Here is a 144,179-nt window from a genome sequence, read left to right as displayed (position 1 = left end):
CATTTATGATCCAAACATCTTCTTTATCTGTCAACCTCTGCTCTATCTCCCCTGGTGCTTCAACCGACTTCTCTAACCTATGACTCTCTTTGTTTCTCTTTCTTTGCTTCAGGTCTGCACTTTGCAATTCTGATTTGGTTTTGCCACAAGACTTTATCTAGTTTTTTACCATCATCTCCCTATCAGACTCATCTATCAGATCCTTCTGCCAACTCATGTCACCCTCTAGTATAACCTCTGTAATTGGTTCTATCAGATCTTTCTTTAAAACCTCTGGTATAACCTCTGCAATCGGTTTTGTCAAACCTTCCAGTATAACCTCTGCCACTGGTTCCTTCAAACCTTCCGATATAACCTCTGCCACCGATTTCCTGCAACTTTTCTCGGGACTCAGATTCTTCAGCTCCTTCTCTTTCTCTTTCAAAGAAATCAATGTGAACTTCTGCCCATCCTTTTCAATAGTAACTAGGTTTCTTCTACAGTCATAAATAGCTCCTCTATCATACTGCCAAGGTTTTCCCAACAAAACATGACAAACATTCATTGACACAATATCACATAAAACTTCCTCTCTAAAAGGCCCAATATTGAAACTCACCCAACACTGCTTCTTTATCTCTACCTTCTGATCATCTTGTAACCAACTTACCTCATAAGGACAAGGATGCTCAAGCCTCTTCAACCCAAGCTTCTCAACCATCTCCTCGGATACTAAATTATCAGTACTTCCACTATCTACAATGACCTTGCAACACTAACCACCTAATTTGCATACAGTCTGGAAAAGACTCCTCTTCTGAGTAGATCTAGTATCCTTTCTTCTGAACATAAGGGATTCTCCTTTCTTTGGTGCACAGTCAAATCCGGTACCATCCAATTCTTCACTTTCCACACAACTTCTTGACATTCCTTGCTTACATTCATAGGATCTATGTCCAGTTTCTCCACTCTTGAAACATTTGCCAAGAAATTCTCTATCGGTACTGCTGCTACCCTTCCTTGGTGTCTTATGCTCTGGTTTTTTACTCCATTTAGATTTTGGCTCCTCTTCTTCAACCAGTTTCTTCATACTATCATTCATCTTGAATTTCTCCTTTCCCTTATTCAGTTGTCTTCTTCTCACCTTCTCGTTAGCCTTCAAAGCATACCGGTAAGCTTCTTCAACTGTTCAAACCTTCAACATACTCATCTCATCTTAAATGTTAAAGGCAAGTCAATTGATGTACCTCGCTACCTTTTTTATGTCCATCTCTCTATGTCCAAATCTGATTACCACCTTGTAGAATTCCTCAGTATATTCCTTCACAGTCATGTTTCTCTGTTTCAGGTTCTGCAACTTCTTGAACAACTCCAGTTCATATTCTCCCTGTATGAACTTGGCCTTCAACCTTGCAACCATCTATCTCCATCGGGTGATCTTCAATTCACCATTCTCCACTCTGTCTTTCTATAACTCTTTCCACCATAAGGCAACATGCCCTTTCAACTTAGTCTGTGCCTACTGGACTCTCTGCGGGTCCTTGACATCCTCAAACTCAAAGCAGTCCTCCAACTCTTCGATCCAATCGATCAGATCCTTCAGGTTTAGCGTTCTGAAAAAGTTATAAACCTCAACTTTGTGCACTTTACTTTCTTGCGCCACTACTCTTAAGAATCTTTCCTCTCTCTCATCTTTCAGTCCTTCAGCTTCCTCAAGCTCTTCACCGACTTCCTCATACTCATCCTCAGAGTCAGGGTTTCTTTGCAAACCAGCCAAAGCATTCCAGATTTCATTCCTCACTTCATTCTTGCAGTCTTCCATCATCTGTTCTACCCTCTGGGGGTTTGCTCTCCTCGTCGACATCTCTCCTTCCACTCCGGTGAACTGCCTCAATTCGACGATCTGACTACCGGTTTCAATTGCCTCCCCTCGGCGATCTATTGAACACACAAGCAACCTGCCTCCAATCAGCGATCTGTCCACCTCCAAGAATGCCTCAATGTTCACAAACGACTCTTCTACGAACCGGTCCATAACCAGCTCTGATACAAATTGATGAAGCCATAACCGGTAAGAACCCTAAAAAGAGTCAACCGACTTATGCAACAAGAGAGACACAATGAAAGCAGTAAGAAAACATAACAAATTCATATAAACATAGCATATTCAAGCCATATAACTTTCGACAATCATCTGGTAATCATCAGATTATCATCAAAGAACATTCGATAATTAACTGGTTACATGTAGGCTTCAAGCCATAAACACCCAACCGAGAATCTAAAGATCAACCAAATCACAACATGCGAATCTCAATCCTTATTATCAATTCTACTTCCTCTGCCCCTACAAATGATTACATAACATCATATTTATACCCACCAAAACATATCTGGGTCAACCTAAAAAAATTACATCTATCAATGCAGGAAAATGAAACGTGTAATTAGGTCGGCCCTAAGATTTAAGAAATCCTTTTGGAAAATAACAACCAAGTGATGGGGTTCAACAGGAAGGTCGGCCACATGCCAAATAATATTGGACAAGACCCCAAGATGGATCCACATGCCAAGAATCATGTCAGTAACAAAGGGAAACCAACTGGTAAGCACAAGAACTATCCCAGGAACCCAAAAACAACCAACCAGAAGCGATAACTGATCGAGGAAGAACCCCAAATGAGCCAGAAATCTGGAATCAACCACATGAAACTGCCAAGAAATTGTAAAAAAGATCTGCCATGAAGAACAAGCAACTACCGGTACATACCGGTAAGAATACTGAAACTGCACAAAGAACTAAACAAGAAAGGAAAATGTTTTTGGTTGATGCAAGATTACTCATTGACCGGGGATGCTCCTGCATCAACTTCTTGCAACCTATAATTTTCAAAGTTCTTTTTTGTAGAAATGAAGAGTTTGTAACTCAGTTTTCAGAGATTTTCACATCTTTGTAACACCTTTTGACAGTAATAGAGCATTTTTCCTTCTCAGATTTCCTAAATATTGTGTGCTTAGTATTGATGTAGTTTCATGTGATGTCTCTTGTCCTTATAAGTGTGCATCATATTAGTACCTTTATGCAAAAATACATACATATTTGTAGGTTATAGGTTGTGCCGAGTGATAAAATTAGTCTCAAGTTGTGAGAAAACATCTTTCTCCTACTAAGATTCCTTTTACTTTAGCCTCATTATAAATTATTGATGTAAAGTTTATGAGTCTTTGAGTTGTGCATATGAAGTTTTGTTACTAATTTTGTTGTGTGTAAGTCTCAAATCATCATTTGGTGCATCACCTTAGGTTTATAATTTAAGTTTCATGTGTTTTCCTTCTTACCCTTTCCTCTGCAAAAAAAAAAGAGTTTTAAGTGGTTTTAGGTGAAGTATCAAGAGGAAGCTGACCTTCTCCATAGGTTAATTCTCACTGCAGGTTACCCATAACCTGAGGATGTTCCCATGTATCACTAGATTGCCGAGTTTACTCAGCAGGGTGAAAATCTAGGTGATAATAGAAAACATTTCATTGAAGAAATCCACAAAAGAAGAAGTGAATAGCTTGTATTATCAACAATATGTGATTACAATACATCCACTCTAAATCCTCCTCATTCTTCATTCTAATAGAAAAACCTCTACAAATAAAACTTTAACAAAACTTGATATAACTCTGCTTACAAGCACTTGTTAGATAGAAAATATGCAAATAATAAGTATAGCCAACATCTAAATCAACCTAATCCTCATGCCACTACCTTAAAAACATCACTTTCAACTCATTATGATGTCTTATAGCTATCATAAGTCCTTATTCATGCATGGGAACCTGGGGACCAAGAAAGCAATATTTAGTCATAGATGTTGTCATAGAATATTATGATAGGTGTTGTATATGGTGAAAATGGATAACAATAATAACAATATTGAAAGGCTAAATGAATTCAACCACAAAACCCTAGCCTAACAACAACAAAGATCCACCATAACATATGAAGATTACTTAAGACAATGCAAATCAAATGAAATCACAAAGATTATATCATCACATGTCCAATAGGGTTTTGATCTCCATTCTTCCTATCTCCATTGATCTTGCTTGATATATTTGCTCTCAGATTTTATGTGCACAAGAGCTCAACAAAGAACGGAATGCGGTTGCAAGTAGGATCACATATGCCAAGTAGTCAATTGATCAAGTAGTTAGGTCATTGGGATGATTGATTAGAATGATTGATTAGGGTTTGATAATGAAGTAAGCATCTCCTTATATAGAAGACACTATATGAAATGGAGGGATAAGATTGAGAGGTGTAAAAGGAGGTCGGCTATGATTAGAGGGTAGGTAAAAGAAATAATAAAATAATGAAAGGGGTAGGTAGTGTACGAATTAAGAGATGAATGACATGTGTCATGGGTAAAAAAGACCAATGAATTAATTAAATAAATAAAGATTTATTTAATTAATAGAAGAAATGGGATAATTAAATAAATAAAATATTTATTTAATTTAGGAAAATGATAATTTAAATAAATAAATGTATTTATTTAAATGAGAAATAAGGCTAGAAGAGGATAAATGAATTAATTAAATAAATAAAGATTTATTTAATTAATAGAAGAATTAAGCTTAGATAATTAAATAAATAAAATATTTACTTAATTAAATTGGACAATTTTGGGTGTCTACATTTTGCCCCTCTTTGAGACAATGCGGCTTGTCGTGTTGTTTCAAAGAAGATAAGATGAACTGATACATAGTTGCCCCAAGATGGGAATGATATTCCCCCCTCGAGAGATTGGATGAAAATGTCTGAAAAGATTGCAGACAATCTCTCGATAAGAAAGAGAGGCTAGAATGGACTGACCGGATAAAGTGACAGAGTCACGGGATAATGAAGACTGACTCGGAAAACGAGAGCTAGGGCTAGGGTAGGCTATAAGATAGACCACGAGGGAAAATACATCCTCATTGTCATCTACACATCCACGAGAGCAGATTGCAGAGCGAAAAAAGAACAGCAGCAGTCAGCAGCGATGGCCTTCATTCATAGATTCAATCGCGTTCGTCGATTTCAGAGGCCAGCAAAGGCAGGAGAGCCGGTAAGTACCACCAAACCTCCTCGTACTTTGACGCATTTAATTTTGTCATTAATGCATGCTAGATAGAGAAATAAATGTGCTTAGACTAGGGTCCAAAAAGTGTCCAAAAACATCCAGGCGCGTCTGCATTGGTGCTAGGCGCGTCTGTGCTCACGAGGCACGTCTGTGTTTGTGCCAGGCGCGTCTGCGTTTGAACCCGCGTCTGTGTCAAATGCGGCCACGTTTGTGATGGTCAGTCGCGTCTGTGCCTAGAAGGCACGTCTGTGTCGCCCAAGCGCGTCTGTGCAGAGCATAGGCACGTCTGTCTCAATCAGGCGCGTCTGTGTTTTTTAGGCACGTCTGTGCAGTTTGAAAGCACGTTTATGTCAGGTAAGCGCGTTTGTGTTAAGTTTTGATCTTCTAGGTCAAATCGACAGTTCTGTGATGAACATACACTATCGATTGGATAAGCTACTAAGAGGATACACTCAAGCAGGTCCTCTAGGAAGACTAGGATAGATCAAGGCACTTTGTGATGAACAGTGAGTACCAAGATAGAGTACTTTGTGATGAACAGGGAGTACTAGAGTATGAGCAACACTTTGTGATGAACAGGGAGTGCAAATGTGAGTAACACTTTGTGATGAACAAGGAGTGTCACACACGTAGTACTTTGTGATTAACAGGGAGTACCACTAGCATAGAAGCAACACTTTGTGATGAACAGTGAGTGTCACTAGGATAGAATGCCATATGCATTTAGATAAAAAGTAGTATTTTGTGATAAACAGGGAATGCCACTATGACTGACATGAGTGATTTGGTTGACTGTAGGAGTATTTGTCGATGCTGGAGTCACGGGAGAGATTCCCGTCGACTCAGAGGTTGCGACTTGAGTTGTCCTTCGAGGACCAAGCAGCTATTGAGGAGATGGGACTGAGACATGTTCTGTATGTGCCTGAGTTTCGGGTGAACATTGGACTGTTGACTGCGCTGGCGGAGAGATGGCACTCCGAGACCTGTACGTTTCATTTGTCGATGGGTGAGATGACAGTCACCCTTGAGGATGTATATAGGATACTGAGGATACTGATCGATGGAGAGCTGATCCCATATGATCGAGACGGAGACAGGGAGGCCCTGAGACGAGTATTCCAGGACCCAGGACTGGAGATGAGGGCAGGACATGTGGCGTGGGACACCATGACAGCCACAGGATTAGCATTACCAGCAGTGGTAGGAGGAGCGATCGGTGGGTTCCTGTGTCCAGATAGGGCGACACGGGGGTTGGCTGTGGGTTGGGGAGGAGCACTGGAGACACTAGTGACGCAACACACCAGGTGTGCTTGGGGACCGTGTGTGCTGGCACACCTCTACTACGAGCTGCATCAGTTTGTGTACCACAGATCTGTGGATTTGGGCTGCGGAGTGACATTGTTGCAGGTATGGGCTTACGAGCATCTGCCAGTGACGAGGCTGATACACTTCAGAGGCAGGGGACATGGACGCAGTTTTGTTCATTTGTATGACATGATCATATCACAGCCACGGATTGGTAGGCTAAAGCATTGGTGGCGAGTGATAGATGATATCGACATGGTCATATGGAGACCATACCTGGGCTGCGAGTAGTGGGAGGATGATGCAGTTGAGCTTCCCTACACCTTCCGGAGCAGGTATTTGATTGGGCGGACACCCTATGTGCTGGAGAGGCAGCTAGTGGACAGGGTTGGCCGATAGTTTGGCAGGATTCAGAGGATGCCCCGGGCTCAGGCATGTATGCATGGACGGTCAGAGATCAAGCATAGTTTGGGCCCTTGCTATCATATGATGAGGCAGTTACACAACTGGTAGAGATGATGCCAGTACCCTGGGACATGTGGCCAGAGATTGAGGATGTTGGGATGGATGTTGAGTACACAACATACTGGGCAGAGCATCCATTCCCACGGTTGACGGATCCAGGGGAGCCATTGGATGGAGATGGGGGTGGAGATGATGATGATGGTGGAGGTGATGGGGGCAGAGGCCAACGAAGGAGGAGAGGAGCAGTTGGAGAGAGGAGGGTTGCACCTCGGAGGGAGGGTGGTGAGGAGAGGTAGGCTCGGGTGGTGAGGGGTCGTGATGGATTGCCACTATAGGTGCCAGCAGCACAGGGTCCCAGATAGGTACAGGTACAGGGACAGGGATAGAGACAAGTACCAGTACAGGCACCAGTACATGTACAAGTATAGGGGCAGGCACCCATACAGGGAGAGCCACAGGCAGAGGTGGAGGGGGCTGACCCGGTGGAGGATGAGCTGCTAGAGCTAAGGGAGATCTGCCAGGGCCAGGCAGATGAGATCCAGGAGCTGGAGAGGGAGAGGGATCGGCTCAAGATGAGGCTCAGAGATACTGAGTGGGAGCGGGATCAGGCTATTCAGCGCTATACAGAGGCTGAGACAGCACTGAGGGCTGGGAGACAGGCAGCGAAGGACACAGGGGCAGGGTATGCTTATGTCCTGTGGGCAGGGGAGGAGATTGCCTACTGGCGGGATCTCTACTACGGTGTAGTGCCAGCAGATCAGCGGGCGAGGAGCTTCCATAGACCGTCGCGTACAATGACAGCTACGGGAGGGAGTCGGAGGAGACAGGCATTGAGTGGTGGGGTTATGGGTCCTCCACCGCCACCAGATAGAGGAGACAGGAGGGATGATCCTGGGGCAGGTCCTTCAGGGGCTCAGATTCCATCAAGGCTAGGCGGCTCCGAGGGAGGGAGTTCATCATAGCCATAGAGGGCTCCCTATGTATCAGTTTTGTACCATTTTTGTATTGTAGACACCTACGAGTGCTTTTGTAGCCATATGATTTGGACATCATTGTATCATGACACTTTATGATTATATATATGAGATGATTCATCTTTGTGGCAGCTATATGCATGTGTACCTATGTGATGAGATGTTCTTATGTGATGTATATTTCTATGTGATGGTTATGATATGGATGCAAATGTGTACATGATGTAATGCAATATTTTTGTTCTTTTATGTTTTTAATATGTTATGCCAATGTGAATGTATGTAATGTGGATGAATATGATAATGCAAATGACTATTTACATGATGCGAATGTAAAATGTGCTAATATGTGTTGTGTGCAAGATGTGATGCAGTTGTGATATCTATATGTATGTATGAAATGCTTATATGTGGTAATGCAGGTGCAACTACATGAAATGCAAATGTTTTTGGTGTGTCATTATACTCAGTCATGTGATAGCAGGCTATGCGGACTCGAGAAGGATGATGGAAGTAAATCAAGAAAGAGGGATGGAAGATGGAAGATATGAAAGTGAAAGAGCTTCTTGTGCGTTATCATCATTGAGCTTTATTATGGCAAGTAGGTTATGACAATCGAGGCATATGTTCGAGCCAGAAAGTCATTGTACCTATTTGCATGGAGATAAGACAGTCACAAACAAGGAATGCCCCAGTTCATACTAGACTCACAGTGTCCTCATATCCTTGGACAAGTCATAGCATTACTAAGAGACAATCCACAGACAGCAAAGAAAAATAGGTGACGATACCCCATCCTCGCCTTTCTAGTCAAAGACATCCTGGAGATAGAATCTCTAGTCAGAGACATCTTGGAAAAGCTAAAAAACATGTCACCAAAAGATAAAATCAAAAGAACACCAAGACTCGACACCAACATCCACTGTAGTCCTCAAGTTTAGTATCTCTTGTCACTTGTATAAGTCTTATTTGATTGTGGTCACAATGTTTACTTTCACAGAAATGGATAGATAGCACAAAATCATAATGTTGTCTGAGTCTGTTGAAAGATTTGATTTGTTGAAGCTCATTGTTGCTGCTGTGTCTCATCTGAAACTGACTGAATCCATGAAACTGATACTTTATTGTGGAGAAGATGAAACTTTATTATGGATTTGTGAAGCAAATGTTGCTTTATTGTGGATTGTGCGCGGATAGACTGAAGGAAGCTGGAAGAAGCTGTACTCCTCGAAACATGTGATGTTCTCAGTTCCACACCCATCACCAGACGTAGGATTTGTCTTAGCCACAGATAGGATCTGATTTATTATGGATGGAAAGGGAGGAAAAGGGAGGTTTATTATGAATGGCTAACCAATCTTGGGTAGATCAATAACAAGCCATGATGGGAATGGGTAAGTTTATTATGAATGGATAGGTTGTGAGTGTGTGCAAAGTGAAGGATGAAAATGAATCCTGAAGGAGGGAGGAGCAATGTCTCTACACATGGCGCTGGTGACCCATTTTTCACCATGGTACTTGCCCAGGGCGCCACCGAAGTGGTTTTCACCGTTGGACGAAATTATTTCTCTTTACTTTTTTTGATTTTTCAATGTTTTTTGTGTCACAAGGCGCCTGTTTGCCAGGTTTTCACCAAGTAACGATTTATTTTGTTTTATAATTTTTTTGTATTTTTGAATTAGGATCTTTAGAAGAGCTATGTGTAGAACCTGCAAAGGTGCATGCTGTTGATAGGGTCCTCCAAAGGTTCACCTTCTGTAGTTGAGAGCTGATATGCCCCATATCCATATGTTGCTGTAATGATGTAAGGACCAAGCCAATTTGGTTCGAACTTGCCCTTCTTCTCTCTGTCTTGTTGATTTTTAGGATTTTATCTGAGAACCAAATCACCTACCTCAAATGTGCAAGGCTTGACCTTGTGATTGTAGCTGCGACTCATTCGTTGTTGGTAAGCCGTGAGATGACTAAAAGCAGTTTGTCTTTGTTCATCCAGTAGTTCTAGCTCTTGTAAGCGAGAGACCCTATAGTCTTCATCACTGATGATATTTTGCAAAGAAACCCGTAAAGAGGGTAGCTCGACCTCAATAGGCAAGATGGCTTCAGCACCGTAGACAAGTGAATAGGGTGTAGCTCCTGTAGGTGTGCGGACACTTGTGCGGTAGGCCCAAAGTGCAAGATTAAGTTGGATATGCCAATTACGACCAGCATCATCGACTGTCTTCTTTAGGATTTTAAGGATTGTTTTATTAGATGCCTCAGCTTGGCCATTACCTTGGGGGTAATATGGTGTGGAGAAACGATGGGAAATATGGAAGCGGTCACAGAGTTCACGAACATCTTGATTTTTGAAGGGACGCCCGTTATCAGTGATAATGGAAATAGGAATACCGTATCGGCAAATGATATAGTTGAGGATGAATGTAGCAATCTATTTTCCAGTAACTTGTGTGAGAGGTACGACTTCAATCCATTTTGTAAAATACTCTGTGGCAGTGATAATGAATTTGTGACCATTGGAAGAAGGAGGGTGAATCTTGCCTATGAGATCGAGTCCCCACTGACAAAAGGACCAAGGAGACACAAGTGGTTGAAGTTCTTGTGCTGGCGCATGTATGAGGTCTCCATGAATTTGACATTGCTTACATTTCTTGACAAACTAATATGAGTCTTTCTCCATATTGGGCCAGTAATATCCAGTCCTGATGAGTTTCTTGGCCAAGGTAGGACCACTAGCATGTGGACCACATATCCCTTCATGCACTTCCCGTAACGCAATCTGAGCTTCGTCGCTTTCTAAACATCTAAGAAGAGTGCCATCTAGACCTCACCGGTATAGGATATCAGCTAAAATGACATATCGAGAGGATTGGCGAATGAAAGTGCGACATTGGTTATTTGATAGATCAGGAGGTAAAGTATTGTCACGTAGGTATGTGAAAATGGAACCATATAACTGGGATTCGGGACCGACAATGCATATCGTCTCAGTAGGAATGATCTCATATGAAGGGACCAAAAGGTTATCCACCAAGAACTCATAGCGGGTCTCGTTTGGAGGTAAATCAATCAGGGAAGCAATCGTAGCCATGGCATCTGCGGCGCGATTCTGCTCTCTTGGTATCTGCTCAAAGTCTATCTTTGTGAAGTGTTGTTTCAGATCATCCACCATTTGTTTATAAGGCATTAATTTCTCATCTTTTGTTTGGTAATCATCAGTTGCTTGATGGATGACCAGTTGGGAGTCCCCAAAAACACAAAGTTCCTGGATCTTCCATTGAACTGCAATTTGTAATCCTGTTGTTAATGCCTCATATTTCGCTATATTGTTAGTGCAAGGAAATGATAAGCGGTATGATTTTGGTATAGAATCTCCTTGAGGAGTTATAAAGAGGATGCCAGCTCATGCCCCATGCTGTGTGTATGAGTCGTCGAAGTACAGTTGCCATAGCTTTACATGTGACATTGTCAAAATGGATTCGTCTGGAAATTCTGAACTTAGAGGAACATCATCTATCATGGGAGCATCTGCTAATTGATCTGCGATGGCTTGTCCTTTTATTGCTTTTCTATCTACATACTCGATGTCGAATTCACTCAGGATCATTACCCATTTGGCCAGTTGCCCAGTAAGTGTTGCCTTATTGAGAAGGTATTTCAATGGGTCTATCCTTGCAACTAACTTAGTCTTATGAGTAAGCATGTAATGTCGTAATTTCTGCGAAGCAAAGACCACAGCGAGACATGCACGCTCAATTGGTGTGTAGTTTAGCTCATATCCTACCAATGTGCGACTGATATAATATACTACTTTTTCCTTGCCTTCAGCCATTTGTTGTGCTAAGAGTGCCCCCAGTGCTGTTGGAGTAGCTGATATGTATAGTAACAGTGGTTGATCTGGAACTGGTGGCATCAGAACTGGCAGATTTAGAAGATAATCTTTGAGTGTCTGGAAAGCCTGTTGACAGTTATCATCCCATTTGAATTTAATGTTTTTATGTAGCAAGTGCTGAAAAGGATTACACTTATCTGCCAGTTGTGCTATGAATCTTCGGATGGACTGGAGTCTGCCTTGTAAGGATCGAAGTTGACTGATATTTCTTGGAGGTTGCATTTCCAAGATGGCCTTAACTTTTGCTAGATCAGCTTCAATTCCCCTTTTGGATACAATGAATCCTAGGAACTTCCCAGAGGTTACTCCAAAGACACATTTCTTGGGGTTTAATCTTACTTTGTATTTTTCCAACCGATCAAAGACGACTGAAAGTATGTCCAAATGTGTATTTCTGTCTATTGATTTGCCCAAGAGGTCGTCAACATAATCTTCCACAGTTAGGTGCATGAGATCATGAAAGATAGTAGTCATGGCTCTTTGATATGTAGCACCTGCATTCTTTAGCCCGAAAGGCATGACATTCCAGCAGAAAGTTCCCCACGGACAAGTAAATGATGTTTTGTGTTGATCCTCGGGTGCGATCCTTATTTGATTATAACTAGAGAATCCATCCATCAATGATAACATTTCATGACCTGCTGTGAGATCAACAATCAAGTCAATATTTGGTAATGGGAAGTCATCCTTTGGATAGGCTTTGTTGATGTCTCTGAAATCTCTGCAAATTATGATGTTGCGGTCTGGTTTACTGACAGGCACTAAGTTGGATATCCATTCGGGATAATCGATTGGGCGTATGAATCCGACATCCAATAACTTCTCAAGTTCTGCTTTGACTAGTAATGATGGTCTCAGTCTTTGATTTCAAGTTATTGCAGTATATGAATGGATTAGGATCACCGTTAACTGTTACTTCCACTCCATTATGAGGAAACTTAATGCATTGGTGATATGTGGATGGGACTGCCCTCATTTCATGAATCCAAGGGCATCCTAGCAATATGTTGTAAGTGAGATTTAAATCCAGGACTTGACAAACCACATCCTTTGTAACTGGCCCAACTCTAAGAGGTAAGATGACTGTGCCCTTGGATGAATGCTCTTCATCATCATATGCTTTAATGGTGATTTTGTTTGTAGAATTCACATCTTTATCAGAATATCCCAATTGTGTAATAGGGCTTAATGTGCAAATGTTTAGACCTGCTCCTCCATCTATCAGGACTCTTTTTATTCGATGTTTGTGTATGAAGGCTTCAATGTGTAATGGTGCATTATGTGGCTAACTTACGGAGGCGTCATCGGCTTCTGTGAATGTAAGGGAATGTGGAATGGAAAGGTATCCCACCATGGCTTGAAACTGGTCCACGTTCAGATCAGTAGGAACGGTAGTGTCTCTCAAGATTTTGTCAAGAATGGCTTTATGAGCAGGGGATATGCGTAATAGCTCAAGAATGGAGATGAGTGCGGGTGTCTTCCCTAACTATTCTACAAGGTCATACTCAGGTTTGGTTGATGAAGAAGTGGTGTTTTTAGTTGGAGTACCTTGCAAAGTGATTTTACCTCGACGAGTTGTGACATTACATTCAGAGGTAGGTTCGGAAGAAGATCCAACACCTTTTAGGACAATCTTGGGTCTCCGGGTAGAATTCTCAGACGCTTTGTCCTTGATGATAATGGTAGAGACATAATTGTCCATCGAGATGTGATTGATGGTTGAATCATAGTTATAAGATGCTCTGGTATAGGCTTTAGCTTTTCCCTTGTCATGTTTTGGGAATGGTTCCTTAAACATCTCATGTTCTTGATTGGACGAATGTCCCTCAATCTCAATATCACCTCTATCAATGAGATCTTGTATGATGTTCTTCAGTCGATGACAATTTCCTATCTTATGACCCTTGCTCTTATGAAATTCACAATACTCATCATCATTCCACCAATTTGGTTTAACCTTTGGTTCATATGGAGGAAAATCTGGAACTATGATTACCTTGTTTGCCACTAGCTTCTTGAAAACTGACTCAAGTGGTTCTCCCAATGGAGTGTACTTCCTTCGTGATCTGGAAGTTGTTTGAGTATTCACTTGATTGTTTGTAGAACTTGATCCTGAAAAGATGATTTTGGGTTGCACTGTGTTGGCATCAACAACACCATCATTGACTATGTTCTTGTTTTTATTCCAAAATCTTGGCTTGTCTTTTCCTTTAAAGTCATCTTTGTTTTCCTTGAATATCTTAATGACTCCCTGTTCAATTAGGACCTTTTCTGTTGCTAAGCCTTTTTCAATGACGTCCTTGAAGGTGGACAAACAAGCTTTCCTTAGATCATAGCCAATATCTTTGTTAACATTTTGTGTGAACATCTCTACCATTTGTTTTTGTGGAATTTCACAAGAGCATCTGCTGGCTAGATTCCTCCATCTTTGTAAGAATGATGCAAAAGATTCTCCCTCTTTTTGCTTAGTGTTGCACAAAGTAGTGACTGATATGTCTGTCTCTATGTTGTAGGAGAAATGTTGGATAAATGCCTCTGCTAAGTCACACCATGACTTAATTCCAGGTGGAAGTTGGGAGAACCATTCCATAGCTTGATCACCTAAGCTTTGTGGGAATAATCTCATCAAATATGTCTCTTCTGCTGCTATCTCAATGCAAGCTGTGAAAAACTATCTTATGTGTGCCTTAAGATCCCCTTTTCCTCTATACTTATCAAATTTAGGCGTCACAAAGTGTGTAGGAAAAGGAGGCATTGGAATGCTCTTGTCAAATGGATAAGGACATATGTCTCTCATTGTGTATGTTGGCTTCGGTGTATTTATGTCCTCCATTTTCTTTTGTAAGTCCCTGATTTGTTGCTCCAAATTTCTCTTAGGTGGAGATCGACTTCTTGGACCATATCCTATGTTTGAGGTACCCATTGGAGGAGGAGCATGTTGCATATATGGATGATATTGATCATACACATGTTCATATGGAGGAGGTTTGTAATGATGCTGCGTATATGGAGCACTTGGTATAGATTCATGTTGAGGAACACCATATCTATTTTGTGCATGTATACCATACTCTACAGGCATGTCATGTTCTAATGTGTTGCCCCCAAATTTGACGTGGGGTTTCCTTGTGTCCAAATTTTGAGCATGCCTTTGAATATCCACTTGCTTTGGTGGTTGATCCTTAGCATTGATATGTGATTGAGCATATTTTTCTCCATAAGACTTCCATTATGGTCTGTGAAGGTGAGTATCATATGTTTGACCATGTGTATGTGGGACCTCTGGTTTTTGAAGCAAAGCTGATGGTGATTCAGGTACCATATATGGTCCTCTATTTCCTCCACTATTAGGTCTCCTTTGATCCATGTTGGAGTGAGGTTGTTGCAAAGGTTGATTTTCCATTATTTGAGACATGTCAAAATCATGAGGTATCTTGGCTCCACTTTGTGTCATCATTTGTAAAAAGTATTGTCTATCCCTCCTCATTATTTCCTCAACCAATCGATTGAAATGGGGATTCATAATGGATTCTTCCACATCTGCTGAATGTATTGAAAAGTTGTCCATATTGTCATTATGTGTAGCACTGTTATTTGTAGTGTCCATGTTCTCAACATTTGGAATGTTTCTATAGGCATCCATGTCAGGTAATGTAGTATGATCAGAATTGAAAAAGATCTCATTGTCATACTCATAAGAACTCATGTTTGCAGACTCTTGAGCCTCTTTAGTTTCTCTCCTAGATTTTTGAAGACGGGTTTCAACCATGAACTAGGTATTGACCAAGATGTGTGAGACTAGATGAAAAATGGAAAGAGTATGGAAGACCAAGAGTTGGATGGAATGTAAATGAATCTGAAGTGTACTTGCAATGTCCAAAGTGCAAGACCAAGTATGTATGTAGTAGAGTAGGTGTGACTTCCAAAGAGAGGATAGTTTCTCTTGATGAGGTAAGTTGACCTTGACTCTAAGTAAGACCAAATGAGACCCAAAGGTAAGAAACCTTGATGAGGGACCACTTAGCAAAGTGTTGTTGTATGTAGTGTGTTGACAAAGTATAGTGAGGACAAGCAAGTGACCTTTTGACTCAAGTTTAGACAAATGTGAATGTAATGTAAAGTGTAAAGCAATGATGGATTTTGTGAGACCCAAGGACAGGTTGAATACTAAATGAAACCCTGGAGAAATGACCTAGGAAGCTCAAGAATTCTGAAACTGACTGTGTTTGTTTGCTGGACTGTAACAGTTTTTCAATTCTGAACACAGACGCACCTATATACTTCACAGACGCGGTTTCCTGACGCAAACGTGGCTCTGTTTAACACAGACGCGTTTCTGAGATTTTTTTTGCAAAGTGTAATGTTGACTATTGGAACACAGATGCGATTCTGCCCTTCGCAGACGCGGTTATACAACATAGATGCTATTATGTCCGACACAGACGCGTTTCTGTAAAATTTGTGCAATTTTTTCCATTCTGTGAAGTCATTTTGTTGTGACCAAATCTGACTGTTTGACTGTTTTTTCATGACAAGAGGACACAATGTTGATGAAGACCCAATGTTTGCAAGTGTCTAGACTCAAAATGACTCCAAGAAAAGTGTGTTGTTTGATGTAAAATTGTTTTGCATACACTTGAAGACACAAAAGACACAATGTTTTGCTGTTTGGTCTTGAATGTTTTGAATGTTTAAAATAAGTCAAGCACAATTCTTATGGTTGGCCAAGACAATAGTTGTTGATCCCACATGGGGTTTTACCCCCGAGGCTACGCTATTCAGAGCGGATATTTAGATGCTTGACCTCACTGGCTCCACCCTCGGCACTCACTTCTTGGGTCAGCCAAGCATCAGTCCCCACGAAAACTCTCTGTGGTGAACTTTGTATCTCTACTAAGAACCGTATGTGTGTGGGCCGCTACCAGAGGTCCGATCTCCTACCCCAACAACTAGAAGGATTTGGGCTTTTGAAACAAAAAGGTGCTAGTAAGGGCATCCGCTCGTGTGGCCATACATGCGACACTTTCAGCTCTGTAAATACAGAAGGCTCCCAGCCGGTAGGGGTTATGCCCTACAACTGATCAAATAAATTTGATCAAACGGGTTTATGGGGAGACATAGTGTCGGTATGAACTAATCAGCACACATTATTCATAGTTTTCACCATGAATAGATTTGTTTATAGTGGTTCAGAAGAGGTGGGTTTTCCTCGCTACCACTTGGGTCGTTCTCTTCTCACTAGTAGTCCTAATGACCACACGGGAAGACAGGCTCTCTAAAGATTAAACAAAAAGAGCCTATTGCTCAAGACACAAAAGACAATGATTCAATTTTAGTGCACCAATTGAAGTGTTTGCTAGTCTATGAAAACAAGGCACATAATAAAAATCTAAAAACCCTTGCCAAGGACCTTCAACAAAGATTCATTAGTAGTTTGGATTGTTTCAAATAATCACCCCTTCCTGCAAGCACACAAATTAGGTAAATTTTAAACCCAAAAGACTTTGTGAAAATAGGGGCCTTCAACCAAACGATTTAGCCTTCAAGACAAGCTGCACCAATTTTGTTAGCCTGATCTGAAAATGTTAGCTCAAAATAAACTAGATCTGAAACCTTAAATGCAAAATTCGAAAACTAAATCAATAAAAACCCAAAATTTGAAACTGGTGAACACAGACGTGATTACCCTCAACACAGACGTGACTGGGTGACACAGACGCGGTTCTGTGAGACACAGACGCGACTATAGAACACAAACGCTTCTTCTGGACACAAGCGCGGCTAAAAACATCGCAGACGCGACTTTAAAACACAAACACGCTTTCCTGGAACCTGCAAAATAAAATATTGCCAATAACACAAACGTGATTCCAGAGGTCGCAGACGCACCAGAAAATCAAAAACGCGATCCGAAAGTACGCAGACGCGAAAATATCAAAATGCTGCCGAAAACGTCGGATCTGCAACTTCAAAATACAAAATCTGCAACAAGGAAGTTAAATGCAAAAGGGACAAGAGTCCCACCGGGCGTGCCAAAATGTATATGGTGAAAATGGATAACAATAATAACAATATTGAAAGGCTAAATGAATTCAACCACAAAACCCTAGCCTAACAACAACAAAGATCCACCATAACATATGAAGATTACTTAAGACAATGCAAATCAAATGAAATCACAAAGATTATACCATCACATGTCCAATAGGGTTTTGATCTCCATTCTTCCTATCTCCATTGATCTTGCTTGATATATTTGCTCTCAGATTTTATGTGCACAAGAGCTCAACAAAGAACAAAATGTGGTTGCAAGTAGGATCGCATATGCCAAGTAGTCAATTGATCAAGTAGTTAGGTCATTAGGATGATTGATTAGAATGATTGATTAGGGTTTGATAATGAAGTAAGCATCTCCTTATATAGAAGACACTATATGAAATGGAGGGATAAGATTGAAAGGTGTAAAAGGAGGTCGGCTATGATTAGAGGGTAGGTAAAAGAAATAATAAAATAATGAAAGGGGTAGGTAGTGTATGAATTAAGAGATGAATGACATGTGTCATGGGTAGAAAAGACTAATGAATTAATTAAATAAATAAAGATTTATTTAATTAATAGAAGAAGTGGGATAATTAAATAAATAAAATATTTATTTAATTTAGGAAAATGATAATTTAAATAAATAAATGTATTTATTTAAATGAGAAATAAGGCTAGAAGAGGATAAATGAATTAATTAAATAAATAAAGATTTATTTAATTAATAGAAGAATTAAGCTTAGATAATTAAATAAATAAATTAGATTGGACAATTTTGGGTGTCTACAGGTGTCATAATTGTAAAAAATTCTCTTACAACATATTATAGGTGTCTTCACAACCCAAATTAGTTGATTCTCATGGGGTCAACCCATAATAAGAAGTCCCACTTTTTGACCAATTCAAGACAATGAAATCAACATTTAACATCTAAACCATTAATAATTCAAAGATGATGCAAACTAGTGATTTGTGAGATTTTGTGTGTAGATTATTTATATGTATTAAAAATAAATTGTGAATCTTTTACGTAACTTTCAATAAAAAAATTATAATAAAACATTTAAAACAAGTGACGTTTTTGCCTGTTGGCATTTGCATGAAGATTGCATTAAATTACTGATATTGTTGTTGTTATTGATATTGGCTTGTAACCGACAGGAAGAGCTTTGTGGAAGATGTTGTAAACCGGTATGTTAAGTTTGTGAGTTGAACTGGTAAACACGTGTATAAGGTTAAACCCTTTTCTATGCAATGTAACCGGTAAACCCTACCAGTTGTTTTTTGTTAAACCCTAACCGATCAAGTTTATTGGTTTAAGATCTAATGATGAGCGGTAATGATGGAGATACGTGTGATCATTGAATGAGGATAAGTTCAGATTATTTTGGCGTGTTTGTTTGTTTGTTTGTCTAGGGAATGAGCAAAGTGGATTGCATCAAATGCATAGAGCGTGATGAGTTACAAAGTCTGATGAAGCGGTGATCATGGAGTGGTTGGATTTTTCTTGAAGAATGTGAAGAGATTGTTATGATTTCTAACAGTCAAGATTGAATCGACTTGTTTGTAATCTCTATGAGAGAATTAGGTTTTTGTTGTGTTACCAACCTAATTGATTTGTATTTAAGGTCGATGAAGTTGTTTGTAAGAGTGTTGGCAAAGTGTTGGCTGAAACCAGTTGAGTGTGTGGTTGCCTAACCGGAGAATGGATCTGCAGTTTGTGTAGAAGCAGATTGAAGCTTAAAAGGATCTGATCAAGCAAATGTAGTGCTATTCAAACAGATCAAGAAAACCTGTTGTTTTCTAATAATTACAGCAGAATTGAAATCCCCTAACTGGGTAAGCTCTAACTAGCTTGGTTACTTCTTAAATCCTCTAACAAGGTGGTCCATTAGCTTGGATTATCAAACCCTCCATGGAGGTTACTCCTAACAGGGTATTTTGCTTTTCATCAAGGCATTTTGTAAATCCCTTAACCGGGTGATTACTAACAGAATCAGTTCTTAACAGGACTTATTGTAAAAGCTTTAACAAGATTGGTTCCTAACAGGGCAAACTTCAGAAGAGTTCAGATTCCTTGTGAGTCTCATCTCACCATGGTTTTTACCTATTTGGGTTTTCCACGTACAAACATTTGTGTCAAGTGGTGAATGTTTTTGTGGTTATGATCTTATTTGTTGATTTGATTAATTTATGATAAGGCATGATAACTGGAAGCATTAAGAGATTGAATATGTTGAGATATGATTAAGCATCTTGAAGTTTACAAGATTGAAGTTGTTTACTATTAAGTTGTTATAACAGTTAACCGATTGATGTTGAGTATTGATCTTGATAGTGAAAGTTTACTTTGTGAGTTTGAATTTGAGATTGGGAAGTTTGTATCAGTTTTTCAGTATACTAATTCACCCCCCCCCCCTCTCCGTATTCTACCAGACACTTATTCTTTCATTATACCATCATTGCCTTCATATATAACTTGTTTGCAGAAAGGATAAAATTATAATTTCCAAAATATAGATTTGTCACACCAATATCTATTGCATGGATATTTTTTCATAATTTTTGTTGCATACATATTTTTAATCAATTTTTGAAGTCAAGGTAATTAAATAATTTGGATAGAGGTGTATGTTGTCTCACATAACTTTTTTGTATGCATTTGAATTAAGTTATTTTATATTTTGTTGAAATGATGACATCAATAACTAGGGAGCATATGTGTTTTAGTTTTTTTTCTCTATTTTTCTATTTTTCCACATGTGTACAATAAAGACCTCAATTATGTTTCACATATTCAAGACCACTTATATTTTGAATATAATAATCCCAAAATATTCAAGACCACCTATATAATAATCAAATTAAATATATTCAAACTTGTACTTTTTGGGAAGGCTTATAATAAGGGCTACATACTTACAAAACATATAACTTTTAATTGAATTCATTTGATCCCCGAAAAAATAAAGCAAAAATGTTTTTCTGGACGCTGTTTTGATAGGTGGAGAGGAGACTCCATTGTAGGTATGCTTTGAGAATGGAGGGGTTCTATTCAATGTGGTTTTATCTAAGGGAGTTTGATTTAACCTTCATCAACTAAAATCCTTTAAATGGAACCTCTCAAGGCTCAAATCACTATATTTTCTAAAAAATGTACGACTTAAGGCAAAAATCAAGATGTCCTCAAGGTGGGACACAATATTGTGGGATTAACTCAAGGTGGACACCAAGATTGACAAAATTCACCCATTCACTATTACCATGATTCTTGACTAGTAAAAGTAACTCGTAACTCCATGTTGATAAATAGTTAATTACCAAGGCTAGTAAATAAATATATATTGAATACCAATAAAAATAAAATTACTACTATTGGTGAAACCCTCCATCCCTTATGAGTGACTTGCAAAGAATATTAGGAGTAAATAATTACATGGACTTACAAGATTGATGATACCCAAATCCCAACATCTTCATCCATAATATTTTTTTCAACTACAAGAGATTTCACCTTTTTGGTGAACTTCCTTCTCTTTCCTTCTTTCTCCACTTTAGGGGTCTTTCCTCACTCTCTATTTGGGGTGGGGGGTGAGGTTTTTTTTTTTCCTTCGGGTATTATTTTCTTTGAGTAAAATCCTATGCATATGGGTACCTCAATATGATTAATTTATTGGGACCCATCTTTTCCTCTACCCAAGCTACACTTAAATGGGATGTTAGTGTGAGGTAGTGAAATTAGGACTTCACAAACTAGATTAATAAATCCACTAATTTTCATGGGGCCATCTCACATTAAGGAGGAGATTGAATTTGATTGATCCAACCCTAAAAGGATCAAATATAGATCAAATTGATCCTCCTTGTTTGAGTTGAAATTGTATTTGAATTAGGTTTGAATTGCAATGCTAGATCTGGGACAAATGGTGAGAATTTGACATTAAATAATGGTAACAGTAAGTTATAAATGTCATGAAGAGCTATAAAGCTAAATATGAGAATGGGAAACATATCAGAACTTGTGACATAAAATTCAGGCTAAATTATTGAGACCGGGAGGTGTGGGGCAACCTGGTCCTCTAAATATCGGATGTAGACAAACTAAATATTTTTCGGATCAAAATGACACACAAAATCTGCCATCAGAAGATCATAAATGTTTTTGGGACCAAGAGATGTGGGGTGACCCGATCCTCCACTTTTTATGCCTCCAAAAGCTGGATTTGATTGTCATCATTTGCTCTGTCAAATTCTTCACTTGTGTCTTCTATGTCAATTTCTTGCACACAAAATGATAGAAATTTGTTTGTCGAGGAGGGTTTGCCTAGGTCAAACCCTAGTTTAGGAATTAACCTTAAAATTGAAATAATAATAAAACTTGAAAATAGAATTGAATTGAAGTAGAATGCTTTTATTTTGAGGGAAAGGCTAGAATTGAAAATGCTTGAAATTGAACTTGATACCTTGATGAAGCTTGCTTGAATCCTCATACAAGGGTTTGGGGATGTCATGTAGAATGCCTTCATAAAATGTCGATCATGAATGCTTGAACTTGAATTGACCTCTCCTTCAATCCTTGATGAATGCTTGATTGCTTGTTCATTTAGGCTTGAATTTGCTAGAGTGCAATTGAGATCTTGATAGAGGTTCATGTATTGAGAGGTTATAAAATAAGGGGGGTAGGATTCTTTTCACACCTAACCGTGCCATAATTATTTGAATTTTTGGAGCAGGCTGACAGGAATCCATATTTCCTGCCCACAAGAAGCACATAGTTGAGGGGTCTAAATTTGGGCTCCTTTCGGAAGGACCAAGGCGTCTAGGGCATCTTGGTCCTGTCAGTCGGGACTCAAACTTGAACTAGAGTTGGAGAAAGAGTTGAAAATGCAGAATCTTGGATGGTGTGAGTAGAATCAAAGAAATTATGAAGCATTGAAGGTCGAAATGCCAAGGTGAGGCCTAGTTGAGGATAAAATTGTATAGGGATACAATTTACAACACTACAATTAGTAAGTTTTTTATTTTCCTAGTGCTGGTTTTTATATCATGGGTGCTTTTGGTGTATTATCCCCATTTTTCATATTTGACATCTCCTCCCTCTCAATTAATTCATAGATAATCAATTTCTTAGCTTGCATTTTTTTTATTCATTTAGCTTCACACTTTTTAGCTCTCTTAATACTATTTTGATCTTGGATTATTTGTATCTATAGTTTTATAGTTTCCATTTCCTCGAGTATTTTTTGGGTTTTAATCCATTTTAAAGATTCTAATGGGTTATTCATGTGCAATGAAATATGGTAGGATCTATGGTGACTAATTGATAACTAGAATGCAATAGTAAATTCACAATTAAATAAACAAAGCAAGGGACTTTTTTTTAGGTGATGAAATATTTCTCTTACACCTTGGGATCTCCTACATTAGGAATGCTTGAAATATGCACTAAGAGGTTGTGAATGAGGTTAATTCTAAAATATCTAATCAAATAGAAGAATATAGTCAATAAAAATATGGCATGGAAAGATGAAGCATTCTTTGAAAAGCATCCATGGATTTCCAACATTAAGGACAACATTCATTTTAAGGGAGGGGCATGTTGTGCACTTAACCTATAAATTGCATGGGGATATGTATAAATAACTTATGGCTAGCATAATATTTGATTAAACATGTTGCAAGGTGGGTGACCTTGGTCTCCTTGTGCTATGCAACACAACACTCGGGTTTGTGACATGGCTTAACTACCTCTTGTGGATTCTATAAGTCTAGTGGTTGTATCGGGCATTAATAGGTTGATCTTTTAGTGAAACGACAACCATATATCTAACAAGTAGTATTGGAGCATGGGTCACAAATTCAAATTCCCTTGCTTACGATGGGGGGGGGGATTGTTGCAAGGTGTGTGCCCTTGGTTTCCTTGTGATATGCAACACGATTCTCGAGTTTGTGACATGGCTTAACTGCCTCCTGTGGATTCTATAAGTCTAGTGGTTGTATCTATTAGGGTTTCAAGCAGATCCGAAGAAAATATGAACTAACAATTATATGCAGATTTAAATACAAAAGATAAAGGAATAAAATAGGACATAGATAACACCGAGATTTAACGTGGTTCACCCAGAATGGGTTACGTCCACCATACACAGCCGTCCAATCTTTCTTATTATCCAGCAAAATAATACACCAACCTTACAATGCCTTAAGCATCCCAACCACTTATAACATGTGATTTTAGGGCAACAAACAAAGTTGGCCCTTTTAGGGTTTTATTACTCAGTTTTCATCAACAAAAAAACATCCAAAATTTTTTTCTTGGGGCCTGCCGCCCTTGAAACCCTGCAGTGGGCTACCGCCTACTTTCCCGGGGCTCGGTCCGGCCCCAGACCCCAGTGAGGATACCTGCTGAGTGTACAATACTTTGTTGATCAGTCGCCACATATCAACAATCTCCCACTTGGAGACTGATACTAGACGACACCACTGTACTTACAACATCCGCTAGATAAAACACTGGGACTCGACTGGTATAAATTCCACAATTATCAATCAAGAAGACCAATAGAAACTGATGAAGAAATCAACTTCTCTTGTGGAACTGCCTTCGTGAACATATCGACAGGATTCTCACTTGTGTGAATCTTCTCAAGCCGTAACTAACCCTTCTCCAAAACAGTCCGGATGAAGTGGTACCTGAGCTTTGTCCTTAAATGAAAAGCGTAGTTTTTTGCAAGATGAATGGCACTCTGGCTATCAGTATACAATGGGTGATCCTCCTGTGTCTGACCTAATTCCTCTAGAAAATATTATAACCAAATCATCTCCTTGTTGGCTTCTATAGCAGCAACGTACTCAACTTCAGTGGTTGAAAGTGCAACAACCTTTTGTAGCCTAGAAATCCAACTGACTGCAATTCCCCCTATAGTAAAAACATACCCTGTAGTACTCCTCCATGAATCAATATCACCTGCCAGATCAGAGTCAACAAATCCACTCAAAGCAGCATTATATCCTTTGAAACATAATGCCTTCGTAGTAGTTCCTTTCAAATACCGAAGAATCCATTTCACAGCATTCCAATGTTCCATACCCGAATTACTCATAAACCTGCTCACAACTCCCACTGCATGTGCAATATCTGGCCTTGTGCATACCATTGCATACATCAGACTGCCAACAGCTGATGAATACGAGATGTTAGACATTTTATTTACCTCTTCCTGTGCCTTTGGGCACATCTCCTTAGTCAATTTGAAATGACTAGCCAAAGGTGTACTAACTGCTTTTGCATCCTACATGTTAAATCTTTTCAACACCTTCTTTATATACTCACTTTGGGACAAATTCAAGGTTCTATTTTTCCTGTCCCGTGTAATCCTCATACCGAGAATTTGCTTAGCTACACCCAAATCCTTCATAGCAAATGACCTGGCTAATTTCTGTTTAAGATCATTTATATGTTGCATGTTAGACCCAACAACAAGCATGTCATCAACATAAAGCAACATGATAATATAACTACCATTATCCAATCTCTTAAAATATACACAATGATCAGAATGACATCTATGATAACCATGTTCAGCCATGAAACTATCAAATTTTAAATACCATTGCCGCGGTGCTTGCTTTAGGCCATACACACTTTTTTTCAACCCGCACACCAAGTTCTCCTTATCTTTGACCTCATATCCTTGTGGTTGCAACATGTAAATTTCCTCCTCCAAATCTCCATGGAGAAAAGCTATTTTGACATCTAATTGTTCAAGATGTAAATCATCTGCATCCACAAGACTAAGTACGGTTCTAATTGAAGTCATTTTACAACTGGAGAAAATATTTCATCATAATCTATACCCTTTTTCTGTGCAAAACCTTTTACCACAAGTCTGGCCTTATATCTTTTCTGACCTCCTTCCTCCTCCTTCAGCCTATAAACCCATTTGTTAGGCAAAGCTCTTTTTTCTGCAGGTAGAGGGACTAAGTCCGAAGTCTTATTTTTCATCAAGGAGTCCATCTCCTCTTTCATGCCTAGCTCCCACTGTTGTTTGGCATCCACCTACATTGCTTCTTCATATTTTTCTGGTTCACCAGAATCAGTTAATAAAATAGAATACAAAGAAGGAGAAAATATTTCACGGGGTCTACTTGACCTCATAGAATGTCTAACACTTGCAGGAGTTTGTGGGACAATCTGTTGTTGCTGAGCATCAGGTACCCGTGGCATTTCATTTTTAGGAATCTCATCCAACACCACATATTCTTGTTTGTCATGTTCATGCTTCTTTTCCTGCATCTGCTCTTTATACATAACCTTCTCATTGAATATAACATCTCTACTTTTAATTATTTTCTTATTTTCAAAATCCCATAACCGATAGACATATTCATCTATCCCATATCCAATGAAGGTACATTTCTGAGATTTAGCATCAAGCTTGGTTCTGTTTTCTTTATCAACATGGACAAAAGCTTCACAGCCAAAGGTTTTTAGAAAAGAATAATTTACCTTTTTACTAGTCCATGCCTCCTCTAGAATACCACCATCCAAAGGGGTTGAAGGTCCTCTATTTATCAAATAGACAACAGTATGTACAACATTTACCCAAAAATGTAAGGGCAATCCAACATGCAATCTCATGCTCCTCGCACGTTCCATGATAGTCCTATTCATTCTCTCTGACACACCATTTTCATGTGGAGTTCCTGGAACTGTCTTTTGCTTTCGAATCCCATTTAAAGAGCAGTAATCTTCAAATGCTTTGCTGCAATACTCACCTTCATTATCCGATCTGAGACACTTTAACTTTTTTCCTGTCTCATTCTCAACCAAAGCTTTCCATTTCTTAAAAGTTTCAAAAACATCTAGTTTTTGTTTTAGGAAATATACCCATGTTTTTCTGGTTGAGTCATTAATAAAAATAACATAATAACAAGAGCCACCAAGAGATGATACCTGAGCCGATCCCTATACATCTGAATGCACAAGCTCTAACTTCTCACTCTTCTTCTCTTTCCCAACCTTGAGAAATCTGATTCTTTTCTATTTACCATAAACACAATTTTCATAGAACTCTAAATCAATCTTCTTTAGTCCTGGCAATAGATTTTTGGAGTGAAGGATTTTCATCCCTTTCTCACTCATGTGCCCAAGCCTATGGTGCCACATTATCGAATATGTTCTTGCAACATCTATTGTTGCTGTCCCTGCAATAACTTTATCTGTAGTAGCTAGGGTAGAGTAAGTGTTACCAATACATAGATATAATGTGCCTACCTTTGCACCTTTAGCTACTACTAATGGTCCTTTAGTGACCTTCCAGATACTGTCTGAGAATGTAACTATGCAACCTTCACTACCTAGTTGCCCTGCAGAAATTAAATTACTTCTTAAATTAGGAACATGTCTTACCTTTTGCAGAAACCAGTCATTTCCATTCTGCAACTTGATCTTTATCTTTCCTTTTCCAACAATTTGATAGGGCTCATCATCACCCATATATACCTCTCCAAAATCACCTTGAACATAATCTAGAAAATATTTTCTATGGGGTGTAGCATGAAATGAAGACCCATAATCTATTACCCAGGAATCATTAACATTATCCAAACATAAGATTAAAGCATCTTGTAAAGTATTACTTGCAATATTAGCTTCCTTACTGTCATTTTCATTTTTGTCTCCTTCTTTGTTTTTTCGAAACCAACAGTCTTTCTTTAGATGACCAAGCTTTCCGCAGTACCATCAATCTTTCTTTCCTCTAGATTGAGAACGTCCTTTCTTTGGCTTCCCTCGTGACTTCTCATTCCCAGGGCCTTTTCCTCTTTCCTTTGATCTTCCTCTATTCTCCACATTCAAAACACTACTTGATGATGTTGGAGTCTCACCTGTGCTTTTCCTTCGCATTTCCTCGCTTAGGATAACACCAACAATATCATCAAATATCAAAATATTTTTACCAGAGATAGAGTTACTTACAACTATAACCAAGTTGTTCCAGCTTTCTAGCAAAGAACATAAAATCAAGAGAGCCCTAACCTCTTTTGAAAAAGTAATTTTTACCGAAAACAATTGACTGGTAATTGTATTAAATTCATTTAAGTGCTCCGCTACAGATCCTCCCTCACTCATTTTCAAATTAAACAAACGCTTCATAAGAAATACCTTATTTGAAGCCGAGAGTTTCTCATACAACTTAGCCAATGTTGCCATCAAATCTACAGTCATTTTTTCTTCTGTTATATTGAAAGCTACAGATGGTGCAAGGCACAATCGAATGGATCCCAGTGCCTTTCTATCTAAAATGTCCCACTCTTCATCTGACATTGTGGTCGCTTTCTTTTCCTTTCCTTCCAATGGCCGCCACAAATCCTTTTGATACAGGTAATCCTCCATCTGCATTTTCCATAACTGATAATTCTGGCCGTTAAACTTTTCGACCTTGAATTTGGAATCCTCCATTGCTCCCACTCAAATCTGAAAGTCCTGCCAATTTACATAAAACCTCTCTCTGATACCAATTGTTAGGGTTTCAAGAAGATCCAAAGCAAATATGAACTAACAATTATATGCAGATTTAAATACAAAAGATAAAGGAATAAAACATGACACAAATAACACAGAGATTTAACGTGGTTCACCCAGAATGGGTTACGTCCACCATACATAGCCGTTCAATCTTTCTTATTATCCAGCAAAAACAGTACATCAACCTTACAATGCCTTAAGCATCCCAACCACTTATAACCTGTGATTTTAGGGCAACAAACAAAGTCGGCCCTTTTAGGGTTTTATTACAATGTCGGTTTTCATCAACAAAAAACGTACAATTTTTTTTTCTCGGGACCTGCCGCCCCCGAACCCTTGCAATGAGCTACCGCCTGCTTTCTCGGGGCTCAGCCCGGCCCCAGACCCCGACGAGGATGCCTGCTGAGTGTACAGTACTTTGCTGATCAATCACCACATATCAACAATATAGAGCATTAATAGGTCGATCTTTTGGTGCAATGGCAACCATACTTCTAACAAAATAATATATCATTTTTATAGTATAATATAGGTAGTTAGGTTGGCTTAGGGAGTCTCCATGGCATAATTATGGTATACAAGAGAATGTAATTAATATATTATCATTGGATTGCAAATGTAATTCTTCATAATGACTTTTGGAGATTCCCCTACCCCCCTAAGTGGTTTGTCACTATAAAGTAGATACAATGTATTTCCAATTATATTCTTCTCTTGTGCAAGCAATTTTATCACCTACTGAACTTAAATTTGTTATTGGACTTTATCATAAAATTAAAACTAGTTTTATCATTTTCTTTTGTGATGACGATAATTATGAATTTTAGACCAAATTTATGCATAAATTTTAAATATATTATCCAATCACACACTTTAATATATCACTTAACTTTATTATTGTAATGGTGAAAATTGTGTGCATGTTCCCCTTTCCCTTATGTTTTGAACCAACTTTGATTAGAGTGGCCTTTATGTAATAACATGCATTCAAATGACCTATTTTTAATTATGCCTAGACAAAAGCCTAAGCCTTATACTTTTCTACATGCACTCATTCTTAGGAACCAATCTTGATCCTTAATTTTTCTTTTTCCTATCTTGGATAAAATGAAGACAAGAAATAGAGCCAAAGGCGTCAATAACATTAATTAATCCATCATTTTCATCATTCCATTCAATATAATAAGTTACATATAAATATGATTTCTTCTATAACCACTTATGTAACCACTTACTTACCCATCTAAGTCTAACATTATTAATTGCTAAAATGTTATTTAATAAAATAACATCAACATACTAATTTATTATTTATTATCTCAGTAACTATGTCGTGCACTAATTTCTAGCAAGATCAACATTTACGAAAGTGATCTTGATAACTTTTGCACATTTATTTTCAATATCCAAATCCTAAGCTAGGGCCCACTTTATCTATCCTTATGATCATTGCGTGTGGTTTCAATGTATACAAATATTTCACTTGACCCTTGGTGTTGTATTTAAAGGTGTAGTCCTAATTCATTTTAATCATCACCTAGATTGATTTCTTCTAGTGACATTCTCGAGTTATCATTTATGTTCAACATACATAGTTAGGAGCATACTATCAAAACATTTGCATATAGAAGCATCTAAGGCATCTTTCATGTATGGGAGTATTGTCTTCAAATATTTGTCTAGTCGTTGAATCAATATTCTTACATGGTTTAACACAAGGGAATAATTATTCTTACCATAAGCAAAAAAATAAAAATTAAGTGCACATTCTGAGCGCATCAAGGTGAGTAAAACAACATTTTAAAAGTTAGCATAGATTAGATATGCAAGCACACATTAGTCATAGGATCACATATGTAGTTGCAAAAGTAATATAAGATGACACATATAATATTTACTAGTTCCAAAACATTCAATCTTCCAATCTATCACATTTTTAAAACTAAATGCTTTCATTATTCAATTTTTAAAATATTTATTTATTAATTATTTCTAACTCCTTACATTGAAAAGAGATTCTACATAATATTATTTTTTTACTTTAGTAAAAATTATTGTTTATTTTGCTCTCTTCAATTATTCATGTCTTGTTTTATTAAACAACTTAATTACATTCAATCAATTAACCAATAGTCGTTTTCCTATAAACTTTCAAATATTTCACAACCAAATTTTTTTATTTAATCACTAACAATTATATTTACTAAACACATTTCCTATCTGCGCCTCTTAAGAGTGCAGGTACTACCTAGTATACATGTTTCGTAAGATGTTGAAGTAGTAGGACAATGGGGGCTAAGGTTTAAAAGGATTTTAGAGATGAGATGAGGGTTTTGCTATGGTCCATTCATGACGCCAAAATCTTTACCCACATTTGATATCGACATGGCCTCTCGTCTGATGAATACACCATCCATTTTCCTTCATTCTGCATCTCCTGCTATTTCTCTTTCTCATTTCCCTGTTCGGCGGGGTCTCTGTCATTCCGTAGCCATGTCCTCTTCTTCACTCACGCTTTCATTAGCTGTCCCCACTCATTGCATGCCCGTGGAATTGAGATGGAAGCGCTCCAGCGTTGCATTTCGTCCTTTGGCGAGATTCGAACCTCGGCTCTACTCGACGCTAGGACTGTTCGAATTGATAAAGAGAGAGGTCAAAGCCATGCAATTGAACGCAAACCGTGTTCGTTCTACTCCCAGGCATGCTCCTCTTTTCATTTTCCTTTAACTTGTTGAATTTCGCCTATATGTTAGCTGCAAATTTTTAGACCTATGGTAATTAAAATCTAGTACTCATAATTTGAATTAAACAAAATGAGCTTCAAAATGAATGAATGAAGGAATTTTAATGCGGGCCACCAGACTAAGTGGTCTAAAGGATTAAGAGACACAAACTTAACACATTTTCAAATTTTTTTTAATATCAGTTTTTCTATTATGAATCCTGAGAGCAAGAAACTTGCACTTTTGTGAAACCTTGCTTCCTCCAATAGCTCATTCAGACTGCCCACTTTCAAGTTGTTTTCAAATTGACTATAGAAAGACAAGGTTCTTAACTCCTATAAATAAAGGTCCTTATGAGGACTAGAATTAATGATGCAGCCATAACCGGTAAAACCCTGAAAGAGAATCAACCGACTTATGCAGCAAGAGTAACACAACGAAAGCAGCAAGAAAACACAACAAAATTACATAAACAGATCATATTATTGCTTTAGAACTTCCGACAATCATCCGGCTATCATCATATAATCATCAAAGAACATCTGGTAGTTAACCGGTTACATGCAAGCTATCAGCCAGATAGAATCCAATCTGGGACTCGAAGAATCAATCGGATAACAAAATGTGAATCTCAATCCTTATTCTCAATTCTATTTCCTCTGCCCCTACAAATGATTACATAACATCATATTTATACCCACCGGAACATATCTGGGTCGGCCTCATAAGATTACATTTACCAATGCAGGAAAAGGAAACGTGTAACTAGGTCGGCCTTAAGAATTAAAGAAATCATTCCGAAAAATAACAACCATGAAGTGCGGTTCGGCAAGGTCAGGCACACGCCAAAGAACATCGGACAAGACCCAAGATAGATCCACACGCCAAGAATCGCGCCAATAATGAAGGAAAACCAACCGGTAAGTACAAGAACTGTCCTGAAACCCAAAAACAGTCAATCAAAAGTGATAACTGACTGGAAAAGAACCCAAATGAACTGAATTTTTGGAATTAAACACACGAACCAGCCTGAAAACTGAAAATAAGATCTGCCACGAAGGAAAGCAACTACCAGTGCCAACCGGTAAGAACACAAAAAAGAACTAGACAAGAACAAAACTGAAAGGAAATATTTTTGGTTGATGCAAGATTACTTATCGACCGGGGATGCTCTTGCATCAATTAAAGGCCTTTTTAAAGTCCACAATTGCCCTACATGATTGTCAACCTAATTGTGATTAGACTATGGAGGGCATATAGGTCACCTTATTACTTATTTATGAAAAGATAAACAACCAGATCAGCCAAGGAATACATTATAGTAAAATAGTAGATGAAAAATGAACAATAAACAATCAGATAGTTATGTGTATATGTATACACCTAAGTTATTAAGAGTGAAGAGGTTGACAACCCAATATATTAAGTATAGTTTGTTTAATTAAAATAAAGTGACCCTCTGGAAAAGTAGTCAATATTACTCAAATGAGTCCAATTCTGTCGTAGAGACTAATGGGGTATCATGTGGAAGAGATTTGGTGAAGATATCTTCTAGTTGAGACCTAGATGGTATATGTTGAAGCACAAGCTTTTTCTCTTGAAATAATTACTTGATGTAGTGCATGTGGATCTCAATGTGCTCGCTTTGCTGATGGTGAGCTGGTTTTTAATGTTGAAAATAGCTAGGTCGGATTCCTAGCGTATTAAATTTTAATGTGGCCATTAAAATTTATTTGTATGTTGTGATGACTTATACGGTCACTTAATGTAATTGGGGCTGGGCCCAAAATTGTAACTTGTAATATTAAAAGGGCAGGCCCTATATGGGCTCATAAGCAAAAATGTAAAGGGTAACTTGTTATAGGGCAGGACTCAAGTGGATATAACTTGTAATTGTAAATTCAAATTACATCTTGGCGCCAAACTCCTTGTGGCCGACCAAGACTATTAGATCATTTGTAACTCATATATATGTAAGGCAAGATAAAGCCTTAGAATACATTCACTCCTCCAGCGAAATCTACTTCTGTTGAGCGAATATCTTCTGCCATACGAATTCTGATCTGCTAGCATTCAAGACCAGTGAACTCATTTTGGAGAACAGTGAATCTAATTCCTTGCATAGCGAACTTGTTTGGGAGGTCTCCTTGTCATGCGAATCATCTCAAAGGTGGTGGCTTTCCTTCATGCTGTGCGTGCATCTTCAGGCTGAAGAAATCTGATTCTACTTTGCCCTAGGGTCTGCTCACTATCACATTGGAATTCAGCTAAGTTCAGATCTGAGTTTAACATTCAGATAAGTCTGCTCCTATCTAGCCCTAGCTGGGCGAATTTGTAATTGTTTATTTCTGCCCTAATACAATCAGATCTAAGACCTTTTGATGCTGGGTTTTTCCTCCAAGAGGGAGGTTTTCCCAGGGTATTTGTGTGTTATGTGTTTGTTCTTCATTGCATTCTGATTTTCTGTTATTTATTGATTAATCTGATTGCTAAAACTAACATTTAAACCATCTGGGTGGCACTTGCTGTAAATATGAATAATGTTGAGCCCATTTTGAGGGAATCCTGGCTGAGAAAGGAGAATTTTATATGACATAAGTTGAGACCCAATTTCCTTTGCATTGTAGTCCTTTTTTTCCAAAATGGATAAAGAGACCAAGAATTGTTTCTTAGTCCTAAGCGTATTGGTCCTGACATAATATATTTTGATCACAATGTCATGCCCCCGCCATGATACCAAATATTCGCATGCACAAGAAAATTGTCTTATCCCTAAGACTTCACAATTTTCTGTAATCTAGATCAGACCCTGACCCACAGCAAAGAGAAGGTGATAATTCTATCCCATCGGATGTTAGCAATCTAACCCAGCACCAATGCAAAGGCTGATATATATACAGCGATCACTATACAAAGGCACATATAATTATTGTTGAGGAGCAATAACAATCAAGGCAGTGATCTCATTATTAATTAAGCCAGCAATTTCATTATGTTAACAACAACGAGTTGTTAAGGGGCAAAGGACAGTATGAGGAGACACCACTCTTGAAAAGGCTATGACCGAAGGAAGGGACATAATCCTCCACTACCTATTGAAGACTATAAAAAAGGTAGAAACTCATTTGGTAAAGGGCATCAGGGATATCGATTAGGATTAGAAATCATTATATCTAATCTACACTCATCAAAGGAGATCAGTTTTGATTTAGGCTTCAGCATTCAAAAATACAGCAGTCTTGTGTCCTAATCATTTTGTGGTATGCAATATAATGACGATATTTGACATATAATCTTTCAATATTTTGTTGCAGTTATAATGCTAGAAGTTAATCTATATAATTATTTATTTACTCAATTGAGTCTCCTATAAGCCATCATATAAGGATTAGAGAGGAACCTCGATAAGGAGAGCAGCCTTCTAATTAGCCCACTTCGTGTTGGATGGACAAGAGTTCCTGCCACTTGAGTCCTAGGGTTCAAGTGTTTTGGTTGGAAGCTCCATGCCCTTAGGCTTAGTTGTGGCAAACATTGGGCACCTTATTGTGGAGCCACGATTGGGAGAGCAGATACAAGTTCCCCTTCTAAGTAGCCCACCTCATGTTGGACGGACAAGAGCTCTTGCCACTTGACACCAAGGGGTCGAGTGTCTTGGTTGGATGCTCTGTGTCCTTGCGCTTAGTTGTGGTGAACGTTCGGGCACCTTATCAATCTTCTTCTCAAACCCCTATTATGGTTGATTATGGGAAATGGACTATGAATGCTTTAGGTTTCTTAAGTTCAAATGGCTATTTCATGATTTATCTAAATAGATTAAGATTATTAATATATATGCACTTATATGTTGTTGGATCCGTTCGGGTTTGAAGAACCAGTTCGTTGGTATGACAAAATCTTGAAATGGGGTTTGGGTTTTGTTGGTGTACGTTTTGTCATCTACCAAACATTAGAATAAGATACCCAAAGGTATTCTATCCTCTCCTGAAAAATCATTGCTGATTCCAAGGTCTATATGTGCGAGCAAGCGACTTTAGTGGGATAGCTACTTGGGTAGTGTATGCTGAAAATCTCAAGGGGGACTTACATTTACAAATGTCTTTTAAGCTTCTGGACTTAGATAGATTTATCAGTTTCAGGCTCTCTCTCTTTTTTTGGATTTTCCGGGATTTAGACTTTCAAAAAGGGAAAAAGGGATAGGGTTTAAGAAAGCTGATCTAAACCTACTAATTTTGGAGACGGTATTAACTAGGTGTTCTTGGGAAACCGCACTTTGTTTCGCCACACTGAGGACAACTACACAAAGCGGGTGCAATCTTCAACGGGTTGTGCTTATGATCAAAATGTTGGCATACACAGGGGATAGGCTCAGAATTTGCACAGTGAAATAGAAATCATCCAGTCACGAAAAGTATGAGTAGAGATACACCGTTAATTAATACTTATCAAATCCTTCATTCAGTTCTAGCAACATGAAAGCAAATCTAAATTAACTTTAACTAATGTGTTGAGGAAATTGAAACCATGCTAATCACTCAAACAACAGAGATTACAAAGCCTTAAGAGAAAGCACACATGCAATATATTATTTGAAAAAATGACCTTCATGCAACAATATATCAAAAACCTCACACTCTCCAAATGAGAGGAGGTAGCCTTATATAGTTTTTAGAAAATAATGAATGGTCGAGATCAAACAGTGATCAAGGGCTCAGATTGAAAGTTCTAAACCCTAATTAGGGTTTCTTAAAACTCTATCAGTCAGAACAGACAAAAGAGTGACATGTGGCATAGCTGCTATTGTCATTGAGGTGAGTGTCCAGTTTCCCTTTTTGTAGATTCAATGTATTTGGACATGATGAGCCGAACCTTTTCCATAGTGACACTTGGCAGGTTACTAATCTGGAAGTCGACGATGTCTACATCATCAGTACACGTGGCAAGGATGCCTTCCCACTCAACTGCCTGGACAAGAAAGTTCTCGTCAATAGGAGAAAATTCACGATCCTTGAGAGATCGCCCTTATCAATCATCCTCGAGTCTTTGAAAAAGCTCGATTGAATTCTAGCTCTCAGGTTCTCTGCTTGCAGGTGTTTTTCTTGTATACCCTCTTTTTGCCAAATTTCTGATGCCACACGAAACACCTTACTTAAAATCTCTCTGACACTTTCCTCCGTCTCAAAACACTTAGTTTCAGATTTCTTCAGGACTTCAATCCTGGTGACCAAAGCATAATACCAAGTGTTAAAATCATACCTATCCCCAGCCTGGATGACACCTGCATCTACCAAGCTTCGCTTTGACAGACCTCGGATAACCCTCAATTGTGGAAGTATTTCATCTTGGATTTCTTCAATATCTTCCTAGTTTGCAGCTAAGTCCTGAATTCTGCTGACCAATGAAGAACTCGACTCATGTGCTAATACCAAATTTTCCACAAGTATGTCAGCACGTGCCGAAGCATCTGAGATCCATTCCCTAGCTTGCGTGAACGTGCCCTTCATGTCCTCATAATCTTTCATCGACTCTTGCTGAAGAGGCTGCGGAGGGGTGACTGGTATCTCATGGTTAAGTGGTTTGGTTAGATGGAGAACATATTTCCTCCACTGTTGATTCTCTTCCTCAACCTTCTTTCTTTTTTCCTTCTCCTTGGCTAGCCTTGCCTTGAGGGCGTTGCAAGAGTTGTCAAAGTATTGGACTTCTTGGTCCTGAGTAGGCTTACCCAACTCTACAGTAGTAATCTTATAATCTTCCAGGGCAATATTGTCCCGAGTTTTACCTTCTTTCGACATAGCTATCTGAACCGTTCTAAACCCTGCACTATCCCTGTGAATCAAAGAGAATTTTCTAGCTGGCTTACGTGGTTTAATTACGACTGGTTCGTTCACCTTTGCCAAAAATGTTGCTGTATTTTCTTCAAAATGGGTTTCATTAGGAACCTTAGCCCTTATCCTTTCTCTCAACCAATCTGGAATGGTTGACTGCTCTACAGTATTTTGATCAAATCCACCATCTGTCTCTCCTTGTCCAGTAACTATGCCATCAAGGAAAACTACTGGGGGCTCAGGATCTTCAACTTCTGTGGCTTTATTAAGAACTTGTTCCTCGTCCGGGTTTTGGACAGCCTCTCTCATTATTTCTTCAATCGAAGGAGAAGGCACTCTTACTTCATTATTCCCCATATCTGTGTCCATCTCTTGTTCTTCAACTGCATTCTGGTCAGACACAACAAATGCGACACTCAGAATGGAATGGCCTTCGTTGGATTCACGTCTCTGCCCAACAACTTTCTTTCCCTTGGCCTTTCCAGAGCTTCCAACCAGTTCCTTTCTTTTCCGGGACCCAACACTTTTTGGATTCCGAGCATTGCCTATAGAGATACAAGGGTTGGAAGACATAGAGTCATCCATTCCCATTAAATCATAAGTCAGGGCAACACCTTTGGACTTCAGTTGCTTTGTCTTCTCAGATGTCCACCACTTGGAGTATTCGACCACTGATCTCATAAGGTCTGCCAAATCTGACTTTTCTCCTTTTGACTAATCAACCAAGGCCAGTGGCTCATTTCTCATCTTCTCAAAGCCCGACTGCTGAAGCTCAGGACTGTCTTCTATTTGATCAACAACTCTGAATACTTCTGTTGCTCTCACCATACTCAGGGGAATCCTTGACCAAAATCTTCTTTTGATTTCAAAACTATCGGCTGCATTACCCCAATAATCTTCCAAATTAGTTCTGTGCTCGAATACCATTCCTTCTACTTTTTTCATCTTATGGAATGGATCAAAGTTCCCTCTTGCCTTATATTGGTAGAAAGGCTACCAAGCCAGTTCTTTCTCTACAGTGTTAGCGGCTTGTGATGACGGGCATGTCTCTAGTCCATTTCCAATCATGAGAGAGGATGTTCCTGCCTTCTTTTGCTTATCTCTCTGAATTGTCATATAGCCCTCTAGTTGCCTCACAACTTCCAGTAGCACAACTCGGTTGGTAGGGTAGACTAGGAGCTTATAGGGAGATCCGGAAAATCCCTAAATTCTGATATAGGTGAATTTCGGGTATTGAATATACCAATACCCGAATCTGCTTATGAAGTCCATAGACTCTTGAGAGAGTCTCTGATGTAATCCACCTTGTAGTATTCTTGTGATATGCATAAAAAATGTATCATTTACCCTCTTGAAATGTAACTTTTCTTCCATGTGCAGCTGAGGGTAACAATCATAGACAAGAAATTGATTCTCTTTATTTCCAACTTCCCCTCTACAGGTGAAGCCTCTGTATCTATAGGTTCTAGCAAGGGAATAGAACAAGTATGAGCTCATGTAAAAGGTCCTATTTGCCTCCAGATTTCTTAACTGGCTGTCCAAGTTATTGCTTATCATTTGAGCCCAATCAATCATCTTAACTCCACTCATTATCTCGTTTATGAAGTAATACATCCAAGGCTCAAATGGAGCGCCTTGGGGATTACCCATTATTCTATTCAACAGGACAATCATATGTCCAATATCCTCTTTAAAATATGCCCTTACCAAGCTCTTCCTTGACAGCTTGGAGGCACCTTTTCTTGGTTTGTCCAGCCATGAATGATTGATGGTGGCGTCGTACTCCTGCATATGGTCTTGATACATTCGATCAGCCTCATCCTTGGTCACATATACAACATTATGATATTCCGAAATTCTGAAGCTTCCCTTATGGCCTCATCACTGATATTGGCCAATACACTTCCATCTGGTGCCACAATATCTCTATTGACAGGGTTATAGTGCCTAGCGCACTCAACTACCAACTCCGTGCACTGCATGGTAGGGAGAAAGCCAATAACATGCACGATACCACTCTTCATCATTTTTCGTGCGGTCACGGTAGGCACAAGGTTATCTAAGCCGAACATCTGCTTCTTAAACTCCCTCAGATTGATATGCCCGAGGTTGGTATCACTGATACTCTTCCATTTTGAGTTCATTCTTGATTCAGGAGGAGCATCCTTGTCTACTTGGAACTTCATCCTGTTTGAAATCTGCAAATAAAGATGAAACTTAAGTTAGAAACCAGAAATTTAACTTAAAATTTAGGATCTTGATGACTAAGTGGTTGGTATTTCACTCTATTCTTGACACTTAGTCACAAAAAGATGGAATTTTCACATGTAAACTCCACACTTTTACGATTTCAATCCAAAAACCAGGTCTTATAATCTTGAAAACCCTCATTCCATTCAGTCCAACATGGTCTTTCTTACTGAAAATTTGGGTAAATCCACAAAAATCACCCCCAACAAACTTGGAAGACTCAGAAAATGTAATAAATCTGCATTTAACGAATTTCACCTTTGATGGGGAGAGAAGAAAAAGACAAGAAGACAGAAAGATCTTTAGAAAAACTCAGAAAATTCAAATGATCTGCCTCCTATTAGCTGGTTATACTCCAAAAATCTGTCGGCGTTTATGAAGAACAAAGCTGGAAATGATGATTAATGCCTTCAAAACCTCCAAAAATACGTTCAACCTGTAAAAATCTTCATTGAACCTCCTTCAGCCTGCAAGATAACTCTAAAATTTGCTCTTAACTTGCTCAGAAAGTTTGAACTTTTGTTGTGTAATAATGAAAGGAGAAATGTCTTATTTGTATTAGAGTTGATTTTCACAATTAGAAACACGCAAATATCCTTCCAATTCATGTTTCTAAATCAGTTTCAGTCCTGAATATTCATGGAGAAAGTTTCTAATTTTATTTGAGTTGCACAATCATCTTTATCTAGTTCGAACTTTCACAAGTGCAAGTTTCTAATTTGAGACTCAGTCCTAAACTCGAATTTGATCTCCAAATATCTTCTTTCTAAAACTCTCTAATTTAGTTGCAAGTTTGAATCTCTCCTTAATCTCAAGTTTCTATTTTTGATTTTCCAGCTCACATTCGAACTTGATCTTCACATATCCCTTTCTAATTTGGAACTTAGTTTGAATTTCATGAAGGTTTGGATGACATCACCAAGGAATATTCCCTTCTCGTTAATCCTTTGACTTCATTTTGACTTAGGCGAACTTTTATGAGGTTTTGCTTCTCATCTTACTGCAAGGCAAGTGGGGACTTTTTTCAGAGTTTTCCTTATGTTTATGTGCACTTCATGTTTTAACTTAACCACATCTCTCTCAAGGTGGACTTTGTTGGTCATACTTCTGACTTGTTGCAAGGTTGGGCGAACTTTCTTGACATAGGCATCATCTTTCAACCTCCAAGTAGAGCAGACTTTCTTTACTTTGAAATCATCTTTCATGCCTTCCAAGGCGGACTTTTGCTTGCCTTAGACTTGCCTCTTGGTACCCTTAACACCTTCAAGGCGGAGTTTGATAGATATGCTTTGATGTCATCATCGTCTTCATCTTAAGGGTAGAATTCTTCTTACACTTGAAATTTGTCTTGACACCACAAGGCGGACTTCATGAAACATGTGCACCTTGCATTTTAATTAGATCTCCTTCAAGGCGGACTTTGGAGGGGTTGGATTTTGTGCACTCAAAACCTTGCAATCAATACAAGGGCGGACTTTAAGGCATAGGTGGATCAAAACTTGGAACAATCCTCAAGAAGGCGGACTTCAAACCACTCCTTAAATTGCATATGTCCATCCTAAGGCGGACTTTGAGTTTCATGACACAAGGCAAGGAACTATTCTATTCATCCTAAGGTGGACTTTAACCTCTACACATGGCAGACTTTTCTGATCTTGAGCACCTTTCACTTCATCCATAGGGCAGACTTTTGAAGACCACAACTTGGGCGGACTTTTTAGGCATCTCCATAGGGCGGACTTTTCATCTCTCTCCATAGGGCGGAGTTTCTCATGTTCACTTCAAAACTCCTTCATAGGGCGGACTTTATGCACTTAACTTCAGGGCGGACTTTGCATACATTAGGAACCATATTGCATGTCTTTCAAGGCGGACTTTGTTGGCTTCCTTGCATCATGACCCTTCAAAAACACTTGGAACAACCAAAAGGCGAGCTTGCTACACTCAATACAAGGGCGAACTTTGAATGATTTGCCACCTTGGGCGGACTTTTAGAAGACCATCTAAGAGCAGACTTTTGAGTGACTTGTGCTCCAATGTTAGGGCAGACTTTTAGCTAGCCATGCTACCTTGGCTAGGTGGACTTTGGAGAGACCAAGAAGGCGGAGTTTTGGAAGCTCAAGACCATCACTAAGGCGGACGTTTGGAAGCTCAAGACCATCACTAAGGCGGACTTTGGAGAGCTGAAGGGCGGACTTCTTTGATGACCACTTACCACCTACCAATCCCCTAGGGCAGACTTTGAGGCTTTTGAGCACCTTTCACTTCATAGGGCGGAGTTTAAGTCTTAGGCTCCACTACTTTGCTTGGAGGGCGGAGTTTTGAGCTTCCTTCTTCATGGCGGACTCTGGAGTTGCATGACCCTTTGGAAGGCGGAGTTTCAAGAGTTTATCACCTTGGGCGGGCTTTTTTGATCTCTCCTATCATAACATCCACCATCACACTTTGATTAGCCAGACTTAGAGATTATTTGGATAACTTCGAAATTCCACAATTTCTTCAATTTTAACCAGATTAACTTGAAATTTGAAATCCATACTCAGGCAAACCATCTGAAGTGTCATGACCCCTAAAATGTAGGAACTTAGCTTTGTAGGTCAAAAACTTGGAAATTCTCGATCACGATCGAAGCAGGTCAGTGGTAATAGTACAAACCCTAGGTCCTGTTGACGTGTATTTTGTACACTATCAAACACGGAATAAAATACCCAAGGGTACCTTATCCTCTCTTGAGTAAAGCCTCTGAATGCTGAAGATATCGCGAAAAGGATCAATCGGGGTGACTTCAAGGTTCTTCGTTGTAGGATCTCTACGTGTGGATAAGCTCTCTGTGGTATGATGTGATTTGCTGGAATCACAAGGGGACTTACACTTGACGACCTGAACATCTGATTTGCTGAATCACAAGATTTACTAACTAACTGGACAACAAACAAATGGCAAAAGATGCAAGGTTCAGGAAGTCTACTCTACTACCTAGAATGCGAGAAGATGGATGATTGACTAGGTGGATTCCTACTAGGCTGGGTCTCACCATCAGGCTGAACAATTCAACACCAACTCAGTGCGATTTTCTAAGGGATGCTTCTAATATGTTTAAATCGTGCACCATCTGACAATGATCACCATTCAGGAAAATGCATGAAACAATAGACGTGTAACGACTTATGATTAACCTCATTTGTTCCAGTTGACCACGCAAGGCGCACTTACCATCAGCAAGAGGCTAGTGGTTTGGATTAGACGGATTCCACATAGGTGCATTCAACAATTTCCTTCATTTGATCTAATCATCTACCATCTAAAATTGAAGATTCAACAAGAAACCATGCATATTGCAAGAAACGACACACTTCACCATTACTTCAATGAAAATGGAGTTTGTTTACAATCAATGGCAACAATTTCTTGCCTTGCCCTCCTATTCTACTCTAATTGCTACTCTATCAACTAACTATTCACCTACTAACTACTCTCTATTTCTCTTCTCTCTAACTCCCTTTACAAAATGAAGAGTCGAGGCTTATATAGTGCCCACAATACAATTTGATGGCTAAGATCAATTTGAGATCAATGGCCAAGATTCAATAATGAAAACCCTAATTACGGTTTGTTACAACCATTACATAACATTTAATGTTTGACCAATGATAAAATTGTATTAATTGGACACATGTCTTCTCTGGAAAATTCAACCAATGGATAGCTGGGGTAGGTACATCGAAGTTTGTGCCACCTCCCATGAGTTAGGTACATTGAATCTAGACACGCTGAGGTGGACCACACAGACTGGAGAAGTGATGACTGGGATGCCAACTCGTCAGACACTTGTAATTTGGTAGATATTCAACTTGATGTTGCTGAGAAGCTAGCTTTAATTAACTCTTCTGAAACTATCTGCTTCTTCAACGAACCCTTGCTCTGACTCCCTTTTGTCTTTGATGTGCAGGATGATTGATGTACCTCGCCTTAGAATGTTGGATTGGAAGAAGTCATTCCTGATGATGTTAGTCCGAAGAAGGCCGTCTTTGTCAATGCTAGACTAGAGGAGGTCTCCCTTATCCTTGCTTGATCTTCTTTGATGATACTGAGCTGGAGGAGATCATCTTTGTCTTGGACCGAATCTTCTTTGATGAGAACCTGCCGACTTGTAGATCCTCCGGGCTTTGGAGTCGCCATCTTGATACCTACACAACATTTCACAATTAGTAATATATCTTGAAGTGTAGAAATTAAACTTAAAAGGAAGATTTAAGATTTTAATTAGGAAACCTCATGATAAATCTTGAGTTATCATTTCCTAATTAACCATGCAATACTTAGATTTTTCCAAAACAAATGCCCAAAAATCAAACCTTGAACAAGAGTGTCAAGATGATTTTGCCATACCTCCTCTTGAGTATTAAACTTTAAGAAATGATGCAAAAAAAATGGATTTTGCTAGGCAAAATTTAAATCAAAATTCTCCCTTGGATGAATTGCGCCTCCTCTAACTTCAAAAAGAATAGACTCCACCCTCTTTGATCTTCAACACTTAGTAGAAATTCGCTCCACTCTAGCCAGATTTCGCTCCTCCAATTCGCACTTCAACTTTGCACTTGAAAAAGGATGAATGAATGATTTGAAATATGAAACAAACCCCTCCAATATATAGAGCGCTCACCCCTTTGCTTCCTCTAGGCCGACTTGGCAAAAAAGAGGTTTAAAATAAATAAAATTCCAAAAAGGGGGGCCGACTTGGCAAAATAAATGAAAATAAGGCCTTGTGCGCTTTATATTTAATTTTAATTTAATAAAAATTAAATTTAAATGCCTCCAAGATATAGTTTGATTTTTTTTAAGGCTTAAAATTAATTTATTAAATGCCAAAATGTCTTTTATTTAATGCCAATTTAATTTTAATTTATTCAAATGCCTCAAAATTAGCAATTCTGGCGATCAAATGCAATTTGGAGAATATTAATTTTTAAAACAAGGTTTAATGAAACTTCCTGAGGATTTCGCCCTGGACCCTCTTTGAGGGTCAGGAGCGATTTTTGAATTTTTGCCTTGAATATTTCACATTTTAACGTGAAAATCTCCTGGAGGGTAAATCGATATCTAGTTGATGCGTTGCACTTCAAATTTGACATTTTTCATGAGGAAAATAGGTGGAATTGTCAATTTTGCCCTGGAGCTTCATTGAGGGTCAGGAGCGATTTTTCATTTTTTGCTCAAATTTAGCACTTTTCCACCTCCGAAATTTCTTCAAGACATTTCAACTAGGTCCTTTCACTGAATTGCAAACTTAGCTCAATCCAATTTTGGAGAAAAGGTGTGATTTTGAAGTTTCTCGCTGTGGGCCCTCTCTGAGGGTCTGTAGCGATTTTTGCAATTTAGGCTTGATTCTTCATCATTTTTCGTTAAAATTTCATTCATCATTTGGCAATGCCTTCCCTTAATCCACTCCAACCAAATTTGCTTTGTTGTTGCAAGGTAAAATGAGGATTTTCAACAATATCGCTATGGGCCCTCTCTGAGGGTCCTGAGCGAATTTTCGCTGTGGGCCTTTAGTGAGGGTCAGGAGCGATTTTTCATTTCTTGACCAAAAATCATCAAGTTTCAAAGGCAAAATAATATTCATCATGTTCTTGGAGGTCTCTTCGCCTTATCCTAACCTTGCCTTAGCACCATTTTGAAGAAAACATACATTTTTTGAAAATCTCGCTGTGGGCCTTCAGTGAGGGTCTGGAGCGATTTTTTGGTTCTAGGCAAATTCCTTCATCTTTTAATCTTCAAATCACCTCCAAGGCATAACACATCACGTTCTCCTCCTGTCCAAGCAAGATTTTATCTCAATTCTTCAAACCAAGGAGAGAAAACTGGAAAATCGCTATGGGCCCTCTCTAAGGGTCCGTAGCGATTTTTGTAATTGCCTTCAAAATATTGATTCTCAACGATTTCTTTTCACTTCAAGGCTTTTCAAACATCGTTTCTAACCCATGCCTAACCTTAGCTTTCCTCAAACTTGGATGAAAACTTCCCATTTTAGGTTTCTCGTTGTGGGTCCTCTCTGAGGGTCCGGAGCGATTTCTCGCTGTGGGCCTTCAATGAGGGTCAGGAGCGATTTTTTGTTTTGGGTTGATTTCTTCTTGTGTTGATCCTCCAAATTATATTCAACGGATAGAACATGCTTTCCTTCACCCCCTCCAATCATAAAATCACTTTGATCTTGTAAGAATAATGCATATTTGAAAATCTCGCTGTGGACCCTCTCTGAGGGTCAGGAGCGATTTTTGCTACCTGGACCAAAATGTTTCACTTTTCATCTAAAAATCACTTTGCCAAGGGAGATATCGTCTTGTTCTTTGCTATGAATAAAAATTCATGTCCAAGAAAGGTCCTAAAATGTGCACACAAAGAAAATTGCTGTGGGCCCTCTCTGAGGGTCAGGAACGATTTTTCCTTTCCTGGGCAAAACTCCTTCAATTTATCATCTTTGATCAAGTCTAGATACTTCATTATGCTCATTCTATCCTTCACCATGCTTTTGACATCTTAAGTCGACCAAATAAGGCTAGCAATGACCACTATAAGATTTCTTGCTGTGGGCCCTCTCTGAGCGTTAGGAGCGATTTTTCTGTTTTCAACAAGGTCCTTCATCATTTCTAGCCAAAACTTCTTCAGGTGGGTGGAGAAAGTCATTCATTTCCCCTTCATGATCAAAACTTGGTCTCTTCTCATTGCAAAATGAAGGAAATCAAAATCTCGCTGTGGGCCCTCTCTGAGGGTCAGGAGCGATTTTTCGCTGTGGGCCTTCTCTGAGGGTCAGGAGCGAAATTTGACTTTTTGAACTCTTTGTCAGGATAATTTTATGGAATATAACATTTAAGTATAAGTGACATTTCTTTCTTATACTTTAAGTTATATTCCATATATACTTTCAGGATGTTTGAGAGTGGTTTCAGACCTCCAGGAGTTATATTGCAAAATCTAGTTTTTGGAGGTTTTTCAGTTTCCAGACTTAGCCAAATTTCAGGATCAGGACTTTCAGACTTAGCCAAATTTCAAGATCAGGACTTTCAGACTTCATCACTCACCAACTTGACCTAACTCAAGCAGAACCTGCTATCCAGGTGATCCCCTTGGCGACACTCAAAATGCAAAGGCTAACTGACAAAACTCTAAAAAACCTAGAAAACAAACCCTAGAAAGCAAAAAAGAAGGGGTCCCCATTTGCAATGGGGCGATGTGTGAAAACGTCACAACATCTAGCGCCACCTTGAATAAATGTTCTTGAAACATTTCAGAGATAAAGACTCAATCGACACCTAGAACCTCCAGAAAATTCAACCTAGCTCATCAAGAGATTAGAAAATATACTCAAAGTGGAAGGAAAATCTTTGACCAGATCTAGACACTTAGTCTTTGATTACCCAGGTGTGTGCAAGTGTATTCATTCCTCTCGACAAGACAATTATGACCCTCAGGTTCCCCTGTGATTAGCTACGTAGTTTATCTGAACTTCAAAAGTGTGAGGCCTCACCTCGACTCAGTTTGACATTCAGTGGATTTTATATTTTAGACTACTATGGATACTTTGTTTTGATGCATTTTGAGATTTAGAACTTTTATGACTTCAGGATATTGGATAACATTGCTATGAATTGATGTTTTACTTACATGCTTTATGAGATAGAACACTACATGATTATTAGATAGAATGATATTGCAATGATAGATGTCGTTAATGAAGTTGCAGGACTTTACTTTGAATATAGAACTATGATGTATGTTAGTTTATGTGAATTGGGATGAAAATTGCTTATGTGAATTTGCTTGACAAAAGATGTATTCAATCTGTGCAGATGAAAATTGTATGCAAGTAATGATGTGCATTGTTATATTATTGAATTATATTTTATATGAATATTTGGGAGTACTAATGTGTACATTGAGATGCGCAGGAAATTTACCATGTGACCATGGAAAATTACGGAGAATCAAACCTAGACTTATGTATGTTCGTAAAGCCAGGGTTTGTCTATTTGGAGAGACAACACCCCGTTTGTGTTGTATTTTATTCGTATCAGTATATGCTGCATGTGTGTTTTGTGTTATTTAAATTTATTGTGTAAAAACCTCAAGAGACAATTTCATGTTTATTTTTGTAAAAGTATTTTATTAGTGTCACTTGACACATGTGAGGATTTAAATTTTAATATTTTATCTTGTCTCTTGATGGGAAAGTGTTAATTATTATTATTTTTAAATAAAATAATGTGTTGTCAAAAAGATATTTTGAGAATATAATATTTGGTGTGGTCAACTTATGTTTGACCCGAAAATAAACTTCAGAGGGGTTTAAAATGGGTTAAATGAACACCTAGGGGTAGTTTATTAGGGTTTCCTGAAGCCCATAAGGTATACCTAGGGGTTAGGGGTAATTTTAGGCAAGTTTCTACTTTATTATGATCTTTTTAATGCTTTTAAAATTGGTTTTTTTGAGTTGAGCGAAAATTGAAAATTGAAGTGAAATCAAATCCAGATTTTCCCTCTTGGAAGGAAAGTCTTTTTTTTTGCATTTTTGCTTTCTTTCTTCTTTTTTTTTTGATTTTTTTTTTGAATCCTGTGAGAACTCAGAGAGTGAGCTTCTTAAGGAAGATTTTTGGGAATAGCTGGGTAATCACCCACTCTCCATTTTTGGAGACAGAAGAAAATTTGAAAAGAAAATAATGTTATGGAATAGAAAAAAATTGATTAAGGGTAGAAGAAAAGAGAATTGTGGATTGGGCAGCTCTTCATCAAATATCATAATAACCTTTGGGCAGATTAAGGTTGGCTTCAATTATTATTTTTAATATCTTCTTCTTGTTTTTGTCTGGAAGTTGTTGGTATAAGAAATCTGTGTTCTTGAAAGTTTGTGTTAGAAAATCTTTTGGTATTTTTGCTTTATAAATTGTTGTGTTTTGGGAGTTTTCTCAAGATCTCTTACTCTTGGGAGAGAAGAGGATCTTGAGGGTGGTAGCAGTGACAGCCCTCGAGTGAGAGACTCTCTTTTGAGAGCGATCACAAGGGATCTTTGTGTGACCCTTGCTGCATGGCTTGTTTGTGCAATGGGGGTCATAAGGAGGGATATAAGGCTAGAATGCCTTTGGGGGGCATAAGGAATAAGGGGTTGAGATTATTGATATTATTATTGTGCCATGAGGTGGCTTCTTGTTTATTTCATACTTGCAGTTCTCCTCAGGGTATTTGGTCCACTACCACCCTTTGAAAATGTTCATCACCAAAGTGTGGTGTTGTGAAAGCCAGGTTGGGAATGTGTCTGGAATATCTGTATGCATTGTTTTCTATGTGTTTGCCTGTTTGTTACCCGTCTAGGAATTGGTTCTCCGAGCTCGGGGGTGGCTACCAGTTAGCCTAGACTGGGAGGTGAGCACTCCGTGGTCATATATGTGTCTTCTTTTATGCAGGAAAATCAGTGGAAAGAGAATAGGAACCATGAAAGAGATACAGAAGATTGTTATTGAAGATACTTAAATTCAATTGCAGAAGTTTGTTTAAAGTTGCTATGGAAATATGCCTCATTTATAGAAAAGAGAAACAAGTTGTATTTTGTGAAAGTAGACTTGAAGCTTTATTGTTGTGACTATTCAGAGAATACATTCTGTAAATTGGAAGATTATCTTAGAGATGTTGTAAATAAGAAAAGCTTGTTATTTCTACTTCTGGCTTATTTAAAAAAGGAAAGTTAATTTGTGTAGCATGCAAAAGCTTTATGTATTTTGGAAAGAAATAAAAGAATTGTTTTCATTTAGATTTTACCTATATTTTTACTTGAGGCAAAATAGAAGTCTAATTATGCTGAAAGATTATAAGTATTTTAAAATGGAAAAAAAGTTGTTTTATTTGAATATTTTATTGGAAAAAAGAAAAAAAGAAAAAAAATATGAATTTCTTTATTTCCAAAAAAAGTATAATGAATCTTTGAATAATACTCTAAATTGTATTTTAGTTAGCATTGATTTAAAAGCTTATTTTATAGATGTATTCAAATATATATATATATATATATATATATATATATATATGAATCTTTGAATAATACTCTAAATTGTATTTTAGTTAGCATTGATTTAAAAGCTTATTTTATAGATGTATTCAAATATATATATATATATATATATATATATATATGTTTATATTTTTGATTTAACTTAATGTTTTTCCCTTGATTATATTGGTTTAAAATTTTGCATGTAAAATTCTCTTTCAAAAAAAAAAACCATATATAAATTTATATTGAAATAAATTTCATCTTTTTAACTATGCTTATTTAAGTTATGAAAATGTATATATATATATATATATATATATATATATATATATATATATATATATATATATATATATATATATATATATATTATTATATATTATATTTAAAAAAAAAAAAAAGAATAAATATATTATTTAGTTTAGAAAATATTTATAAAAGAAATTAGAACCCTAATTAGGGTTGGGCAACAATATGGTTTTTTAATTAGGAAATTATAATGGTATTCAAATTTAGAATTAAAATATCTGCCATTTAAGTAATATATATATATATATGTGTGTGTGTGTGTGTGTTTCCATATATATATATATGTCAATATATGAATTTTTGAGCATTGGTATAGTAATTAAATTTTAATATATAAATATATGCATATTCAAATATGAATATATGTATATATTTAAATAATCCTGATTTTAATTTGGGATAAATTATAAAGAGAAATTTTAAAAAATAAAATTTGAAAGGACTATATAGTCATATCGGGAGATAGAATTAAAATACCTCTCCTATTTCCTTTAGTTTGATTTATTTAATAAACCTATTGTCTAAGTATCTCTGGGAGATAGAATTTAACTAGTAGGTTTTCCGCAATTAAAACTTAACGATTAATCGATGCTTAGTTCGTTTCGGAATTAGCTCGAGTTTAATAATGAAAGTTTCTTTAACGCTTGTCGCAAGAGTGAACTTGTTAATTAATTTAGTATGTTTTTTAAAATAAATTTGTTTCGTTTTTGCCCTAAATTTTGGGCATGACAAAAAGCATCCTGGATAGAGCCCCGCTGCTAGTCAGACATCCATAGTCCCGACGAGGTTATCGCCGCAAGCTCACGAACATTGCTCCATTGCCAGCGAGGCGTCTATAGCCCCGATGGAGTTACTCGTATGTTCCCTTTAGCCAATTTTGATATTTCATTTCATTTCATTTTTTCCTTCTTGATTTTTTTTTCTTTCATTTTCTCATTTTTCCCTTTTGATATTGCTTTTTCTCTTCGTCAATTCCTTTGGCTCGTAAGTAGTGAAGCTTACTAGGGTTTGAGGATTGCAGTGGCACTGAAGTCAGATTTTAGATTTTTCACCAATCACAGCTTTGCCTGAAAACCATAATGACTTGGAGTCTATTAATGTGTGAAGATATAGTAATCAACAGATGTTGGCATCAAAATACAGAAAATGATTCCCTTCCAAGTCAAATACAGGTCCTGATCAGATGATAAAGCTGGAGAGGAACAACCTCGGATTCCAAGCACTTCATGAATAGATATCTAAGAAATGAGTCTAACATAAGATCCAGGATATTGCCAATGTGTGAGCAACAACACAGACGCCTTTCTCACAAGATGGAGGCTCCCACTCAAGACACCTAAACTAAAGCAAAACGACCGACAGACCGACCCAAAGCAAACTAAACTAAAGCACACACCAAAAGCAAACGAAAGAAAGCAAACAACTAAACTACCTGAGCCACACTAGATCATGAGTCAAATGACTCAAGGCAAATTAAGAACAAGGCTCAACAGACCTCTAACTAAAGACACGAAAAGAAAACCTACTCTAAACCTATATACAAGAGTCCTAGACTCGACACGACTCAAAGAAGCGAAATATGTACATGACTTCACATGATTTCTCAGGTTGTGCAATAGGAGCATGGCAAACGTGATGGTTCTCAGTCGGGCAAATTCATCCTTAAACACAGAAAAGCAAACTCTCACCATGCATCTCTCATACTCAAGCAAGTTTTCACTCAAAATGATCAACTGAGGTAATGTGTTAGGACCATGATCAATCCAAATACAAATTGTTTACCCAAAATCCCCATAATCAAAATCATAATAACTTTCAAGGCTAGGATTAAGGAAAGAGACAACCTGGCATATTTCTCGCTCAGATGAAATTGTATTGTCGGAAGCAAGGTCACCAGCTGTTTCAGGAGGTCGCCATTGATGATGAACTATTCCACGAGCATTTGCAGTATGTTGGTCCTGATTTGGAAGTTCTTCTAGAAACGAGCCCAGCGCCCCTTTGAATGGCTCAACATTCTTTGTTTTCATTGAGACATCTTGCATAAACCAAGCATCTTCATGAAATTTTGTCAGCATATCTTCAAAAACCAAGCACTCCCTAATGGATTGAGCCTCAAACATCTCCTCTAGTCGATCAAAGATAATCTCAAGTGATGTCTCATCTTCAAGCATTGTCTCAGGAGGTCGGAGTTGATGATGGATCATATCACTCACAATAACTTGCTTATCTTGAAAAAAATTTGGCAGTGATTCCTCTTGTGTTTCCTCTACAAGATCCTTCAACACTTCCTCAAATAGCATAATGGTGATGAAATCTTCAAGCGCCCCTTTGAATTGTTCTTCATATCTGAGTTTACTTACGATAATTTGTAGCTCTGGATTGTCTTTTTTAAGAATGCCATTTGAGACTTCTTGCAATTCAATCTCAAGGATTTCCTTTTGTAGCATAAGTGAGAATTCCTCAAGGAATAAGTCATCTTCTCCTTTAATTGCTTGTTCAACTCTTGGATCTTCCTTTATTACTGTTTGAGTATTCTCAATTGATTCTTCAACTTTTGTTTCATGGTATTCCTTTTTAGGTGCAAGGCATGGCGAGCTATCCACTGTAATACATTGTTCCTCCGGTGCATTGGTATCACGTACAATTGATCCTTTTCACATTCAGATGCGGGAGCAATGTCTTGTTCATAGGTTCTCCTGAATTCAATTGCAAGATGTGAACCCCAAGATCTGTTCATGATGCATTCTTCCTCGGACAAAGTTGGCATTCCAAACTGGTTTCTGACTTGATTGATAGCCATTTCACATACTGAGCAAGTAAATTCAGAGTGAGGTGAGTTGTGAATTCTACACCACAATGGTAGCAATATGTTTTCTAAACACATTTCACCATTCAAAATGAGTTGACTCTCAATCATCCACATGAAGCTTAGAAGAGGATCCTTGCTCTCTGGGACACTGAAGCTGCCTTCTTCTGTTTCTGGCCTGGGGACATCCCAAAAGAAGATTTTTCCCTGCAATGCCGATTCCATCCTTGATAAGTACTTCAAGCAATGCATCTCATCATGTTCCTCTGTCTCGTGGATTCGACACTGCCCTGGCTTTGCAAACTCAAATAATCTGCGTGGATAAAGTTGTGTATCTAATCTCCACCAAAGTTCAGGAAAATCAACTTGTTGCTCCTCGTGAAACTGTTGTTGCTCCATTGGGAAATCTTTTCCTTTTTTTGATTTTTTGATTTTTTTTTTATTTTCTATTTTTCACTTTTTTGGGATTTTTGGTTTTTTCTCTTTTTTTTGGATTTTCTGGAATAAGAGAGATCTTGAATATCTCAGATTCAACTTGAACGTTCAACTGGTTCCAGCTTGATTCCTTGTTTTTGCAAGTCCAACTGACGACCCAACAATCACCTTCCTTCTTTGTATCACTTCCGTCGAGTGCTTGAGAAAAGGCTTTCCACTGATCTTCCTTGGATTTCAAGAGTTCGTATTCGCTCACCTTTCTTTTGCTTCAATTCTGTCGAGCGAGGAGGGTAAAAAAAGTCTTTAAGATAACTCCTGCAAACATAAATTGATAAAATTTCGAAGTCCAACTGTTCAAGCCCTCCTTCTAGCACCAATTCTGTTGACGTGTATTTTGTACACTATCAAACACAGAATAAAATACCCAAGGGTACCTTATCCTCTCTTGAGTAAAGCCTCTGAATGCTGAAGATATCGCGAAAAGGATCAATCAGGGTGACTTAAAGGTTTTTCGTTGTAGGATCTCTACGTGTGGATAAGCTCTCTGTGGTATGATGTGATTTGCTGGAATCACAAGGGGACTTACACTTGACGACTTGAACGTCTGATTTGCTGGAATCACAAGATTTACTAACTAACTGGACGACAAACAAATGGCAAAAGATGCAAGGTTCAGGAAATCTACTCTACTACCTAGAATGCGAGAAGATGGATGAATGACTAGGTGGATTCCTACTGGGCTGGGTCTCACCATCAGGCTGAACAATTCAACACCAACTCAGTGCGATCTTCTAAGGGATGGTTCTAATATGTTTAAATCGTACACCATTTGACAATGATCACCAGTCAGGAAAATGCATGAAACAATAGACGTGTAACGACTTATGATTAAGCTCATTTGTTCCAGTTGACCACGCAAGGCGCACTTACCATCAGCAAGAGGCTAGTGGTTTGGATTAGAAGGAATCCACCTAGTCATTCATCCATCTTCTCGCATTCTAGGTAGTAGAGTAGACTTCCTGAACCTTGCATCTTTTGCCATTTGTTTGTCGTCCAGTTAGTTAGTAAATCTTGTGATTCCAGCAAATCAGACGTTCAGGTCGTCAAGTGTAAGTCCCCTTGTGATTCCAGCAAATCACATCATACCATAGAGAGCTCATCCACACGTAGAGATCCTACAACGAAGAACCTTGAAGTCACCCTGATCGATCCTTTTCGCGATATCTTCAGCATTCAGAGGCTTTACTCAAGAGAGGATAAGGTACCCTTGGGTATTTTATTCTGTGTTTGATAGTGTACAAAATACACGTCAACAGGTCCCCACTCCGAAAAAGTAAAAAGTAGGATCCCTAAAAAATAGGGAAAACTTTCAAAAAATAGCCATACCGGGGATTGGGCTAAAAATGCCAAAAACAAAACTTCCTAAAAAATAGGAAAAAGCAAAAAAGCAAACTTTCTAAAAATAGAAAGTTGTTCAAATTCGTTCAAATCAATTGCGTTCTTCGTCCTTTGGCCTTTATAGGCACTTTGACGGTGTCTGGACTCTGTTATCACTTGGCTTGCACAAACTAACTTTCAATCTCTGGGACTCAAACCGTTCAAAACTTGACAGAACCGAGCAGAATTGAAGCGGAAGGCCACGGGCTCTAACAAAAACCCTAGAAAGCAGGAAAGGAGAGGGTCGCCATCTTCAATGGGGCGATGTGTGGAAAAGGTCACAATAGGTTTGTTTGGGTTTGTTAGTACAAAAACATGTAAATTCTCTCTCTCTCTCTCTCTCTCTCTCTATATATATATATATATATATATATAATTTATATATGCAGCCTGTAACTATGAATTAAGATTAGAATGCCACATAATATCATATAAACAACAAAAGCACCATAAAATTGTAATCATAGCATGATGATCATACCATCATAGCATCATATACTTTAAGTTCAACATGAAAATATTAAAATGATAATATCAAGTTCAAGTATCATTGTTTCAAAATTCAACTTGCAACAATTGGAACTTTATACTAAGTTAAAAATTTTAAATCATCTAATAGATTCTTTTTCTTCTTCAATGGCATTAGTTGATTCACAAATACTGCCAAGGCCAATGGGATCAGCTGCACCAATAACATTCTGGCTGTCCAAGTCCTCCAATGCAGCACCTGCAAGCTGAGAAGTGGAAGCATCCAAGTCCGTATACTTTGCATTCATATCCCACATTTTTGACTCTCCTTTGTATTCATTATGTTTGTGTGAAAGGAGACGCAAGTTGGAATGCACATATACTAAGCTCTCTGCTCTTTTTGACTGCAACCTATTGTGCTTTATTGAGTGGATGAAAGAATATGTGCTCGAATTTCTTTCTGATGCAGATGAACTAGCAACTTATGAAGACAAGACAAATCGAACAATTAAAACTAAATTATTGAAGTTATAAAATTACTAGCAACCTATGAAGACAAAGTAAATTAAAATTATAAATAAAAAAAACTTGTGATATAATTTTGATTGCGAGGGGCTGCAGCAATTGGAATCGTTGGCCATGGAGGTACCACCAGATATGAGCATCCTTCTTGAATCGATGACGAAGAGCATCAATACTTAAACCTTTTGCATTCACAAACTCTATGAACTCATCTGAAATCAAATCTCGCATATCATCATCAGCAAAGAGTCTAAGGAATGATGCCTTGTACTCATCAGACATTTCTAAGTCTCCATATGCTGGAAGCCTTCCTAGCATATCAAGATATTGTTTGCTATAATATTTTTGTGTCAATGCATAGGCAAGAAGATGTAGAGGAATGGTCATCTTGTTCCATCGTTCTACAACAATTGTTTGAAGAAGGTCTCCTCAGGGCTTTGCTCTTTGTCATTTATGATTTTCTTCATCTTCTCAAGCATTGAGTCAATGCCATCATACACCTCTCCAATGCAAGGCCTATCCATGTCAGTGTAGCGAAGCAAGCCCATATGAAATATTCTTTCCTCTATGTTTGGGAAACTTATGCAATTTGTTATCAAAGTTTGTCCACGGAAATATTGAAATCTCAAGTGATTAAATCTTAAACATAGAACATGCAACCATGGATACTTAACATATGAATTGCCAGAGAAAGAGGGTTTTCAGTAAATTCTAATCGGACTTGCATACATTCTAAATGGAACAATTATTGAGTAATGATTGCTTGCATTTACAGTGGAATTTGGTGAGTTCGCTAATTGGAAAGTGCACAGACAATATCGATGAACTCATACCTTAATAAAATGAATCGCTCATCACCAAACTCAGATTGCTGATTACAGTATTCTGAATAGTTGCAGGCTGCGTTTCAGGTTTTTAGACTATGAAGATGCGGGCGTGCGGGAAGCAAGTTTTGCTCCGCCCGCTTCCCCATAGCCTCTTTTGGCATGCATTTTGTTTTGTTGCGGGCCCATGGGCTGTCTGTTCTGGCTTCGCCCGTGTCCCCACGTGGTCTTTTTGGATGTAATGTCCCCTCTTAAGTGAGGTGTCAATCTGCAGTAATTACTTTGCTAAGTCTATTTATGTTGTGCGTCTCTCAGACTTAGTCAATTTTATGAAAATAAAGGAGATTCTTGGGTGGGCCCAGTTTCACTTAAATCACTTAAGTGAGGTGTTTTCTTTTCTCCCCATCGCTAGGTTGGAATGGAATGTTCTAATGACATGGGAGAGTGCTAAGATAATTTTGGAGTGAATTAGAAACTTCCTTTTGGCATTCCACTTGAGAAAGAAATCTACACAAGCTTTTTGCAGATTTTTGGGTCTTTGAAGGAGGATATATTTTGCTGGAGAAAAAGGAGATTATCTTTGTCTTTCTTTATTATTTTCTTTATTGTTTCTTCTCTGCAAAGTTCAAGACGAAACCCTTGGACTCCAGTTTTGGACGCAGCCCCAAAGCTATCAATTGCACCATTTCTTGACTACATCGACACCTTGGAATCATCATATCAGCGTCTACAACAGTTTCAGTTCATGTTCAGAAACCGAACTTTGTTAGAACAGTTGCGTGAAGTTTTCTTATCAAAGTCTTTCATATCGCATGATCACCATAGAATGAAAGTTCAGTATGTATAAATTTAAAGTTTCCATGTATGTTTGGTGAACTAGTTTCTGTAGCAAACATGGTAGACAATTAAAACAGTATGTTTCAATTATATACATTCCATAAGAGTTTGTAAGGGACTTACCTTATGTTTACTAAAATTTCAATGGGTTGCTATCATTTTCAGAAAACGTATTTCAAGTTTTTGTTTGAAAAAGCAATTTTTTAGTAAACCCCCACTGAGCTTTAAATCTGTTTGAAATCTAAAGAAAGAATATTTCAGTGGTATGAGAGCCACAAAGCCTGCCAGCCTATAGGGTTTCATTTTTCTTTTTTGAGTTGCATGTCAGAGTAACAAGATCCTATGCATTCTAGAGCATCTGAATCACACATATACAACACGAGTAGGGCAACGTGAGGAAGCAGAAATTAACCCAGTTGAATCTGAGATGGGTGACATAAGAGATATAAGTCCGCCTAGAGATTTGAATAATCAATTGGAAAATTTTCTGATAGTGTTTGCCCATCAACAAGAACAAACGAGGAAACATTTCCAGGATAGAATGATTACAGCCATGGGACAACTGAGAACTGATCCCACTCGATCAAGGAGATCTAGTAGTCATCATAGCCGTGAAAGTAGTTGGCATAGCCGTGGTGAGACAGGACCAAGAAACCAAGACAAGACAACTTCTAATGTCGTAAGGACTGCAGATACAAGGTCTGATTGACCATTGTGTCCCAACTTCTTACCTCGTCAAAACAAAATGGAATCCATTCCTGAAGAAGAGGGAGAGACTCAAATCATAGTAGATGTCTTGGCAGCACGAGATGAATATTTGCAGCTGCCAACTGATGTAAGGCAGCTAATGAAGTTAAATCAGTTCACGAACCAGCGTAGGGACAAGGCCAGGAATCGTCTAGAAAGACAAGACAGGAGGCCTAGAGGTCTAGTGAGACAAGCTTTCCAGCCATTGGAATATAAAGATGCCTTGAATAAGATAAATATTCCAACTTTTGATGGAACTGGAGAATTATCAGCAAGATCATGGGTTCAGAAGTTGGATACCTTCCCGACACTCAGACCCATGGAAGAGGAAAAGGCAATACAGTTTGCTACCATGCATTTGGAAGGGGTAGCATATGACTGGTGGCATCATGTTCTCATTTCCCAGGATCATGCTATGGTTCAATCGTATGAAGAATTTGTCAATAGGCTGATCACGCGCTTTGATTGGAAAGACATAGAGGTATATTATAGGGAATTAGCCCACTTGAAGCAAGTAGGACAGCTTGAATCCTACATCAATGAATTCCAAAAAATTTCAGTAATTGTTCCTGATATGCCTCAGAAAAGAGTCACAATGCTCTTTATTGAATGTCTAAGTGACAAACTAAAAGGTCTAGTTAAAGCCCATAGGCCCAGTTCTCTTGATGATGCTATTGGATTAGCAATGGACTTAGAAATTACAGCACCTTATGAGCCTCAGAAGAAAGATTACAGCCCTTGGAAATCTGATAAAAAAGGGTCAAATCAGCAGAGAAACACAAGTTTCAATCAGCCAAGAAGTGCACCATCAAAAGCTGACCAGGAATCACGTAATGAACTTCGGAGGAAAAAACTATGTTTTTCCTGTAAAGAACCTTGGGAACCAAGATATCGCTGCCTTAGAAAAGGCAAACTTCTTTTGATTGAGGTACATTCGGAGGAGGAAGTTCAGGATGAGCCAGAGGACAGTTTTGAGGTAGATAACACACAGGAAGTTCAGCCACAACAGATTGAGTTGGAAGAGACTACTATTAGAGGGAACCCACACATAACTACTCTTTCGGGAATTCCAAGAGGTAGACCTTTCCGACTGAAAGGAGTTTTAAAGGGGCAGCGAATGGTATGTTTAGTAGACAGCGGTGCTACTCATAACTTTATTGATGAGGGTCTAGTCAGTAGACGTGGACTTCAGGCATAAGAGTTTCCTAGATTTAATGTTATTGTTGCAGATGGTATTCCCTTGAGTTGTAACCGTGTCATACCACAGTTGAAAATTCAAATGGGAGATTATACTTTGTCAGGTGATTTCTATGTTCTTAGTCTCAGTAATGTTGATGCTATTTTGGGACTTCAGTGGCTTGAGTCATTACAGAGGTATGTTCAGGATTTCAAGCAGATGCAGTTGGAATTTATGGTTGAGGGTAAGAAAACAATATTGAAAGCTATGGCAGATGGAGGACCTAGAGTGGTTTCTGCTAGAAGAATGGAAGCTTTCATCAGACATGATGACATAGAATAGGCCGCCCATTGCTTTGTTTCTAATCAGTCTACCACAGATAAGGAACCCTCTCTCCATGTGGATATACAATCTATGTTAGATAAACATGGTGCTGTGTTTGGGGATATTCCTCCTGGACGTCTTCCTGATAGAGGATTTGAGCATGTGATTGAGCTCGAAGAAGGCTCAAAACTAGTGATTACCACTCTTTAGAGGCATCCTCGTCATTTGAGAGAGGAAATTGAAAAGACAATCAAGGAGCTACTGAAAATGGGGCACATATGCCCCAACTCCAGCCCTTTTGCTTTTTCTATATTGCTGGTCAAGAAGAAAGATGGCACTTTACGTATGTGTATTGATTACAGGGCATTGAATAAAAGAACCATTAAGAATAGATATCCCATACCTAGGATAGATGAACTTTTGGATGAGCTGCATGGTTCAGTTTTCTTTTCTAAGATTGACTTATGGTTTGGTTATCATCAGATAAGTGTGAGGGAAGAAGATATTCAGAAGACAACATTCCATTGTCATTATGGGCACTTTGAATTCCTTGTTATGCCCTTTGGACTCACAAACACACCAGCAACTTTTCAATCTTGCATGAATCATATCTTTCGTGAACAGTTGAGGAAGTCTGTTTTAGTATTCTTTGATGATATACTAATCTACAGTAGAACTTGGGATGAACATTTGCAACACTTAGATATTGTTTTAAGTATCAAGGAGAAGCAGTCTTTGTTTGCAAAAGCTTCGAAGTGTGAATTCAGAATGTCTGAGATACTTTACTTAAGACATGTGATCGGAATTGACGGGGTAAAAGTTCATCAAGAGAAAATACAGGCAATCATGGATTGGCCACCTCCCAAAAACATATCTAATTTGAGAGGTTTCTTGGGTTTATGTTGCTATTATCGAAGATTTGTGCGAGGTTTTTCCTAGTTAGCTTCTCCATTGACCAATCTTACTAAAAAGGGTGCTTTCCTGTGGTCTTTAGAGGCACAAAATACATTTGACAGGCTCAAAGACATCATGAGCACATGCCTCGTATTAGCACTTCCTGATTTCACAAAGCCTTTTATTGTAGAGTGTGATGCTTCTAGGCAGGGGATTGGAGCCGTGTTAATGCATGAGAGGCATCCTATTGTGTTTGAAAGTAAGAAGCTCAGAGATCTAGAAAATCTGTATTCCACTTATGACAAAGAGATGTTGGCTATCATGCATGCTTTAGCCAAGTTCAGACAATATTTGGTTGGTGCAAAATTTATTGTCAGAATTGATCATAATAGTCTGAAGTACTTCTTGGAACACAAAAGGATCTCAATGAACGTCAACAGAAGCGGGTAAGCAAAATCCAAGCATATGACTTTGATGTAGAATATATCAAAGGAAAAAAGAATGTGGTTGCTGATGCACTTTCTAGGAGACCTACTCTTTGCTCACTTATAGAGATTTCAGCTGATTGGAAATCTCAATTGTTGTCCGAGTATACTAAGAATTCCTATGCTTGTGATTTGGTGGATGGAAGAGTACAAGATGATAGATATTCTATGATAGAGGATGTGATATATAACAAAAACAGAATCTACCTTGTGCCTGAGTCTAAGTTGAAGCACAATATTATGAGAGCATTACATGACACTCCTCTTGTTGGACATCCAGGGTTCTTCAAAACTTACAGGCAGGTAAGGGAGAGATTTTCTTGGAAAGGACTTAAGGATGATGTGCTGCAACATTTTCGTGAATGTCTGATATGCCAACAAAACAAATTGGAACATACCTTTCCTGCAGGGCTTCTGCAACCACTACCCATTCCGGAATAGAAGTGGGAGGGCATATCAATGGATTTCATCACAGGTCTTCCATGAGTACAGGGGAAAGATTGTATATTTGTGGTGGTGGATAGGTTGACTAAATATTCCCATTTCTTCGCCATTGCTACTGATTACTTAGCTTCGTAGGTTGCTAATTTATTTTTCAGGGAAGTGTTCGGATTGCATGGTCTTCCTAAGACCATTGTTAGTGACCGGGACAGCAGGTTTATCAACATGTTTTGGCAGGGACAAAAATAACACCCAACACCAGTTACCATCCTCAGACGGATGGGCAGACTGAAATTGTGAACAAATGGGTTGAAGGCTATCTCAGAAACTATGTTTCAAGACAACAAAGTGCTTGGGTCAAATTGTTGCATATGGGTGAGTATTGTTACAATACTACCTATCATATGACTATTGGGATGTCTCCATTTAAGGCATTGTACGGGTATGAAGCTTTGTCATTTATAGACTTAGCCTTTGATGATAGCAAGGTTCCTTGAGCAAAAGAAACCATACAGAATTACCAAGATATTCTCAAAGCATTAAAAGACAATATCTTATAGGCACAAAACCAACAGAAAATGTATGCAGACAGACATAGAGTGGAGAGGACATTTCAGGTGGGAGATTTGTTTTTTCTACGCTTGCAGCCTTACAGGCAATCTTCATTGAAGAGTAGTGGAGCAGAAAAGTTGAAACCAAGGTTTTATGGACCTTACAAGGTGCTTAGGAAAGTTGGAGAAGTTGCTTATGAACTTGAACTATCAATAGGAAGTAGGATTCATAATATTTTCCATGTCTCTTGCCTAAAGAAGGCTTTGGGACAACAGACAGTTGCCTCTCCTGAGTTGCCACCATTGGATGAAGAGGGAAAACTAATTCTAGAACCTAAAGGTATTGCAGATTGGAGGGAAAAGAAGCTAAGGAATAAGATTGTTTGGGAGTACCTGATAAAATAGAAGGGATTGCCTATTGATGATGCTTCATGGGAAGGTGAGAAGAGATACTACAACATCCTAATTTACAATTGCTAGTGGTCCAGCAATCTCGGGAAGGGAGGACTGTAATGTCCTCTCTTAAGTGAGGCGTCAATCTGCAGTAATTACTTTGCTAAGTCTGTTTATGTTGTGCATCTCTCAGACTTAGTCAATTTTATGAAAATAAAGGAGATTCTTGGGTGGGCCTGGTTTCATTTAAATCACTGAAGTTAGGTGTTTTTTTTTCTTCCTGTCACCAGGTTGGAATGGAATGTTCTAATGACATGGGAGAGTGCTAAGATAAGTTTGAAGTGAATTAGTAACTTCCTTTTGGCATCTGACGTGAGAAAGAAATCTACGCAAGCTTTTTGCTGATTTTTGGGTCTTTGAAGGAGGATATATTCTACTGGAGAAAAAGGAGATTATATTTGTCTTTTTTTATTATTTTCTTTATTGTTTCTTCTCTGCAAGGTTCAAGACGAAACCCTTGGACTCCAATTTTGGACGCAGCCCCAAAGCTATCAACTGCACCATTTCTTGACTACAACGACACCTTGGAATCATCATATCCGCGTCTACAATAGTTTCAATTCATGTTCAGAAACCAAACTTTGTTAGAACAACTGCATGAAGTTTTCTTTTCAAAGCCTTTCATATCACATGATCACCATAGAATGAAAGTTCAGTATGTATAAATTTAAAGTTTTTGGGTATGTTTGGTGAACTAGTTTCTGTAGCAAACATGGTAGACAATTAAAACAGTATGTTTCAATTATATATATTCCATAAGAGTTTTGTAAGGGACTTACCTTACGTTTACTGAAATTTTATTGGTTTGCTATCATTTTCAGAAAACGTATTTCCCTTTCAAGTTTTGTTTGAAAAAGAAATTTTTAGTAAACCCCTGTTGAGCTTTAAATCTGTTTGAAATCTAAAGAAAGAATATTTCACTGGAGGCTCCTTTTTGTGTTGCGGGCAAGCGGGAGGCTTGTTTTCCCTCCCCGCTTCCCCGCGCGATCTTTTTGGGGATTTCCTTTTGCTTAGCGGGCGAGCGGGCGACGTTTGCAGGTGACATGGTGTGGTGGGCCCCTGACCTTCCGGGCGCGATCTCCATCGTCAGATCATCACTTGGAACTCCAATTTGGCGACTGCGTTTTAATCCTTTGTTGGGCTCTTTTGGACGCTTATGTGGCAAGATCTTGTGCATCCATGTACGCGTGAGATTTCTCAATCGACGACTGAAATTCAATTTTCTCGGTGGTCGTTGGAATTCAATTCTTCTGCAGGAGGTAGTTGTTGACCCGATGGTCGAGGTCCTTATTTTGCTTAGTTGGCGCCCCAAGTTAGATCCTTTCTGCATTCAACCACCGGATTTTCACCATTACTCCAGATTGGACTTCTGCAAGCCTATTTTGGATGCCGCCCATGTCCATTTAATACATTTTGGAGACTTTCTTGCCTTTGCCGTGCCGCCATGATGCATCTGTCACAGAGATGTCTTATCCTGCAACCCTTTTTGCCTCTTTCAGAGATGATGACCATTTGCAGAGGGTTATTACACGCAATCTAATTCATTCTGTTGATTAGATCAGTCGACTTGGTCTTCCTCCCTTTTTGCAGATTTTTTGTAACCTAACCCTAGGAGGGTTAGGGTTTCCAGCTGTGATTCAATTTTGAGTTATGCCTCAGCTATAAAGGCAATTTCTGTATATTTTCCAAGGGATCTTCTTTCTTTCTTTTGCAGAAAACTATGTTCTTCTGCACTTGTAAATTTTGCCTTGCCTTTGCATTAATGAAATTAGCTATTTTGCCTACTTTCAGTTTGGATAACTTGTGTAATATTTTTTTTACCTTTTTGTTTGAATGCATTCTTGTCTGTTTTTTGAGTATGTGCGACTGTGTTGATCCCTCTGAGAACTTCATTTGTGAACTAAGTGCAGCTCCTTTTGATTTTCATAAGAATTTCAACCTCCATTCATGCTTTGGGAAGCTAACTAGGATAGGAAGTTGTGCATATTCTTGGTTGATTTTCATTGATGTCTTGTGCAGTTACAGGTAGGAAGATCAATATTCCATCTAGGTGCAAACCTTTTCCCCTCTTTCAAGCATTCCCTCTTTCTCCCTTTTCCTTGTCAGATCATAGATTAGGTTTTATTAGTGTTGGGTTGGTCCAACACCCTGCATTTGGATTGGATAGGAAGCCGGCTTTCTTCGGAGACTCAACCTCACTCTTGCAAGTCCCACACTTGGGAGGTTGTTTCCACATTGCACAGGGTTGATGATCAAGGTTGTTCATCAAGTGGGTTCAACTTTTGTGACAACAATGTCCAAACATATGGAAGCCTAACATTGGTTGTGTTGTATGGTAAGCAATGCACCCTGCGTAGGTAGGGTATCGTCTGTTGATCGAAAATCTTTGAACTTTTTCTGTTTAAATTTAAAATATGAAAAATATTAATAAAACCAGTATTTTTTATTTGAAATTTGACTGTGCTAGATTGCCCAAGCTTGCACAACAATGACACTAGCAGAATCTTTTGGATTTTGCACAATATTTTGCGCAAGAATCATATGGTCAAGTAGGGGGGAATTTTTTTGATGGCTTTAGGTTAAGTGTGTTGATTTTGACAACTTGATAATTGATCTATGGGTTTTTGGGCTTTTTGAGTGCAATGGTGGGCTTTGTTTTGACCTAAAATCCTTTGAAATGCCAAGTACCTCCTAGATTTGGCAAGCATCCCTCAACTTCAAATCCGCATAGATTTGGTCTCAAATTTCCAATTTGGATGAAATAAAAGACAAAGCTGGCTTTCTCAAACCCTCTAAACTTAATGGTGAGCTTAAATTTTCACCAACAAGCTCTGATTTTGACCTGCAATACAAAACCACAAAGAGTAAACCCCAAAATCTGATATTACTATCAAGTTTTTTTGATTCTCCATATCATCATTCAATGCAATTTTTTATTTGAAATTCGGCCGTGCTAGACTGCCCAAGCTTGCACAACAGTGACGCTAGCAGAATCTTTTGGATTTTGCAGAATATTTTGTGCAAGAATCATATGGTCAAGTAGGGGGGAATTTTTTTGATGGCTTTAGGTGAAGTGTGTCAATTTTGACAACTTGATAATTGATCTATGGGTTTTTGGGCCTTCTGAGTGCAATGGCGGGCTTTGTTTTGACCTAAAATCCTTTGAAATGCCAGGTAATTCCTGGATTTGGCAACCATCCCTCAACTTCAAATCCGCATAGATTTGGTCTCAAATTTCCAATTTGGATGAAATAAAAAACAAAGCTGGCTTTCTCGAACCCTCTAAACTTAATGGTGAGCTTAAATTTTCCCCAACAAGCTCTGATTTTGACCTGCAAATACAAAACCACAACGAGTAAACCTCAAAATCTGATATTACTATCAAGTTTTTTTGATTCTCCATATCATCATTCGATGCAAGAGAAGAGCAGCATACCCAAATTTCCAATATCTACCAAGAAGCAATCTCACAAGCTTTGATGCCATGCAAGAGTTGGTATAGAGTGCTCTATACCATGCAAGATTGGCTGAAGATTATAGCCACCCAAGATCTAAGCACTTCATGAAAGCACAAAAGAGATGAACTATGAAAGAATAATTCTATTCTATTAAAGGATGCAAATGATAGATTGACAAAACATGAATTAGATTACAAAGGGGACCCTTTGGTTATATAGGCTGAGGTGAACATGTTATTGCATAAGGTTATGACACGTCTTAATCTTATGACTTTAGACAACTAACATGATAAATATTGAATGACCTAGGAAACAAGAAGTGAATGTGATAAAATAAGATCACATGACAAACTAAAACTTCTAGAAAGATTCCTAGGAGCTATGTGTACCCTAATTAAACTTAAGTAATATGTGTGAGAAGGACCTAGGTGGTGAACCAGCTAGGTAAAATACTCCTTTCACACCAACAAAAATTGATTTTAACTTTCTACTATAGTGTGGCCATTTTACAGTCTTCTTGTAGTTTTGTCTCCACTATTCTTTGTTCATGATTGGAAATTATTCTCTTTGTTCATGAATAAAAATTATCTTGTAGATCTATGAATGCTTCGTTCTTTTGTCATGTGGACAAGGATCTTTCTTCGTTCTTTGTTCTTTTTTCTTTTAATCTTTAATTATTTATTCCAACTTTGGAAAATAGTGTGATTTAAAGCTTATAAAACTGCATAGGCTGAACTGTACGTGCAGCCTGAGTAAAGTGGATTAAGCCTTTGGTTGTTCTTGCCTGGATGCAATCTTTGTCTGCCTGAGCACCATTATCAATGGAAACCATTGAATCTTGTTCTATGGTGAATCAACATTATTTCTACTAAAGTAATTTTTAAACAGAATGATTTCTTTTGTTAAATCACTGTCCATTAAACCTTTTAAGCTTGGGCAAATACAGAATAGAAGTAACATTCAAAAGTCTTTTTCAAACTTGTTGCATTTGTAGCAACAACAATATTGAAAAACATAGTCAAGTGCCTGCGAACTTATATTTCATGTCATCTTTAAGGATAAATTAATGATCTGTGTGAGGCCAAGGAGTTGCATGGAGGACAGTTTACAAATCGATTAAGAGGTGGATCTACCTTCAGGGAGTAGGGGCATGTGACCATATTGGTACCAATGATGCATGTATGTTTGACTAGAGAAAATTAAATGGGCAGGTTCTCCATCTTGAAGTCTTTGAATAAGCATACTATCTTATTTGTTTGTAGATGACACATGATATTACAATTTGGTTCCTTGCACCCAAATAAAAAATATTATATTTGATACATCATGTTCTAATGTTAAACATATCGGAGTGGATCCGTGCACACATGTTTCAATAAATGGGACATACCATAGAAATGAAAGATTGGAGCTTAAAAAACAAAATGCCTATTATGTATTGCAGTAGATATGAGTAAAAATTATACAGAAATAATGTACGGTGCAAATAACAAAGTCTAGCCATGGATGATCCTTGCCAGTTTCATGTTGCTATAGTTTCTTTATGCACTATATCCATAGATCTGTTTTGATATCTCTGGTTAGCTGTTGTAACAACTTGTAATTGTGAGTCCCATTGACCTACTTTGGTCATTGGTGCACATTAATACAATTTCTTTATTTCTAATTATTACTACTATGCCTTTTAGCTAGATATTAAGTTTGCTGTGTGGTAAGTTGATTCATCTGTCATATGGAGCCGTTATAGGCTATTTATTCCTTCTTCTCTGCTATCTGACAATACAAATTGATGTTTAGCTGTTTTTGGTTACTGCTTTGATTCTTGGTTGTGCTGGCAAATGTTGTTCTTATAAATTATTTATTTGTCAATTTAATGATATTGGCTGGTGGCTCTAATAGAGTAGCAGAAGCTATTTTTTTTGCAAATATTAATCAGCTGCAAGCATGTTAATTTATTCTAGTCTTAAAAAATGTGAATCTGAAATATGTTAAGTTGTATTTTATTTTCACTCTGCCCTGATGTTGCAACTTTCAACTTCAAGTAGCAACTTTCATTTTGTGACTGTGTTGATTGAAGTTTATGATGATTGTTTCCCAATGTATTTTGCATACTGATGGTTATAACTATTTTGATTCTTCTCTAGGAACGTGTTGTCTAGCAAAGAGGAGGTTTTACTCAACACAGAGATCAAAAAACATGATTTAGAGAAAGGAATTTTGTTGGAGTTTCAGAAGGATTCCAACAAGACACTTTTGGCAGTTGTACAAAAGCCAGATGGGAAGAAAAATTGGATGGTTTCTGATCAGGTCTCAAAAATATGAACTTTTGTTACTGCTTTTTTGTGGTGTGTATTGTGCTTTCATGCAAGTGGAGTTTGGGTTTTTGGTTCTCTTCATTTTGATAAGCACAATTTTCCTATTCTATAGATGGCTGCATGCAGTAAAGTTTTCATGTTAGCTTTGTTTGGTTTCTAAGTAGTTTTTCTCTTACAACAGAATGGAGTAACTTTTTCCATAAAGCCACAACAGATTAAATATATCATTCCAGGCACCAAAGACTTCGAGCCTGCAGATATTGCTGATTTTCTTCACAGAGCTAAACATCTTTTGGTATGCCTGGACTAATGCTTCCTTCTGTTTCAATAGAAGAGTTCAAATTGGTGCTTTCTTTTTCCTATTAACTATTTGGTGCAGGACCCTTCACTTCTAGAGTGTGCGTGGGAAGAACTCTTGGAAAACGAACAAATAGTCAATGCAGAAGGATTAGCAGAGGTAAGTCGATTTTCTCAATATCTTTATTAATCAAACCTGCATATCTGATCATGGGTATGACTTTTGTGGTTTGATTTAAATTCAGATAATCTATGGTAAAACCGACCCTTTGGAAAGCTACTGTGCTCATGTCTTGTTATCACAAGATGAAGTTCATTTCAAGGTTCGGGAGTCGAAAGGTTATTCTTCTGTATATGAACCACGATCTTTATCACAGGTATATATGAATGCCTAATCTATTTAGTATAAAGTTTATTATCAGAAAATATAGTAAATAGGCTTAGTCTTTTGAGTTCATCAGCTGGAATGCAAGTTTAACTTTCTGGTTCTATAAGAGGCTTTATGCTATTAGATGTTTTTTGAAATTTCCTAACAAACAAGACATTTCAATGTTATGATAAGAAATGTGGTTTGATGAGAATTTTTATTTTCTTGGTCATAACAATCTATAAAACTTAAAAGGAATATAGAAATTTCAATTATTTCTTTATTGTTGCTGACTAGATTGTATTGTTATGCAAAGATTTGATTTATGTCTATTAGTTTATGTTTTCCTTATTCATTAATGAGAATGCCAGCAATTGAATCATATTTGGGTGGCACAAACAGGTGGACGAACTTAGCCAAAGAAAAGAAGCCAAAGAGTCTTATCAGAGAGAATTGGAGGCCTTTATATGTGTTCTGAAATCTGCCAAAGAACAACCTATTCATGCCAAACCTTCAAAATACTCTTGGCAGGCAGATGATAAAATTCAACATCGAATAGAAGCTCTTGAAGCTTTTGCTTTGGATGCTTGCAAATCTGATGAGCAAAAGAGAACTGCTACTGAGGTAACTATATCTATGGTATAGTTAAATATGCCATTAATTAAAGAAGTGCCCCATCAACATTTTGGATCATACTCCGCTATCCACATCAGGATGAGAACAAATGATGGATTGCGAAGCGTGATCTGGAAACTTTGATGAGAACTAAACACTGTATTTTCCAGAAGCTTTTCATCAATTTCATGGACTGTGAAAACCTCATGGACATTTAAGAAGTGCCTTCATTATGATGCCATTTTGAAACACAATGCAGCAATTTCATGTCTGATTGAAATTTTACAAAACCACTTAAATGATGTTGTTTAACAAGCCAGGTATTGAAGGCTTTGGGGATTCCAAGGTTCTCATCTTCTGCGGTAGACCTATTGATAAACATTGGTTACTTTCCTGTCCATGTCAATCTCGAGCTTTTGAAATTTGAAATCCCTACAAAACATTCAGATGAAGTTCTTTCTCTAGTCAGTGATATCCTGGAGCATTCTCTTCCTGATCAAGATGAGGTATTTTACAAATAAGTTTTTCTTGGCAGAATATATTGGTGCTGAGTACTATTTGTGTAGATTTTAGATTCTAATTGCATTGTTTATCGACTTGTATTTCAGCACTTTCGGAAGGATCTTACATATTTGAAAGTTTATGCAATTGATGTAGATGAAGCTGATGAGGTAAGCTTAATTTTTTTTTACATTCTGTTTGTTTAGTGGTGAGTATTCTGTTATATGGGCAATATGTATTTATTTTAAATTTTGTGGACTATCAATATTTTATTTCCTTCTAGACTTTGTTTTATATTCCTTATTTTTTTCCCATTAATTGATCTGGGTGTCGGTGGCCTACTACAGCTAGATGATGCACTGAGTGCAGAAAAGCTACCAGATGGCCGCATAAAAGTTTGGATACATGTTGCTGATGCAACACGTTGGGTGGATCACAATAGTATATTAATCAAGTGAGTTTTTTTAATCTTGGACCCATATCATTCCATTTGTTTGACACTTTTCTGAGATTTCTATGGTGTGCAGAGAGGCAAAGTCCAGAGCAACATCTGTTTTCTTACCTACAGAAACCATTCCCATGTTTCCCTTAAAACTTGCTATGGAAAAGATGAGCCTCAAACAGGGCATTGTTTGTAATACAGTTAGCATATCAGTTGTTCTGAATGAGGATGGAAGGTATAGTAAATTTTTCTTGGAAATGTTTTTTAAAAACATTTTAAACTGCTTGCAATGAAAGTTTCAATAAAATTAAGATGTAGAAACAAAAATGCATTTTTTCAAGGGCATTTTCTTGAATTTCGAAACTTGTGCATGAAAAGTATTGCAGAACATAACATAGAGGTCGCTACAATTAGACCTACATATATGATGACTTATGATGAAGCATCAGAGTTACTTTTCTTGGGCATTGAAGAGGAACCAGAATTGGGATTGCTTTCTGAAGCTGCTGTTCTCCGTTTGAAATGGCGACTTAAACAGGTGATATTTGTAACTTTCAAAGATCCAAACTTCTATCTCTCACCTAATTCTCTTCCGTCTTTAAGTTAGTTATGACTTAATATCCCTAATAATTTTCACAGTAGCAATGTGGAATACTTCCAATCTCAATCCTATACTGAATCATCTATATAAATAGTAAAATACTACTGTCATGTGAGCAGCTGCAGGTTGATAAGAAACACAATGGAAAAGATATAAATATCATTGATGCATGATTTGTTGCTAGGAAAAAGGAAATTTGATAGAAGATGTAATGTCCCCTACAGGAACCCTACTCAATTTTCCCTAAATTTCCCTAATTAGGGTTTGGATGATGCTTGGAAATGTGTATAGTCGAATTAGTATCTTAATCTTGGTTCTGCAACCAGGTTAGTATCACTATTACATAATATTCGACAATGTACACATATAATTTCCATGTTCATGATATTCAATTAATGCCTTCGGAGCTCCATCCAATCAATCCATTGCTAGTGTGAAGTACCATCAGAGATCATACAAGGCGCCTTTGAGCCAATCCGACAGGTTCAGGGGCATGGAAGTACAACTGTCTTACTTCCTCCTGCTTGACTCTTTGGAGTTCAGGGGTACGGAAACACATCCATTATTTGACCTCCTGCTTAACCCAGATGGACCTTTGGCTACTTGCCCTCCTTATATGTACTGTATCTCTCCTCCACAATAGAATGCCCTCTTGGTTGGGGTTTTAAAGGATTTATTCATTTTGTCTTATTACATAAATATACAGATTTAGAAATGTATATACAGACTTAATACAGCAGAGATGACATTATTAAGATCATATGAAGACTATTTTGCTCATAAATGTGTATTTACTCATAATGTAGATCATACCACCAAAATTAATATGAATACTCAGATTGTTGATAAAATGATTTGTATATCTTTGTCTGAAGGGTACGTGATTGTTTCCCTTGCCGAAAATGCAGATACTTCGATGTTCCTCTTGCCTTGCTTGGAAATGTCCTTTAACACTTCTTCATCGGTGGAGGAGAGTGGTGTCTTTTCCATGTGGTGCCTGTTAGTAATGGTAATGACCCTTGGTTCAACGAATCCTTTCACCATAACTAATCCGTCCATAACTAATGCTAACCAATGCTATCTCATCAAACTGGATATGATTGTCAATCACATATTTAGGCACTTGCACAATATTATCGATCAGACACTACTGTCAAATATCGTCTTCTATGTTCCCGTCCTTGAAGGTAGATGATGCAATGTTCAATGAAATTCCATTTGCTTATTAGGTTGTCACAGGGGACTGTCAGATAATGTGAACGCTGTAGGGGGCATTACAGGCTATTAAACTATCTTAATCTTTATATAAAGCTGCTCTTAAACTTATCATCGCTGTTCCATACTAGTCATTTGGTATATATATTATCATAAGCTTCAGGGTTGAATTGGATTGATAGTATAGAGTCAGCATTTTCTTTCTATTTGCCTTGGCTTCATTAGATTACAGAAAATTGTGAAGTTTTCGGAGTAAGAAAATTTTCTAAATTTATTTGATGATTAATATGTTATAGCTGGGGTCATGACAGAAGAGCCTTTTATTTTCAACTCATTTCCTCAAGCTTGAAGTTTTTAGAGAATTTTTATTCTTTGTTCAATAATACATAATACATATTTATAGGGCTTACATCTCTTATAACCACTCCTTTACATAGATAATTATAGGATACAAATTTACAATTCCTAATAAACCATAACAAATACTCACAGATATTAACAAACTAAAAAATGGGCTTGGTATGTATCCTAAAGACTAATAAACCTAGCTATAGGAATATGAATGATGCAATATTCCTAACTCCCCTCTCCCCCTGCCTGCCTGTATTACATCATTCTCCAAATGGGTATAGGTGGACTAACGACATCTGATCAACACATTCAGTAGTGTTGGTGTCTATTTTATCATCTACCAAACATTAGAATAAGATACTCAAAGGTATTCTATCCTCTCCTGAAAAATCACTACTGATTCCAAGGTCTACATGTGCGAACAAGAGACTTTAATGAAATAGCTGCTCGGGTAGTGTATGCTGAAAATCTCAAGGGGGACTTACGTTAACAAGTGTCTTTTAAGTTTTTGGACATAGATAGATTTATCGATTTCAGGCTCTTTCTTTTTTGGATTTTCGAGATTTAGACTTTCAAAAAGGGAAAAAGGGATAGGGTTTAAGAAAGCTGATCTAATCCTATGAACTCTGGAGACGATATTACTTGGGTGCTCTTGGGAAACCACACTTTGCTTCGCCACACTGAGGACAACTACACAAAGCGGTGCAATCTTCAACGGGTGTGCTTATGATCAGAATGTTGGCATGCACAGAGGATAGGCTCAGACTAACTTTGCACAGTAAAATGGAAATCATCCATTCACCAAAAGTATGAGCAAAGATACACCGTCAATTAACACTTATCAAATCCTTCATTAAATTCTAACAACATGAAAGCAAATCTAAATTAACTTTAACTAATGTGTTGAGGAAATTGAAACCATGCTAATCACTCAAACAACAGAGATTACAAAGCCTTAAGCGAAAGTGCACATGCAATATATTATTTGAAAACATGACCTTCACGCAAGAATATATCACAAACCTCACACTCTCCAAATGAGAGGAGGTAGCCTTATATAGTTCTTCAGAAATCAATGAACGACCGAGATCAAACAATGATCAAGGGCCCAGATTGAAAGTTATAAACCCTAATTAGGGTTTCCCAAAACTCTATCAGTTTGAATGAATGAGAACATTACATGTGGCACAGTTGCCATTCTCACTAAAGTATGCGTCTAGTTTCCTTTTCGGATAAATCAAGTTCATTGAATCTAGGCATGTTAACTTGGAGCAATCTGATTGGTCGAAAGATGACGAGGCGCCACCGTAGCGTGAGTCACTCCTAATCTTGCTGAGGCGGTGCAGGAGGAGGTACGAGAGTTGGCTCTTGTTCTCTTCTTATCTCAACATTGATACGTGCGGCAATTTCTAGTTCCTTGTCAAGGATAAAACACATGCGATGCCAATCAGGAGTGTTTCTTTTCACTTCCCACGCCAAGCTGTACAATTCTGTGATAATGTGTTCTTGTTCGTCGCTGAAATCCAAGTCTAGCTGAAGTATTGGACGAGGTTCTCTGCCTGGTTCAGGAGGAATGATTGGCAGGCCCATGAAGCTCGGAAGGAAAATTGTTGAATTTCTTAGAATAATTTCTTGTTGACGACTCTATGCTTGCTTCTTCGTGGCTCCAATTTATGTTGCGCGAGAGGAGGGTGAAAGCTCTAGATAACCCCTTGCAAATATGAAATGATAGGATCAAGTTGTTCAGACATTCGCTGTGATCATGCCCTCCTTCTTGATACCCTGGAATTTGGAGAAGAATTTCTCCATGCCTTCATCATAATTGAGGAAATTGGAATTTTCTTTGTGAAACATTTCCCATACTTAGTCAAATTTTGGCTATCTTCACGCTTGGATGAACCTTGCTCATGAACTTGTCCTCAATCCTCCGTTTGGCTTGAAACTCCAGCTGCAATCTCTAAGATGATCCCGCTTCTACTACCATCTGCAGCCTGCAAAACGAAAGGAAATTAAAGTAGAAATGTATCTTTTAGTGCAGAGTTTTGAAGGTTAGATGGTAGAATGCTTTGATCTTCCGATTTCTCAATACTTTTACCTTTGAAACAAGTTGTGAATACTTAGAAGCAAAGTTTAAAAACTCGGACTCGCCACGGACTCGACAAACCAAAAATTTGGACTTGGACTCGGACTCGTGAAAGACTCGCGAAAGACTCGGCAAAAAAAAAAAACCGTAGTTTTACAAAAAATCATAAAGAAATTAATGCATTTAGAGAACATAAGAGCCATAATTGAAACATTACACATGTCATATGATCTATAAACGCGCAATATTTGAAATTTGAAATACTAAATCTAAATACCCATATTTCTTCAATGCTAATTATGTTGTTATATGGAGCCTAATCACATTCGGAGGTTAAATTTTCACTACTTCCATCAGCGTAGTTTCCCCCTATAGTTTTCAACGGGGGTTTGGGGGCAGCGCCCCCAAGTTGGGGTCAAGGGGCATTGCCCCTTGCGGAGTTGCATCAATTGCATAAACTTTCAAATATGTAAGATCCTTCCGAAAGTGCTGAAATACAAGTCGATAAACAATGCAATTAGAATCTAAAATCTTCATGAGATATTTTCCTCCCTCAGTTATATAGGCGTCGGGTGTTATTTTTCTATTGGCAAAAAAACCCTTCATGAGATATTTCACTCCTCAGTTACGCCAAATGAAGGCAAAAAAACAAATAAAAAAACTCACTTTTAAAGCTTGCATGACGTTTTTTCTGAGTCAGGCGAGTCCAACTGAAAGATTCGCGCGAGTCCTTGCAAAAGACTCGTGAGTCTTTCAGATGGAGTCGCCAGGACTCGCCTCGCGAGTCCTTGGCGAGTCGACTCGTGGCTCCCATGGACTCGCGAGTCCGTGGCGAGTCCACGAGTTTTAAAACTATGCTTAGAAGGTCATGCTTGAAAGAAAGAACAATCAATCCAAAATGATCCTCTTATCAAAATTTTGGAAAAACCCGATAAAGACACCCCCAATACACTCGGAAAAATTGAGAAAATTGATAAGTCTGCCCACCAATCAACTTCACGTTTGACAGAAATGAGAATATAGAAGGAATAAAACTCAGAAAACTTGAAAGTTCTGCCTTCTATTAGTTGATTGAACTCCAAAATCTGCAGATACATTAAAACTCCTCCAAAAGTTCGCTCAATCTGCAAGAGATCACCCTGCAACACCTCCAATCTGCAATAAAACTTCTTAAAAACCTTAAGACCTGCAAGAAGCTTGCTTGAAAATGCTCTCACTCTTCACAAAATTCGAACTCTTGTTGTGTAATAATGAAAGGAGAAATGTCTTATTTGTATTAGAGTTGGTTTTCACAATTAGAAACATGCAAATATCCTTCCAATTCATGTTTCTAAATCAGCTTCAGTCCTGAATATTCATGGAGAAAGTTTCTATTTTAGTCTTTAGTTGGCTTGTCATCTCTTCCAAGTTCGAAAATCTTCTTCTTGGTTCACAAAGTGCAAGTTTCTAAATTGATTTTTAGTCCATAAATTCGAACTTGATCTTGAGATATCTTCTTTCAAAACTTTCTAATTCCATCCATAGTTCGAATTCTTTCTCAATCGGCACTATATCTTCTTCCAAAACTTTCTAAATCAGTTAGCAATGACTTATTTTCGAACTTGCTGTTGACTTTGCTTGACCTCCAAGTGTAGGGCAGACTTTCTAGCTCATGGATGGCGGAGTTTGAGCAACACATGGCACCAAGGCATCAAGAAGGCGGACTTTGAAGAAGAGTTAGGCACTTCAACCTGCAGCAAGGCGGACTTTAATAGGTAAGTGGCTCCAGCATAGGGCGGACTTTGGTTCTTTCATGACATCATGGCTAAACACTTGGAAACTTTCCTTATCCATTGCTATGTTGTTAAGTGGACTTTGCAGCACTTGAGAATAATTGTGCTTGCTACCTTAAGGTGGACTTTGAAAGCATAACATCTTCATCAGCATAGGGCAGATTTTGATTACCTCCTTGCACCATGACCTCTTCAAACACTCGGAATAATCCTTGACACCAAGTCCGTTATGTCTGTATATGAAATATAACATTTAAGTATTCTTATACTTTAAGTTATATTTCATATATATTGTCAGGATGTTTGAGAGTGGTTTCAGATCTCTAGGACTTATAATGCAAATTCTAGTTTTAAGGAGATCTTTCAAAATTTTAGACTTAGTCAAATTTTAGACCAAATCAGGATGACATATGCGAATTTCCAGACTTAGATGATTTTTCGAGCTGATTATCCTTTGAATGTGCCATGACCCCCTAAAATATAGGAACTTAGCTTTTTGGGTCAAAACCTGAAAATTTTTGATAGCTTCGATGCATGCCAGTGCCACCAGTGCAAACCCTAGGTCCTGTTGACGTGTATTTTATACACAATCATACACAGAATAAAATACCTAAAGGCATCTTATCCTCTCTTGAGAAAATAGTCTCTAACTGCTGAAGATTCGTGTAAAGGATCAGTTAGGTAGACTCCAAGGTTCTTTGATGTAGGGTCTCTACGTGTGGACAAGCTCCAGTGGTATGATGTGATTTGCTGGAATCACAAGGGGACTTACATTGAACTTCCGATCTGCTTTGCTGGACACAGGCTCTTACTAACTTAGAATTGAAAAATGGAAAAAGGGATAAGGGCGAAGAGAAGATCTAATCCTAATACTAAGAATGTAGGAGTAATGATTTGATTTTTGATGAAACTCTAACTAGATCTTGTTTTGACATCAATGGAACATCTACACAAGACTAGTGCGATCTTCTAAGGGAGCTTTATGATGTTCAAATCATCACCGCAGGCTTAGATACCATCCAAGTTGATGCATATCAATGAAGAGGCAACAAATTGAAATTGAGCTTAGGCTGAATGATCCAGTTGACTACGCAAGGCAAGTCTGCAATCAACAAACTGCTAGTAGTATGGATATACGAATTCCACCATCAATCAATCACATTTCCTTCATTCATCTAATCATCTACCATCTAAGATTGAAGACTCAACAAGAAACCATGCAAATTGCAAGAAAACGACATATTTCACCATTACTTCAATGAAAATGGAGTTTGTTTACAATCAATGGCAACAATTTCTTGCCTTGTCCTCCTATTCTACTCTAATTGCTATTCTATCAATTTCTAAATACTCTCTACCTACTAAATGCCTTCAACTATTTACAACTCTCTCCAATCATCCTTTACAAATGAAATGTTTGGGCTTATATAGTGCCCACAATACAATTTGATGGCTTAGATCAATTCAAGATCAATGGCCAAGATTTTACAATGAAAACCCTAATTAGGGTTTGTTACAACCATTACATAACATTTAATGTTTGACCAATGATAAAATTGTATTGCTTGGACACATGTCCCTTTTAGAAAAATTGACCAATGGATAGCCAGGGTAGGTACATCGGAGTTTGTGCCACGTTTCATGAGTTAAGTACATTGAATCTGGACATGCTGAGATGGACTTCACTGATTGGAGAAGTGATGACTAGGACGCCACCTCATTTGACACTTGTAACTTGGTAGTTATTCAACTTGATGTTGTTGAGAAGCCTGCTTTAATTAATTCATCTGGAACTATTTACTTCTTCAACGAGCCCTTGTTCTAACTCCTTGTGTCCTTGATGTGCAAGATGATGATGTACCTCGCCTTGGAACGCTGGATTGAAAGAGGTCGCCCTTGTCCTGGCTTGATCGTCCTGGCGAAGACCGTCCTTGATCCGGCTTGATTTTCCTTGAAGAGATCTCCATTTGATGCCTACACAACATTTCAAAATTAGTACCATGATTTAGCAATACATAACATAAATTAGAGAGCAATTTTAGGAAACTTAATGATAAGTCCTTTATTAATCATTTCCTAAAAACGACTGAGCTAAGGCAAAACAAAATTTCAAAATTAAGGCAATGACAATCAAAATTCGAAATTAAAACAAGAGATCTTGCCATACCTTACTTGAGAGCTTAACTCTAAAATGCAAAATGAATAAAATCGCCTAGGCAAAATTTGAAATAAGATGGTCTTGATGTGATCTTCAAAAGAACGTTCCTCTTATCAACTTCGCCACCCTTCAAGCCTTGGACGTGATCTCCTCTTCAAGTTAGCAATTTCGCCATCTTTGATATGTCCTTGGCAAGTTCGCTCAAGTGAGATTAAGTTCGCACCACCTTTGGATAGATGTTTCGCCTTGGATAAAACTAGTGCCTTCTTTTGTTTTGAAATTCGCTCCTTCAAACACACTCGCACTTCTCCCTTTGTCTTCCTTAAATCGCACTTGAGATGATAAAAATGATAATGTGAAAATAAAAATCTTTCACCTCCCTTATATAAGCGCCTCTCATCATTCACCCTAAGGCCGACTTTTGTGAAATAAAGCAATTTTAAACGATTTTTAATTAAATAATAAAGGCCGACCTCCCTATCTAAGCGCTCCTCTTGATTTTTATTAATTAATAAATAATTAATTAAATGCCTTTATCATTTAAATTGACAAATTCGATTTTTACAAGGCAAAATAATTAATTAACATTAAGCGCAATATTTAAATGCTATTTTTAATAAAATATCGATTTTGTTAGCATTTAAAAAAATTTAAAAAATGTGTTTTAAGCGCCAAAATGAAAAAGTGAGAAGATACGTACCTCATCGCCCTGGTCCCTGACTGGGGGACAGGAGCGATCCATCAATTTGATCATAATTCTTGCATTTTTTACGTCCAAGGTCTTCATTTCTACGTTGAATTTGCCATTTTCCTTGGGTCCTTCAAGCTTGAATTTCTTTCTTGTGCGAACAAGTGCATCTCATGACCATTATCGCCCTGGTCCCTTGGAGAGGGACAGGAGCGATCCTAAGGTTTTCGCTTGAAATTCTCCATTTTGATACGATCCTTTCCTTGTATCATCTTCCAAATGCCATTTAAAACCTTGTGCGTCTTTGTCTTAACGTGATTTTCAAAGAATATCATGTGTTTTGCCTAACATCGCCCTTGTCCCTTGGAGAGGGACAGGAGCGATCTCCATGTCTTCACGTTCATCTTGTATCTTTGACCTTCGAACTTCCATTGTAAGGCGAATAATATCATTGCTTGTCCATTCCACGCACGTCCCACTTGCTTTCATGAGGTGTTTGGATGTTATAAGGATCATCGCCCTTGTCCCTTGGAGAGGGACAGGAGCGATCCATGTCTTTTCTCCGTTTTGAGCTCAAGTTGGTAACATTTGACCATGGTTCATCGTTTATCGTCTTCGAAATAATGTCTTTTTACCTCGTCCATCCTCGCCTTGACTTGCCTTTGAAGGAGTATGAGTGTTTTTGCAATAATCGCCTTGGTCCTTGTCCAAAGGACAGGAGCGATATAGACTCCTTAGCTTGATTAATAACATTTGGATGTTAAAAACCCTTGAATATCACTTTAAAAAGATGTCTTGAACCTCGTGTGACCTTGAAAAAACTTTGACTCAACGTAATTTTGCATGAATTGATCAATACACTCAATATCGCTCTGGTCCCTTCCTGAGGGACAGGAGCGAAGTTCAACATTGTGAGCTTGTTCTTGTTTTTATCAACTTGCAATTATCTTCAATGCGTGTAATGACGTCCTTTCGATCCTCTTGGTAGCTTAACACTTGCTTGTCTTTTGAAATCGATGCCTTAATGGAAATATCGCTCTGGTCCCTTCCTGAGGGACAGGAGCGAACTTGCTCTTGTGGTCTTCATTTCACTTTGCTAGCTTCCAAATTTATATTCAACGGGTTCGTAATGCATCCTTCCATTCATTCATGCCTTGGGATCGATTGAAACTTAGCAAGAAAATCATTTATAACAAAAATCGCTCTGGTCCCTTCCTGAGGGACAGGAGCGAACTAGGACATTTGGGTAGCTTGTTGATGTTTGGCAATCTTCAATTTATCTTCAATAGGTTCAACTGACCTCCTTTCTTGCCTTCGAACATAAAATTTGCTTGATCTTTGCCCAGATCGTACCTTATGAAGAATTTCGCTCTGGTCCTTTAGTGAGGGACAGGAGCGAATTTGACCCTCTAGGCAAAAACTTCCTCATTTCATTGTTTTTGATCAAGTCTGGATGCTCTATCATGCTCATTTCGTCCTTCACCATGCCTATGATGTCTCGATTCGTCCAAACAAGGTCAGGCTCAACTAAGCATTTTCGCTCTGGTCCCTTGGTGAGGGACACGAGCGATTCGCCTTGGTCCCTTGGAGAGGGACAGGAGCGCTTTTCGCTCTGGACCCTTGGAGAGGGACAGGAGCGAAATTTGACTTTTCGCACTCTTTATCAGGATAATTTTAATGGAATATAACATTTAAGTATAAGAAAGAAGAAACATAGAAGGAAATATTCCATATATACTTTCAGGATGTTTGAGAGTGGTTTCAGACCTCCAGGAGTTATATTGCAAAATCTAGTTTTTGGAGGTTTTTTCAGTTTCCAGACTTAGTCAAATTTCAGGATCAGGGCATTCCAGACTTAGCCAAATTTCAGGATCAGGACTTCACTCAAGCCGGACTTGCTATCCATGTGATCACCCCGACAGCGCTTCAAGTTATATTCATTTGATAAAAATGCACCTCTTTGGACCTTTTCACATCGTCAAGACGTTAAAATCTTGCAAGGACAAAGCAAAGTTGGATTTGTAGCTCCGGTCCTTCACTGAGGGACAGGAGCGATTTTTCCCCTAGAGGCATTTCTGTGCTCATGAAAATCTTCAATTTATATTCAATGGAAAGATCTCGCCTTTCTCCATTACTTCCAATTCGTAATTCATCTTGACCCTGCAGGAATAGTAAAATATTTGAAAACGAGCTCCCGTCCTTCACTGAGGGACAGGAGCGATTTTGCTCCTACAGGCCAAAATAACATGATTTTACACATTTTAACACTTCACAAGGCGAAAACAAATCATTTGAAATGCCTAGGATCAAAAATAAAAAATGTCAAAATTTGGTCAAAAATATTCAATTGGACAAAAATTCACATTTCATCTTCAACACTTAGACAAATTTAAGCTCTGCATCAACATTCCAATTGAAAATTAGACCATTCTGGCGAATTCATTGCATTCAAAATTTGCATTCTAGAAAAGGAAATTCAAAAAGCTCCCAAAACTGACTGGATTCTGGCCTGAAAAGACGGTAATTAAAACCCTAAGGCTTGACCCTAAATCCAGACAACTAACAAACTAACAAAACCCTAAAAAAAGCAAAGCGAAAACGAGCAAAACGAGCAAAAAAACATGGGTCCCCATTTGCAATGGGGCGATGTGTGAAAACGTCACAACAGGTCCCCATTCCGAAAAAGCAAAAAGCAGACATCCCTAAAAAATAGGGAAAACTTTCTAAAAATAGCCATACCAGGGATCAGGGTAAAAATGCCAAAAATGAAACTTCCTAAAAAATAGGAAAAAGCAAAAAAACAATTTTTCTAAAAATAGAAAGTTGTTCAAATCCTTTCGAATCAATTGTGTTCTTCATCCTTTGGCCTTTCTAGGCGCTTTGATGGTATCCGAACTCTGTTATCACCTAGCTTGCAAAAACTGACTTTCAATCCTTAGGACTCAAACTGTTGAAAACTGACACACTTGGCAACACTGAAGCGGAAGGCCATGAGACACTAACAAAACCCTAGAAAGCAGGAAAAAAGGGAGGGTCCCCATTTGCAATGGGGCGATGTGTGAAAAAGGTCACAACAAGTAGCTCATCAAAAATAGAAGATTCGAGTGAGGACATGCACATCTATCCATGATAAATAATAGTGGAACTTGCCTCACTACACTCCTTTAGTCTAATTGATCTTATTGGAATTTATCCAAGGATAGGGACAAACCTATGTTACCCCGAGTTTCCGGGACATTTTTTTTTTTTGACCAGAACAGGGGACGACAGGGGACGATAGGGGACGGCAGGGGACGACAGGGGATGGCTAGCTATATATATATATATATGAATAATGAAATTTAATAATAGCAAGTAGCAACATAATAACATTTATAAATTAGAGTCTTGATTCTAATTCTAATTATTTGCAGATGATGTTTGGTTTCAATTTTCTCAAAAAGATTTTCATTCATCATCAAAATAAGTTAACTGTTCTCACTCAAATTGAATGATTAAGACTAAGCTATGAACATTCAAATATAAGAACAGAGTGCACATGTTACAAATGAAACACAGACTTTAATAATGGGAGCTATTCATTGATTGATAACAATAATTCAAGGCATCCATATATGATAGTTACAGTATTAAAATCTCTTCCAGCATACATGGAAATAATTGCAGAGAAATCCGACCTTAATATTGAGCAAATAACAACATACCCAGTGCAGAAAATAGATGAAGAAATACTTAGATTTATGCATAGGTACTCAAAATGTGAACAACAAGAATCTAATATCTGCTCAAAATTTTTAATTTTTTTTTATTGCTGGATGAGCCGGAAACGGCTAGCCATCCCTGGGGGCCGGGACGGCTTGGGCATCCCCTGCCGTCGTGGGGATGGTCAACGGTCCCTGGGGAAAATGTTGATTGTCCCCGAGTTTTCGGGACAGTTTCTGGAAATTTTTCGGGGATCTGGGATGGCTGGGAAACGTTTCCGGCCGTCCCCAAGTCCCTGAAACCGGGACTGTTTCCGAAACAGGAGCCTTGAAGCCGGAAACGCGTTTCCGGGTAACATAGGGACAAACACATTGCAGTGCTCCTAGGGTTTGATCTTAGGATTTACTTTAAATAAAATCAAATGACAATTGTCAAATTATAGTTAAAAACCCTACCATATGTTGATGGAAGCTATAGATCTGGAAAGAATTATTACCTTAGGGCAATACCACTCAGCAAATGTACATCAGTAATTACCAGCAAGAAATAAACTGGGCATTGGTCCTCTTACAGAATAATTTGTGCTACCATACAGCCCTTCTGGCAGCGGTTACAATGCCCTGAAATGGTGTAATATCCTATGCAAGGACAAAGAAAACTCCAAATCTGAATTGTGACGATCTTTTGGCGAATTAGTAAGTCTAGCTGACGGCATTGGGGTTTCCAGGATTGCTGTCTGGTTAACACTTGGTATGGAAAATTCCGGATCTGGTGTACACAAACCCTAGATTTGATGTTTACATCCCTAAATTATGATCTTTGATTGCTGATTGGCCACTGTATGACTCTGATCGCTGCTGTTTAATTATGGTTGCCTTGGAAAATATTGTAGGAATATGGCACCATGGAGCTGTCATTTAGCTCTGGTTGCCCAAGAGGATATGGCATGAGTATGTTGCTCTAGGAGACAATTGGAATGATCTACAATCTGTAGGTTGAACCTTGATTCCTTCTTGCAGATCTCACTTAGTCCCCTTCAATGGTCCTCCAAGTTGTTGGCTAGGGGTGTTTTTATCCAGTGAACAATCGCCAATCCTTGCAGCATCCTGTTGATGTAGTCCACACAACTAGACATTTAACCCGTTGTTGGAATGTAGATTTGAGACATGTCCCGGAACTGAGGATTAGTTGATTTGCAAATCTGAAAGTATGTGCAATAATAACTGTGAGGAGGGTTTTCATCCTCACCCCACTGCACTTAATCAGAGGTTTTCGTCTCTGTTTGTAAGGAATGTTGCTGACAACAAAGAATATTCTCCAAAAATTGACCCCGAATGGTGCCTGGAAAAGGTTTATAGTGGATCGCTGAATAGGACCCAAGGTCCCAGATTTGGGCACCAAATTTCAAATTTGAAATTTACTTATTTTTTTTTTTTTTTTTTATTATATATATGGCGATGGTGTTTAAAAAACACCTTTATTGGATGAGTGCACTAGGAGCTGACCAACACTTTGAGAATCATTTATTTTGTTTGTTCACTATTAATAATATTAATGTTATTTGATAATAAATTATATTATAAATTTAGTTTCTCAATACACTATTTTAGTATATCGAAAATATTTTCATTTTTTCCTAGTAGAGGGGACATGATACGCATCACCAAGGATAGGGACAAACACTTCCATTTGAAGTCATAACACAATTTGGGATAGGGGCAAACACATCTAGCCATCATCAGTTGTTGAGTAGGAACTCACTTTTGTTCACAACAATTATGATTGGGGACAAACACATCCAATCACTAGCACTCAATAAATGTTATTGGAGACAAACACATCCAATCACAATCAACCAACAATTGTGATCGGGTACACATCTAATCACAAATACAATTTCTTGATTTATTTAGAAAATGTATTCTGCTTCACTATTCTCATGTGAAAGGTCTTCAGTAGCCATTTCAAAAAGACATTCTTTATCATTCTCCAGTTCCGCAATTGATGTCTTATTTATATTTAGCTTCTTGTTGAGGAGTTCTTTGACAAGTTGAATACAATTCATAATGATGTGCCCCCTTTTCTTGCAATAGTAGCACAAAATTGTGTCCTTGGAGAATTGATTTCCCTTTGAAGTAGAAGAATTGGATCTAGATGAATGATTAAGCTTGTTTTTGACAAGCATTGTAATTTCCTCTATAGTTGAATCATTTTTCTTAGCTCTTTAATCAATCAAGGTAGATATTATATCTTCTAAGGTAACATTTACTTTGTTCAATGTAAACACAATATTACCATAGTTGGGAGGCTTGCTATTTAACCAAATAGATTTTGCATCATCATCAACTACCGTAGCTTTTATCATATGCTGCAATTGAGAGTGGCAATTACCAACACAGTTAGTGAAGACACACTTAGCCATTAACAATGTAAGCCACAAGAGGAATAGACGAAGAAACCGACACATTAAGGAAATGAGGCTAGTGATCCAATGTTGTTGACGGTGAGCATTGAGAGGAAGCCAACTGTCGTCGGGATGGAGATAATGGGGAGGAAGTTGACAAATACCATCATTGACGGGGGCTCGTGAGTTAATGTGTTGTTGGAAGATAATTGGAAATACTTGGGGAAGCCAACACTCTTGCCTCCAACCTTCCACTTGGTAGGTGCCAACCAGCATAGCATTAAGCCATTGGGGATATTGATGGCACAAAAAGTAACAATTGGTACTTGGATTTCGTAGTCATCCAGATCCCTTTGGAAAAGAAGGCGTATGACAGCTCCTTGGGAGAGGTTGGTTGATCACTGGCAAGGCAACCCACAATTGGAAGCAAAATACGCTCTCAATTGAGAATGAAGAGAGGAAGTATGTCATCGACCTAAGAAACTAGGCGGTGAGTGAAGAGTTGGCATCCTCCGAATCAAAGTTGGAAGATGAGAGTTGAGTATGGACGAAGAAAAGGCATGGAACCAAACGATGAAGGGGTGTTTGAGTTGGAAGATTGTTCTGAAGATGAGACAAGTTCCCTGAGTGGACTGTTCCACTGGCAAATGGAGGACTACAAGGTATTTTGCCAACATGTAATTTTCTTGAAGCTACAAATCTTGTTGAAGAGAAACTGATGAAAGTGTGTGAAGTTATGGACGATACATCTAATAGTATGAAGATGGAAAATGGAAGGAAAAAGAAAAGGGAATCGGAGAAAATTAAAAAATTAGGAAGGCAAAATATAGAGCTAGCCAATAAGAAAAATTTTAAAAGTGGAGGTATTGAACCAGGACGACACTCAACACTTGTATGGCAACAAAAACTTGGGAATGTATGACGTCGACCTTCTTGGCACACCATACGATGAGATTCCATCCAAACTATACGACAAAATTTCGTAGGGCGCCCTTGGCACTATTGCATAACAACTTGCCATCACTCTCGTATGACAACTTGCCCCCACATTTGTATGGCACCATTGTTTTCTATCTGTATGACATCCTTGTTTTTATCTTGTATGACAATTTTCAACTAATCCCGTACAGTAGAATTTCTTTACCTCTAAACAACAATTTCTTGCCGCTTTCATATGGCAAGAGCTTGCCACTCTTGTACTGTTGATGTGTTTTTCATGCACATGCGAACACAAAATAAAATACCAAGGTATCTTATCCTCTCTTGAACAAAGTTTCCCCGAATGCTGAAGATTTCGCCTAAGGATCAATCGAGGCAACTCCAAGGTTCTTGTATGTAGGGTCTCTACATGTGGATAAGCTCTTGCAGTATAATGTGATTTTGCTGGAATCACAAGGGGACTTACATTCGATGACCTGAGCGTCTGATTTGCTTTGGATATCACTGGAACGTGGGTCTTTACTGATCCTTGATTTTCAAAAAAGGGAAAAGGATAAGGGTTGGAGAAGGATCTAATTCTAACACTAAGAATGTAGGAGCAATGGATGACCTTTGATGAAACTTTAACTAAGTCTTGCTTTGACATGCTAGGATCATGTCCACAAGGTTAGTGCGATCTTCTAAGGAAAGCTTTATGATGTTCAGATCACCGCTACAAGCATAGACACCGTCAGGTTGATGCATATCAATGAAGAAGCGATAATTGAAGTTAAGCTTAAGTTGAATGATTCCAGTTGACTACGCAAGGCAAGTTTGCAATCAACAACCGCTAGTAGTATGGATATACAAATTTCACCATTGATCATACAAATTTCTTCCATTCATCTAATAACGTGAAATTAAATTTGAGAAGTATAGAGACCATGCAAATTGTAGAATCGACACATAGAATTCACCATTCCTTCAATGAAGTTTACATGTCTTTTGCAACAATGTCTTGACAACAATCTTTGCCTTCTCTTTCTACTCTACTCTAAAATGCTATCTATTATTGAGCTCCTAATTATTGACTATCTCTAACTATTCACCGACTATTCCCTATTATCTATTAACCTTTACAAATGAAGAGCCAGGGCTTTATATAGAGAACCCTTTACAAACAGATGGCTCTGATTGACTTAGAATCAATGGCTAGGATTGCAGGATAGAAACCCTAATTAGGGTTTGTTACAACAAACTTCCTTAGCCAATGAGAAAATTACATTCTAGGAGTGACGACCAATAGGAAGCAGGGGTAGGTACACCGAAGGTTGTACCGTCCTCGATACATTGAATCTGGACATGCTGAGGTGGACCAATCCGATTGGAGGGAAAGTGACTGGGATGCCACCTTGTCTGACGTCTGTGTCTTGGTTGATCCTCCTCTGTCCTTGATGTGATGAATGATATACCTCCTTGACTCCCATGTGCTTGATGAGGCTTCCTTATTATCAAGTCTTCTTTCTCCGGTAGCATACCTCGCCTTGAAGTGTTGGTAAGGTCATTCTTCTCTGTCATTAAGTGGTTTCTTCATGTGGTAGAATGAGGTCTTGAGGCTAGCTTGCAACACTTGAAGTCTTCCAATGCTCTAGAAGCACCTTGAGTCCTCCATGCCCTCAGAATGTCCTTGATGATGATGGACTGGAATAGGTCGTCCTTGTCTTGATCTTCTTCCATCTGCAAAACAAACCAAAAGGTGATTAAGGACACATAATAAATTAATTCCAACATAGCATTTCCTACCTTAAGTCATCAACAAGAAGGCATTAGAGTGAAATTCGTTCAAGAACCTCTCCAGGGACAGGCCCTATAATAATTTCGCTCTGGACCCTTTGGAAGGGTCAGGAGCGAAATTTGCAATTTAGCTCAAATTTCATCATTTCTTTGCCTTGAATTTCTCTTGACCTTTGAATTGCTTTCTCCTGAAGATATCATTGATTTGACCCCAAAAAAGACCAAAAAGAGGATTTCGCTTTGGACCTTGGCCAATGACAGGACCTATTTAGAATTTCGCTCTGGACCCTTTGGAAGGGTTAGGAGCGAAATTTGCATTCTTGGCTCAAATTCTTCTCATTTTGTGACCATACTTGCTCAAATGCATGCCTAAGGATGCCCTTAATCACAATCAACACTAGGTTTGATGCAAAATTGGAGCAAAATAGAGGTTTTAAGAATTTCGCTCTGGACCCTTTGGAAGGGTCAGGAGCGAAATTCACATTCTAGGACAAATTCTATCATTTCTCTACTCCAAAATGCCTTCCAAGGCAAGCATAAACTAGTCTTCTCTCCACCAAGGCTTGGGAATTCATCTCTTAATCTCAATCATGGGCAAATTAGGTGATTTTGGGAAGGGTCAAGAGCCAAATTCTTGATTTGCTTGTTTTCTTTCACCTAGATCTATCCTTCTCACTTTCTACACTTGGACTCTCATCTTTGGATCCCTCTTCCATGTATGCAACACTTTGTTTGACCTCAAAATGGCTTGATAGGATAAATTCGCTAAAAATCATGGCCAGGGACAGGACCTATTTAGGATTTCGCTCTGGACCCTTTGGAAGGGTCAGGAGCGAAATCCTTGTTCTAGCTCAAAATCTTCATCACTGGTAGCCACAATCCATTCAAAGGAACGCCTAGGGGTCTTTCCAAGTTCAATCCACCCTGATCCACACTTGGCTTGACACAAAAATGGAAGGAAAAGAGGGATTTTGGGAATTTCGCTTTGGACCCTTTGGAAGGGTCAGGAGCGAAATTCATGTTCTAGGCTTGACTCTTCATTCCTTCAACTCCAATCCACCTCAAAAGGCAAGGACACATCACTCTACTCCCATTCACGCCATAAAAACCAAGGATTTGACCTTCTCTAAGGAAAAATAGGCGTTCTTCAAGAATTTCGCTCTGGACCCTTTGAAAGGGTCAGGAGCGAAATTCAAGATTTAGCTCAAAAACCTTCACTCCTTCACTTCTAATCACTTCCTAAGGCAAAAACATGTCAATCCACTTCCAAATATGCCCAAGGAACTAAGATGTTGGTCTAGACTCTAAACAAGGAAGAAAATGAGGTTTATGGAGAATTTCGCTCTAGACCCTTTGGAAGGGTCAGGAGCAAAATTCCCAATCTTGGACAAAATCCTTACTTTTCAATGCTTTCATTCACTTCCTAAGGCAAGAACATGTCCATTTACCCCCACTATGCCCAAGGAACAAGGCTTTTAGTGCAAACAAGGAAGAAAAAAGGTGTCTTCTAAGAATTTCGCTCTGGAACCTGTTATCACTGTTTAAAATTGGGTTCTTCTTTTCCCATAATTGGCTATGGTTCATTAAAATTTTTTTCGAATAGGGTGTAATCCCAAGTGCTTCAGCTTTGTTCTAAACCTTAGGGGTTTAAGGGTTTTTGTTTTTTTATCCGTTTGTGTTAAACCCTCTGGTTTCTAATCTTCTATTACTTTATTCACTTAAGATATGGGTCGTGGGGTCGTGGGAGGTGTCCCCCCTTATTATTTGCTAGGCGGTTACGTTGATTATTTGAAAATTTTATGCCTTGTATGCTTTTCTTCTAAAGTTGTCGGGCCCAGTAATTAGTGATCAATTTGAGAGATGATCCAATGGCCCGCGCTATTTCGCAAGGGTAAAATGCTCACCCTTTAGGCCCGCGAAATAGCGAGAATTAACGAGGGCCGTCCATGTGTCATGACGGAGGAAGTAAAGGGTGTAGCTGTCAAAGGTGGTTGGAGCCCCGTGGCTTTCTTCTGGCGTATTAAAAGGTAGCACGTGGCACAAGTCACCACAGTCGGCGGGTTAGGATTAAAGGTTCGAAGTGGGCCCCAGAAATGACCTGACAGGTACAGCTGTTAACAATCTATTGAGATCCCGTGGCTTCCTTCTGGCAAATGACAGAGTGACAAGTCAGCTCCGAAAGTGACAAGGCGCCAGGTGTTCGTGACAAGTCAGCGGGCCCACCTCTCCTGAAAGCCTTCTCAAAGGATTAAATGCCGATTAATTTGAGAGATGATCCAATGGCTCGCGCTATTTCGCAAGGGTAAAATGCTCACCCTTTAAGCCCGCGAAATAGCGAGAATTAACGAGGACCGTCCACGTGTCATGATGATATGCGGTCTAAAAGGAAAATGTGGGTCCCTATGGTTCCCTTCTGGCAAATGAGAAAATGACAAATCAGCTCCGCAGGTGACTGGATGCCAGGTGTTCGTGACAAGTCAGCGGGCCCACCATTCCTGAAAGCCTTTTCAAAGGATTAAATGCTGATCAACTGCAGGGATGATCCGACGGTCGGTGCTATTTTGCAAGGGTTAAGTGCTCACTCCTTATGCCCGCGAAATAGCAAGAATGAACAAGAACCGTCCACGTGTCATGATGATGACGTGAGAGATAGACCTGTTGAGACGAAAGTGGGGCCCCTCGTAGTTTCCTTTTGGCGAATGACAGAGCGACAAATCAGCGCCGTAGGTGACTGGATGCCAGGTGTTAGTGACGAGTCCGCGGGCCCACCATTCCTGAGAACCTTTTCAAAAGATTAATTAGTGATCAACTTGAGGGATGATCCAACGGCTCGCGCTATTTCGCAAGGGTAAAGTGCTCACTCCTTATGCCCGCGAAATAGCGAGAATGAACAAGAACCGTCCACATGTCATGATGACACGTGGTCAAAGAAGAAAGTGTGGGCCTGCCAAGGTGGAAACGTCGTTGTAAAAAAAAGACACGCGACCAGTATCAAATAGAATGCGAAGGGAATTTTAAGGCCAATGATTCGATGCCACGTGGTATTATGTAGCCAATAGAAAAGCGGGACCCAGACTAAAGACAAAGCCGTCAGTAATGAAAAGGTAACAGTGAAACACTTGCAGGAATGTTATGACCCGTTGGAGCGAAAAATACGAATTCTCGTATGAATTCGATTTTGAAGGGACGGCCAAAGCATGCGGAATCAATGTTATAGTTAAGGCCCTGAGTACAAGTATTTGATTTCCTAACAACCAAGTGAAGATATCTTTCAAAAGATTTTGCAGAAGAGCAGATGCAGAGTTATCTTTTTCAGATACAGAGCAGGCGGTTTAGTTGCAGAGCAAATTCCTTCAAGCAAGCATCAGGTTCTCTCATATTTTGTAGCAATTCTTGTGTGGTGTTTTTAGTAAAATCATTCTCGTGTTGCAGGATTGTTTAAGAGTGATATTCATTTTCTTGCGTTTTCAAATGGCTCCTAAAAGGGAATTTTCCGGCAAGGTTAATTATTTAGAAAGAAGTGTATGTGATGATTTTTTAGAACAGTTGACGTTGTCAACTAACCAGGCATCAAAGGCCAAAGAGTTAGTGCCCAGGGCTCCCCGTCTGAAGATAGGAGAAGGATTGTATGACAAGGGTAATTGGCTGAGAGACCCACAGGTGGGACTGTCCGGGTTGGGGTTATTTAAAGTCGGATTTGGAATGAGAAATTCTCCTGCCCCTCAAAACAGTATTTGGGAACTAGATGTTGGGAAGTTAGTAGTCCCAGGGGTATTCATGGATACAGACTTGTTAACCCAAATGGCATTAAATTATGATCCAGTAACAAGATGCATCTGGGATATAAATGGGAAAACCCTTGTGGAAATTAATGCTGAGGAATTTAGGACAGCATTCGGACTCAATGAGTTCACAAACTTCCTGGAACCCATAAATTTCACATCATTAGCCCAAGTGTACAGTGCACAGAGGAGTCATCTCAGGAATGGGTCTCTTAAAGAACTTTTTCTAAAAATAGGAGGGTTAGCAGTTGTAGGACCCAATACGCAAGAGCCTTTCTCATTGAGTATGTTTACCTTGAGGGCTAAAGGAATGTATTGGGCACTTTGCCAAGTTCTAGGAGAGGATGCTGAAGCAAATATGCCAAATCACTACTTGCTAATGATTGTTCAGATTTTGAATCCTTCTCTTGCTATCACATTTGATTATGCTTCTTTAATTGCCGATGCTATCCATGGAGGGTTGATAGGAATAAAGAATGGAAAGGTGGATAGACCTTTTGGATGGTATTCGCTTTTAATGCACCTTTTTCTCTTCAAAGGTGGTGATTATTTTGCTAGTGGACTGGACCTAGTTAAAGAGAAGGAAGGAGAGAAAATGCCAGTACAATTATGGAGTACTGTGTTGTCATGGGACAGAGAGGATGCTAGTTTCCTAAAGTTTGATAAATATTTTGCATCTAAAATAAGGACTCTCCTTTGCTCTGATAACCCAAGAGTCCCCAAGGTTCTTCTGGAATTCATAAGGCCAAAAGAATTCGCAGAGAACATCAAAATTGTTCATAACTGGGGCGACATGTATTTATATCCAGTCTCCACAGTTTTCAAAGTTTTTGGTTTCAGGGGTACTCCATTTTTGTTACCTTACCAGGTCTCTCTCAAAGTGGGAATAGCGGAGATCCTTAGGCAAATTGGTGGCCTACAAGAAGTAGAGTTAACAGGCAGAGGCAAAGGGACTATTTTCCCTGCAGCTACCTGTTGTGACGTTTTCACACATCGCCCCATTGCAAATGGGGACCCACGTTTTTTTTGCCTTTTAGGGTTTGTTTTCTGAGTTTTTTAGGGTTTTGTTAGCTAGCCTTTGCATTTTGAACGTCGCCTAGGGGATCAATAGGATAGCAAGTCCGGCTTGAGTAAAGGTCCTGATCCTGAATTTTGGCTAAGTCTGGAATGTCCTGATCCTGAAATTTGACTAAGTCTGGAAACTGAAAAACCTCCAAAAACTAGATTTTGCAATATAACTCCTGGAGGTCTGAAACCACTCTCAAACATCCTGAAAGTATATATGGAATATAACTTAAAGTATAAGTCACTTATACTTAAATGTTATATTCCATTAAAATTGTCCTGATTGAGAGTGCGAAAAGTCAAATTTCGCTCGTGTCCTTCTCCAAGGGACCAGAGCGAAAATGCTTAGTTGAGCCATTCCTGACCTTGTTTGGACGAATCGAGACATCAAAGGCATGGTGAAGGACGAAATGAGCATGATAGAGCATCCAGACTTGATCAAAAACAATGAAATGATGAAGTTTTTGCCTAGAGGGTCAAATTCGCTCCTGTCCCTCCCTGAAGGACCAGAGCGATATTCTTCATAGGACAAAATTCAGGCAAAGATCAAGGCAAGTTTGTGTTTGATGGCAAGGAAGACGATGAAATGAACTCATTGAAGACAAATTGAAGATTTTGAAACGTCAGCAAGGACCCAAAATGCCTAGTTCGCTCCTGTCCCTCAGGAAGGGACCAGAGCGATTTTTGTTATAATTGATTTTCTTGCCAAGTTGCAGACGATATCAAGGCATGGATGAATGGGGTAGAGCATGACGAGTCCGTTGAATATAAATTTGGGAACTGACAAAGTGGAATGAAGGCCACAAGGGATGGATCGCTCCTGTCCCTCTCCAAGGGACCAGGGCGATACAGTGGTTCAAGGCCGTTCCTCCAAGTTCAAGACCTTCTAAGACAAGGAACGAGGGTGGCAAGGACATTTCAAGATATCTTCATCGAGCACAAGCACTTAAAGGTCATCACAATGAAGAGATTTACACTCTAAGACCCAGATCGCTCCTGTCCCTCAGGAAGGGACCAGAGCGATATCTCTATAATGGCGTAAATTTCAAAAGGCAAACAAGTTTCGAGCAACCAAGAGGGTCGAAAGGACATCATTTCACGTAATGAAGATGATTGCAAGTTGGTAAAAACAAGAACAAGCACATAATGATGAACTTCGCTCCTGTCCCTCAGGAAGGGACCAGAGCGATGTTGGATATATTGGCCGCTTCATGCAAGATTTACGTAAGGTCAAAGTTTTGCGAGATTGTAGAAGGTCCATGGCATGATTAGAGGGTGATACAAAAGGATTTTGAACGTAAAATGATCATCAAATTAAACATAGAGACCATATCGCTCCTGTCCCTCTCCAAGGGACCAGGGCGATTTGCTTTGGATTCTTCGTTTTGCTCCAAGTTCATGCCAAGTCAAAGCTTCGCAAGGTTATGCAGGGTTCAAGGTGTTTTTTGAAGATCACGTGTAAGAGTTTTGAACGTCCAAACGTTGCTAATCAAGTTAAAGAGCTCATATCGCTCCTGTCCTTTGGACAAGGACCAAGGCGATCCCATCAAAAACACTCATATTCCTTCAAAGTCAAGGCAAGGCGAGGATGGACAAGGTGAGGGACGGCGTTTGGAAGACATCACAACGAAGATTGAAGTTAAAAGTTGCCAAGATTAGAGAGAAAGACATGGATCGCTCCTGTCCCTCTCCAAGGGACAAGGGCGATGATCCCTCTAAACGTCCAAACACCTCATACAAACAATTTGAACAAGCGTAGAAGGAACAAGCAATGAAGTTATTCGCCCTACAATGAAAGTTCGAGGATCAAAGATGCATATTGAACGTGAAAACATGGAGATCGCTCCTGTCCTTTGGACAAGGACCAGGGCGATGAGCATCCAAAGGCACTTAAGCACACATGCAAGACGATCTAACTCAAAGGACCCATCAAAATGATCGATATTGAACATGGAAAGGAAGGAGATGAACGTTGAAGTTGCAAGAATCAAGACAAAAATCATGAATCGCTCCTGTCCCTCTCCAAGGGACCAGGGCGATGAGGTACGTCCCTTTCATTTTCATAATTTTGGTGCCAAATAAACATTTCAAATTTCCCTTAAATGCTAAGTTCGATAAAATTGAAAATCCTATTTAAATTAGCATTTAATATGGCGTTGATCATTTATTAATTATTTTTGCCTTGTAAAAAAAATCGAATTTATTAATTAATAAACAAGGAAATTTAATTAATTAATTATTGTTTGCAATAAAATGGAGCGCTTGAGTTTATTTTATGAAGGTCGGCCCTTGTTATTTATTTAAAAATCATTTTAATTGCCTCATTTTGCAAAAGTCGGCCTAAAGGGGGTGAGTGGTATAAACGCTTATAAAAGGAGGTGAAGATTTTCATTTTTACATTATCATTTTACCATCTTCATTCAAGTGCGATTTGAGGAAGACAAAGGAGAAGTGCGAGTTGTGTTTTAAGGTGCGAACTTCATCAAAGGGAGGCATTAACATCAATCTAAGGAGGTGCGAACCTTAATTTCCATTTGAGCAAACTTGCCAAGGACATTCAAGATCACGTCGAAGCCATCAAATTTTGATTTTTGCCTAGGCAAATTCTTTGTTTTGCATGTTAGAATTAAGCTCTCAAAAGAGGTATGGCGATGTGATCCCTTGTTTTGAATTTTGATCGTCATTGCCTTAAAATTTGAATTTTTGAAATTTTGAATTCCAGTAGCCCAATTGTTTTTTAGGAAATAATAACTCAAGGATTTATTATGAAGTTTCCTAAAAATTAATCTAATCTATGTTATATATTGCAAAATCATGTTACTAATTTTGAAATGTTGTGTAGGCATCAAATGGAGATCTCTTCAAGGAAAATCAAGCCGGATCAAGGACGGTCTTCGCCAGGACGATCAAGTAAGGACATGGGCAACCTCTTTCAATCCAACATTCCAAGGCGAGGTACATCATCATCTTGCACATCAAGAACAAAAGGAGTTAGAACAAGAGTTAATTAAAGCAAGCTTCTCAACAACATCAAGTTGAATATTTACCAAAGTTACAAGTGTCAGATGAGGTGGCATCCTAGTCATCACGTCTCCAATCAGTGAGGTCCATCTCAGCATGTCCAGATTCAATGTACTTAACTCATGGAAGGTGGCACAAACTCCGATGTACCTACCCCGGCTATCCATTGGTCGATTTTTCTAGAAGGGACATGTGTCCAAGCAATACAATTTTATCATTGGTCAAGCATTAAATGTTATGTAATGGTTGTAACAAACCCTAATTAGGGTTTTCATTGTTGAATCTTGGCCATTGATCTTGAATTGATCTAAGCCATCAAATTGTATTGTGGGCACTATATAAGCCCAGGCATTTCATTTGTAAAGGCTAATTAGCAATTGTTAGAGATAGTTTGTAAATAGTTAGAATAGTTAGAGAAGAGTTGGAAGCAATTAGAGTAGAATAGGAGGACAAGGCAAGAAATTGTTGCCATTGATTGTAAACAAATTCCATTTTCATTGAAGTAATGGTGAAATATGTCGTTTTCTTGCAATTTGCATGGTTTCTTGTGGAGTCTTCAATCTTAGATGGTAGATGATTAGATGAATGGAGGAAATGTGATTGATTGATGGTGGAATTCGTACATCCATACTACTAGCAGTTTGTTGATTGCAGACTTGCCTTGCGTAGTCAACTGGATCATTCAGCCTAAGCTCAATTTCATTTTGTTGCCTCTTCATTGATATGCATCAACTTGGATGGTATCTATGCCTGCGGTGATGATTTGAACATCATAAAGATTCCCTTAGAAGATCGCACTAGTCTTGTGTAGATGTTCCATTGATGTCAAAACAAGACCTAGTTAGAGTTTTGTCAAAGATCAATCATTGCTCCTACATTCTTAGTATTAGGATTAGATCCTCTCTTCGCCCTCCCCCCTTTTTCCATTTTTTAAAAATCTAAGTTAGTAAGAGCCTGTGTCCAGCAAAGCAGATCGGAAGTTCAATCATCACATGTAAGTCCCCTTGTGATCCCAGCAAATCACATCATACCACTGGAGCTTGTCCACACGTAGAGACCCTACATCAAAGAACCTTGGAGTCTACCTAACTGATCCTTTACGCAAATCTTTAGCAGTTAGAGACTATTTTCTCAAGAGAGGATAAGATGCCTTTAGGTATTTTATTCTGTGTATGATGGTGTACAAAATACACGTCAACACTACCATAGCCCACCAATTCGTAATTACAAAGGGAGGCTGGAATTGCTTTGAGGATTTCCTCAAACCTTACCATTTATCCACTGCAGTGTCCAGGTGTGCTGATCCAGAGGACTTCTTCAACGGTGTGTTCAGGAAGAAGGTAGCATGCAGAGGAAGGCCTCATCAATTCCAATTTCCTGAAGACCTCATCAGAAATGAATTTGATTTAGATGAGCAGGAATTAAGGAAAGAAAAGTGGGTGGCTTACAAGAAAGCCTTGGATTTTGTGCATCAATTTGATGCTAGCTATGACCCATTGTCTAGCTTCTTCCCATTGGAAGAAAAAATAAAATTTTTGATTGTTTGTTTTGAAAATGTGATGCAAACACTGAAGGAGAAGAGGGAAGCTGTGATTAAGAGTAACCCTGAAAAGGCTAGAATGATCCTGAGCAAATCAGCTTCCACCAAAGCAATTCCTCCTGGTGATTACACATTGCACAAGAAATTAGGTTACAGTATGCTAGTGCTTACAACAGGGGAGCCCTCCACATCCAAAGGAAAGAGGAAGGTACAAGATGTCATTCACATCCAGGATAGCCCAAAGAAGCAAAGGGTGGGGAAGGAAGTGCAATCAGATACACCTTTGTATTCCCCATCCCAATCCCCTATCCATATAGGAGATGAACAAGCAGCAACCGAATACCTCTTGCAGTTGGGTAGCTTGGGTGAAATCGCATACACCTATGATGAAGTGGAGGAGGGAATGCCAGAAGAGCCCATTGATGCTGAAATGGACATCACTTCTACTGAACTTAAAGGCCAGGAGTGGGATCCTGAGATAAAAAAGGCAAGTAGTGCCTTTTTAGCTGATGACAACTTTGTTACATCAGAAGCATTCATGCAGTTCATTTGGAAACAACATATAAATAGATATAATGCTAGATGTGAGACAAGGAAGGCTGAACAGCCTGATAAGGACCCAGCCTCAGTGGAGGAAGAAATAAAACAGGAGATGATGGAAGAATTCAAAACCATCACTCCTGAACAGGGAAGAGATCTAGTAGCACAAGCTGGAGTGCTCATCTTACCAGAGTGGGATATTGCTGATGCTCTGGTGCTAGATGCAGTAAGAAAAGAAACTAAACCCATGGAAGGGGTTACATTCAGTAAGGATAATGCTGCACTAGTTATGTGGTCCCTCAAGAGAAATGAGGGCAAGAAAGGTAAAGACACCCCAGGGTCAAGTCACCTTGGTGGATTGATGGTAAAAAGAGTGCAGAGTACAGGGGTAGTAGAGGCTGCTAGCACTGTGCTAGAAACTGCAAAATTCAGTGTTGCAGTGGCTGAAAAGGAAGCCAAAGAAAAGGAGGCCCTCCAAATTAAGTTGGAAACAGTTTTGAAGGCCTACAATAATGCCAAGGAGGAGGTGAGAGGTAAAGATAGCATCATTGCTAGATTACAAAGCCAGTTGATGGGACAACACCAACAAGGTGAGCCTTCAACATTGATGATTTCCTCCTCTCCTGCAAGACCTCCACCTACAAGCCCTATCATCGAATTTCCACTATCCCCAGCACCTTCCAGCTCCCAAATGATTGAGATTACTCCTCAAGAACTAGAAAACCTGAAACAAGCTCAGGCTTTGTATGCAGGGAAATATGAGGAAAAGGTAAGGGCCACAATCTCCAGTTTTGCAGATACAATAAATGCCTCATTGCTTTACAACAATGTGGGAAAAGTTATGGAGATATGGAATGAACTGAGGAGAGATAAGGCCATTTTGACACCCATTTTTGACAAATGGAGGCCTAGGGAGCAAGATCTAGAGTTCATGTGTGTATCCTGTGATGAAGCAAGAGCCAATCCCATTATCAAAACCACTTCTGATGTCGCTAAAGTTTTAATGCAATTGGCAGCAGATGTAGATAATGTGGATAGAAAGGTCAATTTATGCAAGAAGGAATACACTGATCAAGTTTTTGAGTTGCTCCCAGGAATTTTTGCCAATCCGGATCAGTTGAAAGATAAGCAAATATGGCTTAAAGAGATAGAAGTCAAATTGTCAGCAAGGGTTAAGGGAATCATTGATCTTGATGATACCTCTTTCTTTGTTATAACAATACAGGAAATAGAAAAAATTAAATCACATTATAGTTTTCTTAATTCAGAAGTCAACAAACTGAGAAATTCTTGGAAAAGGTTGACTAAAATTAAAGATGATGTGATTAATTTTTCATGGCCGACAGAAGAGACATATAATGAGTGGGAAGTTAAATATTCCACCCATGATCCGGAGCAGTTGGATAGCGCCCTTGAAAAGATAGAAGAGGTTGCAACCGAACAGCCTGTTGAACAAATTGCAGAGGCTGAAAAGAGCGCATAACTGCTTTTACGCAAAAATTGTAATCTCTTCAATTTTTGAAATAATTGTAACAAACTCTCCTCGAGAAGTCCGAAGCTTTGTGCATCCATGTTGTTATAAATGGATACCAGGACTAGAGGAAAAGGGATCACAAGTTTTTTGTAAGAAAACGCTGCAGAAATTTATCTGAGTTTTTTTCAAAGTTTAATGGAGAATCAGAATTTCTTGTAATATTTCTTGAAATGAATATCAATATACAGGCCATCGGTTTTGAGTAAAGCTATGTGTTGTCTTCAAGTTTGTTCACAAATTTATTTACTGACTTTATTCTGAATGATCCAGGGTTGTTTAGTTTGAATGGAATTGCAAAGCAATCTCAGTATAAGTGTTTGTTAGCTTTTCTCTTTAGGAGGGAAATTAAATACGCGGGATCACTCATACCAGTAAATTCTTTGGAAGGAACTTTGAATTTTGAGGACCATAGCTTAGTCTAGAATGATTGAATTCTTGTATGTGTCAGGCATATATCAGGATTAGTGGAAACCAAGCCGACGGGAAGCATAAAGATATATTGTTTCAGGAGTTTTATTTGAGTTTAGGTGACTCTGTAACCTTGGATAAGGCACTGGTATTAATCGAGGTTGTTTATTGCATACTTTGTTGATCAAAAATGCTAAAGTTAAGTACAGTTTCTATTCTTTGTTTTCAGTTGATTTCAAGGTGAATAAATCCACTGGTTTTCTGGACTGGTTTGCTGTGGGTTTATTGTTTAAAAGTGTGAAATTAATTCACAAAGGTATACCCACCTGGGCTCCAAGGAAGCCCGAAGTGTAGAAGGTCTAATCAAACCTTGTCATATGTTGTCTCTGGAATTTTCTTATCTTTGATGTTTTCTCTGCACCCAGTTTAGATCATATTATCCTAAGGACATTGAAGGGAATCAAATTTTGAGGACAACAGAACCTTTGGAAGGGTCAGGAGCGAAATTCACATTCTTGGTTGATTTCACACCTCTTTCATCCAATCCATCTTTAAACTTGATCAAACTCACCTTCCTCTCGCCACATTCAAGTGAATTTACCACCTACTTAGTTCAAAACAAGGTCTTTCCAATGTCCTAGGCAAAATAGAGGGTCAAATGAGGATTTCGCTCTGGACCCTTTGGAAGGGTCAGGAGCGAAATTCTCATTTTGAGCTAATTTCTCACTTCCTTTCTCCTTTTCATGCCTTGGACATACTTTGTTAGGCTTCCTTCCATCATGATCATGTGAATTTGCTCTTCAAGTTGACATCTAGCTCAAGATTTTGTGAAAAATAGGGTTTTACATGAATTTCGCTCTGGACCCTTTGGAAGGGTCAGGAGCGAAATTCACCTTAGGCTATAATCCTAACTTCATCTTTCACATTTCTTCATTCCAAATAAGTGTTTTGCCTTCACTCATGCCTGGGAATGAGCTAGTTCATGGCTTTGGGCAATGTGGAGTGTCTTATAAAGGAATTCGCTCTGGACCTTTTGGAAGGGTTAGGAGCGAAATTCTCATTCTAGGCTTGATTCACCTTCAAACTGACTTGACTTTGTCTTAGACTTGATCCTAGATCCATTTCCTTCCATATCCTTGCAAATTTGCTCAACCATTCAATTATTTGGGTGAAGAATTTAGGTCCTTTGTGAAATTTTGCTCTGGACCCTTTGGAAGAGTCAGGAGCGAAATTGAAATTCGCTCTAGACCCTTTGGAAGGGTCAGGAGCGAAATTTGACATTTTAGCCTCTCCGTTAGGATTCATATATGGAATATGTAAGAACCCAACTTGGCTCTCCTCTGTTGACTGTTTCTTTTGGATGCAGTTGATTTGAATTTGTTTTGGTTTTTGAATGTTTATGGATTTTTTTTTTGTGTTTTTTTGGTAATAATGAGCAATGATACAATACTGAAATAAACTCCTATGCTTAAAATAATTTTGAAACAATAATATTACTGCTGGAATTAATTTATGAGACTATCAAGGGAATGTTTATTCTGTTCTATGGCCAATATGCCTGAAAAACAAATTCATTACAATGTAAGATAAAAACCTGATTTTTGCTGTCCCAGTGGATGAAAATCTGCAAACTGCAAATTTTAATCTTTAAATTTTTTACTGTTCACGCGGTACTGTAGCAGTCCGTACGACGGCACTGTTCACGTGGCACTGTAGCAGTCCGTACGGCGGTAATGTAGCAATCCGTACCGTACTTGTTAATAACCAAAATTTCTTCAATAAATCTGCAATAATTTCTCATGAATTTATCCTTCAATTCTGCACAATTAGATGCAAATAAGACCTCTGAATGAAGTCTTCTTGAAACCAAATATCACTGAATATTTCATCAGCTCAGATGGTGAACATTGAAGCAACTACGTCCTCCAATGGTGGCTGAAAACCCTAGTCTCCAGAGCAAAACCCTTTCAATTTCACAATGTCAAAATAGCAAAATAGCAATCTATGCCCCTTCTTTCCAAACTCAACGCTATATATCCTTTTTGCAAATCGTACCCTAATCCTCTTAATTACAATTTTGCTTGTAGATTCATTTAATTTCACTTTGGGTGTCAAAACGATTTTAATCATTAAATGGGCATTTAATTTTAATATTTCAATAGTCTGGCTCAGATAATTTAATTAAAAACATGGCCCCGTCTAATGATGAGTTGACCCTCAAGTTAAGTGATTATAATATAAAGTCACTTTATAACTTTATTATTAAATCACTTAATAATAAATGCTAAGTTATTCAAACTTGTCTAACTCCATGAATACTTTGAATTTAGCTATGCCGTCTGAAACTGGAGCTCATCGGTTGACCACCCATATGACCGTGATGTCTGCTAAAAATAGCAGGGGTCCATCTTCAACTACTAAAAATAGCCTGACCAAGCCAAACTCAAAGCAAAACTCATCATAAACAAACTCTGGCAACCCAAAAGTGTACTCTGCTCTGTCCCCGGAAGATCTCCACGCCAAGGTGACCCTCTATCCAATCCTACTAGCCTACGAGGGTCTTTGATAGGCTAATCACAAGCTAGAGTGATGTCTCTAGCTAGAAGGGGACATCACAGAATATAACATTTAAGTATATTATACTTTAAGTTATATTCCATATATACTGTCAGGATGTTTGAGAGTGGTTTCGGACCTCCAGGAGTTATAATGCAAAATCTAGTTTTTGGAGGATTCTTCAATTTTCTAGACAGTCAAATTTCAAGATCAGGATGACATTCCAGACTTAGCCAAATTTCAGGACATTGGAAGATCAGGATGACATTCCAGACTTCTCAAGGTGAATTCGCTTTGCCCTTGATGTAAGGGATGGGACCTAGGAGGACATTATGCATTCAACCAAGGTTTGATTTAGCAACTTGAAGTGCGACCAGCTAGTACACAAAAAACACCCTAGGAATGATCTAAATTACCCCTAATCACTCAATTGGCTTGACCTCTTGAGGAGATCCACCTGACTCAAGCAGAGCCTGCTATCCTAATGAGCCCTCTGGCAACCCTTCAATGCAAAGGCTAATAGCCCCGAACCTAAAAGACCAAGAAAACAAACCCTAGAAAGCAAAAAGTAGGGGTCCCCATTTGCAATGGGCGATGTGTGAATACGTCACAACACGTACGACTTCAACAACGTACGACATCAACCTTTGGTTGTGGAATGACATTTCATGTTCGTACAACTTGGCACATTTTTCTAGTATGACATCATTTTATACAACTTGTACGACAACTCTAGTAGCTCTCCCTTGTACAACAACCTAACCTTGTACGACAAAGGTACCACCACATACGACCTAGCTTCTACCACAAATGGCAATCTGTAATGTCCCCTACCTGATCTATTTCAACATATTAAAATTGATTGATATTCTTCAATTAGTTATTGACAAGTGCTTATCTACTTTCCTCATTAGATGATTAATATCATTATTAATATAGATATTAGACCCTGTTACTACTTCAGTTTTAAGGGAGAAGGGTTTACGTATGTTACCAAAGCGCTTAGAGGCCAACTACAATAGGTTCCCTCAAAGTTTACAGATCCAAGCCCTTACCTATCTTGGGTCTATACCCTCAAGGCTTATGGGTTGCTGATCCCCACCCTATCTTGGGACTTAACCTATTGCTTGGATTTAGACCGCCCCTCTTTGGAACATCTCATCCCCATCTTCTTAAATACTGACAATAATAACATGATTTAGACTATAAGTACACTAACTTCTCATGTATTATAAATATATATGAAATTAAGTATGGCTGTCATACATATTGCAGTCTATAACAATATTGTTACTAGATTCTGCATAACAGCTTTATCAGGCTTCATAGACTAAGCATACATATTAAGCACATCCCCATGCATACCACCAAGAACACAAATGTTACTGCCTGTAACTTGATAACAATTCTGATCTGATCTGATCAATGGTGATGTCACTAGATGCTTTTGATTCCTTCCCTTTATATCTCTCAATTTGAGGGAGAGGTCACACCTCTTCATCATGTATGCCCTTTGGCAAGAGACATACCCTTTCACCATTAGCACCCTTTGAAAGAGTGCAACTCTTCATTATTTCTACCCTTTGAAAGGGACACAACCTTTCATAAACAGATCTGCACTTATTATTTAAATCAGATCTGCACTTCTCATTTCCAAATTATCCCCCCTCTCAAATGAGGTTCTCTTCTCCCTTTTATATCTCATTGTTGAGGGAGTCACAACTTTTCCTTTCATGTCTTATTGACTTTTCATTAACTTAATTAATTTATAATTAATCATATTTAATTATATTATTTTATATTTTAATTTAATTTAAAATATTTAAATTTTATTATTATCATTTATTATTAAATTTTATTTCAAAGTGGGGACATTACACAATCTCTCGTATGACATCCACTTCCTCATCTTGTATGACATCTCATTTCCATTCAGCACGTATGACGTCCTTCTCCTCTTCAAGACGTACAACAAAGTTCATGCATACGGTGGTGTTGGCAATTTGAGTTCCCTGTATGGCGCTACTTGGCCATACAATAACCTTATTCTACCGTACGAGTACGGGTCGTAGAAAAGCTCCTCCACACTATACGGGTACATCTTCCTAGCTCGTGGTTTGGCAACGTATAGGTACATTTTCCTGGTTCGTGGCATATTGTGCGACGTCTTCAAGAGTAGTCCGTACATTGTCTCATTTGCATCATATGGCTTCTTAGCTATTCAGTATGGCAACAATAGGTGGTAGGATTGATATGGCAATCTTATGCAAGTTCCATACGACAACTTTTATTACGGCCATTTAATTCTAAAGTGGAGAGCACGACTTGATGAGAATTTTGACATCATATGTTGGTTAAACATTGCGAAATCTCCATTTTTTGGCTTCATCAACATTGCTTCCAACGTCTTAAAAAATCAGAAAATTGATGTGTTGTGGAGTTCTGTGTGTTTTTGAAGGTCGAAATTTGGTGTTGGTGGTGTGGGCTCTGCCCCACGACCCCGCCCTATATCGGGATAGGGAGCACACCCAAGGCATTACCCCGACACCCTGCGAGAGGTGCTACCCCTTGACCTCGCTGGGGGTGTTGCCCCTAGACCCTCTCAAGGGGCGCTGCCCCTTGACCCCATTGGGGGCATTGCCTCCAAACCCCCATTTGATTTTTCAAGTACACTACAAGTTGGGGTTGCCTAGTATAAGTCATTGTCTACACTCTTGTCGTTAGTCTTTCCAAATATTACTTGACATTTACTTGTCTTGAAGATTACTTTTTCTTTTGGGGGTGGATGATGTAGTCGACATAAAATGCCTATTGTTATGTTTGATAATATTGGTTATTGGCAATGTATTATTTGTTTGTATTAAGTGGGTTGTCACTCTTGAGTAGTTAATGTGTCGGTTGGTTGATGGTTGTGTTCCTCTTGGCAACCGTCGGGTCCTTTAAGTATGTTGTGTACTATCAAGGGGGTGGGATAGAGTCAGATCAATTGTAATCCTTGGCTGACCATCTTTGGTCTTGGTCGTCTTCTTCTCTGTAATAATTTCACGTGTGAATAAAGATATATTTTACTCTTGTATCTAGTATTCATTGTTATCTGTATTATTATTTCATCCATTTAATTTATCAAATATAGTAGTAAACATCAGTGCTTCATTAATTCCCTTGGCTGCCTCAAACAAAAATTGCCACCTCCTTAAAGCTCCAAAGAGCACAATAAGAACATGGCCCCTTCATCTCTGATCAAGGAAAAGGTAGAAAAGTCTGCAAAAAATGTTTTTGATTGGGAGTGATATATTGCTGTTATAATCAATTTTTTGCATTCTCTATCCAAATTTTTGTATTGTCCATTGTTGAGCTTTGCTCCTTGTACAAACATCTTTTTACTTTGTCTCTATTTTGGTTGAGTTTGGGTCCCATTTTGGCTTATTCTAGTCACTGTTTTATTCTGCATGTTTTGGTTGAGCTTTGCTCCTGAACATCTCTTATGTTGTATCTGCTTATCTATTTAATTACTATATGATATTATTATATATACACTTTTAGTGTTTTGCCTTAAAAAAAGATTTGTTTTCAACTTTGTCTGGCACTTGTCTTTTCTTTCAATAGTTACGCATGCTTCTAAGGAATGTTGCATTCAATTTGACACTACGTTTCATATTTTTAGTAGAATTTTTCACATGTTCAACCAATTTTGTTAATACAAATTCATTGGTCTAGTTTGCTTTCTAGTATTTTATTTCATGAAAAAACCTTAGATGATAAAATTGTACAATGCACATACGTAGCAAACTTGTTATTTATTTAGATTTTAGGAGTAGTTTAAACAAGGGAGCTTCCCCTACAAATTTGAAGAGAGGATTTCCTCACATACTATTCCAGTTTATTGTCTTGAAAAGGACAGATTGAAATGCTAGTAGTATTATAAATTTTGGTGATAATCTTGTTGTTATCTCTCAATTGTTTGAAAACTTGTTCAAATGCGTTCCTTTGTCTATCTCACATGGATTTCTTAGTATTTGGAATATTGTTATACCAATCAATTGCCACTCCTTGTAGTGTGGCTAGGAAATATCTCAACCAATGTTAATGGTTTGTCTACCCATTTGCGGTCCATGTGGTAATCCTTCCTACAGTGCCTTGCAAGGTATTCAAATCCATTTTTGTTGAACTCCAACAACTTTTGTCTTCTGACATTTGGATTGGCACCATTGCTTGAAGTGGCTGTAGTGTTTGGAGCCTTCTCAGGAAGTTTTGGTTGAGATGATCCTTTTCTTCTTTGGCACTTCCAAAAAATTCTAGAGCCTCAACCCTTTTGAAGACTTTGATGATTTAGACACTATTGGTACCACCTTCAAGTTCTCTTCTTTCTGCTCCAACACTTTGTTATGATGTCTCATGCTTGGGTTCCTTGATCAGTGGAAATATTCGGTGCCTTGGAGATTGCTTTTGTATGCTTCCAGCTTTGTCTCTCAAGAAGTCCTTATACTTTGTTTCACCACAAAGAGTTCCCTTATCCAAAGGGTTCTAAATCAACTTTAGACATTAAATCAGTATTCACTATACAGTGCTTTTAATTTTTGAATAATGAAGAGTGATCTATTGTAGTTGGCATAAATTGCCTATTGTTATGTTTGATAATATTTGTTATTCGACAATGTATTAATTAATTGTATTAAGTGGGTTGTCACTCTCTGGTAGTTATTCATACTGGTTGGTTGATTGTTGTGTACCTCTCGGCAACCGTTGGGTCCTTTAAATATGTTGTGTACCACCAAGGAAGGTAGTACGGTATAGTCAGATCTATTGTAATCCTTAGCCGACCATCTCTGGTCCTCTTCTTTGTAATAATTGCATGTGCGAATAAAGATATATTTTATTGTTGTGTTTGGTATGCATTGTCATGTACATTATTATTTCCTATATTTAATTTATTAGTTGTAGCGTTTAACATTTTGGCGCCGTTGCCTTAAAAGAAATCGGGTCAGCCTTGAGTGATTCATTTCCATAGACCCCAATTAAGGTGAGAAGAGGCCACAGGGTGGTCAAGACCAAGTGATTAGGTGATTTGCCGACCCTTGGTTGGAGGGAGCAGGGATGAGTCAGAGCCTAGAAGTACTTGGAGTGTTGGGATGCTGGAGGTGGATGTGTAGATGATGCGTGTGGCCGAGAGTGCAAGGAAAGCACCAGAACGTAGCGGTTGGAACAATCCACCCAGGTCTAGCACACTTGGAAGTACCCAAAGTGTTGGGGGTGCTTGAGGTGGATGTGTAGAGGACGTGTGCGTGGTTGAGAGTGTAGGGAAAACACCAGAATGTAGTGGTCGGAGTAGTCCACCAGGTCCGACACACAAGGGAGTAAGCACACGAGAAACCAATTTTTGAGAACTTGTCCCTCGCCGAAGAACCAAGAATTAGGTGGCTTGAGTCGAAGACTCCTTCGGTATCTTCAGAGTGAAAATAATGATGAACACCCAGGAGAAGCAAAAACTCTTGAAGTTCACAATGGATGGATTAGAGGAACTACTGGTTGAAGGCATTTCCCGCCACCCTTCGGGGGATTGCCATTGACTATTACACAGACCTTGATGCCAAGCACCAGAGGGGATGGACTAATCTAAAGAAGGCATTCGAGGAGGAGTTCAAACTCTTGAGGGATGACAATGAGATTGTAGCAGAAATCTATAATACCAAGTAAGTAAAAGTGAGAGCGTATGCGCTTACAATCGTAGGCTCAAAGAAATGTTGAACAAGATGGAGAACAAGCCAACCGACGGATTGAAGAAGAGGTGGTTCACTGAGGGATTGATCCCTTCGCTGCACAAGAAGATGAAAGTCGTGCCTCCGCCCTCGTACGTTGATGCTTACAATCGGGTGATGGACATCGAGAGTGAAAACAAAACCTCCTCTTGGGGGAAGAGGAAGACCAACGATGACGAGAGCATCGAAGGTAGCAGTGACAAAGATTCCAAAACCGTACGAGCCCTTCAACGGGATATGTTGAGAATTATGAAAGAATTGAAGGCCGAGAAAGGAATCAATAAAGAAAGTAATGAACTATGGTGTACTGAATGCAAAAGCGAGGGGCACACAAAAGGTAATTGTCCTAGAAATATGTTTTGTGAGATTTGCCAGGTGCTGGGGCATTCAATCAAGGAGTGCCCATACAATTTGAAGACGAGAAGTATACAAGTACTCTTCACACAGGGAGGGTCCAGCCCATCAAAACCACAAAATGTATAGCCTGGCGGCAATGGAAATCAACGAGGGTGAAACCAAATACAGTACGACTCTAGAGGACGTCCTATCATACAGTGCCGACAATGTAGTGAATGGGGGCACTTTGCGAGAGACTGCTAGAATAAGAAAGACAACATGCAACTATTGTGCAAATGGTGTGGACCAGGGAATCATGAATACACCGACTGCCCAAAGTAGAAGGGTATTAATATGCTGGATGTGGTGGAACAAGAGGAGGTTGTACTGGCAATCACGAGAGCACAGACAAAGAAGGCAGTGTACTTGGATGCTTGTATGGAGAAGGAACGACTCTGAGAAACCAAAGCCGAAGTAGAACAAGTACTAGCAAAGGAACAAGTAACCTCCAATGGAACTGCAGGTACGTCATTGTGAGAGTCAAAGAAGAACATAGTTAGGCAAGTGCTATAGACGACCATACCCATCAAGGTGGTAGACCTTCTTCAAACTATGCCGCAACTGAGAATGGCAATTGCCAACACAAACGACACATTCATCCAAAAACAATGTAAGCCACAAGAGGAGGAACTGACGAGAAAACCACCATCCGAAGGGAATTAGGCCAGTGATCCAATGTTGCTGACGGTGAGCATTGAGAGGAAGCCGACTGTTGTTGAGATGGAAATAATGGGCCAAAAGTTGGCAAACACCATTGTCGACGGGGGCTTGAGAGTTAATGTGTTGTAGGAGGACACTTGGAAATGTCTGGGGAAGCCGACACTCTGGCCGCCGACCTTCCACTTGGTAGGTGTCGACTAGCACGACATTGAGCCATTGGGTACATTGATGGCACAAAAGGTAATGATTGGGACACAACAATTTTTCTTGGACTTCATAGTCATCCCGTTGTAGAAGGCGTATGATGCACTCCTTGGGAGGGGATGGTTGATTACGACCAAGGCGAATCATAATTGGAAGCGAGTGATGGGAGGAAGTACGTCATCGACTTGAGGAATCAAGTGGTGAGTAAAGAAATGGCATCCTTGGACTCAGAGTTTGAGGGTGGAGAGCTAGGTATGGATGAAGGGAGGAAAGGCATGGAACCTAACAATGAAGGGGTGCTCGAACTGGAAGATTGCTCTGAAGATGAGACGAGTTCCTTGAATGGACTATTCCATTGGCAAATGGATGACTATGAGGTATTTTTGCCAACATATAATTTCCTTGAATCTACAACTCTCGGTGAAGAGCAACCCGTGGAAGCATGTAAAGTTATGGATGATACATCTGGTAGTACAGAGATGGAAAGTGGAAGGGAAAATTCCATGAAGGAAGAATAGAGGCAGTATGAACAAGGGAGCTTGCATGAAAAGAAATTATACCAGTACAAAGTCAAATCATACACAAGTATACTATTAAAAAATATGGAATCGAGAGAAAAAATTAAGCAAAGACAAGAACGCTACGCAGGAGGAAGTCCATACACTGTACGAAGAGTAGGAAGATTGGCCAGATTGGCCATGAGGCTATTTCCATACACCGTACGAAAGACAGGAAGGGGTCGTGCAAGGAGCAGGTCATTCGTATGGGCACAACGACATACGTCATACACCATACGGACACAACGTGTATGGGCACAACAACCACTTCATCCGTACGTCGTACGGGAAGAGAAGTTCGTATGGGTTGAACCGTACAAAGTTTTCATGGCATCCGAAGGTGTAATATCCCAGTAATTTTTTTTTTTGATTTTTTAACAATAAGAGATACAAGCAACACCACAACCCGTTAAGGTTAGAGAAATAATCCAAACTGCTGAAAGGGAACCCTTCCACCTTTTGCTCATCGAGAGCCCAGTCTGGGAGGGTGAGAGCATACGGTGTTCCGGGGATCGTTAGCACCACTAATCAAACTGAAATTACAATGCCTGGGCGGCAAGCCAACCCCTTCTGCTTATCCAGTAGGAAAGAAACCAAACTTTCGGCGGTAAACCAGCCAAGGGAAAATGACAAGAAACTGAAATTCAATCACTCTAACCGCATATTTTAGCGGGAGGACATTACATTAAGCTATCACTCTACCGCATATTTCAGCGGGAGGACAATTGCATTAAACTTATCACTCGACCACTTATTCAGTGGGAGGACTAAGTACATAAACTGAATTTCAAAGCAAGAAGGCGGCTAAGCCAGCCTCTTCCACTTATGCAGTGGGAATTACAAATAAGGACATCAAGAATGATTGATCAGTACTATTGAAACAACCTTACAAAAATAGAGATGGAAGAAGGAGAGTAATGCAGATTTCTACAGCAAGGATATAAATTTTTGTTACAACCAATCTGCAGGCTGAAAGTACAAATCAGCGGCCTATGGAAACACCAAAATGCTCATAACTCCCTCATTTTACATCCAAATTAACTCAAACCAGTCCCAAACCCACCATATATCACTCACAACAGCAACCAATTAAAACTACAACCCAAACAACCCAATATTTATTTGGCACGCATCCCAATGCAAGTACAAATACCCACGCTAAACCTAGGAAGTTCAATTTTGTCTAGGAAATTCATTGCTTAATTAAACTTGCTAAAAACTTACAAAATGTATCGCCATGGCTAGGAAGGAGGATAGAGCTGATACCCATAACCGTCAGTCGCTCCAGCAGAGAGGTGGGATTGAAAATGTGCTTCAGCCACAGGCAGAACCAGCAAGTCTCCAGAATCACTTCAGCACCAAAAATGTCTACGGCCAACTCTGAGAATGTAAGAGAATACAATGCACAACTAGGTACTGTATTTCAAGTACGAAACCGAGTAGCACTAGGGAGACGCACTCCGAAGCCTCAAGTTCTGTCGCCAAACCGGCAGCATAACATTACAATTTTTCAAGATGCCTCAAATGAGAGCCCAAGGCTCTTATTTATAACTTCTCAACAACCAAATTCAAATGCAAATTCCTCCAAACTCCACTCCTTCATTTGCATTTCATTTCACCTTCATGTGGACCCAAGTGTAGCGCCATTTTTCATAAGTCAAACCTCAGGCCAAAAGGGAAAGGACCCTCGTTAATCACTTGGCAAATAATGGAGATGCAATATAAAATAATATTCCTTTAAAATATTTCGACATCCCATAGTACACATGAGTTTCGCCAAATACTTAGGATAAAATAGGCATTAATCCCAAATTTAATAAATCAGTAGCAAATAATCAGATTGATTAAATTTTAAACCTTAGGATAAGGAAATAATATTTAATTGTATCACATATGACTCCCATACTGATTATTATCAAGACTAGAATGAAACTGAGCCAGGAAGATCACTGAACTGCTGCAGAATCAGGACCCTGTCCACTGCCAAAAATAGAATTATGCCACACTGCCACTTACTAAAAATAGTAAGTCAAGAACTAATGCCTCGAAAAGCATGAACTTCATGTCCAGAGACAGAGCATGGAGAGCTCAGTAGGACAGTATCACCAGAATAGTCATTCCCTGACTTACTAAAAATAGTAAGTCCTCGTTTCATCAATGCTGGACCCCTCATTCTTCATTCCACCTAGCCTACGGGTCTCAGGATTAGGCTAATGGACCACTGGAAGGTCGTCAATGAGAAGGGGACATTACAGAAGGAGCCCATACGGTGGCAAGAAGATACAAATCCATACAAAGAGTCTGTACATTGATTGGAGAAGCATGTACGAGTTCAAAAGGGAGCAAATTCGTATGAGGAATGGCCATTGAAGAAGTCCGTACGATAGGAAGCAAAAACCGTACGTAGGAGTAGTTCGCAGAAGGCTATACGGAAAGGATGTGGAGATCAGGAAAAACAAGTTACAGTATGAGGTCAATCCTAGATGCCGTACGATACAACAACATACGGAATCACTAAACCGTACATAGAAAAACAGTCAAGCCTGTACTTGAGCACCATCAACCCGTACATGAACATAACTGTACGGACATGGGCACGGGCGGAAGTTGGTTCATACGTCCAAAGTATCAAGCTGTACAAAACCATACATGAGGAGCATCAAACCTTGCGAAGAGTGCATCTAGATTTGATCTTACATAAGGACAAGCCTAGGTCGTATAGGTTAGCCATTTGAACCGTACAGGCACATAGGTGTGCAGGCTGTACATGGTGAAGAGAAAACCTTACGTGTTATGTTTCAGAGCGTACATAATTTGTATCAGACCATACGTGATGCATATGAGGCCGTACTTGAAGTGAAGGGAGTCGTACGTGGTCAGAAGCATGTCGTAGGAGGAAAATCTCTATTTTCTGGCTTTATCAACATTGTTTTTGGCATCTTAAAAAATCACGAAAATTATGTTTTTGGCATCTTAAAAAATCACGAAAATCATGTTTCATGCGCTGCCCCTTGACCCCGTTGGGGGCGTTGCCCCCAAACCCCCATTTGATTTGGTGGTAGGTACACTACAAGTTGGGGTTGTCTAGTACAAGTCATTACCTACACTCTTGTCATTAGTCTTTCCATATATTACTTGATGTTTACTTGTTGTCTGGAAGACAACTTTTTCTTTTGGGGGGATGATTTAGTCGGCATAAATTGCTTGTTATTATGTTTGATAATATTTGTTATCCGACAATGTATTAATTAATTGTATTAAGTGGGTTGTCACTCTCGGGTAGTTATTCATACTGGTTGGTTGATGGTTGTGTACCTCTCGACAACCGTTGGGTCCTTTAAATATGTTGCGTACCGCCAAGGAAGGTAGTACAGTATAGTCGGATTTATTGTAATCCTTGGCCGACCATCTTTGCTCCTCTTCTCTGTAATAATTGCATGAGCGAATAAAGATATATTTTATTGCTCTGTCTGGTATGCATTGTCATTTACATTATTATTTCCTGTATTTAATTTATCAGTTGTAGCGGTAAACATCTATTTTATTTTGTTTTGAAAGAAAACCTTTTGTTGATGCGTTTGTAGAAGAAGATAGAGTTGTGTTGTGTGATCCTGAAGAAAAAGTCTATTTTGTGTTGTGAAATCCAACTTTAGGATATGTGTTTCTTTTTGGCATTTATAAAAGTTGATTAAAGGACCATCTTCAGTTGGTGGTAATGCAGTTACAATTACTTTCACAGCCGTTGAAACAGTTACATACATAGCTGTATTTGTTTATTTATTTCTTTTATGATAATCATGTGCAACTCTCCTTTTTGGTTATACAAGTTGCAACCGATGCCACTTGTCTTCATCAGTTGTATTCAGTTGGAAGTTGAAAAACGGTTTGAAACAGTTTCAAAAGTCTTTTTATAGAAGCAGACTCGATGAAACAAAGGCGATAGATTTACGGTGGTTCTAAAACATGAGTTGTAGGGAGAGTTGATATTTAGAAATAATTTCAAAATTATGATTGATATATCTTGAGGCATTTATAGTGCTGTTCGATATGGAGCAGAAGAGATAAAATCACAGCAAGTGGCCATTGTATGTTTTGGTGAGATTAAATAGTTCAGAATTTCAGAAGTTGTTTTTTGGAATTAGTTTTTAACTATGATATGTTCTATCTTCTTTAATGGTTGCCTTAAGTGTGTATAAACAGATTCATTGAAGATCGCTGAGAATCATAGTTGTGAGGGTTTGTTTGCAGGTTGCAATTGGATCGATTCAAGATATTTTTGATGATTTATATTGTTCAGTTTGTAACATTTATGAAGGGTTATATTGCCTATAATTGAAAAGTTTTACTCACATACCCGTTGTGACGTTTTCGCACATCGCTCCATTGCAAATGGGGACCCCCACTTTTTCGCATTTTAGGGTAGATGTTTTGCTTAGGTTCTAGTGTTTGCCTTTGCTTATGAGAGGGTGTGATGTCAAAATGCAAAAGGATGTTAAAATTGGAAGGAAATGGTCCTAACTGTCAAGTTGCCTTAGCTTGTCAGTTTATTTTTCGAAGTGTTGAGTTTTAATTTTGCCTTAAAATTTGAGCGAGAAATGATAAAAATGTTGCAAATTGGTGTGAATTTTGTGCTAGAGCGTCGAAAGTCCTTATAGGAGTCGTTTTTCCACTCCTAGGAGGTAGAATATGTCAAAGATGCACAAAGTCCCGATGGACTTCTGTTTTCCACTCCTCAAATCCAGCTAACATGTTAAAAGTCTCGATGGAAAAAGAATTTCCACTGTGCGAAATGATGAAATTTGATAATTTTGGGCCTTTATAGTGTGAAAATCATCACAGTCCTGATGGAAGACATTATTTCCCATGAAATTAAGGCATAAAAGTGAGTTGTCCCGATGGGAGGCGTTTTTCCATTGAGCAATAAAGATGAAAATGGTCTCAGTCCTGATGAGGTGCGTTTTTTTCCTCATGGACTGAATTTGCAATTGTTTTTAAGGAAAATCCCGATGCATCTGAGGTTGTCTCGATGGAGGTCGATTCTCCACTGAGGCCATTTTGTGAGGATTTGACTAAGTTTTTGTGTCCAGATAGGCATTGATTTCCATTGAGGGATATTTTGATAAGTTTTGATGAGATGTTTGAGTCCTGATGAAGGGCAAATCTCCCCTTGAAGATAATTTGCAAGATTTGATCAAATATATGAGTCCAAATGGGGATCGATTTTCGACCCAAGGGCTGGAAATGGAGTTGATAATGAAATTTTAATGTCCAAATGGGCATCGATTTTCCCATGCATGATCAGGTGGACTTTTTAAAAGGAAAATGAATGTGATTTTAATGACGAATCAATCCCCATGGACAGCGGTTTTCACACCATTTCATTTGGTGGGTGAATAAAGTTAATGCAACACTAAATTTTTTTGCTATCCCAATACAAGTCAACTTTCCCTTGTGGCTGGAAACACATTTTATTTGTCCCACGTTCACCATGTGGTGACTTTGCAAGACAAAATATTGAATAAAAAACTAGGGCCAGCAATCATTATAATATTGTTAAGTGGTTGATTCAGTGTTTGGAGAAGTGAAGATTGCAGGTCGGAGTTCACCATTGCTGGAAGGTGCGATTTTTGTGCCTAAGGTGTCAAGTGCACCATTATTGGAGGAGTTCACTACTACATGGGGGGCTCCATTGCTGATCAAGGATGCCATACCAGACTGAGGACATTATTTCCAGCTATCATTCCCAGGCAGGGATGTCATTCCCAGTCCTCAATCCAAGCAAAACGTGGTCATTTTCAGGTGACTGGAGGCGAATCGCTCCAGGTGAAGGAATTGCGCCATGGCTGTGACCATTTCCAGCCATTAAAATGTGATTCACAGAGTGTTCTCAGACTTCAAGGAGGGCAAATCAGACTTGGAACATTGTTATAGACATCAAGATTTCTCATTTTCCGAGCTTAAGGAGTGTATCCAAACATTGTGCTCAGAAAACCAGATCTGAGACAGCATTTTAGACATCAAAATCAGTAATTTTCTGAGTATTGATAACTGTATTCAGGCACCAAACCAAGAAATTCAGACCTGGAACAGTGTTTTGGGCATCGAGTTACATCATTTGCTGAGTCTTCAAGAGTGTATTCAGACTTAAGCCATCAAAATCAGACCTAACCTAAGTCTGAAAATTAGAACCTTAGCTAATTCTGGAAAATTACTTGTTCAAATCACCTATCACAAGTTGGGACAAAGGTTGGAACAAAGGTCCCTATGAGGTTCTGTTTTCCACTCAGGGATCAATGACAGAATAGTCCCTATGACCAGCGATTTCCCACCGACGAAGACTCAGTTTAGCATGAGATTGGTTCCCATGGGATTCAATTTTCTATCAAGGGGTCAAAGATATTAAAGATTGAAAGAGGATCAAGTTCCCATTCTCATATGGGGAATGGATTCATGGTGCTTTCATTCATAGGTGTTTGATTCAATATTTATTTTGCAAGTCTGCTACAAGGAAAGGAAGCACGATGATCAAGGCTTGAAGTGAAAGAGGATGCAGCTTGTAGGGATACCAAGGGCTCAACACTTCAAAGCAACAAATGATGAAGAATCAGCTCTAAGAGGACAAGCAGGTGAAATGCAAGAATGAAGAAACTTAAACAATGCTATGAGGAGGAATCAAGGTTCAAATCCAAAGAACTCTACAAGCGTATTGGAAGGACAATATCACAAGTATGAATGAGGAAGATCAACATTTCAAGGTTAGGAAGAGAATTTCAAGACAAGGATTTCAAAGAGGCAAAGATGTGGACTAGATCAAACATAAAGAAGACTTCACCTTGATGGTGAACAAATGAAGGAAAGCAAGTTCAAGACATAAGCACAAAGGATTTCACATCAAGAAATCAAGAGCTACATCAAGGGATCTCAAAGTCAAAGAATGTTAAGGAGAAAATAGTTCACCCTAACATAAGGATGAAATGCAAAGTATCACAAGGAATTCCAAGCATCATGACGAATATTCAAGGCAAGTTGATCAAGTCTACAAGGCAGGCATCCCAATCACCATTTGTCCAATCAAATGGTACCCAGTCAACATTCATTCAAGGATGGAACGGGTGACATGTGGTGCTACATCAAATATTATTTATCTTACCTACCCTCATCTCTCATTGGTCAATGTAATGGCGGTTGTAACAAACCCTAATTAGGGTTTTATCTTCTAATCTTGGCCATTGATTGTGAGTCAATCTAAGCCTTTCATTGTAATGAGATCTCTAGATAAGGCTCAACTCTCTCAGTTGTAAAGGTTAATAGTTGAAGAGCTAGGAATTAGGAGAATAGATAGGTTAGAAGTTAGAGTAGAGTAGAGTAGGAGAAGAAATTGTTGCTAAGACTTGTAAATGAATACTCTTTTCATTGAAGATATGATGAAATGTGTTGTTTCAACAAGTTGCATGGTTTCCAATTCTCATTTGTGTTAATGTTGATTAGATGAATGGAAGATTTAGTAGGTGATTAATGGTGAAACTCACATATCCATACTACTAGTAGTTTGCTGATTGTAAACTTGCCTTGCATAGTCATCTGGAATCCTTATTCAAGCTTAAATTCAATTGCTATTCACACATTGATATGCATTATCTTGATGGTGTCTATGTTGTTGGTGGTAATCTGAACATCATATATTTATCTTAGAAGATTGCACTAGCTTTGTGGAGTTGTTCATTGATGTCAAAACAAAGTCTAGTAGAGTCTCACCAAGTCGTTCACTACTTCTTACATTCCTAGGATCAGACTAGCTTCCTAAACCCTTCCCATTTCGTCCTTTTTTCAATTCACGTTAGTTTAGGAGAGAAAGCATCACAAGATTGCAATATCAGATGAGTTAGTCCCCAAGTTCTAGTAACGTCCAAACATTCATGTACAACATAAGTCCCCGTGTGATTCCAACATTATCACATCACACCATTGAGCTTATACACACATCAAGACCTGACATTTCAAAACCTTGGAGTCTTCCAATTGATCACATAGTTTAGCATTCGGGAAGATTTTGTTCAAGAGAGGATAAGATACCTTGGTATTTTATTCTATGTTTGAGGTGCATAAAAAACACATCAACAATACCTTCAAAATTTGTGAATCACATTGTTATAGTTTTGATTCAATTATATCTTACTTGTAATTTTCCTTTTGGGTGCTGTAAGGGTTCTGAGTTGGTGCTCTGATGGACAAGATTGTGACTGAGAGGCTTGGTGCTCTCAAGCAGAGATTTTGATTGGGTTGGTGCATAAAATAATTGTAAATGAATTAATTGTGAGGTTGGATTAGGACAACAGATCGTAGCAACATTTCTCACCGTGGTTTTCCCAAGTTGGGTTTCCTTGTAAAATCTTGTGTTTTGTTCCTTTTGTGATTGCATTACTTTCAGCTTCAGTTGCCATAACTTTCAAATTTCAGTTTGAAGCTTAAGAAGTTTCCTCTCTCAGTAGTAGGATTGTGTTCTACAATTGGTATCAGAGCCAGTGCTTAAAAAAGACTTAATCAGTCTAAGTGTAGAACACATGGCTTGTCAAGAAGAATCTTCTTCTAATAAAGCACCGGTGTTTGATGCAAAGAAATGGGATTCAGACTCGGCTTGGACTTAGTGAGGTCGATTCGACTCGGGACTCTGACTTGGCAAAAAAAACTCGACTCAGACTCTGCTGGACTTGGCAAAGTGAAAAACTTAAGAAATTTAGAGATTTTTAAAGATTTAAAACTTGTTTCATGCACCCTTTATTAAATACACCTTAAAGACACAATAACATCATCAAATAGAAGCTAACTTGATTACATACACAAGTATACATCAATCACATAAGCATAAACACAAATTGTAGTTGAAGGAAATAACATAGATATATAAATATTGTCAAATGTATATAATATTACAAAACTCATGGAATAAAAAATCCATGTCATCATATGATCAAATGTTCCATACAAATATCAAAAGTAAAAACAACTACAAGCCTATGGCTCAGAGGAGCCTGCATCCCCCCTACGAAGGCGTCTAAGGTAGGTCCTAGATGATCCGGCAGCCATAGCCTCTCCCCGTGACACTATACCACCCTCACCAACATTAGGTATATGAATATCTGTGTCATTGCTTGCCTTTGGCTCTGTTGTCTCTGCTCGTGCTCTCTACTCCTCTGCCATGGCTACAACCTCAGCCTCTGTATTTGCCTGGTCAACCCAATCAATGTCGTTGTCACTATAGACATGTTTTGCCTCAGTGGTCCACTCGGCTTCAAGCTCAACCTCCTCTAGAATGATAGGGGAGATGTCATTTTGTGCACTCCTTTTCTGTTTGAGGCGGAAGTTGTAATGAACAAAGACAAGATCATTCAACTTCTCCACAGATAATCTATTGTGTCTCTTGGAGTGTATGTGCTCAAACATACCAATTGCGCTCACAACCAGATGCACTGCATGGTTGGCTCAAAATGTGAATGGCCAACTCTGAATATTTGGTGCTTTTGGGCCAAAAAAGTTCCACCAATTATTTGAATTTGAAATGAGAAAAATAAAAAAAATCAGTCTCACTCTCGACTCTCATTTAACAATATATAATAAAATTAAAATTATGCCTTAGAATGTATTTTTACCTGGCATCATAGTTGTCCTACTTTCTTTGCAGATAGGACGAGAGGAGTTCTCCCCTTGAGCATTAGAAAACAATTGTATCTCTCACATAAGTTCGGTAGTAGTACAACCAGCAGGTGTCATCCGGTCTATGATTGAGTACATCCCACTAAGAACCTCCTCATCCGCCTTCAAAGTAGGGCTGAAATGGAATGCCAGATTAAGATAATATGCTGCTGCATGGATGGGCCTGTGAAGCTGGTTATGCCATCTCTTATCAATGGTATCCCAAATGGGACGATACCTACTCTTGTCTCCTCCATACACAGATTTGATGGCCTCCTTGGCCCTATCCATGCCCTCATATATGTAGCCCATTGCAGGCTTTTCCCCATCTGCAACTCGCAGGAGAACCACCAAGGGCTTAACAAACTGCAAAATTGCAAATATTGTGTAATTTATAAAAATGAGCAAATAAGAGGAAATGATGAATAAATTATAAAACAAAAACTTAAATTGTAGAATTTATAAAATATTTACCTTCACAATCTCAGCACAAGGGGTCCAAAAGCCCCCCTCGTCAAAAATGCAATCTACCATATCTATCCCTGCAGCGGTAGTAGCATAGGATGAGGAAGCCCACTCCTCACCAACAATCATACGTCTCAAAGCTGCTTGACACCGAAGCATGGATTGTAATGTAATGAAGTTAGTGGCAAATCTGGTGATTCCAGGACGAGCTAACTCCCTCTGCTCCGTGTATTGCCTCATAAGAGCTAACACCCATGAATGATTATATACAAATTTGCAAACCTTTTCTACACATCTCTTAATCCATGGGAGTTTCCCAATAACCTCCAACATGAGGTCAATGCAATGGGCGGCACATGGAGTCCAAACTCTAGATGGGTGCCTCTCCATCAAAAGTCTGCCTGCAACAACATAATTTGCTGCATTATCGGTGACTACCTGCATCATGTTCTCCTCACCCACGTCATGTATCACCTCCTCTATTTCCTCACATAGGAATGTGGCGTTTTTGCAGTGTGCGGAGGCATCAATGGACTTGATGAAAACAATGCCCCCTGAAATTAAAAATAAAGCAAGATCAATGATCATTCAATAAATCATTAAATAAAAATTCAAAAAAATTAATGACTAAATGAAATTAAAATTAATCAATCACCTGCAGAAGAAACAAGAAAATTAAGGAGAGTTCTATTTCTCTTATCTGTCCAACCATCAGTCATGATGGTGCAACTTGTCTTACTCCATATTTGGCGTTGATCCTCTAATTCACCCGTCACATCATGCACTAAATCTGACAAAATTGGTCCCCTTAAATCAGATTGAGAATGGGATTTGAACCCCACCCCACATATGGTAACGACATCAACCATTTCCTGCCAATAAGGAGACTTGTCAAAAATAAATTAAATGAGATAAGTTAAGTATGTACTATGTACAACAAAAAATCAAACAAAGAATCAAACTATAAATATTAAAACAATCAAACAAAAAAAATTTCACCTGGTTGTAAAGTATTCAACAGTGTAGTAGACCCAAAACTTGTCGACTGCCAATTTAGCGGCCTCATGGACCTCCTTGTTCCAACCCATGATCTCAAGCGACGGTTGGGAGCCAGGAGTAGTGTGAGGCTCAAAGTAGGAATCCAACCTAGATTTACGAATTCTAGGACCAATGCTAACACTCCCACTACCACTGGCAGTGCTAGGACCATGAGCACTAGCAGAAGCAGAACTAGAAGCACTAGCACTGAGATGATATGGAGGCATGGAAGAAGGCCCTCCAACACAACTAATGGCCGCTAAATACTCCTTTTGCTTCTTCGCCATTTCCTTCTTTCCTTCAAGTGCTTCAACTGCCACATAGCATTCACGTGTAGCCTCAACAGTTGCTAATGTGCATGGTTCGGCATCATGGCCACGTACACCGGCAAGATGGTATTTTTATCTATATATGCCTCCATGGAATGTTGTTTTGCAATATTTACACTTTGTCTGTCGTTTTTTTTGCTCGGGAAAATCTTCATGATATTTCCAAGTGGGGTCCTTGTTGTGACCATTTCACACATCGCCCCATCGCAAATGGGGACCCCCTCTTTTTGCTTGTTTTTCGCTCGTTTTCGCTTTCGTTTTTTAGGGTTTTGTTAGTTAGTTGATTGTTTGGATTTAGGGCTAAGCCTTAGGGTTTTAAATTTTGCCTTTTCAAGCCAAAATCCAGTCGTTTTTGAGAGCTTTTGAGCTTCCTTTTCTAGAATGCAAATTTTGAATGCAATGAATTCGCCAAAATGGTCTAATTTTCAATTGGAATGTTAATGCAGAGCTTAGATTTGTCTAAGTGTTGGCCGTCAATGTGATTTTTTGTCCGAGTGAATATTTTGACCAAATTTTGACTTTTTTGAATTTTGATCCTGGGCATTGGGATTGATTTGTTTTCGCCTCGTGAAGTGTTAAAATGTGAAAAATCTTGTTATTTTGGCCTGTAGGAGCAAAATCGCTCCTGTCCCTCAGTGAAGGACGGGAGCTCATTTTCAAATATCTCATCGTCCTTGCAGAGTCTAGACAAATTTCAAGTTGGAAGTGATGGAGAACGGCGAGATCTTTCCATTGAATATAAATTGAAGATTTTCATGAGCACAGAAATGCCTCCAGGAGGAAAATCGCTCCTGTCCCTCAGTGAAGGACCGGAGCTACAATTCAAATTTCGCCTTGTCCTTGCAAGATTTTGAAAACTTAACGATTTGAGGACGTCCGAAGGAAGATACTGTGCCAAATGAATATAATTTGAGATGCAAAAACGAAGGAGAATGACCTATATTGACCAAATCGCTCCTGTCCCTCTCCAAGGGACCAGGGCGAGGTACCTTGTAGCTCTCGTCCCTCTCCCAGGGACCAGAGCGATTTCCTTCATTATGCAAAATCCAGACAAAGGTCAAGGCAAGTTTACGTTCAAAAACAAGGGAAAACATGAGATGAACGCATTGAATATAAATTGAAGATTTTTGGGACGTCCATAACAGTGTTAAATGCCTAGTTCGCTCCTGTCCCTCAGGAAGGGACCAGAGCGATTTTTGATATAATTGCTTTTCTTGCAAAGTTACAAACAATGTCAAGGCATGAACGAATAGAGTGAAGAAGGACGAGTCCGTTGAATATAAACTTGGAACCTGGCAAAGTGAGATGAAGGCCACAAGGGGAGGATCGCTCCTGTCCCTCTCCAAGGGACCAGGGCGATACAATGGTGATGATACTTCCTACGCAAGTTCAAGGTCGTTCCTCCAAAGTTCAAGGTCGACACAAGTCAAGACAAGGTGGCGAGGGACGTTTCAAGGCGTTTTCAATCGAACACAAGCATCAAGATCGTCGCATTGAAGGGATTCGCACTCTAAGACCCAGGATCGCTCCTGTCCCATGGGAAGGGACCAGAGCGATATTTCCATTAAGGCATCGATTTCAAAAGACAAGCAAATACCAAGCGACCAAGAGGATCGAAAGGACGTCATTACACGCGTTGAAGATAATTGTAAGTTGAAATAAACAAGAACAAGCTCACAATGATGAATTTCGCTCCTGTCCCTCAGGAAGGGACTAGAGCGATGTTGAGTATATTGATCAATTCATGCAAGAATTACGTTGAGTCAAGGCTTCACAAGGTTGTAAAGGGTTCAAGACGTCTTTTGAGGATGACATGCAAGAGTTTTGAACGTCCAAACATTATCAATCAAGCTAAGGAGTCCATATCGCTCCTGTCCTTTGGACAAGGACCAAAGCGATTTCATCAAAAACACTCATACTCCTTCAAAGTCAAGGCAAGGCGAGGATGGACGAGGTAAAGGACGTTATTTCGAAGGCAATAAACAATGAACCAAGGTTAAACGTTACCAACTTGAGCTCAAAATGGAGAAAAAACATGGATCGCTCCTGTCCCTCTCCAAGGGACAAGGGCGATGATCCTTATAACATCAAAGGTACCTTGCAAAAGCAAGTGGGACGTGCGTGGAATGGACAAGCAATGATATTATTCGCCTTACAATGGAAGTTCGAAGGTCAAAGATACAAGATGAACGTGAAGACATGGAGATCGCTCCTGTCCCTCTCCAAGGGACAAGGGCGATGTTAGGCAAAACACATGATATTCTTTGAAAATCACGTTAAGACAAGGACGCACAAGGTTTTAAATGGCATTTGGAAGATGATACAAGGAAAGGATCGTATCAAAATGGAGAATTTCAAGCAAAAACCTTAGGATCGCTCCTGTCCCTCTCCAAGGGACAAGGGCGATGATACATCTAAAGACACTTATGCGCACATGCAAGGCAATCTAATTTGAAGAACCCAACCAGATGATCGATTTGGAACGTGGAAATGAAGGAGTTGAACGTTGAAAATGCAAAATCAAGACAAAATAATGGATCGCTCCTGTCCCTCTCCAAGGGACCAGAGCGATAAGGTACGTCCCCTTTGTTTTCATAGTTCTGGCGCCAAATAAACATTTCAAATTTTCCTTAAATGCTAAAATCGATAAAAAATTGAAAATCCTATTTAAATTGGCATTTAATATGGCGTTGATCTTTATTAATTATTTTTGCCTTTATTAAAATCGAAATTTGCAAATAAAAAAACGCAAGGCATTAATAATTAATTAATTAATTAATATAAAATCGATTTCAAGCGCTCATTTAAGGAGGTCGGCCTTCTTATTTTATGGCAAATCATTTAAAATTATTTTTAAAAGTGTTTTTTATCTCCAAGTCGGCCTAAGGGATAAATCGATTGCAAGCGCTATATAAGGGGAGTGGAATTATCATTTTCTACATCATTATTTTACCTTTCTACATGCGAATTGAGGAAGACGAAGGAAAGTGCTAAGTGTGTTCAAAGGTGGTGCGATTTCATCCAAAGGTGGCGCTTAGTTATCAAAAGGTGGTGCGAATTTGAAGACCACACCAAAAGCGAATTTGAAGATCCATCTAAGACCACGTCGAAGGTGCGAAACTTGGAGATTTGTTTATGCGAACTTGAAGATCCATTTGAGACCACGTCAAAGGCGATAATTGAAGATCACGTTCTCTCCAGAGGTGGCGAAGTCAATTTTGAGGAGACCATATTGAAGATTATTTTATACCTCAATTTTGCCTAGGCAAATTTTGTTTTTGCATTCTAGAGTTAGCTCTCTATCGAGGTATGGCGATTTAATTATTATTGCTTTATTCATTCATCGTCATATTTCAAATTTTGAAATTTTGAATTTTGAATCTCTTGGCTCAATCGTTTTTTTTTAGGAAATGATAACTCTAGAGACTTATCATAAGGTTTCCTAAAATTTATCTCTCTTATTTACGCTATTTATTGCAAAATCTATTTCTTATAATGAAATGTTGTGTAGGTATGGCGACCCCAAAGGCGGGAGCATCAACCAGCCGCTCGGCTCTCATGAAAGAAGATCAGAAGACCGAAGAAGTGGAGACCAAGATCGTGTCCAAGTGGAGCAACATTGGAGATACAAACTTGGGGAACTTTAGCACGAAGAAGTTTCGAGAGGTCCCTTACATCGGCAAGCCATCACCTGTCGCCCGGAGAATAATAGAGAGTGGCATCATTAAGGCGGCCGGTTTTCCTCCAGCTATTCAGTGCCACGAGTTGATGATCGAGTGTGCCCGTCATTACAATCCACAGTCCAGGACAATTGTGTCCAACGAGGGAAACACTTTGGCGTACCTTTCAGAGGAGGCCATAAGTGAAGCCTTCCATCTTCCAGAGCATAGGGACATGATATACAAGAGCATTGAAGGAGCCAGATCAGTGTACGATGATGATCCAGATGCTTGCCTAAGCATAATCAACAAGAACTGGCTACTTAAGAGTCGTCCCCGTCTGAGCAAAGTACCGAACACACCACACAGGATTGATTTCCAAGAGGAGTACAAAGATTTGATTACCATGCTCAACAGAGTTACAGGAGCACCTCATGCCTTCTATTTTGAGAAATGGATGTTTTACTTCATCCAGGTGATTGTTCAAGGAAAGGGTACAATACATTGGGCTAGGATAATTAGCCATTGCTTAGACGTACAGTTGAGAAGACTCAGGGCTACTAAGTCCTTCCACATGAGTTCATATGTCATCTATGCCTTAATTAGGAGCGTTGAGTATGCAGGACTACCTCACAGAGGAGTGATTGGAAGAGGACCCGGCGAGGTCAGAGTTTGTGAATCCTATACCTACTTGCATCATCCACCAGGGAAGAACTACAAGTTAGTCAATGATACTTTCACGATGAACATCACAAGGACATTGCAAGGAGGGATTCACAACAGATTATCTCAGGATGCCCAGGAATTCATCAAGAGGTACGGTGCTTGGTTCATTCAGTTTCCCAAGTTCACTTACATTAGAGTGCATGGATGTCCTTTACCTCCATACATGTTGCCGAGGTACCCGACAGACAGAATTGTGTTACTTGAAGTAACAAGGCAGTTGGCAGCATATGTGAAGGCATTCAGACACAGACATCAGAATGGAGTTCAGTTACCTATTATTTTGGGTAATTCAGTTGAGGTATGTCCTAATGTCTTAGCCATGGATGACGCAGAGAAGGAGTTAGCCTTGTATCCTTTTTCATCTTTTGCTTGGAGGAATAGTTTTGATCCACATGGACATTTAGAGGAGACGGTCGGTAGAAGATTTAGACATGAGTACCAAATTGAAGATTTTATGATGAATCTCCTAGATGATCTCGAAGTGAAACGAAAGATACATTCTAGATTGCCTTTGGATTTCATCAGGAAATGTAAGATTTACAGAGTAGCCGACCAAGCTCAGGACAACGGCAGGCACATCCAATCTTCATATGATAGAGAAAGTAAAACAATTAGTTTGAATTGGAATGAGCCCGAGGCCGTGGATTTAGATGATTTGATGGCACCAGTCTTGTCTTGTACTCGCAGATGGGTAGACGTTCAGCATCAGAAGTTGAGAGAACAAGGCATAGCTATGTCTTTTACTTTGGAAGAGAAACCAGCTGAAGGTGGAGCCAGTGTTAGTGAAGGCAATCCTAATCCTAGGAATTCAGGTGAAGGTAACCTTCGATGTGCCAGTGAGGGCAATCTCCATTCGAGAGGTTCGAAGAGAAAGGAAAGATCAGAAAAGAAAGAGTCTTCCAAGAAAAAGCAAGGTGCCAACAAAGATCAAATACCAGGTACTTCTTCCAGACCAGAGGATAGAACAGTTCGAGTGGAAGAGTCCATGGAATCGATGGTACAGAATGATAGACAGGAGGAAGGACAGGCACAGCATGTTTCATCCGATGGATCTCTCCAAGACTATGATTTAGAAGAAGATAACGAAGTAACATCTCCTCCCAGACAAGAAGAAATAGTACATAAAGAAATTCAAGTTCAAGAGACAAGATCGAATATCCCAGATTGGTTGAAGGAAAGATTGACTAAGGTGATCGTAATAGAGGACGAGGACAGTGCAATTGATTTAGAGAGCCTCGTGGGACGTTCACATATGACAACAGAGAAGAAGAAGGCTACAAAGATGTCCAAGATGATTCGAGATGAGACTGGATCTAGAAAACTGCAGATAGCTACACCGGCAGCAGACAAATATGAGGGTGAGATCCTAGCAGAAGACTATCATATACAGACTATTGAGTTAGGACCATCCACAGCAGAGCAGACTTTAGATGATGCCACCGACACATTTGAGGCATTGAAGGACAAGCTTAGAGAAGAAGTAGAAAAGAATAGAAAGCTTGAGAGAGAGGTCGGTGCATGGAGGACGTATTTCAGTCACATCAATGAACCTTTGGGACGTCAGGATCCAGTTAGATCACCATTGCAGGCATTGCCCCTTCAATCAATCAATGAAGCAGAAAGATTCAGGAACCTGGTCCAGCGTACATGTAGTTGGATGGATAGATCTCACACGGTGGCCATTGAGTTTGTTACAAGGATGTCAAAGATCACCCACCAGGCTATCCAAGTTCTTGAGATTATTCACAGATTGATGGCAACAGTAGCTGCGTTTGCCCATACCAAGGACGTTGTCATCCCTGTCTTGAAAGTTATAAGACACACATCCAGAAGAATTTTAGCACAAGAGAGGATCTTAGAAGGTGATTCTCACAGTTTGTTTCAGTGGTCAACCTTACTCCATATAAAGAGTGTTCTCTTCGAGGACATCAGTGTTAGATGTGGTCAAGTTGAGGAGGTGATCAATCCGATCCAGGACAGAGTATTTGAGGTACTTCGTACCATTCTTGGCAGAAGGATCGAGGTCGAGACAGATGTGGATTTACAAGAATTTGAAGATAGAATCAAGATCATCTTTCGCAAGGACGCAGATGTTACAGATGAGCAGTATGATCAGATGTATGCCACCATGCTCCTGATTGATAGAACAAAGGAACTTGAACCTACTTGGGACACAGCTCTTCTAGATGCATTTGATCAGGTCATCCACTTAGAAGAGAGTATCAAGAATCTTCCCGAGATTCCAAGCACAGAAATTGAAGGAATCGTGACAAAATTCATTGCATATGCTAAGAAAGAGAATTGGAAAGGGAATAAGATTCTAGATGAAAGGTTGTTACAGATGACATGACATCTTATTTCTCATTGGTTGATACCTCCTAGATTTTTGTGCCAAATTTAATATTTGGCTATGTATTTAATATTGTTCAGTAAAAAGGAGGTCATTTGTAACAAACCCTAATTAGGGTTTAGGTGTCATGATCTTGTCCATTGATTTACTTTCAATCTGGACCTTTCATTGTAACTGGGGATGCTATTTATACCCCCATTTTTCATTTCATTTGGTAATAGTGGATAGTGTAAGAGATAATAGTTGATGTAATAGAGAGATTAGAGTTAGAAGCAATTTTTATTTTGTAGCAAGATTGAGTCTTGAAGGGAGAAATTCAAGCAATTGTTGTATATGATGACTTGGAAATCAATAAAATATTGAAGTTATGGTGTTTTGTTGCAAATTTCTTAAGTTATCTTCATGGTTGTTGGATGTACTTGAATCACGCTCAATCAAAGTAGTTTGTTAATTTGAAAGACTAAGTGTGAGATTTGATATTTGGTAGGATTCGCTATCCAAACCACTAGCTTCTTGCTGATTGTAGGAACGCCTTGCGTGGTCGACTGGAGAACATTTTGAGTCCTTAACCTTCAAGCATTTTCGTATCTAGGATATGTACCTTCGTAGTAGTGTCCTTGGTCTTTGATGCATTGAACATCATTATTACCTTAGAAGATCGCACTAATTTCAATTGAGTTGTTATCTTATGGCAAAATTGAAGTTGGTTGAGTCTTGCCAAATCTCATTCATGCTAAGTCATTCATAGGGTTAGGCTAGATTAAACTTCCTTAAACCCTGTCCTTTTGCTTTTTTTGAAAGTTCCTTTTAGATTAGTAAAAATCTTCGAGCCTTTGGAATCCGTAAGACGCCTTGGAGGAAACAGCAAATCACATCATACCACTAAAAAGCTTGTCCACACGTGGAGACCCCACTAAAAGAACCTTGGAGTCCATCTAACTGATTCTTTTTGCAGATCTTCAGCAGTTAGAGACTATTTTCTCAAGAGAGGATAAGATGCCTGTCGGTATTTTATTCTGTGTATGATTGTGTAGAAAATACACGTCAACAGTCCTTTGTAACTGGGGGTCTAGAAGTAGACATTGTATGATTGTAATGTGAACTGCAATAAGACGTTATTACAAATACAAAAAAAATTAATATTTGAGAATTTGTGCATTGTCATGAAATAATATAAAAAAAAATGTACATTTTTTTCAAAAAACTAATGTAGGTACTAAGGTAGGGTTTGTAAAAAAAAAAAAAAAGAAATGTAGGGTTTGATCAAAATTTCAAACCCTAAAGAAATTTACAAACCCTACCTACATTAGATTTTGGAAGAAAATGTAAAACTTTCAAATGAAATGAATAGAAAATGAAATTTTTGCTTACAAGAAACAAAAAAAAACTCAAAAAATCAATCTTACCTCTTACAACAAGCTTGAAATGAGATGCAAACTCTTCCTTTCCAACTCTTGATGCACCAAATGAAAGTATAATGCAGCCCCAATGTGATTTATGGATGAAATCTGGAGCTTCCTCCGTGCTGGTTTTCCTTCAATAAACCCTTGTTTCTCTTCACAACTCACCTTTCTCCTATTTAGCCAAATGAATGAAATGAAGTTCGCTTTTTAGGCTCAAAGCATAATATAAACAAAAAAAAATCAATTCAAAACATATTAGAAGTGGTTTTTTTTGAACTTAAAATTACATGCCGTCGATTGAGTTTGGGAGTTGGGACTCGCCAAACTCGGCCAAAATCGCCGAGTCCGAGTTTGGGCAATTTTGGGCCCTAGACTTAGTTGAGTCCGAGTCCAAGCCCCCTGGACTCGCCAAGGCCGACTTGACTCGGAAATCGCCCAAACTAGGCGATTTTTGGCGATTCCTGTTTCTCCGGTTTAATGGCACTAATTATGCTTTTTGGAATATAAGGATGGAAAGCTAATTGTCATCTTTAGAGTTTGATGTTTGGATGTCAGTAGTCAATGGTTATACAATGCCTTAACATGTTTTAACTAATCTTGCAAAAAAAAGAGATTATGAGAATAATGCTAAAGCTAAAAATGCTATACTTGTGGATTGTGTAACACTGAGTTTGTTAAAGTAATATATTGTCAAATAGCCAAGGAGTTATGGGACAAGTTGAAGAGCATCTATGAGGGAGATGCTAAGGTTAAGCAGGCAAAGTTGCAAACTTATAACACTAAGTTTGAAGAACAGAAATGAAGGAAGAAGAACAAATTGTAGACTATCTTCTCAGATTTGATGAGATAGTAAATGCAATTAAGGGTCTTGGAGAAGTAGTGAAAGACTCGGTTGTTGTGCAGAAAGTTTTATGATCTCTACCCTCTATATACAACGTAAAGATTTCTGCTATTGAAGAGGCAAGAGACCTTAGTTAAATTTCAATAGATGATCTACATGGCATCCTGACTGCTTATGAAATGAAATTGGTTCCAAAAGAAGATACAAAGAAAGAGGCTGCCTTCAAAGCAACAAGAAGGCAAAAGAAAGAAGTCCAGGTTCAGAAAGTAGCATTGAAGAAGAACTTGCATACCTGGTAAAGAAACTGAAAAAGAGTTTTAGTAAGCACAAAGTTAGCTCTTAATTGCTTCAATTGTCGAAGAACCGAACACTTTGCTGCTAAGTTTCCTTATGACAAGGATGACGAAGATAATGAGGAAGGATTCAAAAAGAAGTGTAAAGGACAATCTTCTTTCAAACAACAAAACTTTTCAAAACAGAAGAAAAGCTTATGTATTAAAGAAGACAATTCAAATTCTGAAAATAGTGAAGAGTCTGGTGCTGAAACATTGTTTATGGCAATTGGACTTATCAGTGCAAATCAAAATGATGAGGAGTTGCAAGATGATGAAGAAAGTGAAATAAGTCTTGAAGGAGAACTTTTGTGTGCTTTAGATGAAATCAAGAGATTGAAAAGGGAGAATTCACAGCAGACGATGTTAGCATTGAAGGAAAGAGATACCCTAAATAGGGAACTTGAGGAAAAGAATCAGATGATCATCAACTTAAAGGTTGAAATCGAAGAAGTAAAAGACAAATTGAGGTAATCAATTCTGAACTCTTATTAAAATCTGAAAATTGTTTAAAGTTAGAAAGTGAAGTAGTCAATTTGAGGAATGAATGTAAACAATTGAAGACAGGTTTTGATAAACAAGTTAAATTTGAAAAGAGTTCAGATTTGTTAGATGAAATGCTAACTAAACAGAGGTCAAATACGAATACATCTGGTTTGGGTTTTGAAAAAGGCCTTGTATGGTCTAAAACAAGATTCTAGGGCTTGGTACTCCAAGTTGGATCAACACCTTCTTCAACAGGGTTTCAGCAAAGGTAATGCTTGTAGCAACCTATATTTTCATGTAAATTGGTGATCATGTATTTGTGGTAGTAGTTTATGTTGATGACATTGTTTTTGGTGGTGATGATAATGTTTGCAAAGACTTTGCCCTTCAAATGCAAACAAAATTCGAAATGTCTATGATAGGAGAGCTTTCATTTTTTCTTGGGTTGCAAGTGTCTCAGTTGGGTGCAGGTATATTTCTCTCTCAGACTAAATATACCAAAGAGATGCTTAAGAAATTCAAATGGAGGATTGCAAACCTGTCAGTACCCCGATGATCACAGGTTGTAAATTGAGTAAAAATGATGAATCACTAGATATGAATCAGACAGAATATCGGTCTATGATTGGTAGTTTGTTATATCTTACAACATCATGACTTGATATCATGCAAACTGTGTGCATGGTTGCTAGATTTCAATCTGTTCCTAAGGTTCCACATCTTAATGCTGTTAAAAGGATTTTTAGATATCTAAGGGGTATAGTAAATTATGGTTTATGGTATCCAAGGACTAATAACTTTACTTTAACAGCCTATACAGATGCAAATTGGGCAGGTTGTATTGATGATAGGCGTAGCACCAGCGGAGGTGCATTCTTATTAGGAGATAAGTTGGTTGTTGGGCTCGACAAGAAACAGGAATCTGTGACTTTGTCTACTGTCGAGGTTGAGTATGTTGCTGCTGTTTCTTGTTGTACACATGTATTATGGATGCATCAAACTCTCAATGATTTGAAGGTGGTATGACGCCTATTTCCATTTTCTATGACAATACTAATGTGATCAACATCTCTAAGAATCTTGTTCTTTATTCATGCACTAAGCATACATCCATTAAGTATCATTTTTTGAGAGAAAGGGTTGCAGATCATGAGGTTCACCTTGAATATGTTCCTACAAAGAATCAATTAGCAAATATCTTTACTAAACCTCTTCCTAAAGACACATTTGAAACACTTCGTCAGCATCTTGAGGTCACGGCTTCTCCAATTTAATTTCAATCACATATAAGCCTCTGCTTGGGGGGAGTGCCTTTTACTGTTCTTTTCTTGTTTGTCCCCCATCCTTTGTCATTGATGTCAAAGGGGGAGAAAGTACTTTATTGTGCTGATGTGTTTGATTGGTATTTCAGATGTTGTTTCAGGTGCGATTTGGTGTACGACTGGTGCTTTGGTACCAATCTGAGTTTTGTTGCTTCGAATATTGTTTCATATGTTGTTTCAGATATTTCCGATGTTTCTGATGTTTTGGGAATTTTTTCAGATATTTCACGTCTAACAGTGGCTGTTTCAGATTTTGGTTTGATCCAGGTTTTGTTGCAAATTTTATTAACATCAATGCCGAAGGGGCAGATTTTTAGGAATTGTTTTTGTCATTGATGTCAAGATTGATCAGATACATTGATAAAGATTGCAACATTTTTTGAACTCCTCCATTATTAAGATGTTTTGATGATCTTCAGGCAGCAAGGCAAATGGTTATCATACACTGTGACTACAATCTGTCCTGGAAAAGAATAATAATTAAATCAGTATTCAGTATACTGTGCTATTAATTTCTGAACAATGAAGAGTGTTTTCTGTTGTTTTTCGTCACACAAGAATAGAGAAACAAATCTATTTTATTTTGTTTTGAAAGCAAACCTTCTGTTGATGCGTCTGTAGAAGAAGACAGAGTTGTGTTGTGCGATCCTGAAGAAAAAGTCTATTTTGTGTTGTGAAATCCAACTTTAGGATATGTGTTTGTTTTTGGCATTTATAAAAGTTGATTAAAGGACCATCTTTGGTTGGTGGTAATATAGTTACAACTACTTTCACAGCAGTTGAAACAGTTATATACGTAACTGTATTTGTTCCTTATTTATTTCTTTTATGATAATCATGTGCAACTCTCCTTTTTGGTTATACGAGTTGCAACCAATGCCACTTGTCTTCATCAGTTGTATTCAGTTGGGAGTTGAAAAACAGTTTGAAACAGTTTCTAAAGTCTTTTTATAGAAGCAGACTCGATGAAACAAAGAGGATAGATATACGGTGGTTTTGAAGCATGAGTTGTAGAGAGATTTGATATTCAGAAATAATTTCAAAATTATGATTGATATATCGTGAGGCATTTATAGTGCTGTTTGATATGGAGCAGAAGAGATAAAATCACAGCAAGTGGCCATTGTATGTTTTGGTGAGATTATATTGTTCTGAATTTCAGAAGTTGTTTTTTGGAATTAGTTTTTAACTGCGATGCGTTCTATCTTCTTTAATGGTTGCCTTAAGTGTATATAAACAGATTCACTGAAGATCGTTGAGAATCACAGTAGTTGTGAGGGTTTGTTTGCAGGATGCAATTGGATCAATTCAAAATATTTTTTGAAGATTTATATTGTTCAGTTTGTAACATTTCTGAAGGGTTATATTGCCTATAATTGAAAATTTTTACTCATACATCTTCAGAATTTGTAAATCACATTGTTATAGTTTTGATTCAATTATATCTTACTTGTAATATTCCTTTTGGTTGGTGCTATAAGGGTTTTGAGTTGGTGCTCAGATTGACAAGATTGTGACTGAGATGGTTGGTGCTCTCAAGCAGAGATTTTGATTGGGTTGGTGCCCAAAATAATTGTAAATGATTAAATGAATTAATTGTGAGGCTGGATTAGGACAGTAGATCCTAGCAGCATTTCTCACCATGGTTTTCCCAAGTTGGGTTTCCATGTAAAATCTTGTGTTTTGTTCTTTTTGTGATTGCATTACTTTCTGCTTCAGTTGCCATAACTTTCAGATTTCAGTTTGAAGCTTAAGAAGATTTTGTTGCACTAAAGGTCAATAAGTTTTACACCTACTACTGATTCACCCCACCCCTGTGTTCTACAGTTTCTTCCTCCAGCCAAACTTGATTGGGAAGATCAGTGCACCCTTCTTTAAGAAGAGGAAGTTGCCTAGCAACTTCAATCTACTCTTCCTTTGTATACTTTGGGACATTTGTAGCTGGTTGGCTATGTTTGTGTCTTCATTCGCAACTATGGCTCTAACTTATGATTTTACTTTGACTTCTACTTCAGTTTTGAGTCTTGACAATGTAATTGCATTTGTGGATTTCTGAAGGTAGCTCTTTCTCGTAGCCTCCTTTGTTCTTGTTCCACCAATCAGAGGGATCATTTAACTAAATTGTTTTCCCCTAGACTATGCCTTAATCTACTCTTGCCTTTTTTTGGGCTTAATGGCATGAATTGGTCTCTAAGGTAGTCATCAATAGGTATTGGTCGATGCTAATTCATGTAAGTAATGGTGCCAAATGTTCACTACCAAACTATAACACTACTAATTGAAATATAAATAGAGTATAACAAAACATACCAATAAATTGTATATGAAGAACATTGATCGCTTTATTGTAGATAGTGCTTGTATAATGAAATTATAGACTAGAGAGGATTGTGAATACAATTAGACTGCTTTCCTTGATTATGAGAAGCATATTTAAAGTAGTTGGCAGTTCCACCTATTGACAACTAGTGACAGCCAATTCCAAGCAACTTCTGACAAGTTGACACATGATTAATATAGTCAGAACAAACATATTAGCAATGCATAAGAAAGAAATTTAAATGAACTACTTGGATGAATGATTTGGTGTTGTTCACCACAACTTTTATGTCAGACTTGAACAAAATCGAGGATAGAAATCACCAAGTTTGCTGACAAGTGATTAATGCATAGTTGGGTACACACATATTAACAATACATAACAAGTTAACTTATACAAACAACACAGATAAATTATTTGGTGTTCTGCACCACAACTTTTGTCTCCAACAGAGACAAATTTAAGGATATAAATCACCATGTTAGTTGATAGGGATTGAGACCTAATCAATTACAAACATATTAACAGCACATAAGAAGTTAATCTAGAAGCACTTACATAACAAGTTAATTTATATGAAATTACACAGATGAATGATTTGGTGTTGGTCGTCACAACTTTTGTCTCTAACTTAACAAACAAAATCAAGGATAGAAATTAGCAAGCTAAGCTAAGCTTTAATCTTATTTCTTATATTAGATTTCAGTACGTATAGCTTAATGGACTTTAATTTCTTGCATACACTAATAAGTCATGCACTTGTGCCTTGATAATATCAATTAGTGTCGAACACAATAAAAAAATCATTCTTGATGAGATTGACCTAGAATCAAAATGGTTCATAGTGAATGAGGAGCCATTGTTTGATGACGAGGAGTTTGTCATATTGCATGAGTGATTGGATGACTATGACCATAATTGAAAGGAGGCGAACAAGGTTACTGGAGCATCAGCTTCACATTTTGTAACATAGGAGCCTTGTTAGCTAATTGTGCTTTAAGGTTTTGTTTTGTTGTAAGTTGTACTCGATTGAAAGTTTGAGACTAGTTGAGAATTCAACAGTTGAGGCTCAAGACAAAGTTTTACTTTGTAATTGGTGACATTGACCAATTTCTCTTTTGCCTTATGTTTCTATTTCTACTTTGTTTGCTCGGGTAGGGTTATGTTACTTAACATACAGAGTAAATGAGAATGTAACTTACAGAATATAGAACATCAAATACAGAACATAGAATATCAAGTACGAATACAACTTCCAGAAAGATAGAGCATTTATTCCATTCCACTGATATGCAAGGTGTACACGACAATGACAACAGGTCCCCGACACATACAAAACGAGCACATATATAGTAGTCCTCGGTTAAGATTACTAACTGTCAGAAACTGTCAAGTAACCAATCACTTGTCGGGGACAAATAACACAATTACATAACATAGTTTTACTTAACAAATAGCTGATGCAATGTCCCCTTGTTGAAATAGGATTTATTAATAAATAATAATAATAAATTAAAATAGAAAAGAATAAAAATAAAAATTAATATAATTAAAATTTAGTTAAGTTTAATGAATGGTCAAAAGGCATGAAATGAAAAGTTGTGACTCCCTCAAACATGAAATATAAAAGGGAGAGAACATTTTGGGAAAAAAGGAAAAACGGAAGAAAGAAGGGAGCAAAGTTATTAAGGAAGCATTAATGGGAAGAAGATAAGGAAGTGACTCTATCAAAGGGGCAGCAATGATGAAAGGTTGTGAACCTTTCGAAGGGTGGTACTTGTGAAAGGTTATGACCATTAAGAAGAGGTGTGACTCTCCCTCACATTGGAGGATATAAAGTGGAGAATTTTTCATTTGAGAAGGAAGGATCCATGGAATAGAATAGAATATCTGAAGGACTAAATGCAGATTTAGGAGCAAACCTAAATCAGAATTATAAGAAAATCTAAAAGAATGATATGAACATTTATTAAAGAGATCGGAATACAAATACAAATCTGCAAACAATAATAAAGCAGTCATCAAAGGAAAAGAAGAGGAAACATTAAATCAATAATCAGAAAATCAGACCCGATGGAATAGAAAAAATTCTTGTACACACATGTATATATATCTGAGTATAGGCAGCAGATCAGATTGATATAAACAGCAGACTTGCATTTAAAGAGAGAAACAACATCGAATTGAATCTGTCCAAATTACCACAGCAGACTGAAAATACATAACCTGCAATAATTCTACAAGTATATTGGGCAAGATTTTGTGTCCTCCCAAAAGGGGACATTACAGCTGATTAACTTCTAACACCTTTCTACTCTCGGCTAACTAATATTTATTTATTAACAAACTCGGCATGCTCGTCCGACTACATAAGTGCAATATTTAACATAAAATAACAATAACAGTTTTTCCTTTTATTTTTACAAATATGATAATATATTAATATCTGTACATTTTTTGTTTTTCTGAGATTTTTCCATGTTTTTCCTATTTTAAACCTTTGTAATTGCATTCAATTTTCTCTCACTTGCTGTGTTAATGTTGTATAAATGGAATGCTACTATGGTTTGATGTATATGACATGTACTACTGCCAAAATATATGCCATAATTTTTAGCCCACAGGAAAGTTTTTTTTAACCTTCACCTTATCCACGGTGAGGATGTATTAGAGTAAGTAAATACTGTTGGTCCATCGCATTTTATTTGTGTTACTTGAAGTTAATACATTTTGCTGCAAATTACAGGGAGCTATTGATACACCAATGATAGATGCACGAGTCAAAGTTCCCAATCCAGATGATCCAGAGCCTATTATCAACTTATACCTTCATGATCCAACAAGTCCGGCAATGAGACTTGTTTCAGAAATGATGATAATGTGTGGGGAGGCTATTGCAAAATTTGGGGGAGAGCATGGCATTCCTCTTCCTTATAGAGGACAGTCGCAATCTAGTCTAGCTGCTGCTTCCTTATCCTATCTACCAGAGGGACCTGCACGAAGCTCAGCTTATGTTAGGTCAATGCGTCGAGTGGAAATGGACTTCAGGAGGCCTATTCCTCATGGAAGTTTGCGTGTCCCTGGATATGTACAGTTCACATCACCAATTCGACGCTATGTTGATCTTCTTGCTCACTATCAGGTGTAGTATATATTCATGTCTAATCTTTGACATGGAATGATCATTATTTTCATTTCCATTTTCTATCAGTCTTAAATATCTGTTGGATTTCTGTTACCAAAATAATATCAGGTGAAGGCTCATTTGAGAGGAGAAATGCCCCCCTTCACAAGTACTCAGTTGGAGGGAATTATGCCTACGATTAATATGCAAGTACGAATTTCTAGGAGGATATGTAACAATAGTGTTCGTTATTGGATTTTGGAGTACCTCCGAAGGCAACCTAAGGGGAAGGAATTTCGTGCTTTGATTCTTAGATTTGTGAAAGATAAAATTGCAACATTACTTCTTCTGGAGGTCTCTCTCTCTCTCTCTCTCTCTCTCTCTCTCTCTCTCTCTCTCTCCAGTTCCTCTCCCTCTTCACCTCCCTTTCCCACTCACCCCACTCTTGTCCCACTCTCTTCCTCCCCCAACTAGCCCCTTTGTTTAACTTTACACCATGATACAACCTATTGGGCATTCTGAACCTATCTATTTTTAGATTCATGGTTGTAATAGGAAATATGTATCTGAAATTAAAAAAAACAATTCTTCGCAGGTAGGAATTCAAGGGTCTGTGGAGGTCTATTCAGGGGCTCAAGTTGGAGATGAAATAATGATATGCGTGCTTGAGGCTCATCCTCGAAAGGACACATTGTCCTTTGAGGAAGTAAACACATTATGACTCTTGTCCATCTATGCATACCCTGTACTCTCAACTTCTTAATATGAAAGTGCTCTGTAATTCTTATAATACATCCAACTTCAGGTGTCAATGCATCTCCAATCCTTAATGTTCTAGGTATGAATTCTTTTGTGATTATATCTGAAATTCCATTGGAAGTAGTAATAATTTACAAGATTATTAAAGTACTGAGTGCAGGTTCATCTCATAAAGAATTTAAGTTCCAAATGAGTACCAGAGTGGAGATAAATGATAAATTTGTGTGAAAATTCACTCATTACCTATTATAATGTGTTCAATTATCCTGATTTCTTATTTTGTACAGATATTTCTCTAATCTGGATATATTTCAGTCATTAAATTCCAGGATTCATGTGATCAAGATTTAAGGAGAGTTTGGTGGTACTTGGGCATCCTCAAGTTTTCTCCTGTTCAAATTTCATGAGTGCATTCATGGTTGAGTTTCTCCCAGAGTCAAAGACTACTGTTCCAAGTTCAACTTTGAAAAGTTTGCAGCTTTGATTAGTTGGATTGATACGAAGCCTTACAATTTCCCTTCGCACATTACACAAAGCAGAGGGTTGAGGTTACTAATGGAAAGCATCTGCATGTCTGAAGATAGAAACAAGCTGTGGCATACACTGACAAAATTTGGTGTTTGAAGAATTTTTATATTGAAATCTTATGAACTCCTACCCCATCACCTTCTGTTACCTTCCAATGAGTTAGATCGTGCATGATCTTCTAAACTGGATCTTGATCTGGCAGTCAAGATTGAAGCTTCTTGCATTGGTGGGTAGATTTAGCATCTGTCTTGTACCAAAGATGGAATATGCTGATTCTGGTATATCTTGAGCATGTCATTATGCTAGAAGATTTTCTATACCAGATGGCCCCTTTCTCTTGGCCTTGGTGGCTTCTTTCACAATATTGATTTGTATTTTATGTTTTTTTTTGTAAATACTGGCTCATTGGAGGTTTACTTATTTGGTTGTACTTCACATCATTGATGAACATTAATATAATATACATATATTTTTTTAAAGTGAAATAAAGAAAACCAATTCATCTTTGGCCTTGCATTGTTTAATAAGTTTCCATATGCGCCTCTTAGGTTCTTCCTATTAAGAAGCCTACATTAAAGGCATGGAGAAGCTTTTCATATTCATTAGTGACAATCACTATTTCTATTTATGTTTACTAAGTTCTACATATCAATTTATGGAAGCCAACATTCAATGACCATCAACCTAGTATAGACCATGCTATGTGGAAAGAAAATGAAGTCAACTACGGTACTACATGTTTACTGATCCATTCACCAAAGTCAGATTCTATATGTGGTCATTGTAATAAAGTCTAAAGACAGCACACCAAAGTGGGGCTAATGGTTAGGTTTGGAATTATCATACAACGCTGAATCTCGTGAAGCGTTTTTTCTTGCCTGTACTTGGTGTTCAAGGTATGATCCTCGTTAGGTCTTACATGTGTTATTCTGCATGCATATTGAATGAGAGCAATATTATATTGATTCCTCTGCACATCAACTCAAATAGATGCATTATCAGTTCATTGTGATTTTCGTGTGGCTTTGTGCAAGTTTATTTATTTGTTTAGCTCTCCTGGTCAAAATTGTAAATGTAAAGTGGGCATATCTTCTTCAAATTATTGTAGGAGGGTTCATCTTGCCATTGGTTGGAACCTTAAAAGTATTCACATGTATCTATTGGAGGCTTTCTTGGTACATTTGCAGCGTACAACCAAAATGGAAGCACATTGTGGGTTCAATTCCTTCCAAGTGTAATTAATTGAAAGATAGATTTAACTACTATCTTTATATAGTGAATTATGTTCATATAGATTAAAAGTATTCACATGTATCTATTGGAGGCTCTCTTGGTACATTTACAGCGTACAACCAAAATGGAAGCACATTGTGGGTTCAATTCCTTCCAAGTGTAATTAATTGAAAGATAGATTTAACTACTATCTTTATATAGTGAATTATGTTCATATAGATTAATTTTAACCACCATACAACATATTAACAGAAAGTTTCTCCTTGACACTACTTTTTGCAAAAAACAATAGATTAATTGTGTTGAATTTGATGTATCTATAAACTGTAAAACTTGATGTTTAGAGTGTATTTATTGTCATTTGAGCTCCTGTGTTCCAGTGTACATGAGATTAGATAGTTGTGACAAACAAATTTTTTCCCATGTGAGGTCATCATATTCTAGTTATAGCCTTCAGTCTCTTGAACGTCAAGCTCAGTTTCAAATAACATAACATGCTCTACTTTTATTTTGATTGTATTGCTGTGTATACATTGAAGAACATTCCTCACAGGGTCTGTTATTCATTGCTTTCTCATGCTTGGGCCTGATTGTAGAGAATATTTTCTTTGTAACAGAGAACTCAAGAAAAAAATACATGGTAAATTTGATTCAACTGTGTAAGTCTGTGTGGATTAATCCAGAAATGCTTCACACAAATATGCACTGTAAACACAATGTACAGACGCTACAATTATGTGTCAACCACGATATAGTTCAGTGGGACTTGAAGGTACAAGCTTTAATGGGAAGTAGGGCTAAAAGAACATTGTGAATAAAGCATAGTTCCACGGAGTTTCCTGATGGGGGGTGTGGGGATAGGGGACCAAGGGCCTAAATTTGGGGACGACGAGGGGATGGCAGTGGAGCGGTGTTGGTGGGGCGGTGCTGATATGCAAATTGAGGTGAATTGAAATCTTCAAGGCAAAATCTGCAATATAACGTCTCTATGGGTGCCCCATGAAAGGTAAAGTAGTTTTCGCGAAGTTAAAGGTTGCAATCAGTGCGTAATGACATGTACTATATAGCAAGCTACCCGGCAGCATCCTTAGTGGAGGTGGCAAAGGTGGTGGTGCTGTGAGGTGGCATTTCCCCCAAGTCCCCAAGTTTCGGAAAGGCCCCCCTATAGGGGACATGGGGTTTTTTGGTGGGGGACGTCTCCGTGGAACAGAGGAATAAAGTAACTCTGTTTAAAAGAAAAGACATGACAGGTGAATCCAGATCACTTGAATCCTTAGACAAGTTGAAGTAAAAGCCATATAATTCAAGTGCAATTAATCCTCTAACAGAAAAGGGCCCCTTATTGAACACGAGAGCAGCTGGTAGAAATTGAAGCCAAGGACTGCATTGTTGAGTTTAATTGTATTAACAACAAATCAAAATATGACATTTATCAGCATCAATGTAAATTTGCCTATGTAATATGGTTTAATTAGCAAATGTTGTTTGGCCTAAGTAAATAAGAAAACGATAAGTTATGTTACATCCCATTTATGCCCTAGTCATTTTTATGCTACTTTATGCCAAGATGTTTGTGTCCTAGTTGTTTTATGCGATATTTGCGAGATGTTTAACTGTGCCCTAGATGTTTCATGTTTTTTTTAACTGATTGAACATGCCCTAGATGTTCATGTTTTAACTGAGTAATGATGCCCTAGATGGTATTTGTGCTCAATACAGTGAAATGATGACTTACAACGGTTAGATTGATGTTTTGATATTTATCATGATGATATTTAAGATGTTTTATTTATGTTAATAATATTTTCGAAATGTCAGAGTTATGACAAGATTTCAGACTAATTGTTTGAACTGGGCCAAGTGTGTGCATGAGTTCGTCGCTCTCCGAGAAGGGAGGGGAAGTATCATCAGGTCGGGAGGTAAGGTGAGGAAGAACTTACGCCATCTGAAACCCTAACCTTGAGTCAGGTAGTCTCATGTTGACCTTGATAATTTTAATCAACTGTTGCGTCAGGTAACCCTAGCTGGTCCGTTTAGAGATTATAGGGTTTACAATCCTAAGTTATTGAGTGGTTTTCGAGTTAATTTGTTATTATTATTATTAATTAATTTTTAATTAATTACTTTATTAATATTTAAATTAAAAATTTATTTGGCTCCCGTTGATTTGGTAAATATATTTATAATATTTTGGCAATGTTAAGTCTTTTGTGCAAACTTTATTATAATCAAGTATATGAAATAAAGGGGGGAGGCCTTGATCTTTATATAAATTTTGGAAAATTCCTTAAAGTTATTAAATTTATTAAGTGACATCAAGCTAAGGGTATCGTTTTGGTATAAATCCAATGCGCAAATAGCCAATATATGAATCCAATGTCTTTTTATATTTTTATCGGGCAATTTGAGTGAATCTCTTTGAATCTTTTAGGTCATGTTGCTTAACCCAACATAGAAGGCTTTACTTTCTTCTTCTGAACCTGAAAATTTAGAAAGATATGTTAAGGAAGGGAGTATAGTTACTTATCGTTTCCTTATGCCATATAGTATGGCTGAGAGTTGAGTGTTTTGTAGATTTAAATAAACATACGTACTGACTCTCTGCTAAATTTTATTGGTAAACCCTTCTTATTAAAAGAAATTCAGATTCATTGTGAAACAAGGGGATATGCTGTAGCTAACTGTGCCCATTGAAGAATTCTTATTTCAGCATACAATACTATGACTGGATGTGGAATGGTTTTTGAAAAAAAAAATTATTCAACTCTAGGCATAGGGATGCATGGCTGAGTAGGGATGTTGTGAACAGTAAGAAAATATTCATTTTATAATTTTATGATATGGCTGGGTAGTTTTTCAGTATGGCTGTGAAATGAATAAAATTCACTATTAAAAGGTGATAGGCTATAGCAGCATTCACAGTGATGTTTAAAAAGAAAGGAAGTAAAATCCTTGAAGCTGGAACATTATGTCACATTGTGTTATTGATAACAGCTGAGAACACATTCTCTAAATGTATTTCATAGAATGATTGTGTTAATTAATAAAGAGATAATACCACACAATTCACTAAGGTGTCCGACTGAATATATCTTCATTTGAAGAAGAATACATTACACCACGCCATATGTGTATGACTGTGAAGTGTTTCATTAAACAATAAGAAAAGTATATACAGGTGTGATATAAAGCTTGGAAGAAAGTTGAGTGCAATTGTTAAATTATGCAGAAAGATAACCCTCAGATTAGAGAGGGTCCATATCCTTTAGACTTTTAATAAGAAGATTTTACCTCTTAAATGAGCTATCTCAGATTTGTCGAAGTCTGAAAAATATCATAACAACGGTAAGGACGACCTATCTAATTAAGTTTTACCAACTTTAGAGTATGTTAAAATTAAGACCCTAGCTTAGGAAGGTAATGGGTATAGGAGCACAATTGTACAATGATGCAGATAACATCTCCATTAGAGAGAATACGTCAAAATTGCCTTGACAACAGAGTCATGTCAGGCGTGGTGAGCATTCCAAACCTAAGGGTTGAATGAACAACTGGCGGCTCTTATACTTCTTACTTTCCCATTCCAAGGAATTAGTTGTATTATTCCTACCTTTTGAGATCTTGAATGAGAAATTTAAAACAAAAACAATTAAGTGTGATCGCAGCTATATGAAAACCTTTGGTCTAAGGAGGTCCTCATACCAAAGCGTCAATCAAGATGGATAAGTTAACTTCAACTTGGAAGAAACGTCCGACGAGAGTAGTATTTCACTGCTCGTTAATGCAGTTGGGCATAATAAACATTATAGGAGCACTTAGACTTTTAGAAAATATTACCCAAGTGAGAAAAGGGTTGATAGACAAGAGAACTTATAATGCTCTTGATGCTGATAGTCCTATGTATAGAAATACATAGCTTCACAGCTTCCTAATGCAGTTGGCATTCAAACAAATAAATAGTTTCATTGAACAGTATAGTAGCAGCACAAATGCTCATAATATGCACAAAACATAGAAGCTTATGTTGGTGAGGGTGA

At 38.3% G+C, this 144,179-nt stretch overlaps 1 protein-coding gene across 3 annotated transcripts; it reads left to right on the top strand.

Moving 5' to 3' along the window:
- The first annotated feature begins 30,533 nt into the window (after nucleotides 1-30,533).
- LOC131048658 (ribonuclease II, chloroplastic/mitochondrial) lies at nucleotides 30,534-139,416 on the top strand. 3 transcript variants are annotated; one of them, XM_057982697.2, is made up of 15 exons: nucleotides 30,536-30,992; nucleotides 67,440-67,602; nucleotides 67,792-67,905; nucleotides 67,990-68,067; nucleotides 68,153-68,284; nucleotides 68,677-68,898; nucleotides 69,210-69,395; nucleotides 69,498-69,560; nucleotides 69,738-69,844; nucleotides 69,918-70,067; nucleotides 70,211-70,370; nucleotides 137,245-137,640; nucleotides 137,752-137,976; nucleotides 138,218-138,460; nucleotides 138,697-139,416. In XM_057982697.2, exons 1-14 carry the CDS (start codon nucleotides 30,643-30,645, stop codon nucleotides 138,341-138,343), a joined length of 2,472 nt encoding a protein of 823 aa, XP_057838680.2. In that variant the 5' UTR covers nucleotides 30,536-30,642; the 3' UTR covers nucleotides 138,344-138,460; nucleotides 138,697-139,416. The 3 variants fall into 3 exon arrangements, with proteins under 3 accessions (XP_057838682.2, XP_057838680.2, XP_057838681.2); XM_057982698.2 differs by having other exon boundaries at nucleotides 138,669-139,416; XM_057982699.2 differs by lacking the exons at nucleotides 137,752-137,976; nucleotides 138,218-138,460 and having other exon boundaries at nucleotides 30,534-30,992.
- The last annotated feature ends 4,763 nt before the right edge of the window (nucleotides 139,417-144,179 follow it).

This window comes from Cryptomeria japonica, chromosome 1 (genome assembly GCF_030272615.1).
Source record: "Cryptomeria japonica chromosome 1, Sugi_1.0, whole genome shotgun sequence".
Classification (NCBI taxonomy): Eukaryota; Viridiplantae; Streptophyta; class Pinopsida; order Cupressales; family Cupressaceae; genus Cryptomeria; species Cryptomeria japonica.
Note: the sequence above shows the minus strand (reverse complement) of the source record. Positions and strands in the feature narration are given on the sequence as shown.

Excerpts from the sequence above, each read along its gene's own strand:
- LOC131048658 (XM_057982697.2), top strand. The coding sequence starts at position 30,643 with ATGACGCCAAAATCTTTACCCACATTTGATATCGACATGGCCTCTCGT. Across the intron at positions 67,603-67,791 it reads ATTGGATGGTTTCTGATCAG|AATGGAGTAACTTTTTCCAT; the intron begins GTCTCAAAAATA and ends CTCTTACAACAG. Across the intron at positions 68,899-69,209 it reads AAAAGAGAACTGCTACTGAG|GTATTGAAGGCTTTGGGGAT; the intron begins GTAACTATATCT and ends TTAACAAGCCAG.